Genomic DNA, 144,179 nt, shown 5'->3' with positions numbered 1-144,179 from the left:
TAAAAGACCATGTAAAAGATGATATATTAATATGCCAAAAGAAAAAGATAGATGTGTTATTTGAATGCAGAGTTGAGTTTGTTGTGGGTTCTGTGGGATTCTTAAAATGGTAATGTTTTACTATTTATGCATAGTGGGGGAGGGGCAGGGGTGTTTCTTAGCTTGAACATAAACATCAACAACTGCATTTGAAATCAAGTTATTCACCAAAAGAAAGTTCTGAATATCTTCGTTGCACTCTAATAAACAGTTTGGTTCACCTCCATATAAAGAGTATTTCAACAGTTTGGTTCACCTCCATATAAAAAGTATTTCAACAGAAAGTCTCCTGATGACAAACTTGGAAACCTCAAAGTCAATTGCCCACACAAATCCTCATAACTAGTATGCAGATAAAGCGGCACAACTAATGCACAATTTTCATATACACACTTCAACACTTTAACAATGGACATGATCTACACCAAAAAAATAAAAATAAAAACAAAAACATAAAGTTAAACTGATGTTGCACATAAATAATTGTATATATCTATGCATTTTAAAATATAAATCTATAATAAATAAAACTGATGTTTCCCAAATATCTGTAACACAATGCAAAACAAAAAACGCCAACGATGCTGCACACTGATGTTGCACAAATATATGCAAATAAAATAATGGGTAAATTACATTTTACCACCTCAGGTTTGGGATCGATTTCAATTCCTTACAACATCTTTAAAACATTTCAATTTCATACCTCAAGTACTATTTTCAATATAATACATCTGTTACATTTTTCATCCATTGATTCATTAAAAGCTGACGTGGCTACCACATTTGTGCCACGTGACAAAAAAATAATTTTTTAATTAAAAAAAAACTTGAATCTTCTAAAAAAAAAAAAAAAAAAAAAACCAAGAAACCCATCATTTTCGCCATTGTTCTTGATCTGGGTTGTATTTATCAATTTTTTTTTGTTAGGTTTCAATCAAATGGGGTTTTTGATTTGGGGTTGTTTGATTTGTATACAAGTGAGTGCGAAGGGGGTTTTTTATTTGGTTTCAATCAAATGGTTTTTTTTAGTTGGTTTCAATCAAATGAGGGTTTCTACTTGGTTCAATCAATTGGGTTTTTTATTTGGTTTCAATCAAAGGGGTTTTCCGAGCATTCAGTCTTTCCACGCTCATATCATCGAAATGAGGTATCCAAAACCAGACGCCAAACAAATTTTGGCGCTCAACGAGAAGTAAGTGATGTCGTCGGAAATGGCATCAGAGGTGATTTATTGGAGAATTCCACGTCAAGAGGTAATAGATTGGAGCAACATTTGGAGCTTCTGTGCCGTTCGACCTTGGTTGAAGAACAACGGGACCTGTGACTCTCTCAATCTCATGTCTCCCTGGGTTTTACAGGGGGTGTACTAAGTTCAATTTGGTCTGGGTTGTGGGGGATCAAAAGTAGATAGGAATTCTTTATTATAAGTTAAGGGAGAGAGAAGGTCGAAGAAGGTGATGAATAGGAAAATGGAGAGAGATCGAGAGAGGTTGCAAGTGGGTTGATTGGACGCCATCTCTGTGGGAAGAAGTGGTTGACTCCTTGTTTTACTTTGGTTTTTTTTAAATTAATAAATAATGTAAATTATTATAATATTTTAAAAGGAAAACTAATGAAATGGGCTTGAAAACTTTGAGTTTTAACGATAAGGACAAAATAAAAGGTAAAGTGAATGGTACCAGGTTGACTTTTTAATGTAAAAATGTGGTTTTTCGTTAAAGTGAACAGTACCGGGAGCTTTTCGTTAAGGTTCCCTATTTTAAATGAATAAAAAAAATTATTTTTTTTGTCACATGGCACAAATATGGCAGCCACGTCAATTCTTAACGGATTAATGAATGGAAAATGTAACGGAGGTACTGTATTGAAATAAAATAGTAGGTGAAGTATGAAAGTGAAATGTTTTAAAGATGTTGTAAGGAATTGAAATCGACCCCAAACCTGAGGGGGTAAAATGTAATTTACCCTAAAATAATTGATGCTGCACAATTTTCTAATCCATAGTCCTTTAAATAAATATTTATATAAATTGATTCTGCACAAGTATTATGTTGATTAAATAAAACTTATGCTGCACAAGTATTAAGTTGAAAATTATTAAATACTTATGTCAACTGATTAAGATTCTATGAGTTGATACTGCACAAGTATTACGGTAAAAATTAATGATTCTATAAAATTGATGATGCACATGTATTGCGTTAAGAATTAATGTTTATATAAACTGATGATGCACAGTGATGTTGCACACGTATTGAAGGAAAAATTTATGAAAACTAGTTCATTTAAGTAACATCTATACATGCAATTAACAATTAAAGGTGGAATCATGCTTGTAGGCACTTAAAAACAAAACTTTACCCATGAAATTCAAGGCCTAGTAGTTGTGGTGAACCAAGACTCCACTCAAATCTTAAAGAAAAGAGTTGATAAACTTTTATACCTTTGAAGCACCTCTTTACTTAGCAAATAATATTCACCCATGTGAAGGGCCTTCTTTCCTTAGTCTCCTTGCTCCTTGGTTCCATGGATGTGGATGGAAGAACTTTGCTTCTTAGCTCCATGACTTCTTCGATATGGATGAAGGAATGGATTCTCCAAGTTCCCAAGAAAAAGAACCTCTATGTTTCCACACCAAGGAGAGCATTGAGGAAAAGACGAGTGACCTAGGAAGAAATGGATGCTAGTGCATTCTTCCTAGGGTGGCCAGCCTCCTAAGAGAAGAGAGAGCTTTTGTGTTTTTCTCATTCTCTCTCTAGAAAACCCTTAATCACGGAATGAGTTATAATTTCCTTTCTATAGCCACTTACATTGAGTGGCATAATTGAAATAAAACCAACGCTCCCTCACACTCTCTATGGCCGGCCATGTGGGTTCATTGGGCTTTCATGCCCTTTCTGTTTTTCAAGTTGTCATACAACTTGAGTTATTGGACTTGACATTCGAAGCCCATTGGGCCTTGAGGCCCAAAACTAACCCGAGGTCTAAAACGAACTTATTCGTTTGATTAATTAACATATTAATTAATCCTAGCCATAAATAATTAAACAATTTAATTATCCTTACTCATCTCCGTTGTTTCTTCAATCTCTACCTTACACGGTGTACGATCCATTAGGTTGTTTTTAACGAGGAAGTGGATGATTAAAACTCTTCAAATCGATGGTGAATTGAAACTTACTTTCAATACTCCCTTTAGTGATTATAAACCCTTAGGGCTTCCACAAACCATGAGTGACACCTAGCAGTATGTCATGGCTACCTAAGCTAACCTATTCAGTTTAGGATTACAATGCAATACGGTCTTTCTCTAATGCAATACTTTTGACCACATTGTTTGGTTTGATAGTTTATTCATGTCTACTATCCAATGTGATTCTCTTACTTATATGATTACCTTGAACGTGATTTGGAACGACTTCCTAAATCTCATTCATACTCTGGCCAAAGATTCTTAATCATATCATAGAGAATTCTCCCTCAAACGGTTTGAAGGTTAGAGATCCCTTGTTGTGCATTCACTTGCCTCCATGGCTAAGTGGCTTAACCCCAACTATGTCATGGACACCCTCTGACAGAGTGACTTTGACATAGTCAAAGATCAATGACCTAACCATAAGGCAACTATGATGCCTCAGGTCAAATGACTACTTTGTATTATCCCAACCATGAGTTCTCATGTGACATGAGTATGAGAATTCCTTGTTAATCGCGTTCACTGGACTCATTCTCTATTGAGCACCTACATGCTTGTTTTGTTGTCAGTCATACCAATGACTCGAGACCAGTCACTTTCTCTAAGAGAAGACATATCATGTACTGATCTTAACGGACTGTCAATGGCCAATTGGCAGTCCTATGATCATGAACGTTTAGGATATGCATACTAAAGAGAATGGTCTCATAAATCTAACTTCTTTAAATCACATTCTCCCAATTACATATTCCTTGGACTTATTGTTTAAGCATATAACGTTTATATGAGACGGCTTTAAACAATAATTTTTTCCCTTTATATTAAACTAGATTAGTTTAACATGTGAAATGTTCATAAAGTATCATCATATGATTGGCTTTAGGGCACGTTTCTAACAATCTCCCACATGCACTAGAGCCAATCAGCTTGGTCATCAGTGATGATACCTCTTCTGAAGTCATTTTAGGAATGGTTGAGCAGTAGGCCTAGACAATGGATATCTATATGTTATCCATAGAAGCAACATTGAGAATAACGACATCACCATTATACATGATTCTCAATCATGTGGTTCAGTCTCTTATTTGAGTTCGGATCTTGATGAGACCTTGATTTCCTGGCTTGAGCTATCACCCCATTAATGTCATAGTGTGGGTATACTAGAGACACTTTCTAGTTGGAACCAAATGGAGAGTTCATAAATGAACTTTCCCATCCAAACAACATTGTTGTAAGCTTCTATATGGTGATATATTTTGCATGCATGATAGAACACACTAAAGTAATTAATTATATCGTTTCCACCTGATAGGAACATATTTATGCGACTTAGTTAGCTTGTTTTCTTGCATTTTAATAGCGAGTTTGTGTTTATTATAGTGTTTTAAGCTATTTTTGTGTGTTTGTAGGTCCTAATGGCAAAGTTGGCCAGAAGTGCATTTTGGTGCAGTTTTGGGCTGAAATGGATAGCTTATGAGTGGAGCCAAATGGATGGATGAATTTGAAGTTCAAGAGGCTAGGAATGTGCTGAAAAGATGAAGAAAATAAATCCAAGACAAAGAAGATAAGGAATCAGCTCAAAAGAATGAGTCATTATCCAAAACCTTATCCAACCTTATCTTATCCAAACTAACCTTATCTTATCTTATCCTTTCCTAATCTAGCATTATCCAATCTTATCTTATCCAAATCAGTTTGTGCCTTAATTCCAGCCATTTATAAGGGATAATTATGCATTTAAAATACATATTTCAGATTCTAGAAGCCTTATCTCCTCTCCCTACAAAAGTGGTGCCCCAACCCTTTCTAGAACCCCTTTTCCTAGTTGTGTTGCACCATATATCCTTGTTCCTGATGGTTTTTGATGTGTCATCCTAATTTCCCTTGGTTTCTGATTGTTTTAACCCGTTCCACTTGGGTTTTGGAGTGCCAATCCTTTTCCAATGATACCTAGGCCGTGCCTTTTCTCCCTATAAATATAATTGATGCAGCATTCATTCAGATCACCACCCTCTACCATCAGATCACCAACCATCCACTACAATTTCGTTCACCACACATATAATAGCCAAAACATCAGAAAATACATACTTGTGCGCATATTTGCAAGGAAGGAAGGAGAGGAGACCATTGGAGTCATGCCCTGCCATTTAAGCTTGGATTGCAGGACATTCCTAGGTGTATTATATCCTTAGTTTTAGTTCAATGTTTGTTTTAATTTGGTTTTATGTTTTTAAAGACATGAGGAACTAATTTCTTTTTAGTTAGAGGTGAATTTGAAGCCATGACTATATGCTTTATATGAATTGATTACATCCAGTTATTGTTTCTTGAGTCTTGATTGTGATTTGCTTCTCTGCGTTATCAAAACTTATTCTTGTATGTTGATTAAGGAGGCCTACTTAGTTTGCATGCTTGAATCTGATGCTAGGATATAAGGGAGTTTCACATAATCGTTGCAAACTTATATTCAAAAGTAGTGAAGGTCGCTGGTCACAATCACGTTAAGTTAAATTCCTAGCATGAGTATCATGATGTCATAGTTACGAATGCTTTGTCAATGCTTACGATTTTCATAGAACTTAATGATCTTTGATTGTATTTCTATTATGATGTGCATGTTGGGGACTATTGAAGAATAATTTGGGTTGATGATGCGTATTCCATCCAATTCAATGACTTAAGGAAAATCTGAGGGTTAATTAGTGATGGCACGGTTAATCTGGGGCATTATCATTCATGGTTTATCGAAAAAAGCAACTAGAGATTGATTTGTATGCAAGTGTGTCATGTGTGGAGAAAGACCCTTTAGCTAGCCCATCATCCATTTAATTCACCAAATTCGTTCAACTTTGTTGATGTCTTTAATTCACTTGTTTTCACTTTAATTTTGTCCAAAACCCAATCCCCTTTACTTTAGTGTGTCAAATTAGTTAGAATCTATCGTAGTTTGTGTTTTTAAGTGTTTTGAGTCAAGTTAAAATCAATTTTCGTCCAATTCACCCTCTGATGCGAAATATATAAGCACACAAATTAAACCCTCTTTTTATCAATTGTAGCAAAGTATGTAAGTAGGGATCGTTCTAGGCCGGGGATTAGGAGGGATTACTAAATCACTTGAAAACTGATTCAAAACGTAAAAACAAAGTTTAAAACACTAAACTAGACTCAAAGAATGCAAAACTAAACTCTAAAACACTAAAACAAACCAAAAGACTCAAAACAGCCCATAAACCCTCAAAACTGCCTTAAAAACACTTTCTGGGCAGTTTTGAACGCGAAACACAATTTGGATGAAAATAGGTTATAACTTGACTCAAGACACTTAAAAACACAAACTAAATTGATTTCTAACTAATCTAACACTTCAAAATAAATGGGGATTGAGTTTTGACGAAAATTGAAAACAAAAACAAAACTTTGTAAATTGAATAGATTCTAAAACGAATTTGATAAAAGTGAATGGATGGAAAGCTAGCTAAGGGGTTTTTCTCCACACATGTCACACTTGTATACGAAATGATTTCCAATTGTTTTTCAATAAATTATGAATTCCCAATGCCCCAGATTAACTGTGAATTGCACTAATTAACCCTTAGATTTTCCTAAAGTTATCGAATTGGATGAATTGCATACGACAACCCAAAGCATTCCTCACAAGTTCCCTGCATGAATTGCATAACAAATATACAAGCAAAGATCATTAAATTCTACGAAAATCATAAGCATTGGCGAGGCACTCGTTACTATGAATTGCATGAAACTTATGCCAAGAATTTACTTAACACGATTGTGATCAACAACCTTTACTACTTTTGAATATAAGTTCGTAACTATTAGGTGAAATTCCCTTATATCCTAGCATCAAACTTATGCATGAAAATTAAGCGTGCACTCTCAACCAACACACACAAATCAGTTTTAATTCATGTAGATAAGCAAATTGAATTCACAACTTATGAGCAATTATAAGTAATTACATCATATAGCAAGCATAAACATGGTTTCGAATCCCCCCTAGCCAAGGGGGGTTTAGTTCCTCATACGCACAAATCAAAGATAAATAAGTTTAAACATTGAAATCCAAAGAAAGAGAACACCTAAAACGCTCCAACTTTGCAGCAGGTGCATCCACGATTCCTCATTCCTCCTTGCTGCGGCACAGAGACTTTGGACAGATTTTAGGGTTATTAAATGATGTAGAATGGATGGGGGATGTATGGTGGTGTTTAAGATGGATGGGTGGTGCGGCAAGGGGTGATTTTTGGCAGAAATTTGGGAGAATGGTGGTGGAAGGCTGCGGCAAAGGTAGGAGATGAATTTCTGGCGTGAATTGTTGTGTATGAGAGGTGGTAATTCAGCCAAAGGGTGAATGAGAGTATATATAGGCACTTAAAACCCTAGGGTAATCAGATATGGACTTGGATAACCCAAATCCACAAGGAAAAAGGCTTAGAAATCAGAATTCACAAGGAAAAAGGCCTAGGGGGTGCGGCAGATAAGGATATGGTAGGATAAGGCTTCTAGAAAGCCTTGCAAGGCAAGAAAACAGGTTCTAGAAAGGGGGAAGTGCGGCAAGGATTAAGGGGAAAAGGATAGGGCTTCTAGAAACCCAAAACCAAGAGGAAATAAGCCCTAACCCACAACAAGGATAAGGAAATGCTCTCCAACCTTTCTTTGTGTCTTCCAACGCTTAGGAACCTTCTAATTTTGCTGAAACTTAAGGCCATTTAGGTTTAGGAAAGATCAACCCAAAATAGCAATTTCTAGGCTTAACTTTCCTACTTCAAGTAGAAAACCTTATTTGAGTAGGAATCTTCATTCTTCTAGAAATCCATCTTCAACTAGGAATCCCTCGTTGATTAGGAATCCTTCTTCAATTAGGACTCCTTCGTTGATTAGGAATCCTTCTTGGGCTAGGAATCCTCAAATCTTCAAATCTTCAATTTCGTCCAAACCTTTTGTTCCAAGCATGTGCTATTCACTCCAAGCTCACTTTTGCTCCAACAAGCTCCAAGTTGCATCATTTTGTATAATATGCCCTTAAAACCTGAAAACACATGAAAATAGCTTAAAAGACTACTTTAACTAAGAAAACATCACGAAAATGCATAAGAACTCGCTAACTAAGGCGCATAAATATGCTCCTATCACCCTCTAGTGTCTAGTTTGAGTCTATTTGATTTTTTTGTGTTGTTTTGAGTCTTTTTAGTTTGTTTTGAGTTCTTTGGGTCTAGTTAGGTGTTTTTAAGTCTAGTTTTGTGTTTTTGAGTCATATTTGTGTAGATTAGCAGCCATAGTTAATCCCCGGCCTAGAACGATCCCTACTTTCATATACTACAACTATCTTAATAGGGTTTAATTTGTGTGTCAAGTTAATTTTCACATTACCACCCAAATATCTCTTTAGTCATAATAAAGAGATATCCTATTATCTCTTCATTCATAATGAAGAGATATCCAATTATGGATACGATATTAGATTCATAATCTAATACATTTACGCTTCCATTGTGTTACTCTAATTCTTCCTCATTCTAGAGGAATCTATCCTTTAGTATTTTTTAAATGCTTAAGGACTCACTTGACAATTGCCATGGTTTTGATCCTGGGCTTGCACTGATATCGTCTTGTACCTTTCTTGGTACAACTCATATCATCGTTTTTCATACGATATGAAATACATAAATCACCTTTCTGCGTATGCATAAAAGATTCTATTTACGAATTATGCTTCTTTGGGAGTGAGTCAAAAGGGTACATTCCCTTTTAGAAGAGCACGTTCCCAGTCTGACTGGAATTATCCTTTCATTTGAAGTTTATCATTCGAGAAACTTCCTACATTTATCGTCTATTCATAGGGATTGAGAGAATCCAATTATATCTTGAAATCTGTCATTATAGATTTACATCCCATGTATATAGACTATGTCTCCCATATACATTCTATCATTATAGAACATTTAAAGTCATAACTTTAACGAAGAAGAATTCCTTTCATTTCCAAAATTAATATATCACATATATTTTCAAATTTAGGAATATGATTAACTCCCACTAATCTTTTGTAAACCTAGTAAACAAAAAATTCATTTACATCTTGTCGAGAAATCAAACGATTTGATCTTTCTCTCATAAGACACTTATAGCTCCCACTAAGATTCATGATGGATGGATCTCTACAACTTACATATCTTGTGATTCCTAGTCTTGGACATATATTATCAAGACTATCTTGATAATGGTTTTGGAAACCCATATTATGTTCAAACATTGAATCACCGTTTAGTTGTAGCTAGCAATCTTTGAATTAATAAGAACCAAGATGACATCAAAGATGGTTTCTTCCAAGTCAACCAATCTCGTTGATTGTAGTCACCTTAAGCTACCAATTAGCTATGAAGGTTTCACTATTTCGGATCAAATGGTATTATATCATTTCCTTGAGTATATTTTGTATATACACTCAATGTAGTCATAAGGATTTTCATTCTTATTTCTTTCGAATTAAGAGGTGTAACTCTATAACATAGTCATAAAGTTCAAACCATTCAACTGAGATGGTTAATAGATCATTCTCGACTACCTTGGAGCTAGTGGTGTAGGAATTAGGTTGTTATATTTGTTGATTTGAAGGGAAAATAATGAGTTTTCATGTGGGATTTCTAGTGACTAGCATGCATATACAATTCAAAATTTATATACGAAAGCAACGGAAGCATGTTATCAAATAATATCAAAGCTATAGTCATGCAAATCCCCTTCAAGATGCATAGGTTTATGTAAGATGCATCAAAAACAATTTATTGAAGAACAAAGTGTAGGAGTAGTTTTATACCTCTTGATCTAGACTTTAGACCAAGGATGGACCACCTCCAAGCCCTTTGTTGTTGGAACTCCTTGAGCCTAGCCTCCCTCCTTGCCTCCTCCACTTTGTTAGAATGAGTGCTCCTTGGTTCTCCTTAAGTCTCCAAAGTTGAAGACCTCTAAAGATCCTCACCCACTAGAGTAGTGAGAAGGATGAAGGAATAACCAAAAGGGTGAGAAGATGATTAGCTAAACCCCCCTTTGGTGGCCGGCCCTTTGAGTGTTGAGAGAGATATTTTCTTTTTCTCTTTTGTTGTTTTAACACTTCAAAAACCCTAATAAAACTTTGTGCTATAAACTTCCTTTTATAACCAAAAAGAAACAAGTCAACATTTGACTCTCTCTCTCCCTCCTTTGGCCGGCCCCTTTAGTGTTGTTTGGGCTTTGGGCTTTTATTATTTCAAGTCATCATATGCTTGAATAAAAGCCCAATTGGTTTAGGCCCAATGGGCCCAATTAGACCCGAACTTTTCTTTAAGCCCAAAACGATCTTTTATCGCTTTTAAGATTTCTTTAGACATTCTAATTAATCACAACACTTACTTAATCCAATTAATTATTTCCATCATCCATTAGTTACTCACTACAAGAGTGTATTTGTGAACAATCATTTTAGGTTCTAATTAGCAAGGCAGTGAGGTGATTGGCACAAATCCAATTGATTATTTTTAATCCAATCACTTAGTGAATTAAAACTTACTTTTAATTCTCCTTGTTCTTTGACGACTACATTTAATCATCTAGAAGAACTCACAAGTCATGAGTGACATCTAACCATATATCATGGCTACCCAAGTTAATGTAGAATTTGTTCGGAGAACCTATTCAGTTGGAATTACAATGTAATTCAATCCTTCTCTAAAACAATACTCTCAATCACATTACTAGGGTATGGATATATTATGTCAAACCCCTAATGTGATTATTCCTTCTTATATGATTCATTTGAGTCGTATAGGAACGCTTTCCTTTATTACGCTCGATACTTCGGCCAAAGATTCCCGAATCATATCTTAGAGTATTCATCCTCTCTTAATGAGGATTAGAGATTCCTTGTTGTGCATTCACTTGCCTCCATGACTAAGTGGCTTAACCCCAACTATGCCGTGGACACCCGCGGATGGAGTGACTTTGACATAATCAAAGATCAAGTACCTAACCACAAGACAACTATGATGCCTCAGGTCAAAGGACTACTTACATTATTCCAACCATTAGAGTTACTTGCTTGACATGTGAGTAGACCTCCATGCAAGTACTCTCGTTCGATTGTGTTCAGTGAACTCATTCCCTTAATGAGCACCTACATACCTGTTTTAGTGTCACTACACGAATGGGACGAGACTTTCCATCCTTCCAATTGAAGTGGACATAGTATGTACCGGTCTATGCATTGTCAGTATCCCTCCGACAATCCTATGACCAGGAACCTTTTGGACATGATGGTTATGTGAAGAAGGTCTCTGTAGTCTAACATCATTAGATTACTTCTTCCATTAATCCATTGTCCATGGATTCACTATTTAGGACATATATCGTGTGTTAAGATAGTCCTAATTAGTATCTTTGCCATTTGATGTACAAGAATCATCTATACATCCATTCATTGTCTTGAAAGGTTTCTTCCAAAGATTGACTTTCAGGGCATATTTCCAACATGATTATCATCTTGTCTCTCAAAGAACCCATTCTTTGAGTTCTATCTCTCGTTCATTTGCTCTTAGGCAAATCCTATTGTAGGATTACAATGAACTACCCAACAAATAACATTTGTTAGTTGGTTTATAGAAGTGATGTCCAAAGGTTAATTTAAGGATATCACACAAGATTGTTCTCAAATAAATATTGCTTATTCGAGTTCGTTCTTCTCCCAATGGAGAATTCCATGATCTTATGATGCTACTTTCCTTGATATCTTTCAAGGAAACTCTTCTAAAGTGTTCTTTTTCCTTGGATCAAATCTAATGAGGTAAATACTTTAGACGTCTTACTCATCAACTTACATTCTTGAATTCTTTGAAACCTTTTGCAAAGTATTCGGACTTGTGTTTATTCAAAATAAATGATAGTCCAACCGAGAGCGATCTTCGGTGAATGTCATACAACATGAGCAGTATTATGTTGTGGACAAGTGCCACTAACATCTAAGTGAATTAACCTCAACAACTTTGTGATTCTTTCTTCTTTTCAAAAGAATAAAGATTCGAACATTTCGCCTCTATACAATTTTAACAAGAATGCATTGGATTCGGATCTAACGATCCAAAGCACCCATGTATGACCAACTTGTAATTTATGTTTTAGAGGTGTCACAACTCAGTGGGATTAGTCACTACCTTGCAACCTTTTGAGTTTTAAGCATCGTTATATTCTAAACAGTTACCACTACCACATCATCTCTACAATAGAGACAATCAATTAGATTACAATTATCCAATCATTCATTAATAAAGAACAATGTTTTGTCAAACAAAACATTCATTCATCTCTTAAAATTATAGTGACGGAATTAAGTTCCTTATTCAAATTGAAATGTAAAGACAATCTTTGTTTTTCCAATTTCTTTGGTAGTTCATATGAGGAAGTAAGTACTATCTGCTTTCGCCGAGATCTATAGTTTATTCATGTTTCGAATGTGAAGTACTTTCTATTCTCTCATTAATCTTCTATTTCTTATTAGCCACACTTTTACAATGATTGTAAAACATAGTTACTAATATGGAATCAAGCATTCAAGTAGAAGAACCAACTGTTTTGAACTTATTCAAGAACAATTTACAACACCTTCGAACGATGTGTTCTTGACACTTGCAAGATGTTTCTTGCAAATACCCATTCCAATGTCCATCCTTTCATAAAGAAAGTTTGTTCCCTTGGAGTTATTTCGCCTTCTTCATTTGACTTCTTCGTTGACTACAATAGTCATGGTCCCTAAACTCCCACTATCTCTCTTGAAACTTATTTCAATTGTATTATACACATCAAACGATTTGGAGAGCATGCGGTTATTGTTCACTATATAGTTTACAATAAACTTAGTGAACCATTTGGATAGGGACACAATGGTGAAGTCCTTGCCTAGTTTCCGTCTCTTGAAGTGGCTTAACACTTCAACACTCAATGATTCAAAATCATCATAAGTCCATGTTGATGGACTATTTTTGTCAAACAACCATTATGTTCTAAACATGATTACAAACTTTCAAGAGTTGTTCAAGGAAACTCTCATTTCTTCATACAACAATTTATAAGTGAAGAATCATGGCACAAAAACTGTCCATGCCCTTGTGCTTAATTCTCAAGTTCCTTATTCATTTAACAAAGAAACAAGCACTAGTGTTTGCTTTAACTAAGGGTAACAACTTTTATTTCTTCATACAACGATTTGTAAGTGATGAACTATGACACTAAAAGCATCCATGTCTTTGTGCTAATCTTCATAAGTTCCTTTGTAATAAGCACTTGTTGTTTGTGTTGTCCTCTTTATGATAGACTTATCTAACATGTTCTTCCAATGATACATTATCAATAGGAAGATTGTGAGGATGAGACTATTTAGGTACATAAACAACCCATTCAAGACAATCTATGGGATTGTGGTACCAAGTCCGGAAACTAAAGCCTTCGGCTTTTCTTTGTCAAGTTTTGGATAGCGTTTGCAAATATATCGGTAAACAAATACATAACGAATAAAAATTGATTTATTTTAAGCTATTTGATCTAGGTCTTTAAATCAAATAACACCACCCACTATCCCTTATTGGAATTTGAGAGTTTTGGAGGAAACTCTTAGTAGGGTATGAGAGGCTCACTATTACCAAGCCCACCTCACAATGATATGATGTTGGCTAGCATCAATAATAATGAGAGAGTACGCTTACTCATTTGCATCTCATGTAAGCACCCATCTTATTTGGCCTCTAGAGAATGATGCCTCACAAGGATAAGACGTTGGCTCCATTGCACTTAGTTAAGTCATTCCCACCATGCAAGTTCAGGTAGGGGTTCAAGAACAACCTCACAATGATACGATGTTGATCATTCTCATTGCCTACCTTCACAACATTGCGTATAGAACTCCTCCTAAGTGTAAGCACATACTTTGTACTCCCCCATGATAGGGTGAAGTCGGTGTATGGGTCACAAATGATGGGAGCCTACCACGTTAGAAGGCCATGAAATAGTGTTTAAAGCACTCTCACGCTTGTCAACTTAATAATGATTTGGCTAAGGGTTTTTAGGTCTCATCACATATAAGCATGCATTTTAATCTCATTAAAACAATTTTGGTCCTATTACAACTATTGGTCCATGTGATTGTTTTAGTAGTATACGATACTCCCACTATGCTTGTAAAACGATTTTTAAAGCAAAAGTATATGGTACTACTAACGTAAGCTTTGCATTTATTGATGGACTATATAGTTGCCTTACGGCCTTAGGATGACTATGAACCTTTGATTCGATCCAACACGAGCCTAGTGTTGGATCTCAGTCTAGGGATGGTGATTGATTTTAGTTACGTGTTTAATCACATTACGGCGTGTTTTCTTATTGGGTGTTGGACCCTACTACTCCAATTTCATGCATATCAAATAAAACAAGAAAGGAGTACTTCAAAGTAAAGAAGAGCTTATGCTCTATTACAACATTTGATCAAATCAAATTACTTTCAAGTAAAGAAGAGCTTATGCTCTTTTACAACATTTGATCATATCAAATTACTATCAAAATCTAATCTACACATTCACATGGTTCAAACAAATTTGAGAGACGACCTTTAACATAGCTCAATTATCGTAGGCTTAGGTTCATAATCACCCTTTCTTTAATTAATTAATGCTTTAACTAATTGAACTTGAATACAACATTGTCATTTGGTTTTTGTATACATAGAATTGATTTAGATGGAGCTAAATGAAATGAAAATTCAATTCTCGTTTAAAGATACAAAACTATTTTGTTCTCAACTAATTTGTGTCAAAATGCAATAACCTCAACTTTTGGGCTATATTGCAAAACACACATTTTGAGGTCACTTTGTAAAAACACAAAAGTCCACTACTTCATGTAATTACAACTAGAACTCAAAAATTTCAATAAATGCAAAACTTCATTAAGGGAGCAAAACAATTTGTCCTTTAGTGATTTTGGGCCTTTACGTAAAAACATAAACTTTTGGGTCAAAGTGCAAAGACACAAAAGTATCAAAACTTTATGTAATTGCATAAAAGCTCCAAAAGTACCCCCATTATAGGGGTGGCCGGTCATGGTGAGTAGTGATGGGGTGTGTGAGTTGATTTGTGTGTTTGAAAGGTGATTGAAAGTTGTAAGTGATTGGTATGGTGTGAATAGAAAAATGCATGGATGTAGGGTTGGTTTGGTATTGTTATGCTTTGAAAAAAAAGTTGTTTCTGTTGTGCTGTGAGAATAAGCAGCTATGAAATAAAGCAGCAGAGTGTTTGGTAAACTTTTTTGTAAAAGTGCTTTTGAAAAAGAAAAAAAGCAGTATGATAGTGTTTGGTAAACTTTTATGTAAAATAGCTGTGACTGTGTGAAATGACCAAAAAGGGTATAATACTAGATGTGCTATTAATTTAATTTTCTTAACAAATAAAGGTGAATTACTAAATATACTTTATTTTGAAAAGAAAAATATTTATAAACTTTATCATAAATATTAATTAGTATGACAAACTACTTCAATTGAAATATTTTAGATTGAACAGCTAGGATTCATTAGTACAATATTGTTAATATACTTGAAAGTAGTCTAATTAGATGCATTCATCAAATGCTATTGTAAACTTTTCATAGCATTTTCCAAATGCTGTTATAGCTTTTTATAGCTTTCTTGTACAATCCATACCATATGGTAGCATATAGGAAACAACTATAGCAGTTATGGAATCATTGTACAGTCACATATCACTTCGAAACACTAACTAAACCAAGAAATTTTTTTATTCCAAATTTCCAATGTCATATCACCAGTGAATCATTTACAACTATATGATCTCTCTATTTTTTATACAAAGAGAACTGAACTAAGCAAATACAACCATATACTCAAATTTTCATCTCTGCTCTTTTAACCACTGCAGCAGCTTTACTTTCATTTCTCACTCACTGTAATAATAGAAATCAAAAGTCACTCAATGATGAAAATCCTTCATAATAGACCACATATTATCAACATAAGCAAACAATTATCATTAATCCCATACCATGATCAAGTTCGCCTAAATACGCACAAAATCGAAAACCCAATTATCAGATTCACTTAAAACACACACAAAATCAGAAACCCACAGCCAAAATCGCCCATAAATAACTCTACAGTAACTAAAAAACTAAGTTAATTAGGCAGGAAACCAAGATCAGATACGAACTTACACGCTAAAAGTCCCAAAAACAGTGTCGTTAGCAGAGCGCACCGTAGATTGGAGATCGAATCCAAGTCCCAAAGAGGAGTTATCATCAATGGATTGTGAAACAGCGTAGGAGTTCCAATTGGCTAGCAAAGAAGATGACGATGGCTTCTGCGAGTCGTCGACGCCGCTGCCAGTCTGCGAAAACCATTCATGCGCCATCTTCTGCATTATGAAGAAGCTTCGCCGTGGAATCGGGAAAGGGTAGGATTGCCAGAAACTTTCATTAAAGGGTTACTGTTCACCTGCGTTTTAGAGGTTTGCGCAGAAGCTGAAAAGCCAGTTTTTCAAAGCTGCCTTTTCTGCTTCTATTTTTTTGCTTTTTTTCATCTAAAACCGTAAAAAAAAAAAAGCTGAAGTTGGAAGTTACCAAACAACAAAAACTCTCCCAGTTTTTTTTCAGACCAGCTTTTTTTAAAATCACCTCAATCCCAAACCATACCGTAGTTTGAAAAATCATACTATCCATCACTAACAAACACAAATAAACAACCAAACACCTTTTTTTTAATCAAAACAACAAACCTTTTGGTTCTTGTATGAACAACAAGAACAAAGCAAGAACATTGAAGAACATCCATGAAAACCCATAAGAGCTCCATAAATGTTTTCACTCAATAAACAAATTTTCACTACTCAAAAGAGGGTTAACATCCTAGGGTACTTAGGGGTTCCAAAAGTCATTTTAAAACACTTTTAACAAGACAAACATGAACCCAAAAATCAACCCTTTGGATTTGGCGTAATTTCCCCATAAACATGGCACCAAATTTTTAGCTCCAAAATTCATGCTCATATGAACTACATCTACAAGATTTGAGATGGCAAATTTTCAAGAAAAATTTACATTTAAAGAAGTAAGAATAAAGCTTGTAACAATTACAACATTCAAATCAAAGACTATGAACTACAAAACCCAAAAGGATTCACCAATTCCTAGACCTAGGCTCTATACCACTTAAAGGAAAAATTTATGAAAACTAGTTTATTTGAGCAACATCTACATATGAAATTAACAATTAAAGGTGGAATCATGCTTGTAGGCACTCAAAAATAAAACTTTACCCATGAAATTCAAGGCCTAGTAGTTGTGGTGAACCAATACTCAACTCAAATCTTAAAGAAAAGAGATTAGAAACTTTTATACCCTTGAAGCACTTCTTTGCTTAGCAAAGGATATTCACCCATGTGAAGGGTCTTCTTTCCTTAGTCTCCTTGCTCCTTGTCTCCATGGATGTGGATGGAAGAACTTTGCTACTTAGCTCTATGACTTCTTGGATATGGATGAAGGAATTGTTTCTCCAGGTTCCCAAGAAAGGGAACCTCTAAGTTTCCACACCAAGGAGAACATTGAGGAAGAGATGAGTGACCTAGGAAGAAATGGATGCTAGTGCATTCTTCCTAGGGTGGCCGGCCTCCTAAGAGAAGAGAGAGCTTTTGTATTTTTCTCTTTCTCTCTCTAGAAAACCCTTAATGAGGGAATATGTTATAATTTCCTTTCTATAGACACTTACATTGAGTGGCATAATTGAAACTAAAACCAACTCTCCCTCACACTCTCTATGGCTGGCCATGTGGGTTCATTGGGCTTTCATGCCCTTTGTGTTTTTCAAGTTGTCATACAACTTGAGTTATTGGACTTGACATTCGAAACTCATTGGGCCTTGAGTCCCAAAACTAACTCGAGGTCTAAAACGAACTTATTCGTTTGATTAATTAACATATTAATTAATCCTAGCCATAAATAATTAAACAATTTAATTATCCTTACTCATCTCCGTTGTTTTCAATCTCTACCTTGCATGGTTTATGATCCATTAGGTTCCCTTTAGCGAGGCAGTGGGTAACTCTTCAAATCAATTGTGAATTGAAACTTACTTTCAATTGTCCCTTTAGTGATTATACACATTTAGGGCTTCCACAAACAATGAGTGACACCTAGTAGTATGTCATGGCTACCCAAGCTAATCAGAAATGGTGGAGAACCTATTCAGTTTGGGATTACAATGCAATACGGTCTTTCTCTACTACAATACTCTTGACCACATTGTTTTGGTTTGATAGTTTATTCATGTCTACTATACAATGTGATTCTCTTACTTATATGATTACCTTGAACATGATTTGGAACGACTTTCTAAATCTCATTCATACTCTGGCCAAAGATTCTTAATCATATCATAGAGAATTCTCCCTCAAATGGTTTGAAGGTTAGAGATCCCTTGTTATGCATTCACTTGCCTCCATGACTAAGTGGCTTAACCCCAACTATGTCGTGGACACCCTTTGACGGAATGACTTTGACATAGTCAAAGATCAAGGACCTAACCATAAGACAACTATGATGCTCAAATGACTACTTTGCATTATCCCAACCATGAGTTCTCATGTGACATGAGTATGAGAACTCATTGTTGATCGTGTTCAATGAACCCATGCTCTATTGAGCACCTACATGCTTGTCTTGGTGTCAGTCACACCAATGACTCGAGACCAATCACTCTCTCTAAAAGAAGACATATCATGTACTGATCATAACGGACTATCAATGTCCAATTGGCAATCCTATGATCAAGAACATTTAGGATATGTATACTAAAGAGAATGGTCTCATGAATCTAACTTCTTTAGATCACATTCTCCCAATTACATATTCCTTGGACTTATCGTTTAAGCATATAACATTTATATGAGACGGCTTTAAACAATAATCTTTTCCCTTTATATTAAACTAGATCATCATATGATTGGCTTTAGGGCACATTTCTAACACGTATTACATTGAAAAATATTAAATGTTTATGGGGGTGCCCCCCCCAAAAAAACTTATGCCAATTGATTTTGTACGATTCTATGAACTGATGCTACATAAACTAATATATATGATAACTATACTGCAAAAAACAAAAGGAATTTCAATGAAAACCAAAAGCAGCACAACGAAAAATCGCCTTCACCAAACACTCGATCAAATAAGCTCAAAACCAAATCAAAATCTTCAAAACTAAAAAACCGTGACTGAAAAAACAAGAACAATCCAAAAAAACTAAATGCACGAATCAAAAATTGAAAAATCAGAGACTCTTTCAAAATCAAAACCAAAACAAATTCAAAAACACACAAACACTTCGAAAATCTAAATTGGAACACATAAAATTCAGAGAGATAAACATGAGATAAACACTTACCTTCGAAGAAAGCTTGAATGATTCGAATAGAAATTATGGAGAGAGATAATTGAGGGAGATGATGAAATATAAATCAGAAGAGATAAACTTCAGAGAGAAAGAAAAACATACGAGAAAACAAAAAATATTATTCGAATGATTCGAATCACCACCGATCGCTATTTAACAAAATACGGGACTCCGTTTCGAACGGAAAAATCTGACATGACGTCATCTTACGCAGAATTTAAAAATGTCCTTTCTTGAAATGTTTAAAAAGTGTTGTCTCAATATATAATTAAGTATTGAAAGTATACTCTAAGTGTAATTTTTCCAAAAAAATATTTATGTCTTCTATCATAAAAAAATGTTAAAGACAATAACGTAATTTTACAAAACAAAATTTTGCTGTTGTTTGTTTAAGCCTCACTTACAGGTGATTTTATCACCTCTAATTATAAAAAATTAAAAATTAAAAAACTGAACTACATATTAATGAACTGTCTCTGTTGATAAGTTATGTCCATTATTTAATAGAACTGAAGAAGATCAATGTCATCTCTTTTGTAATTGTGTTTTTCCTACTAAAGTTTGGAGCTTAACTTTTGGTAGTTTTAACAATGGTAACATAAGTTCTAATGACAAAGACGGCCTTTCTGATCTTAGTGAAGTAATTCTGAACTGCTAGCAAATCTGGATGGAAAGAAATAATTTGGTGTTTAGAACTGTGCCTCCGGTCCCGGCGCGTTGTGTTTCTATCACTTGTAGTTATTTTAGTTAGCTTGTTCTTGTGCATTTATGTTGTATTTCCTTAGTTATTTTAGTGTTTAAAGTTATTTTTGTGTGTTTTCAGACTCTAAGTACAAAGTATGCAAGAAGATGCATTTTGGAGGCCTTTGGAGCATGTTTCGGGCTTGGAATGGATAGCAAATGCATGGGCCAAAGTGGATGGACGAATTTGAGAACTAAAGAGGCCAAGAATATGAAGAATTATGGTCCAAAAGATGAAGAAAACAGCCCAAAAATCTGTCACCCCAACTTGCATTCCTTGCCATGCAAACCACATAGAATTCCCTTTGGATTCCATGCCATGCTTGATCACTCTTGTCCCCTACATAATTTCTAATTTCATGCTTCAATTCATTTAATTATTACACTCAATTGCTTGATACCTCTTGTTCCCTTCACTCATTAGATTTTAGACAACATTTACATCCATTACATGCACCAATTGATGCTCCATCATTCACATTTGGAATCCAATGCCATGTGCAACACATGTTGTTGCACCTTTGACCCATTTGTTGACACATTTCACCTCCCTTTCCATCTCTATGCAATGTACACAATCATTCATGCTCCCTAGCTACAACACCACTCCATTTTACCCTTCACACTTTGCATCATTACTTCATTTTCACCCTTGGACCATTGCACACCACACACACAAATTGCCATGCATTTCATCCTTAACCTAACCTGATTTTCTAAGGTTTTTGGGGCCTATAAATACATGTTTACACCCCTTGGCCAAAGGACAATCCCCCATATTCATCATTTTATCACAACAATTCGTCCATACACACCCTAGGAAGCAAAACACCCCAAAAACACCATTCTAGTGCCTAGAAAACATAACAGCCAATCCACCTTCTTCCACCCTCTTTGCCTAGTTCTCCACCACCCTCCAACCCTCAAACACTCCTCCACACTTACCCTAAACCTTTCCATACCATTCCCCATCCATTCTACACCATAAAAACCACCCAAAACCATCCAAAACCTCTAGTGCCGCTGCTTGCAAGGAAGGAAAGAGAAGGAACATCTTGTGCCGTGCCTATGCCCAAGCCTTGGGAGTGTTGGAGCGTTTCTAGGTGTTTTCTATCTTTGTTTTTAATGTCTAAATTTATGCATCTTTGCTTTGTAAGTATGAGGAACTAAACCCCTCTTAGTTAGGGGGTGATTCGAAACTATGTTCATGCTTGCAATATGATTTGATTACATCCAGTTGTGATTCATAAGTTGTGAATTCAATTTACTTATCCGTTCGTATAAAAACTGATTTGTGTATGTTGGTTGAGAGTGCACGCTTAATTTTCATGCATGAATTTGACGCTAGAATATAAGGGAGTTTCACCTAATCGTTATGAACTTATATTCACAAGTAGTGAAGGTTGCTAGTCACAATCACGTTAAGTAAATTCTTGGCATAAGTTTCATGCAAATCATACTAACGAGTGCCTCATCAATGCTTATGCTTTTCATAGAACTTAATGATTCTTGCTTGTATCTCTATTATGCAATTCATGTAGGGAACTTGTAGGGAATGTTTTGGGTTGTCGTATGCGATCATCCAACCTAATAACTTGTGGAAAAACTGAGGGTTAATTAGTGCAATTCACGGTTAATTTGGGGCATTGAGTATTCATAGTTTATCGAAAAGCAACTGGAAATCGTTTTGTATGCAAGTGTGACATGTGTGGAGAAGAACCTCCTAGCTAGCCTTCCATCCATAAGTTTCATTCAAATTCATTTTACAATCTGTTTTGATTCACTTAAATTTGTCTAAGAATTTGTTTACTTTGTTCTTGTCTTAATTTAATTATTTTCGTCGAAAATCAACCCCATCTTATTTCTTTGAGTCATATTAATTAGAACTTGTCTTAGATTATGTTTTTAAGTGTTTTAGTTCATTAGAAAACCAAAATTTGTCCAAGTTTGTGTGAGAGTCCCAAAATTGCCCAGATTGTGTTTTTAAGGTAGTTTTGAGTGTTTAGGGGCTGTTTTGAGTCTTTTGGTTTGTTTTAGTGTTTTAAAGTATAGTTTTGCATTCTTTGAGTCTAGTTAGTGTTTTAAACTTTGTTTTTACGTTTTCAAGTCAGTTTCCAAGTGATTTAGCAATCCCTCCTAATCCCCGGCCTAGAACGATCCCTACTTACATACTTTACTACAATTGATAAAAAGAGGGTTTAATTTGTGTGCTTATATATTTCGCATCACTCTTCCTTTATTAAATGGCATCCTCCTGATCGGCATGATGTGATTAAACTCAATTTTGATGGTTCAGTTTCGAACAATCGTGCTACTGCTGCCTTTGTGCTCCGTAATAGTAATTCACAGGTGATTGGGGGGGCTCTTAACCTTGATGGCGCTACTATTTCGGTAGCAGAAGCAATGGGTTTACGAGAAGGCCTCCAGTGTGCTAGGCACAAGGGTTTCACCAAAGTGATGGTGGAGAGGGACCTAAACTTATAATTGAAGCTGTGCAGGGTCACTTGGGGATTCATTGGAGAGTTAGCTTTATAATCAATGATATTCGTATCCTGGCTCGGCCTTTTAGTCATGTTGACTGGAAGCACATTTTCAGGGAGGCAAACTTTGTTGCAGATGCTTTAGCTCATCTTGGTATCTCCCTCTCGAATCTCATTATTGGAATTTCTGTTTACCTGATGTTGCTCTTCCTGCCTTTAATTTTGATTGGATTAGAAACGGTTGTACTAAATGTTTCGTGCTTTAATGAATTTCTTTGCATAAAAAATAAAAAAAAAACGTCTTTGTCAACCAAAAGAGAGTAAAAAGATGTTTTTGTCTTCTATCATAACAAAAAAGTTAATGATAGAAATGTAATTTCACAAAACAAATTTTTTATTTTATTTTAGTTTAAGTCTCACTTTTAGGTGATTTTATCACATCTAGTTGAAAAAAAAAAAAAACAAACAAACTTCTCTCACTCTATCCCCACTCTTACGTTATCTCTCTCTCTCTCTCTCTCTCTCTCTCTCTCTCTCTCTCTCTCTCTTTCTTTCTCTTTCAATTTTAAAAACAAAAGTGAAAAATTTCACACACTTTGTGTGTGGGCATATAGTATACTAGTACAATATTAAGCGAAGAAACACGCTATAGTAATGTATTATTGTTATCGGGATACTGCGCTATTGGTGTAGTTGTGATATGGAAGTTGCTCTTGATGTTCTTGTGGGTAGTGAATGCTAGTATAGTTCTCTATAACTGTCTTTTAGACAATGATATTCTCCTATAATGACATATTTATTCGGTACGGCAATGAGAAAAAATGAGTATGAGATAAAAAGTTCTTTTTCATTATCATATACTTTCATTTTCCATATATTCTATACCCAGAATCCATGAGACCCACCTACTTTTAATAAAGAGCATGCTTACTTAGGGCTCATTTGGAAGTGTTTTTGAAATGACTAAAAGCGTTTTTATAGAAAATGTTTTTGGGTTCCAAAAATACTTGAAGAGCATCCTAAAAGAAACACATAACTGGTGCTTCTTGCAGGAAGCACTTCAAGTGCTTTCCAAGATTCACTTGCATTTTTATTCAGGATTGTTTCCAAAGGCATTTTCACGAAAAGCGCTTTTAGTCTTTTAAAAACACGTCCAAACGAACCCTTACTTGGTAGCAAGATGAGAATAAATGGGCAAGAGATTGTTGGAATAGAATTAATCACTCCAAAATCTTCTCCACAATTGTTGGTTTCCTTATATTCTTATCTATCACAATTGGGTAATGCTAGAGAGATAAAATTTATAGACAAAATTTTGTGAACTAAATGACATGAAAGTTGATGGTTGAATTATTACTTAAGTGTTGATTAACGTGCTTATTTTTTTGTTGGTAACACATCATTTAATTTACAAATTTAGTCTACCTAGCATTACTCAATCACAATTAAATTATTGTAAAAAACACTTCTTTTTACTAGGAAAATTGATGTTCAATTATGATGAATCTGAATACAGGTCTTTTCTTTATATTAGGCCTGGTAGACGGGTCGTGTCTGTCGTGTTCATGTCGTTTTCGTGTAACACTTGTTATCTTAACGAGTTGTATCGTGTCACACCCATTATTTTAACGGATCCTTAACAGGTCGGGTCACTTTACCCAACGGGTAAAGTGACCCGACCCGTTATGACCCGTTAAGAAAAAAAAAAATTCTTAAATTTGCACATACCACACATTGCCACATAAATATTACTTCAAAACATTAAAACACATTTGTCGTTTAAGTACTACATCTACACTCGAAAATAAGAACCTAATAAACAAACATCCATACACTACTAGTCTATTACAAAATATTAAATGTGCAAGGATATGCAAAATGAAAGAGTTTTTGTCTTCAAGGTTGTGAAGCCTTTCTCAAAAGTTTAAACCTTGCCAATGGAACTCAAAGCTTGCATGCTATTCCTTTTACAAAATCCTCAATTTTCATCGATCATCATGACATAAGATTTTGTGGTATCCACTAGTGTAAATATTTTAAATTGAAGATCAAATTCATTCGTTGTATTCATATACTATCAAGTAATGTAGCTGTAAAAAAATCATCAAAATCGGAGTTAAAATAACCATTAAATCGTGATTTTTCGTTGATAACCGTCAAAACGTTTTATCCCGTTACTTGATCTCTGAACGTTTGTTTTTTTCAATTTTTGGCGTATACGATCTCAAAGTATATACAAACATGTTTGACGGTTGGATCGTTGAAACTAGTTTCGTAGAATGTGTATCCCTTCAAAACAATAGATTCACTAACACTTAAGAGTTTATTCATACTTTCATTAAGTATAACATAAGATTTTGTGGTATCCACTAGTGTAAACATTTTAAATTGAAGATTGAGTTCATTCATTATATTCGTATAGGGTCAAGGAGTGTAGTTGTAAAAAATCATCAAAACCGGAGTTAAATTAACCGTTAAATTGTGATTTTTCGTTAATAACTGTCGAAAAGTTTTGTCCCGTTACTTGATATATGAATGTTTTTTTTTTCAATTTTTGGCGTATGAGATCTTGAAGCATATACAAACAAGTTTGATAGTTAGATCGTTGAAATTAGTTTCGTACAACGCGTATCCCATCAAAATGATAGATTCACCGATTCACTAACACTTCGAGTTTATTTTTACTTTTATTAAGTATAACCAAGGTATTAAATATCGATGATATCGGAAATATCGGTAGTCCAAAAACACGGAAATTTCAATGGAAATATCGGGATATTATCGATATCGATAAAAATTGAATAAAAACCACGGAAATTGTAAGAAAAACTTGGAAATTTTTATTGAAACTTTGCAGGATGTTTATTTAGTCAATTATCTATTAGTTTATCACAAAAAATTGGAAGGAAATGCATTGCATGATAGATATAACTGATTTAAGTTGATTATATAGCGAGCTGGCAAACATTGTGAGTGTAGAAAATATGTAGTAATTAATGAAAGAAGTTTAAACACACCATAATCATTTATATATAATGAATTAGTACAATATTTTACACTTTATACATTGCATGGTAAGATACATGAGTGATTTAGCAGGGTCTAAAATATCGATGATATCGGAAATATCGGAAGTCCAAAAACACGGAAATTTCGATGGAAATATCGGGATATTATGGATATTTTAGACCATGAGTATAACATAAGATTTTGTGGTATCCACTAGTGTAAATATTTTAAATTGAAGATCGAATTCATTCATTATATTCATATAGGGTCAGGAGTGTGTAGCTATAAAAAATCATCAAAATCAGAGTTAAAATAACTGTTAAATCGTGATTTTTCGTTGATAACCGTCGAAAAGTTTTGTCCCGTTACTTGATCTCTGAATGTTTGTTTTTTTCAATTTTTGGCATATACGATCTCGAAGTACATACAAATATGTTTAACGGTTGAATCGTTGAAACTAGTTTCGTAGAATATGTATCCCATCAAAACAATAGATTCATTAACACTTAAGAGTTTATTCATACTTTCATTAAGTATAACATAAGACCACTAGTGTAAATATTTTAAATTGAAGATCGAGTTCATTCATTGTATTCATATAGGGTCAAGGAGTGTAGCTGTAAAAAATCATCTAAATCAGAGTTAAAATAACTGTAAAATCGTGATTTTTCAATGACAACCGTCGAAAAGTTTTGTCCCATTGCTTGATCTCTGAATGTTTATTTTTTGCGATTTTTAGCTTATGCAATCTCGAAGCATATACAAACAAGTCTAACGGTTGGATCATTGAAATTAGTTTCATAGAAAGTGTATCTCTCATCAAAATGATAGATTCGCTAACACTTAGTTTATTCATACTTTCATTAAGTATAACATAAGATTTTGTGGTATCCACTAGTGTAAATATTTTAACTTGAAGATCAAGTTCATTCATTGTATTCATATAGGATCAAGGAGTGTAGTTGTAAAAAATCATCAAAATCGGAGTTAAAATAACTGTTAAATCGTGATTTTTCGTTGATAATCGTCAAAAAGTTTTGTCCCGTTACTTGATCTCTAAATGTTTGTATTTTGAAATTTTTGGCATATGCGATACAAACATGTTTGACGGTTTGATCGCTGAAACTAGTTTCGTAGAATGCGTATCCCATCAAAACAATAGATTCACTAACACGTAAGAGTTTATTCATACTTTCATTAAGTATAACACAAGATTTTGTGGTATCCACTAGTGTAAATATTTTAAATTGAAGATCAAATTCATTCATTGTATCCATATAGGGTCAAGGAGTGTAGCTGTAAAAAAAATCATCAAAATCGGAGTTAAAATAACTGTGAAATCGTGATTTTTCATTGAGAACCGTAGAAAAGTTTTGTCCCGTTGCTTTGTCACAACCCGTTCCGAAATATTTTTAACGAAGGTGTGAAAAGACTAGAATGCCCATGGGCGTTGAGATGAGTCGTATGTGACATGGTTTTAGAAGTGGACCTATATAATTATTTTCCTAAATTTTTGGGGCCAATGAGAACTAAACCTTGGTTAGTTGTGATTGGTGTGTAGATTGGACCACACACACACATCCTTGAGCTCATAAAGCTGCACCTAGGGTGATTGTGAATTAGCCAAAGATATGAAGTACATGCCTGTTTATTTACGTCACCTCCCGCACTATATGCTCATATTGGATCCAACTTAAGTGCACAGTCTTGTCGTACAGACCTTATTTATGGTTCTGACTCATAGGTGACTAGCGAATTATCACCCGGCTATTATGAGAGAATAGAATTGAGCATAATTATATTTCACCCAATCTTGTCGTACAGACCATTTTCAGTGGTTCCGACTTATGTGCAGTATATTGCCGTATAGGTCATAGTAGTGACTCCGGCTAGATTGAGTTTGAGCTATGAATTCAGTCGTACAGACTACTTCAGGGGTTCCGGCTAACATATCATATTTCTATGAATTTATTCTTACCTGAATTGTTTACTCTGTCATATCTTAACATGGCATATATATGCTTATGATTATGTGAAATATGATTTGAATTGATATATTTTCATATTCAATAATGTATATGCCTATATCTTGATTCTGGGAAAATTATACATGTTTTACAGCGAGGGGTTAGTATATTGATAAATGAAATGGTTTGTAAAACATTTGTTTTTGCCCACTCACGTTTTCTGTTTTGCGCCCCTCCAGGTTCTAAGTAAGCTTGTTGTTGGTGGCTCGGGATCGTCGGCAGTTCTGACCTATTTGATTAATAGTAGAACATTCCTGGTACTGTGTAACTAGTACTTGTCCTACTGGACTGCACCTAGACTTATTATGCTCTGATTAGGAGTGTTTACTGTTGTAACTAACTCCTATCACTTCCTGTTAGTAGTGCACTCCATAAATGTGGTTTTTAATTATTCGTATGTTTGCTATCTTTATCGCTTCTGCACTGTGCACATAGCTACGTCACTCTCACGTGACAGCCAGCATGCCTTGGCCTCGGTCAGGGTGTGTCAGCTTGATCTCTGAATGTTTGTTTTTTATGATTTTTAGCTTATGCAATCTTGAAGCATATACAAACAAGTTTGATTGTTGGATCGTTGAAATTAGTTTCATAGAATGCGTATCCCATCAAAACGATAAATTCACTAACATAAGATTTTGTGGTATCCACTAGTGTAAATATTTTAACTTGAAAATCAAGTTCATTCATTGTATTCAAATAGGGTCAAGGAGTGTAGTTGTAAAAAATCATCAAAATCGGAGTTAAAATAACTGTTAAATTGTAATTTTTCGTTGATAATCGTCAAAAAGTTTTGTCCTATTACTTGATCGCTGAATGTTTGTATTTTGTAATTTTTAGTGTATGCGATACAAACATGTTTGACTGTTGGATTGCTAAAACTAGTTTCGTAGAATGCGTATCCCATCAAAACAATAGATTCACTAACACTTAAGAGTTTATTCATACTTTCATTAAGTATAACATAAGATATCCACTAGTGTAAATATTTTAAATTGAAGATCGAGTTCATTCATTGTATTCGTATAGGGTCAAGGAGTGTAGCTGTAAAAAATCATCAAAATCAGAGTTAAAATAACCATTAAATCGTGATTTTTCGTTGATAACCGTCGAAAAGTTTTGTCCCGTTGCTTGATCTTTGAATGTTTGTTTTTTGCGATTTTTAGCTTATGCAATCTCGAAGCATATACAAACAAGTTTGACGGTTGGATCGTTGAAATTAGTTTCGTAGAATGTGTATCCCATCAAAACAATAGATTCACTAACACTTAAGAGTTTATTCATACTTTCATTAAGTATAACATAAGAGTGTAAATATTTTAAATTGAAGATCGAATTCATTCATTGTATTCATATAGGGTCAAAAATTGTAGCTGTAAAAAATCATCAAAATCAGAGTTAAAATAACCATTAAATCGTGATATTTCATTGATAACCGTCTAAAAATTTTGTCCTGTTACTTGATCCCTGAATGTTTTTTTTTGCGATTTTTGGCGTATGCGATCTTGAAGCATATACAAACAAGTTTGATGGTTGGATCGTTGAAATTAGTTTCGTAGAATGTGTATCCCATCAAAACGATAGATTCACTAACACTTAGAGTTTATTTATACCTTCATTAAGTATAACATAAGATTTTCTGGTATCCACTAGTGTAAATATTTTAAATTGAAGATCAAATTCATTCATTGTATTTATATAGGGTCAAGGAGTGTAGCTATAAAAAATCATCAAAATCGAAGTTAAAATAACTGTTAAATCGTGATTTTTCGTTTATAACTGTTTTGAAAAGTTTTGTCCCGTTACTTGATCACTGAATGTTTGTTTTTTGCAATTTTTGGCGTATGCGATCTCGAAGTATATACAAACATGTTTGACGGTTAGACCGTTGAAGCTAGTTTTGTAGAATGCGTATCCCATCAAAACAATAAATTCACTAACACTTAAGAGTTTATGCACACTTTCATTAAGTATAACATAAGATTTTGAGGTATCCACTAGTGTAAATATTTTAAATTGAAGATCGAGTTCATTCATTGTATTCATATAGGGTCAAGGAGTGTAGCTGTAAAAAAATCATCAAAATCGGAGTTAAAATAACCGTTAAATCGTGATTTTTCTTTGATAACCGTTGAAAAGTTTTGTCTCGTTACTTGATCTGTGAATGTTTGTTTTTTGCGATTTTTTGCTGATGCGATCTCGAAGCATATACAAACAAGTTTGACGGTTGGATCGTTGAAATTACTTTCGTAGAATTCGTATCCCGTCAAGTTCAATGGTGTGTATATATATATATTTATTTTGTACGTATAACACTTCAGAAATTGAATAGTATGTATATTTAAGCCGATCCAATGGTGACACACCCCGACCTGGAAAGGTCGAACCATGATGGCCATCATCGTAAGGTGACATAACCATAAGGGTAAGTGATGCAAAAAGTGAATAAAATTAAAACTAATTAGAACTAAACAGTGAAAAAGTGCACGATCGTGAGTTGAACCCACTACAATTATTCAGAGCGTAATAGACAATGAGACTACAGAAGAGTAGTCAAAACAACCAAAGTACACTTATTACATAATAGTGATAAGTTCGTACGTCTAAACAGAAGGAAATGTCAGAACTGCCGAGATTCCTCGAGTGCCACAAAGAGTACAGCTATCTAGGTCCTGGAGGGGCGAAAAACAAAGTTGAGTGGGTCAGCAAAACAATGCTTATAAGAAAACCTTTAACTTTGAAAATACTAACCCCTCACCGTAAAACAAGTATAGTTTCCTTAAAACATGCTAGTCAGGTATATAAACAATAATTCGATAATATTATGGCAGTAATATAACCAGGAATATGCCAAGTAATGATGTATCAAATGCCATAGTAATAATCATGTGATAATCAAGTATAACTAAATGCTCATCCATCTAAACTGACACACAAGTTCGAATAGATAGTTTCTAACACGAGCAGGACTGGGTGTAATCAATATGCTCTAGTACTACGATCACGTGAAAACTGGTGCAGAAGCACATCACATACAAGTCGGATTGCCTAATGCAATCTACCCGACATGACTGGCACCTAACTTGGATCCAAGGCGAGCAAATGGTGTGGATGTGAACATACATGTGAAGGACTGGCCCTGGCCCTGGGGCGAGTACTAACACCGAGGTGCAGCAAGATGAGCATGTATATAAGTATGTATGAATGTCATGTTAGTAATATCTCAGCCATATATCAGCATTTATCACAATATATATCATAATAACGATACTGGCAATATAAGCATAAAAGTGATGGAAACTATAAATATGTATAGGTATAAAACAATTGCCCACTCACAAGTACGTTGCTGGGTTGTAGCCCCCGAGCCTAGCTTGGCCTCGTAAATCCTCGGGATAAGTTTTCCTATATGTGAAATAACTAAAATAACATTAATTAAAGCACATAACGGAAACCTAAATAAAACCCCCATAGTTTGCTCAAACCTAGGGTTTAAATATATGAAATCGATCTACTCGACGACACGAACACACACGTGTCAACCACACGCCAGCCGGAGGCCGGACGTGCTGTCACATGCTGCGCTGTCACGTGCCGCCCAAAGTGGCTGCACTCCCAACTTCCAGAGTTGATTTCTAACTCATTACTTAACCAAACTCATTGATTCAAAAGCCATTTTGAAGTTAGGAATGTAGAGAACAAGTTTGTGCCTAGTAGAAGCCCAGATGTGGTCAAGGTTGACCGGAAAAATGGGTTGAAAGGGACCAAATGGTCACGGTCCTTGACTAAAAAACGTGCAGGTACTTCTTCTTCTTGAGTTTTATGGGTAAAACCATACGTTCAAAACACAAACAAGAGATCAATATCAACCCATAGAAGTGAAATGAAGGTTCTAAGGGTTTCTCGAGGCTTACCTAAGCCATGAATGGCCTGAAAATCGTTATGTCGAACTCGTCGAGTCGACCTTCCGAGTTAGTGAGTCAAAACTCGTCTACACCAGATTTCAAGGATATGGTTGTGATCGTGGGACTGAGATGAACACAATGGTGTAGTTGGTTTGTCACGTTTGTGAGTTTTGGTGTGTTTTTGTGAAGGTTGCAGAGAGGAAGAGGGAGCTCGGCGAGGGAGAGAGAGAGAAGAGAGAGAGAGAGAGTGTGATGTGAGGTTGCTTTTCTGATTGGGGGACAGAACTGAGGGAGAGATGGGATAGGTGAAGGAGTAAATAATGGAGGAGGGTGCACGGGATGGACTAGGTAGAAGCTAGGGATAGGCTTTAGACTTTTGTATAGAAAAGAGTATCGAAAATCTATCCGGAATAGTATTTCGTACTGATAATATTTACGTACACCCGCAACAACGTGTACAATTAAATGCGATAGCGAGAAATAAAAAGGAAAGAGATCAGAATAAGTCCACGTCACTTGCCAATAAGGGCATAATCGTCAAATTACATATGAAAATTAGGGACGGGTCGTCACAAATGGTCATCAATTTTTAATATTTAATTTAATATATATATATATATATATATAATTATTATAGTTTTAGGGGTATACAATTGTTAAATTAATATATATAATTATTGTAGTATTTTTTTAGGGTTGTAAAATTATAAAATTAATAAACTGCTTATCGTGTATCGTGTTACTTACGTGTATACCCGAACCAACCTGTTATCTTAATAGGTGCTTATCAAGTTACCCGATAACGACCCGATTCATTATCGTGTCGATCCAAACACCTGTTAATTTCGTGTCGTGTCGTGTCAGGTTATTGGGTCGTGTCAGGAATTGCCAGACCTACTTTATATCTATGTTGAGACCACATGGCTTTTCTTTCTACGTAGAGGACTTGGTGTTCGATTGCCATTTTTTTGTTTTGCTTCATTGCAACAGTATCAGTGTCACTTATCTTGCTGCTACTCTTGTTTATTATGTTGTCATACGTCATATTAAACTTAATTACCACTTTGTTCAGGAGAAAATGGATCTTGGTAGTCGTCAAGCATGTTATATTGCCTATGATGATCAACTTCTTGTTGACTTGTTTACCAAAGCTCTCTATCAGCCGCTTCATGGTGTTCTTTACTCCAAACTTGTCCTGAAAAGTTAAAAAAATTATCATATAATAATCTAGAAATTGCGATAGAAAAAAAAAAGGGAGGTTTGTGATGATTTTAAAATCTTTTACTAGGTAATCTAGTGTCTTTATGCATGAAGATAATCAAGCTTGCATATTCGTCCATAGGTCAAATTGGACATGTAGTTATTGGAATCATTGTTAGGGACTCAAATGGTGGATATGCAAGCATGATAACTTATATGTTGTTCTAGATCTCCATGAATCTAGGAACTTGTGCTTGCGTTGTACCATTTGTCTACGTACCAGAACTAATAACATTCGAGATTATACGGGATTATACACAAAGGATTCTTTTTTGGCTCTCTCTCTTTAGCACTATTTCTCTTATCCTTAGGAGGTCTTCCTCCACTAGCAGGTATTTTCAGAAAACTTCATTTATTCTGGTGTGGACTCTCGGGAAAGGGTAGAAGAATAGGAACTATATGGGACTTACAAGCATTACATATGTATGATCATTACGCTTCAACCGAGTTATTCTATTCCACCTCTTAGAAAGAAAAAAACTTAAATCAAAATACTTAATATCATGGCGATGCAATTTATACAAAACTTCTACCCCAAGCAAACTAAATGGAGGACATTATGCACTTGTTACACAACAACCCCTTAGAGGAAGGGCCAAGCAAGGGTGACAACGGGTAGGAGAAATGAAAGTTTGGGCTCTAGCAGGATTTGGTGTTGCTCAGATTTTACAAGAGATGCTTACTTATAAAATCTGATCATAATAAAGCTAGCCAAGAAGTACTTGGTACTACAATCATTGGAGGAACATTACCTAAACCCGAGGATGCTAATCATAATTAACCATTTTGCGTGAAGGGGGGAGGGCAATGTTAGACTGGAATTAATCACTTAGGAATCTGCTCTGTTAGTTTCCTTCTTGTAAATCAAAATTGTAATTATTGTGGACTGGAGAGGAGAAGGGGGATCTTAGATCAATAAAGGGTAAATTATATTTTACCCCTTATATTTGGGTGTAATTGCAATCTCATATAATATCTTTAAAACATTTCAATTTAATACATTACTTGTACACATGAATATAAATGATATTCATTCCTTGCAATTAAACATGCTTAGAGTAAGAAGATTGAGCTAAGACATACAATCGGTCAACCATAACTATGTATTGAATTCAATACAAATATTATATGTTCTTGCCGTTCATATGAGCCAAATCTCAAACTACTCACTTGCAAATAAACAAAAATACAATAAACTCGTAGTACTAATTATTAAACAAAAATACCACTAACTAGCTAAGAATATGTTCACTTTTTTTTTCCTTCATGTTTACACATTTTAACGACCTCTAATAAAATATTCAAATTCCAGGTGTCCGACACTACACAATATCTTAATCGTCAAACTAAACTGGATAGCCTTATTAAGCCATTTAAAACATGGGCCTTAAACAAGGCTGTCTATCCAAACTAATCCTTACAATTAGTCCATGCCAATTCTATTCAACAAGCGCCAAGTACTATAAAACTTTCAAATGATGGGAATGAAGGATGGCCATAAAAATGTGGTGACTTTCGTGGTTGTGGTTAGAGCACCAGGGGAGGTTGCTCGGGGGCCAGTCCTCCAAACAGTAGCAAATTGCTGGGGGGATGACCTCTAGTGTTGGGAAGCCCAAGAGACAGGCGAGGCCCGAGGAGCAAGCCCGTCGAGGATTACCAGCCCGAGAGCCCGAGGGCTGCGTCAGGCGCGTGCATTTCACGCGTGCATGGGCGCGAGTCTTCCGAAAAAAAAACAGGGCTGCGGCCCGCGACATCAGTTGTGAAAAGTTACCGTTGGGGAAGCCACGTGGCTTCCCCATGTCCGTTCGATTGAAACGGTCCTATTTTATGGACCGTTGGATTTCCAACGGTAAAAAACATTTAAAAATCTCATTTAATTTCATCCGTTTGATCTAAGATCAACGGTCCACGTTATTAGGCTTTGTAAATTAAAAAAAACAGTTTAAAAATCTAAAATGTTACCGTTGTGACACGTGGCACAATCTGGAGGGTTGGAATTTAAATTTTTTAAATCCAACGGCAGAGATTAATTAGATGAATAAAAATTAAAAAATATGTAAAAAATTCTTAAAAATCCAAAAAAAGATTATGAAAAATTATAAAAAATTTTGATTTTACTTTTCTATAAATACCTTCTCATTATCTTCTACCCTACACCACAATTTCATATTTTCTCAACTACTTTCAACCACATTCCTATCTTTCTCTCAAAGTTTCAATCCAATTTTTTTCCAACAAAATGACTACTTAAGCAGGTACGAATTGGACGCTTCTTGAAGATGTTGCGTTGTGTACTAGTTGGGTTCAAGTTACTCATGATTCGATTACGAGTAATGAGATGCAGTTGCGAGAAATGTGGAGTCTTATTCATACCAATTATCTTGAGAAAATGGGTGGGCAAAGAACTAAAGAATCGATGTCCAGTCGTTGGAAATTACTTAGTCAATCGTTTACTACGTGGAGAGACGTCTTGGCACAAGCTAGTGGTAATCTTCGAAGTGGGGAAAATTTAGTGGATCAGGTAACAATATATTATTTATTTGTTTGTATTATTTGTTAACTACTTTCATTATATTTATTTGTTTGTATTATTTATTTGTTACCTACTTTCATTATAATTATTTGTTAGCTACTTTCATTATATTTATTTGTTTGTATTATTTGTTACCTACTTTCATTATAATTATTTGTTAGCTACTTTCATTATAATTATTTGTTTGTATTATTTATTTGTTACCTACTTTCATTATAATTATTTGTTCGTATTATTTATTTGTTACCTACTTTCGTTAAAAATCTGGTGGAAATCTATCCTCAAAGATTGTAATCGGATTGTGACACGTGGCACGGCGTGATTGGTTAAAAACCATATCAGAAATCCATCATCAATAATTGTCTTTTCAGATAATGACACGTGCCTTGACACAACAATTAAAAATCTTATCGGAAATCCATCACCAATAATTGTCTTTGCGGATAATGACACGTGGCGCAACGAGAACGATTAAAAATCTTATCTGAAATAACAAATAAAATTCTTTTGAATTATTTTATAAATACAAAAATACAAAAAAAATTATTGCTATTGGCTTTTCGGATTATGACACGTGGCGCAACGAGAACGATTAAAAATCTTATCCGAAATTACAAATAAAATTATTGTATTATTTTATAAATAAAAAATAATAATATTTTATTGCCAATTACCAGGACTATTCAATGCAGAGGTGGAGATGCAAAAGACAATTGTCAGGGGAATGCACTATTCATTAAGGGCAGTTACTGTTCAATGGGTGGATTAAATAGTGAATAGCCCTGGGGGGCCTTAGGAACGGTGGAGTTGCTCTAAGAGCAACTCCACCGTTCTCCTACACTTGAGTTGCTCTTAGAGCAACTCCACCGTTCCTAAGGCCCCCCCAAGGCTATTCACTATTTAATCCACTCAGTGAACAGTAATTGCCCTTAATGAATAGTAACTGCATTTTGCATCTTCATCCCTACATTGAATAGCCATGTCAATAGGCAATAAAATAATAGTATTTTATTTATTTATAAAATAATACAAAATAATTATTTTAAGAAAAGTAAAAATTAAAGATTAAATATTAAGATAAACTAATGAAAATAACTTGAAAACTTTGAGTTTTAATGATAAGGACAAAATAAAGGGTAAAGTGAATAGTACCTGATTGACTTTTTAGTGTAAAAATGTGGTTTTTCATTAAAGTGAACAGTACTAGGTGCTTTTCGTTAAAGTTCCCTAAATATTAAAGATGCAAATTCCATTGCAAAGTTAATGCAACTTCTCACATTTTAACTAGTCAAATTTTGACTAAATTTTTCATCTTTAAAACAGTTTGCTCAAGCAATTAACTAATCAAATTATGCAATTCTAATTTCTAATTTGGAACTAAAGAATTCAGCTTTAAAGAATTTGATTTAGTTAATTAGTTAAATTACGAAACATTAGGAACTGTTAATCAATTCAAAAACTTTGAGCTGACCTCGTCCTTTGCAAAGCAGTGGTACTCATACGCGAGCTTGAGGAACTCAAAGCGCCGCAGAAGCAGGAGAACGAAGTCGCAGTCTTGGCGGTCACGTGATCCATTCTCCAAGGCGGGCAGTGGTCACAAGGCGGAGATCGAGGAGCTCGGCCTGCAGCGCCTTGTGGAAGCAGACGAGCAGGATGATCGGCGTGTTGGCGAGCGAGACACGTGTCGCGGATGCGGAAGACTTCGGCTGGGCATCGTTTTACGAAGGGAGGAGGAGGCATTGGGGTTGGGGAGAGTCGTCGTCGTCGCCTTTCGCGTCGGCGAGAAGCTCGCCCTTGGTCTCCGGGATATCGGCGTCACCAGCGTCGAGATCGACCTCTACGAAGTGTTGTCCAGGCCCGTCCACCACCGCATGAAGGTGTTGCCGCTCTTCGACTCTGTCCAGGCCCGTTCACCACGTGGCTGATGTCGCCCAGACGTCAGCCTTGTGTCACATGCCCTTCGATCTCTCAAGCTAGCAACTCCTGCCGGGCCTCCCCCTCGGGCCCGCTCGGGCTCCATTGCCAGCACATGCTGGACCAAGTTGCTCGAGCTTTCTGGCCCTGTTTGAGAGCCAGTCCACCGGGTTATTGCCCATAGTGGAACTGCTCTTATAGCCATGGGAAGGTTGTGGGTGGTAGTGGTGAAGGTGATGATAGTGAGATGGTGGCGGCGACGGGATTGTTCTGGAGTTGAGGAGGTGGTGGTGACGATCATGGCAGCAACGATGGTTGTGCACAGTGAAGGTGACATACATGGTGTTTTCTTCTAAAAATAAATAATAAAAATCTGCCGTGAAATTTTAGAAAATAACAACTATTTTAATGAAATTTAAAGTTAAAACTGTTGTAAACATTCCTAGAATAAGTATGATTGTGTAAATCCTAGATTAGATTTGATTCTAGTTATCCTTTCCTATTACAACTTGTATTACTTGGAGGAGAAGGAATATCTTCTCTCCCTTTACTACTATAAATAAAGGCACAATGTAGGAGGGATAACAACACACACATTCCCCTACAATTCTACAAACACACATCTCTCTTCTCTCTCCCACTGCCGCCGGCCCTCTCTATTTTGTTAGATAAAAATAGACCACAACACGTTATCAGCACGCTCCTACCGCTGCGCTTAGGAATCTGACGTTGGAGATTTTTTTTCTGCATCAAACCAGTTCATCCACATCATCACGCAATCAGGTTCTTTCCAAACAACGGCTTTTAACTCGATATTTTGCAAGCCCTGATAGCATGAACATTCACCATGATGCATGACCCAACTTTACGTTTAACGTATTTTAGATTCTACATAAATTGTGTATGCTTCATAACCAAAATTGCTACAATTATGTGAATTTGATATTTGCCATGAATTGAATCTTACATATGTACATGCATTGAAACTATTATTTGCATATGCATCAACGTAAATATGTGATTCATTAGAATTATACATGCATATAATATAATTGAATTAAAAATAAAATAAAATAAAATAAATTTTGCGATTGGGGAATTAGGGTTCTGTTCGAACCCGTGCACTTGCACCATGCAAGCCACAAGCCACCAGGCCCGCAGCCTGCGATGGCCCAACTCATCCCCCATGCTTTCCCGAGCTGAGAACCAATCCTGGAGCCACGGCTCCAGGCCCAACACCCAAACCCGACGCCCAGAAGGCGTCGCCACCCATGAAATCGCCAACCAACATGGCCTGCAGCCATGCCCAGTTACCCCCGACGACCTGCAGTCGTCCCCGACGAATTTTTGTCTGAAAATTCGATTTTTTTTTAATTACAATCCAATTTCTAGGGTTTTACAATGAATATCGAGATTTTTTCAAATCTCCGTTCACCCCCATGGTCACCATGACTCAAATCGAGTCTTAAACAACACCCCGACCGACGCCAGAAGCGCCAGGTCCGGTGTTCTTCTCCGGCGACACACACCCAGCACTCGCTAGGGTGTTTGATCCCAAAAATTCGAGCCCTAGTGGGCTCCTGTCCCTCGGCCTGCATCAGCGCCCTTTGGGCTTGCTGCTGCTCTGAGATGTCACGGCCCAGCCCGTGTGGGAAAAGCAAAAAAAAAAAAACAAACAAAATTTTTTTTTGGCTCGCCTGAAGGGACCCGTGAGAAAAAAAAAAGAAATTTTTTTTTTGGGGCTGCACTCAGCAGCCCATTCCCCTTGCCCATGTCTACCCGTGAGCTCCATGTGCCACCTGTGGGCTTTGCCTATATTTTTAGGCCCCGAGATTTTATTATTTAATATTTTTAAATAATATGGGTTTTTATATTTTCACCCACACTTTAATTTGGCCCCGAAGACCAAATAAATTAATTCAATTATCATTATACAATATTTTTGCATATATTTGTTGCATATTTGTTTGCATATATATTTGTGTTTGCCTGCAGGAATATATGAACCTAAAGTTCATAATTACTTCGAAACCCGAAGTTTCTTATAAACATGCCTTGTTTGAAAACCTGAAGTTTTCTTTTACACATATCACCCATGAAAACCCGAAGTTTTTCATGCAAAATTAAACCAATACATGTCTATTAGAACCTGTATGTTCTACTCCTATGTGAATGGATTGATTTTTCTCCATTACACTAACCACATCTTGTCCATCTATTTGTGATAGGAACATGTCGAATTTGAACAAACTCGACTTCACCGCTTTGGAGGTCTCTGGAAGGAACTACCTTAAGTGGGTTCAAGATGTGAAGCTCCACCTCACTGCCAAGAACTTGCGTCCTGCTATTGAAGAAGCAACAACCGAACCTGTTGGCGAAGCTGAAAAAGCTATTGTTATGATCTTCATCCGAAGACATATTCATGACGCTCTGCAAACTGAGTACCTTGCTTAGGAGGATCCACGTGCATTATGGGTCATTTTGGCTGATCGTTTCGATCACCAAAAGGACATATTCTTGCCTGAAGCAAGACACGACTGGCAACACTTGCGCTTCCAAGACTTTAAGTCTGTGAATGAATATAATTCTGAAGTTTGTCGAATCCGATCACTTCTCAAGTTTTGCAATGAAACTTTGACTGAAGATGATCTCCTGGAGAAGACCTACTCGACCTTATCTGCTTCTAATATTGTCCTGCAGCAACAATATAGAGCTCAGAAGTTCACTAAGTTCTCGGATTTGATCTCTGTTTTACTTCTTGCTAAAAAGCAGAACCAGCTGTTGATGAAGAATCATCAAGCTCGACCTACTGGGGCTACTGCTGTGCCTGAAGCATATTATAGCACTAATCAGCACCCAAAACGCCAAAAGATGTGTGGTAAGGGCGGCCAGAAGCCATCCCACCAAGGTCAACAGAGTCAAGGCTCATCTAAGGGAGGAAACAAAGCCCAGAAACGCCCAAACCTCGCTCCTAAGGCCCCGAACTTCAAGAATAAGGGCAAAGCACTTGCCACAATGAATGACGATATGTGCTATCGTTGTGGTTCAAAGGACCATTGGTCCCGTATTTGCCGTGCTCCCAAGAAGGTTGTAGATGAATATCATTCTCGTCGTAAGAAGTTTAAATCAAACTTCATGCAAGTGGACGAACCGGAGACTACAAAGATGGAGGTTTCTGACTTTCAGGAAGATACCACTCCTATGGAAGATTAGAATCTTAGACATAGACTTTTTTTTAGTTGAAATAAGACAATTAGGGCCGAATTCCACATAGTCGCCGCAACCCACCTTGTTTTTTGGTTGATTTTGAACAATTTTCCTTCATGTTTTGGATTATTAGTTGGCGATTTATTTTGGATATTCAGTTTTAATCCTTGAATAAATGAAATTATTTTGAATTGATACTTGTTTTTATAAACTTTTATGCATGTGACCAATTCAAATTAATTTTTCATTCTAGGTATGACTAGTGGGAAAGTTAGTTGTCTGGCAGATAGTGCAACCACGCATACTGTTTTGCGTGAACGCATCTATTTCACTAACTTCGTACCTAAGAATGCACCTCTGACAACCCTCTCAGGCCCATCCAACCTGATAGAAGGATACGGTAAGGCACGTATAATGTTGTCCAATGGTACAATCTTGACCATTGCTGAGGCACTCTATTCTCCACGTTCCGGAAGAACGTTACTAAGTTTCAGGACATTAGAGATAACAATTACCACGCTGAAACCCACGTAGAAAACGGAGTTGAATTTCTGTGCGTAACTTCCTACGAATATGGCCGAAGTGTATTCTAGAGAAGATGGAGTGTAACCCGAGTGGTTTGTATACTACGACCATACGCCCCATCGAATGCCACTATGTGGCCGGCCCTACCACAGGGACCACGCATGAAATTACACTTTGGCATGATCGTTTGGGACATCCTGGACAAATAGCGATGCGCCGTATCCTCAAAACTTCACACGGGCATCCACTAACCCGAAGCTTAGGTTCGATCCATGAAATCGCATGTCAAACATGTTCTATGGGAAAGCTTATTACTAAGCCTTCTTATGACAAGATTCGTTCGAATCCTCCCATTTTTCTACAACGGATTCAGGGGGACATTTGTGGACCGATTCAACCTCCCTGCGGACCATTTAGATATTTTATGGTTTTGGTTGACACTTCTACACGTTGGTCACACGTGTGCTTGTTGTCCACAAGGAACGTTGCATTCTCCAAACTGTTGGCTCAGGTTATCAAGCTCAGGGCTCACCACCCTGATTATCCGATCAAATCTATTCGATTGGATAATGCTGGAGAATTCACATCTAAAACTTTTGATGACTATTTCATGTCGGTTGGGGTTGAAGTTGAACATCTTGTACCCCATGTTCACACCCAGAACGGCCTGGTAGAGGCTTTCATTAAGCGTTTACAAATGATTGCTCGATCATTGGTCATACGTACCAAGCTCCCGATCGCTGCTTGGGGCCATGCAATATTGCACGCAGCAAAGTTGGTCCGCCTGAGGCCCGTTGCGACACAACCATTTAGTGCCCTTCAGTTGGTCACCGGATGCGAACCCGACATATCGCATCTGCGCATTTTTGGTTGTGCAGTCTATGTGCCGATTTCGCCGCCCTTACGTACAAAAATGGGGCCTCAGCGAAGGATGGGAATCTATGTCGGATATGATTCTCCTTCGATTATTCGTTACTTAGAACCTTTGACAGGTGATCTGTTTACCGCTCGTTTCGCGGATTGTCACTTCTATGAGACAGTCTTCCCGCCGTTAGGGGGAGATAAGAACGTCAACGTTCCGAATGAACGACGCGAATTATCGTGGACGACTCCCACTTTGTCTCATTTAGATCCCCGCACTGCTCAGTCTGAAGCTGAAGTGCAGCGCATATTAGATCTCCAGAGCATAGCTCAGAGCATGCCAGATGCTTTCACCGATCTAGCGCGCGTGACAAGATCACATATTCCAGCTGCGAATACGCCTGCAAAGATAGATGTACCAAATGTACGACAGACTACCCTCCTGGAAGCCCGGAACGCCAATTCTGGTGATCCACGTACATTAGCGGCTAGCCAATGATCTGCCCCTACACAAAAGCGTGGCAGACCCCTTGGTTCAAAGGATTCACACCCCCAGAAGAGGAAAACCACGGCACAAGGTCCTGAAGAGCCTACCGTGAATCTGACTATCGCTTACTCATTTTACCCAACTCATGAGGAAATTCTAGATTATGAAAGCGTCCTTGAAGAGACGAATCCTCCTCCCGAGAATCATGAGATTTCGGTCTATTATGCTAGCTTAGATGATGTGTGGCGTAGAAATGAGATGATTGTCGACGATACATTAGCATTTGCAATAGCTACTGAGATCATGTTGAGCGATGACATTGAACCGCGTTCCGTTGATGAATGTCGACGTAGAGCTGATTGGTCAAACTGGAAACAAGCAATCCAAGTCGAACTTGATTCACTTGCGAAACGTAAGGTGTTTGGACCTGTAGTTCCTACTCCTCCACATGTGAAGCCCGTTGGCTACAAGTGGGTTTTCGTTCGGAAGTGTAATGAGAAGAACGAAATTGTGCGTTACAAAGCTCGTCTTGTAGCACAAGGTTTCTCACAACGCCCCGGGATTGATTATGACGAAACTTACTCACCCGTTATGGATGTGATTACTTTTCGATACCTTATCAATTTGGTAGTTTCTGAAAAACTGGATATGCAGCTGATGGACGTAGTAACCGCGTATCTCTATGGGGATCTTGATACGGAAATTTATATGAAAGTTCCCGAATGACTTACATTGACTGGTTCAAATATTTCCAAACCCCGGAACATGCTCTCAATTCGGCTGAGGCGTTCACTATACGGTTTGAAACAATCCGGAAGAATGTGGTATAACCGTCTGAGTGAGTATTTGACTAGTCAGGGATATGTGAACAACGAACTATGCCCTTGTGTGTTCATTAAGAAGTCACATTCCGGATTTGCGATTGTTGCAGTATATGTCGATGACATGAATCTCATCGGAACTCCTGAAGAGCTCGCGAGAACTGCTTCGCACCTGAAGTCGGAATTTGAGATGAAAGATCTAGGAAAGACTCGATACTGTCTCGGTCTCGAGATAGAGCATTGTTTGGATGGAATCTTAGTACATCAATCGAACTACACCCAGAAGGTGTTGCGCCGTTTTAATGAGGATAAAGCGAAGTCTTCGAGTACTCCTATGGTCGTTCGTACGCTAGATGCAAAGCGAGATCCTTCCGTCCGAAGGAGGATGATGAAGAGATTTTGGAGCCTGAAGTTCCTTATCTAAGTGCGATAGGCGCTTTATTGTACTTAGCTCAATGCACTAGACCCGACATCTCCTTCGCTGTTAATCTTTTGGCAAGATATAGCAATGCACCAACACGCAGACATTGGACTGGCGTGAAAGACATCTTTCGTTACCTTAAGGGTACTACGGATTTAGGCTTATTCTATCCCTACGAATCCTCGAGTGATGTCGCATCCTATGCTCATCGGGTTGATTCTCGCCTTGTTGGTTATGCCGATGCTAGATACTTATCTGATCCGCACAAGGCGCGTTCTCAAACGGGTTATGTCTTTACCGTTGGAGGCACCACAATATCTTGGATGTCAACTAAACAGACCTTAGTTGCCACTTCGTCTAACCATGCTGAAATTCTCGCCTTACATGAAGCAACTCAGGAATGCTTTTGGTTAAGAGCAGTAATGGGCCATATTCGAAGCTCATGTGATCTTCATCCCGCCATTAATGCCCCGACGACGATTTTTGAAGACAACGCAGCTTGCATCGAACAGCTCAAGAAGGGTTACATCAAAGGAGACAACACCAAGCATATTGCGCCGAAGTTCTTCTTTACACATCAACAACAAGAGCATCAGAAGATTGAAGTCACGCAAATCCGATCACAAGACAATCTGGCCGACCTCTTCACCAAATCACTACCGAAGGCGACGTTTCAGAAGCTTGTTCATAGAATTGGTATGCATAAACTTTCTGAGTCGTAACTTTGCTATTTCTCTTTGGAATTATGTCAAACTCAAGGGGAGTATCTTCTGGATACTTGCTTGATCTTAATGTACTCTTTTTCCCTACAATTAGGAGCATTTTTCCCACTAGGTTTTTGCTACCTAACTAGGTTTTAACGAGGCACCCACCTTGGGCTGGTCATATCCCTGATGACGTCCTGTAGACGTTTCTTTTGACTTTGCATTTCTCACGCATTTTTCCTTAGACTATGGATTTTGTCCCTACTTGGGTTTTTGCCATAGCCTTAGGGTTTTTTTTTAGTGAGACTTACTACTTATTCAAGTTCCTACCTTATTGAGAATAAGCGTTGTTCCTTGGAATCAGTGCCAACGAGTCGACTTCCTCAACTTCTGCATGATGCTAAATCTACCTTAAGTATTTGCACACTCAATGGGGAGTGTTGTAAACATTCCTAGAATAAGTATGATTGTGTAAATCCTAGATTAGATTTGATTCTAGTTATCCTTTCCTATTACAACTTGTATTACTTGGAGGAGAAGGAATATCTTCTCTCCCTTTACTACTATAAATAAAGGCACAATGTAGGAGGGATAACAACACACACATTCCCCTACAATTCTACAAACACACATCTCTCTTCTCTCTCCCACTGCCGCTGGCCCTCTCTATTTTGTTAGATAAAAATAGACCACAACAAAAACAACATTCTTCTTGCTCGATTCTCCTTTTCCCCAATATTATTTCTATTAAAAACCAACTATTTAGATAAAATTTAAAGTTAAAACTTGTGATCTCTAAATTTCAAGGGTTATTTATTTATTTGTTTTCTACACGAGGAATTTCTAGGGGCAGGCGTGGGTTGGTTTTGGGCCAAAACCGAAACCAAACCAACCTAGTTGGTTGGGCCAAAATTGCAAACTGAAACCAATCAAGCTGGGTCTAAAACCGATCAGATCGGTTAACCAACAGTAGCGGATTGGTTTGGATCAGTTTTCGGTTTGTGTGAAGATGAAAATACATAACAAATTTCTCTCCCAAAAGATACAGAATGTAGCACCAATGAGTAATTGCTCAGAAAAGAACAAATGAAGCAGCTCAAGGAGAGCACCAAAGCAATAGATGTTGCCTTCTCCAAATGGTGCCCCATGTTCTTCTCCAAAGAGACTCTTAAACTAATCATGTGTTGTTTTCATGTGGTGAAAACAAGGTAACTCATAAACAACTAACCATTTATAGGGAAATTTTTTGAAATGTCATATGAACTAGTTCATATTTTTCAATTTGTCATATAAACTAAAATTTTAAGCAATTTGTCATACCAACTTTACAAAATCATCAATTTTGTCATCTCACTCCAACTCCGTTAAGTTTTCCATCCAATATATGTCATGTGCCTCGCACACGACTTGCGTTAAGGGTTATTTAGGTCATTTTAACATCTTTTCACAAGTTTTTTTTACCTTTCTTTAATACACACACTTAATTTTTTTTTTTTTTACTTTTATTTAGCACATATGCATTTACAACTAGTTTATATGAGAAATGGACAAAATGCATACAAGTTCATATGACATTTCAAAAAAAAATCCCCATTTATATTACTACACATTAATTAAGATTAAAAAATAAAATAAAATATATATGGGTCAGTTGGGCAACCACACCCTAAGAATTTTAAGAATACCTTATTTCTACCAGGAAAAACAGAAATATCTTATGTACTTACCTATACAATATCATTGCAGGTTGTAAGAATACAATCAAGCCGACTAGAAAATCTCAAACTTGAGAAGCTGTCTGTCACGGTCTGAGTAAGAACAATCTAAAATCTAAATGCTGTTGCTCTCAGTTACTTTGACTGAAAGAATAAATAGCATCTGCTGTCTATGAAATTAATTCTCTTCGGTCTCTACTCAAATCCAATTGAAATTTCATTAATAATTGTTAGTATCACCTAATCATCCTGCCTCACAAATGACGGAAAATGCAGGACCTCCTACGATCAAATCTAAACATCGTCAGGTAGTAACTCCACCAGGAACGCAGCCTCGGGTGTTCCACCCGTCGTCCTCAATCGCTACAAGCAGATCACCTATAAAGATAATTAGAAACCTGCAACAAGAGAAACATTACACATGAGTATCCAGAACATATGCCCTCCCCCTTTTATGATGAGATAGATAAAGCAAAACCAAATGCTTTGAGATATCGAAAAACAGAACTTGGTTATGGGAATAGGCCCAACTGGGTAGTACTCTAAAATGGAGATGGGAATGCTAAAAAATGATATCTTGATACAAGAAAAACAAAAAGTAACCACCGTATGCAAAATCACTTTTGCTTAACTGAAGTCCTTGCACAAGCGTTAAATGCTCGCCCTAGCACTCAACCAAACCAGAGATGTGATCGTGGGTTTGGGTGTGGGTGCGTCTGAAGAGAGAGAAATGTGATTGTGGGTGCTGGTGTGTCTCTGAAGAGAGCGACAGTTGAAAAATAAAAAAGTAAGCCATCATAAAGTGCACAGAACAAACATATAGAGATCTTGTAGCAAGAAAAAGACATTCTTTTCTATTTTGTACCACTTCGGCCTCTTTTGTTGGTTCATTTGCTCTTTGTGATGGTTCTTGATATATGGCACCACTGCCACAACTTCACCACACAGGAAAGTAACTCGCCTCACAATATTCCTCTTCACCTAACTGAAAAATCTCGAGTGGAGGATCCTGACACCCATCTGTTCTCACAACTCTGCCTTTAATAATATCAATGAAGTACCTCAACTAATAAGAATGCCTTCATGTAGAAAGAACAGATAACACACTGAAGTACCCATCTTCCAATAATGCCAAAAGTGTTCAATTGCATGTGATCTGCAAATCGTAGGTAGATAATTGGTAAGCATATCACAAACTTTGAACTACCAACGACAAATATTTTCACTACTCCGTTAACTCAAAAGTCAAAACTTCATCTTAACGACCTTTTTCATTTTCATACTAAACATAAACTTTACTTAAAAAATAAGTTGTAAGAAACCATAAGATAGATAAGGGGCCCATCAGTAACTAACCAACCTCAAAACCCAAACAGATTATAACCTCAAGTACAAACCCCTCCCAAAAAAAAGGAATAATAAGAAATAAAAGTCGCACTAGAAGGGACACCATTTAAAATCTTTGACACAGAAGAAGCTCAAAATTTTGATACCAAAGAACTTGTCAATGCTTGGAGGTTAATGTTCATTATTATTATATTTTCTAAAAAAAGCCAATTCTTTACAAGAATCGCCAAGGGTTAAGCATACTGTTGACATATTAACCATTAGAGTGAAGGAAACTGAACCAATCACAATTTAATACCATATAAGCCCAAATTGACAAGAGACATAGATATTCGTTGTACGGATGCTATTGCATCAACACAACCGGCACAATTTATTTAGCCAAAGTTTGACAAGATACCTCACTTAAAGGTGGGACAGAGTTGGGTACTTCCTCAGAACAATCAACGGTACCATCAATTTGAACTTCAGCCAATTGGGGGACATCAGTTTTCACATCTTCCAAATGGGGGCAGACAGGAGGGTTCCCTTCACGACACATGTGGCACTTAAATCCAATAAGCTTACCAATGTTCTCTGAATTCAGTCCAAAAGCCTCACCGTGAAACCACACTGCATGGTACAAAAGGTAATGAAGGATATGTTAAAATATCTAAATTGAAGAGGAATTGGTAACAACCTGTGGAGATTAATAGCATTATGACATACTAAATCAGAGCAGAATAATTCAGCTAAAACTTGCTGAATTAACGATAATGACATAAAAAGAGTTGCATTTAAAACTACAGTTGCATTACTAGTCATTTACCTCCACAGATTTCACAAGAAATATAATTTAAAGAAGACGTATATCTTGCTTCACAACAAAGGTGGCATTTGGGTTGATCAAGAATGGTCGACGCACATTCTGAATGCACAAGGAGTTTCTTATCCCAAAAATGCGTAACACGTTCATCACTTGGCTTTCTAGACAATAGCAGACCATTAAGCCAGTAACTGTGATAGACTTGCGTTCTCTTCTTCTGCCAAGTAACTGTATTTGGTTCCTTATAAGTGCCCTTATTGGATTTGCCTTTTTTCCCTTTCTTGCATTTGCTAAGTTTTTTATTTTGCACTGGTAAGCTTTTAGTTTTTCTAGGAGAACGACGTAGAGGTACAATTGCTGGAACTGTTTTGCTATTTTTCAATCTTACTTGTCGTCCTCCAGCCAAAGCTTTTTTTTTGTTTTTCAAACGCATTGATCTGCGACCTGTTTGAGAATTTGTACATTTTTGTGACTGTACTTTCCCTCCTTTCGGTTTACATTTCTGTGGCTTTACTATCGCTCCTTTTGTTTCAACTTTCCTTCTTTTTGTGTCAATCTTAGGATGCAATCCATTCTGGCATCGGTGGCATGTATATTTACACCGAGCAACCACTGCCCCAGCAGACTTTCTGGCATGCCTTTTGTGGTAAAATCCTGAAATTTATACAATAATAATCAGATACCAATGCTAAGACAACAAATGAAATCTGTATCAAGCATAAAGTTGTAGGGGCACCAATTATTCATTAGAAAGTAACAAAAAGAACATGCTGTGTGTCAATAGGTAATGCTACCTCCTAATGGGTCTAACTTGTATATACATTGTACACCAAAAGTCAAAATGAAAAATAACGGAAAGAAAAGATAGTACCACTTCAATATAGTTGCCAAAATGCAATGGAAAGAATGCGGAATGAACTGTCCCACAGAAAAACAGCTCTAACAATAAAATTCAGAACATTAACAGGAGCGTGATTGTCAACCAAATAAGGTTGCCCTAGGGTCATAAATAGTTCCCATCAATGGTACATAATACATAGTTACTTTCAAGCATGAAATATAACTACAGGGTTCAGTGTAGAAGCCTGAAGCAGGGCCAAGAGGAAAGCAAAAGACCACTAACGGAGACTTAACAGACTGGGATATAAGGCATTCATTTGTGAGGTTAATGAGTTGATAAAATAAATAAAAGCTTCAAGACTTCACAAAATATTGATACTACGTGTTCCGCCAGCAATGTTTCAAAACCGCATACCAAAGGGAAAGGGAAAAAAACCGAGAGAGAGAGAGAGAGAGGGAGAGAGAGAGAGAGAGAGAGAGGAGAAGGAGGAAACCCACACCTTTGCAATACTGGCAGCTCACAGCTTCCCTGTTATATTGAAAATAATATACAAGATAATCAGTAAAAACGTAGTTAATACAACATTTAACACGTAGCATGACAATATCATCTCAAGAATTGGTCCCTTAACAGGACTAGGAATACACAAGAGATGCCCATCTTTTCATATCATAGAACTTAATCCTCAAACATCACAGCTATTGATGTTCCCAATCCCTCCTAATTTTTCCTTTACAGGAACCTCAATGTTTTGACAGATGAACATAAGTGAAAGGCTTACCAAATGCCATTCGTTTAATGTCCATTTCTATCCAATATCAGGAGTAATATTTCTGAAACTGACTTAAAAAAGCAACAATTCCAGAACAAGGATTTCCTCAGTTTACTTTTATCGAAAGAAAACAAGCTACTATGGGAAGTATAAGCAATGACAAGCACAAAAAAATACGAGATGGCAATTACATGCAGAAGAACAAATTTGTGTTACCTTTTCAGGACATCTTTGTTGCAGTGTGCACATTTATAATACTCAGATCTTTCAGCTTTCGAAAACAAATACATAAATCCCTTTTCTTCCCGGGGCCTCTTTGTTACTCTGGCAACCTCAAGAACTTTCCCAGATTTCACATCAGTAGACTTTCGGGCAATCCTTCTCTCTTCAAAATTTTTCAAAAGATGCAAGGGAAGATATGATTCATCCAGCCAATACTTTTTCTTCTCACTGGACAGTTCTTCAACCAGAGAACCCCATCTCTTCACAATGTCAGGGATAGCTCTTCTCTTACCAAAATCAAGAAGATACTTAACCACCCCCCCTTCAGAGCACTTCCTGCGGACAATAACTTTCTTGAACAACTTGATTGATTTTCTCGACTCTTTGTCCAACGTGGGCAGAGGGTGTGAATTCTCAATATCATCCCATTTAATGTTTGAATCAAGCTCTCTAACCTGAAACAATAACAAATTTTAGGGACCCAAATTTCTAGGCGGTAACTATTCAAGACCGTGAATTATAATGGTGACCAAAAAAATGTTAAAATCACAGTTTTGAGACCAATCAACAAAAGAGAAAAACAATTCATGTAGGACAGAGATCCAGAGTCACTCCGGCCTTGGCATCACACCAAAGGTGTAATGGAATCACTCCAATACAGAAATTAGAAAAATTCCGGCATCACAACGGCCTTCAGCTTCATACTTAAGGTGCATTGGAATCACTCCGATGTTGTGCTTCACACACAAGCAGGAAACCCAAAATTTCTTTCACTAATAATCTTATTTCAAAAGCTTACAAAGTAGCCCCTTTTATAGGCTAATTGGTAGGGTGCATTTTTGCTCACCACCCTCAAGTAGTGATAATGCTCACCACCATATTTATCACCGTTGGATGAGTTCAAATTTTGAGATTTAGGTCTATCTACTACACAGATCTCGAAATTTAAACTCGTTTAACAGTGATAAATAGGATGGTGAGCATAAACATCTCTTAAGGGTGGTGAGCAAAAATATTCCCCTAATTGGTACATGAATCTGGAAAGGTCCGCATTACTATCCTAAGGAATTCTAAAGACTAATTTATGACACCTAATGTAGAGAATGAATCCCACATTCATGGGAGGAGAGACCTTGCATGGACTTATAACTAAGTTGGGCTACTCCACATAATGCCAATTGGTTTTATGGTGAAACCTCAACTTTCTTCACCTCATACGTTAAAACTGTAACATAGTGAGACTCAAAACAATTAACTTGCAGATTACATGCATAAATTGCATTTATTACATAGGAAAGTACAAAGACTCTAATTTATTGAAGTTTGAACTTGGCTGCCGCATCAGCTATTATTTATACCACAGCAAGCAAGAAGCCAGTAAAACATCTGAACATCACCATTTAAATGAAAAAGGTATGGACAATACCTGTAAAGCAAGCTGTTCTGCACTAGTTGAGGCCTCAACAGCAGCTCGCCAGGCAATAGATTTGCTTCTCTTAGCATATTCTGAATTCTCAGGATATAAAATACCCAGTATCTTTGTACACCCAGCTGCAGAATATACAACTTCGAATGAATTCAGAATAATTATTCAGTTGATTTAACTGTAAAAGAACTCCACAATGTAAAATTACACATAATAAATAGTAAACAATTAGCAGACCTTGTCTGGCACCCTTGGAAGTCAAGGAACGAGGCAAAACCTTCCAACTGAAAACCTGACGAGAAAGCCTACCACCCCTCCACCAAAACATTCCCAATCCACTGGCAGCATTTAAAGAGGGGTTGGACTCACTATCTGAACACTTGATCCTTCTTCTGCTACGTAATGAAGTCACAACATGAGAAGCTGAGCCCACGGTATTAACAGAATCTACATGTTTCAACCAGTCTGCTGAAAGTGCACGATGACGCAGATTTGCCTCCAACTGTATCATGTGTATCCACCAATGTTAAGAGATGAAATCAAAGAATAAAATCAAGATAGCCAAGCAAGTCATGGTAATACAAAAGACTCTTTGCAATAAATCAATGAGATACATTACAATAAATACACACACGTAAAAGAAATGATTTTATATAAACACGGTGCAGGCAAAGATTTCCAAATGATGGCTAAAGAGCATTTTGATAAAAAACCAGAAAAAGCAGAGCATAATTAAAACAAAAGGTTGACAAGAACACCAGCTTAAAGTTTTAGCATACGTAAACTAACCAACTCTATACAACAGACAGATTATAAATAAATAAAATCCTTACCATAAGAAGTAAATATTTAATGGAGGCAATGCTAGATGCCTGAATAAGGGTTTTACGCCACAGTTCTACGTGAAGTGGATTCAACCATGGGCCCAACAGAAGTCCCTGCAGACGATCATGAATAGATAGGATTTGACAGCTGACATCATTAAGATGACCTTTCCCACTCTTTTTCAATTGAAGGCCAACTCTATCACTATAAGAAGCATCCTGAATAGACCCCATACTCATGATAAACAAGCAATCCTTGTCATCAGCAGGAGCTTTGCAAGAAAAGCACCAACCACATTTCTCCTTCTGTGCACCTGTATTTAGGTTCTCAATATTTGGCCAGAAAAATTTGGACGATTTTTTTAAAATGGTCTTCATCTGTGCTGATATTATTTCCTCTTCTGTTATTATTTTATCTTCTTTAATTTTTTCTGATGACTTACGCGTCAACTCCTCGGCAACAGATGAAGCAATTTGGCCAAAACTGTAATAGTTCATATAACCAAATCTACAATACACTTCTGAAGTGCCCCCTTTTCTAGCGGTTATTGAAGACAAAGCATTGCCAAGATCCATATTATGTTTATTGATTCCCCTTCTAACATGTAAGCTAGTAGATGGTGAAGAAGAGTCTTCAGGCTGAGGTTTTTTCACAAAGTCAGGTCTATCTAAATCGCACGGCATGACTGACCTTTCCACTTGCATGGTTTCAGCTGGCACTTCAGAAGTTATATTTGGCATTGTTGTCACAGTCACTGAATTTTCTTGCAGTTTTTTATCTTCATCAGTCTCATTCTTAGCAGCACATGTTTCTGAAAATGCCAAAGGGTCCAGGGGCATCGAGTAACCAATGTTGCCATCTGCTCCTTCAAAACTAACAGGAATGTCCCAGTGCTTGCAGATTGCCACTAATATCCCACCATAGAAAAAACCTGAAGACCTTAGCACTTCAATAACTTTATTCAGATCATTTCTGTCATAATAGTTGAATGTGGACTCACGATCAAAAGAATCTGATCTGCAAGAGCAACAGCCATAACAGATGAAGCCAAACACATACCAAATATGATGAGAAGTGGAACATAACCTAGAGAAATAAATACAACATTTTAAATATACTATTAATCAACAAATTATTATCTCAATAAAAAAAAATTGAACATATCAATGCGCATAAGAAACTGAGAATAGCTCAATCACTAAAGGCCCATTTGGTTTTTATTTTATTTTCCTTTATCATTTTTTTATGCTAAAATATAGGCAAAGTATGTAGAAGAGAGGAGGAATAAAAAGGGGTGGAGGAAGGGTGCTGCAAAGAATGTATACAGTATGCATGTGGAATGGCGCACAAAATGAAAACTAAAAACCAAGAATTGAAAACAATTTGAAGATGTTGAGATACCGGAAGGAAAGATTAAGGAATGATAAATAGACAACTTGTGCAGGGGAGGAATCAAAGGAGAACAGATTACCTATGCTAATTGACTAGGCAAAATGGAAATAGAACTGATTGGTCTGATTGGTCTAACAAATAATTATTTAAGATTTAAGACCTTGTTCAGTTAGATATCCGGGTATGATGCATCTTAAAATGATTGCTTATTACAAATTCACTTTGATATGAATATGGGACAACCAACATACTTCATGCTTCTTGATAGGTTTTTTAATATATATCAATGTAACTCAGCATAAGATTAATGTTTGTTTCTCATGAATAATGATTTTAAGCAAGATGCTTGTGTAGGCCAAAATTAAGAGCAAATTGACCTATGAATAACAAAACTAGTCATCTTTGCAATTTAAAAGAGTAACACCAGCAGTGATATAATACAAAGCCATGTAAAGATTAAAAAAGACAAACTTACACCAACAGGTACCCACAACTTTTAAAATATAGCCGGCCACAAGGATCAATCCCTAATATCTCTGCACCTCGGAGTGACTTCTGCAAATTCATCCAATGTCTATGCCGGTCAATCAAACACTCAGGGCAGTACCAGTCACCCTCCGGCAAAAGATCATTAGAAACTCCAACACATTTTGAATGATATGCAGCAGGACAACCATCACAGCATATTAAATTTCCATCCATCTTACAGAGGCAGCATTCATCACTATTCCAGTCGTTGGTGTCATCATCAACCTCATCATTCAAATTCGAGGTACCAGCGACCTCCACTGGAGCCTTCCTTTTCTTGCCAACCTCATAGTTCAAATTCCGGTCATTCACCATGTCCGGCTCAGCTGCCAAAGACCTTCTATTAATCTCTGACCTTACGGCTTCCACTTCTATCAAATCATCACAAAGACACCGCAGTATTTCAACTTTTACAGAAGCAGGTTGTGTGTAGTAGTCAATTTTGTATAGCTTGAAGCAACCGAGATCAAAACCCGGTTTTAGTCCCGAACCATGGATCAAGAAATACTCCACCATAAAAATTGGCCACGTAATCAAGTCAAGAAAATCCCAATTGAGACTCCTACATCGAAGATTAACACAAAATGTTCAAAATCAATAAAGGAAGTTTCAAGTAACCCAAGGGGTGACATCAGATTAATATAGTAAAAGGAGGGCAAAGAATATACCTCAGACAATTAGAAGCAGATTCGTCACCTTCATTTGCGAGCCACTCCAAGTGTTTTCTCAGTGTTTGTAAAATAGAAACATGAACATGATCGAATAACGAGCTAGGAGTCTTGCACGTTAGTGCGGCCACAAAATCCTCCAACTTGAAGGGACTCAGAAATAATAGAGTGCTAAATGATCTTAAACAAGCATAAATAGAAAAAAGGTCAAGTACGGGAATTCCATCTAGATTTAAATGTTGTGATGAAGGAGGTAATTCGAGAGACTGAGGAAGAACACTGGGCTTTTCAGTCTCTTCACAACCAGAAATCACTGGTTTTTCCTCTGTTATTGCACTCACTGCAGAAGAGGACAATGGATCACTGACAGAAACATGATTTAGAGCAGAACCTCTACGAGCACTTCTCCTCAAAACTGTCTCTGTAGTCGTAGATTTCAAATTATCCAGTAGTTTTCTCCTCTTTCTACGGCTACTTTTTTTAATGCATGGACTTCCTGAATCGCCTAGGTTTCCATGAATCATTGGAGTGCGAGCCTCAGAGAGACTATCTTTTACCAGAACTTCCACCAATCCACTATCTTTAATGCAGCCAGTGTCAAAAATCCCAACCGAATTATCAGCTTTCAAATCTCCACTGGAACAACAATTTTTATCATCAAGTCGTTCACCAGCTGCACAGTCAATAGGGTCATCAACGTTCCTCATGGGAACATCTTCATTAATATCAATATACACTTCCTTACACATCCCATTAGAATTACCATCTTCGGTAATCTTTTCTTCACCATCTCCACTCCTCTCTTTTTCTAGACTTCCTTCAATCATCTCAAACTTGGGATTAACCTTGAATTTTTCTTCACAGTCACATTCTGTATCCTTAAACTCCTCATTAACTTCTAAATTGAGATCAAAATCGCAGCCCCTCTTCTGGGTTCCATGGGTAACCAAAGTTGAACCTCCCAAACTACTATCCCCATTCCGATTCTCAACAAAGTCGTCATTTGCATCCAAATTCAAATCAATACAATCTCTTTTCTCCACAACCCCCTCCATGCCAACATTTGAATCAACATTCAAGTCACATCCATCATTCAAATTCAAATTAAACCCAGCATTCAAATCAATCCCATTTTTCAAATTACCTACTCGATTCACATCCCCATTAGTAATCAACCCAGTTCCCTGTTCTAGGGTCTTATCCACTACATTACTAGAATCAACATTTTCATTCAAATTCCCACTAACCGCCACATTTTCCCTCAAATTCCCTCCAAACCTCTGTTCAAGTTCCAATTTTCCCTCAGACCCATCACTCAAATTACAATTTTCATTCAAATCCCCATCAAACCCAGAAGCATTTCCAAGAGCAGCATTACCTCGAATTTCTCGCTTCCTTTCAATACGCCGCCGTTTTTTGGGCTTCCGGCCCGGTTTGGCGGCGGCCTCCACGAGGTCAACCTCAGCACCGCAACCAAGGAGCAGAGAGACCTCATCGAAGCTCAACTCCTCAGTATTTCCATCTTCATAGACGACCTCGAACAACCCAGATGTGGCGGCGTACGATTTCACAGTTCCGGTGAAAAAACCGTGGCCTTTGAGCTCCTTCTTCACACTTCTTCCCACGAACTCCATTTCCTGTGATCCGCAGCCCGAACCCGGTCCAGAAATAGGAAGAAGACCCTTTGCTTTTCTCTCTTTCTCTCTCTAACTGCCTTTGTCCTTTGGGTCGGACAGAGAGAGAAGGGAGAGGGAAATTTGGTAATTTTCTCTCTCTAGAAATGCCTTCAACGTGCATAGAGATAGAGGGAGACAAAATGGATTTGGGTTCCTTTCTTCCCCCTCTCTCTAAAACTGCTTGACTCTGACTACAATTTCCAAAGAGCAGAGAGAGAGGAGAGAGAAAGTAAGCGCAACTACTCTCTATCTCTCTCTAGAAAAATAAGGTTGGTGAGAAACATCCGAAATTCGTCTTCTTATTTTCAGGGTGGCATTTCCCCTTTTTTTTTTTTTTTTTTTCTTTTTTGATTGGGAATTCTTAAGAATATAAAAGATTAAAACAAAAAAGTAGATGCCTTGCTCTAAAGTTTACCGTGCAATATAGTTTTAATCATGTTTGGAGACTGATTTGATGCTCTTGGTTTCGTAAAAGTTATTTATTCGAGGTTTCCACTTTATAATCTTTTTATCATTAAGTTAGAATTAAAGATGGAGATGAATGATTGAGATGGAAAATGAAGAATTAAGTCGAGACGCAATGAGCTGGACAGAAATGTCTTAAACATCATATTCAGAGTTTTCTACTTGCTTCATCTTCTTTAATAAGAGCCGTACCTAGTAGACTTAGCTCTTACATCTTATAGAAGGTTGTCAGTTGTGGGTGATTATCAAGTTTGAACTCCACAGCCTTCTACAGGAGCAGTGTATTAAGATTTATATGGATTTTTGTTAAGTTTTTTATCGATACACTTTTATAGATTTAAGTAGACTTTTCCGAACTATTATAAACTCCATCAAATTTCATAGACTTTATGATATACTGTTCTGGAAAGAAAAGAGTTAAATGATAGACTTTTACAGAATTTTAGTGAGTTTAATTGCTAGATTTTTTTATAATTATACGGATTGTCAGACTTTTTAATAACCAATTTATTCATAAGCATCATTATTTTTAAGTCTTTACTGTTGAAATTGTGATGATGTGGCACCGTTAGTTTGTGGCAGTATCATGCGGTCATTGTCAGCAAGATGATGGTAGTAAAATTAGTGTCTTTAGTGGCGGTGATAATAGTAGGGGTAATGATTGTAGTGGTAGGGGTGTGGTTGGGGTGGTGGAGTAAGGATGGGGGCAATGGTGATGGGGTAGTGTCATGGTGATGACATGGTAGAGGTGGCAGTCATGGTGATGGTGGTGTCAATGGTGATCATAGTAAATTTGGAGATGATGCTCATGGCAGTGACGGTGGTGGCAGTGGTGGTTGTGGGTGGAGAAATGGTCATGGTAATACGATGTTGACGACACGATGGTGGAAGTGATAATAAAAACAGTCATTACACTATGGTGGGTGGTAGAGTTTATCATTGGAGAATTGAGAAACAGTGAAATCCATCCAAATCCATGACTTACTAAAATCCTTTAAAATCAATGAAATTTTGAGTACACCTGGATTTTTGTAAACTCACAAAAAATTATAATTGAATACCACAACTGTAACATCCCACATCGCTCAAGGGAGTGGATCCTGTAAGCCTTATATGTATATTCTCATCTCTACCTAGCACGAGGCTTTTTGGGAGCTCACTGGCTTCAGGTTCCATCGGAACTCCAAAGTTAAGCGAGTTCGTGCGAAAGTAATTCCAAGATGGGTGACCCACTGGGAAGTTCTCGTGTGAGTTCCTAGAAACAAAACCGTGAGGGCGTGGTCGGGGCCCAAAGCGGACAATATCATGCTACGGTAGAGTCGAGCCCTGGATGTGGTGGGGGCCTGGGCCGGGATGTGACAACAACTATTTTGTAGACTTTTTAGAAGTTATAAAAAGTCTTTATTCAATACAAGGTGACTTTTATTGACTCCTTAAAAGTCTATATTAAATACACTTGGATTTTAGAATCAAACAAAGTTCATCAAACTCCATATACAATACATCTCCTAAATTTTCTTGAAACATGTAAATCATCGTTTTACTAAAATATATTCTTTCCAGCCCTGTTTTACCTTCACAACTTACGTATACATGGTATCGTTTTATTAAAAGAAATAGTTGAATGAAATGAGAAGAAATAGAGAGGCTTACTGACTATTGTTATGAAGATGACTTATGTAATTTCAAATCAATGAACATAAAAGAAACCAAAAGTCTAAATCAAGACAAAGACTGTTATAATTGAATTAAATGGGAGTAAATTTTCAACGTCCATATAGATAGAGATAGAAGGAGACAAAATGCCTTCAACGTGCATAGAGATAGAGGGAGACAAAATGGATTTGGAGATGATGTTCAAAATGGATTTGGAGATAGAGGGAGACAAAATGCCTTCAACGTGCATAGTGATGGTGGTGGCGGTCATAGTGATGGTGGTGTCAATGTTGATCATAGTAAATTTGGAGATGATGTTCATGGCAGTGACTATCACAGCCCGTCTCGAATTTATTTTTTTATTGATGGTGTGAAATGACTAAATTGCCCTTGGACGTTAGTTGGTGTTGTGGGTGATATGTTTTGGTTGTGGTCCAATTCATGTTAAGTCCTAATTGTTTGGACCCAATTAGAACTAACATTTTTCCTAGTTTGTGGTTGGTTGTTTTGTTGCCAACTAGGACCACACACACTCACACATACCCATACCTTTACCCGTTGACCTTTCTCTCTCCTCCCTCTCTCGGTTTTCATCCATTATCCGTACAATTGTACGATCAACCCATTAACCAATCAATTCAGGCACGGATCGAGGTTTTGGAAGCCATTTTCGTGTTCCTTGTAAGCTTAGGAACCTATCCATACCTTTCATTGGACGTGAAGCCTTCGTTTTCCCGAGAAACCAAGAACCCCGATTTTAAGCACTGTTCATGTGATCATAATTGTGGACTTTTCAAGGAGTTTTGAGGTCCTAAGAAGCTTTAGAACATCTTCACGAAGCTCGGGGAAGAAAGTTGGAGTGTTTTGGATGTCGGGAAGCTTAGTTTGACGAGTTTCAAATTTTGGCAAGATTATCAAGGTTTCTCCAGCAAGATCCCGTGGATTTCAAGGCTTAAAAGTGGTAAGAATGTGTTCTACTCACTCTAAGCTTCATTTTGAGACAAATTTCATGGATTTTGGTGCAAAAATGAGTGAGAAATGAAGATTTGAATATTCCAAAAACCGAAGATCGCAACGGCGCTGGTGACGGTCTCAGGTGAAACAGGGAAGACGAAAGAGAATATTCCGTCAAGTCTGACGGAATATTCTAACGGCGTCAGGTAACGCTGTTAACTTTTATTAAGGTTTTAATGGAATATTCCTAACAGCCGTTAGGCTTAGTTAGGGTTTAGATGCGCGTGTGGGCATGTCTGGCTGTGCCCTTGCCAGCGCGTGGGTGGTCCAAAAATTATTTTTAAAATATGGAGATGTTCATGAGGTTGAGTAGATCACGTTGATATATTCAAACACCCCATTTGAGCATTGTATGAGAAGTTATTAGCTAATTTTGGTTGTGTGCTTTACTTAACGTTTATTTAGTTATTTCACATATAGGTGAGACCTATCCAGAGGGCGAGCGCCATCAATCGAGGCTCGGGGGCTACGACCCTTCTACATACTAGTGAGTGGGCTTTTGGTTTTCCGTATATACCTATATACTTGAGATTTTTTCCAGAAAATGAATTTGAATGATTATACGTTTTGAAATGTCATGCAAAGTATCTGCCTATTTTATTTATGCATTAGTAGTTGCATATATTTATGATTGGTGATGCGGACGCACAGGTAAGTGCCAGATAAGTTCATAAATTAAAGATATGAGATTGCTTTAGTTATGCGAGATATGATGTGATGCATTGAGAGCTCATAAACCTGCACCCCAGTGTTAGTGCTCCCGCCCAGAGTTATGGCACAGTCCTTCACGTGATGCTCACATCCCGCACCATATACTCACCTTGGATCCAAGTTAGGTGCACTGGCTTGTCATACAGACCATTATAGGTGGTTCCGTTCGTAGGTGACTCGCGATCATTCGCACATTCTTCACGTGATCGTAGCACTAGAGCATATTTATTTTACAACTAGTCTAGGTGGTTCCGACTCGTGTGCAGGATTTGATATGATTGAGATTGGTTATGAGCTATAGACTCAGCCAGGCAAGTCACGTTAGATGGATATGGCTGATATGATATCTGGCATTGATATATTTTAACTGAATTACTTATAGCATTTCATTGAGATACTTTGGCATGATATATTTCTATGGATTTTCATCCTGAGCATGGTTTCTGATATAACATATATTATTTTTCTGGGAAATTATACAGGTTTTACGACGAGGGGTTAGCGCTTTTGATAAATGAAATGAATTTGAAAAGCTTTGTTTTTGCCCACTCACACTTTCTGTTTTACACCCCTCCAGGTTTTAGGTAGAAGTGCTTTGGTGGCTCACTGGGATTTTGACGGTGGTTCTGACAGAACATCACAAATGTAGGATCACCTTTGGGTGTTGTATAATTAGTACTTGTCCAGTCGGACTGCACTTAGGCTATTTATGCTCTGATTGTGTATTTCACACTTAATCTTGCACTAGCACCTTATTTTAGCTTGTACTTTTAGTGGTATGGCTTTTATTCATTCACATTTCCTTATATCTTTATTGCTTCCACACTGTGCATATGGCTACGTCATCCTCACGTGATGGCCAGCATGTCTTGATCTAGGTCGGGATGTGTCAGTAACGGTGTTAGCAGTGATGGTGACAGTGGTGGTTGTGGGGTGGAGGAGTGGTCATGGTAAGACGGTGTTGACGACATCATGGTGGAAGTGGTAATAATAATAGTCATTACACTATGGTGGGTGGTAGAGTTTATCATTAGAGAATTGAGAAATAGTGAAATCCATCAAAATCCATGACTTACTAAAATCCTTTAAAATCAATGAAATTTTGAGTACACCTGGATTTTTGTAAACTCACAAAAAATTATAATTGAATACCACAACCATTTTATAGACTTATTAGAAGTCATAAAAAGTCTTTATTCAATACAAGGTGACTTTTATTGACTCCTTAAATGTCTATATTGAATACACTTGGATTTTAGAATCGAGCAAAGTTCATCAAACTCCATATACAATACATCCCCTAAATTTTCTTGAAACATGTAAATCATCGTTTTACTAAAATATATTCTTTCCAGCCCGTTTTCCCTGCACAACTTACATATACATGGTATCGTTTTATTAAAAAAAAATAGTTGAATGAAATGAGAAGAAATAGAGAGGCTTACTGACTGTTGTTATGAAGATGACTTATGTAATTTCATATCAATGAACATAAAAGAAACCAAAAATCTAAATCAGGACAAAAACTATTATAACTGAATTAAATTGGATTAAACTTTTTTTATCTTGAAATTATAAACATTTCATTACAAATCATGTTTTATAAAACTCAAATTTATCAAAGTATATATTTCTTCATCTCAAAGTCTGTTATGTATTTTACTTTTACAATATAGAAAACCAATCAAAGTCTGTTATGTATTTTACTTTTACAATATAGAAAACCAATCAAAGTCTGTTATGTGTAAGTGTTCTTTGTTCATATATAAAAGAGGAGCAGAGCCCAGCAACAAACAAATTAGATAACATAACTTACATAAAAAATAACATGAGAAACAAATAAAATAAGATTGAACAAACAAGGAAATAGAGAGGCTTATCAATTGGATAAAGCACGATGGTCGTTGTCTTTAAAATCGATTTTTCCCCCTTAGGTTCTCAAACTAATGCAGAATAACATTGTTAAGTTTCAAGGACATTAGAGATAACAATTACCATGCTGATATCCACTTAGAAAACGGAGTTGAATTTCTGTGCATAACTTCATACGAATATGGCCAGAAGCGTATTCTAGACAAGATAGAGCGTATCTTGAGTGCTCTGTATACTACGACCATACGGCCCATAGAATGCCACTATGTGGCTGGCCCAACTACTGGGACTGCGCACGAAATTACACTTTGGCATGATCATTTGGGACATCTTGGACAAATAGCTATGCGCTGAATCCTCAAATCATCACACGGGCATCCATTAACCCGAAGTTTAGGTTCAATCCAAGGAATCACATGTCAAACATGTTATATGGGAAAGCTTATTACTAAGCCTTCTTATGACAATATTCGTTCGAATCCTCCCATTTTTCTACAACGGATTCAAGGGGACATTTATTGACCGATTCACCCTCCCTGAGAACCATTTAGATACTTTATGGTTTTGGTTAACCCTTCCACACGTTGGTCACACGTGTGCTTGTTGTCTACAAGGAACGCTTCATTCTCCAAATTGTTGGCTCAGGTTATCAAGCTCAGGGCTCACCACCCTGATTATCCAATCAAATCTATTCGATTAAATAATGCTGAAGAATTCATATCTAAAAATTTTGATGACTATTGCATGTCGGTTGGGGTTGAAGTCGAACATCACATACCCCAAGTTCACACCCAGAACGACTTGGCAAAGGCTTTCATTAAACGTTTACAAATGATTGCTCAATCATTGGTCATATGTACCAAGCTCCCAATCGTTGCTTGGGGCCATGCAATATTGCATGCAGCAAAGTTGGTACGCCTAAAGCCTGTTGCGACATAACCATTTAGTGCCCTTTAGTTGGTTACCAGATGCGAACCTGACATATCACATCTGCTCATTTTTTGTTGTGCAGTATATATGCCGATCTCACCGCCCTTACGTACAAAAATTGAGCCTCAGCGAAGGATGGGAATTTATGTTGGATATGATTCTCCTTCGATTATTCGTTGCTTAGAACCTTTGACAGGCGATATGTTTACCGCTCGTTTCGCGGATTTTCATTTCTATGAGACAGTCTTCCCGTCGTTAGAGGGAGGTAAGAACGTCAACGTTCCTGAAGAACGATGCGAATTATCATGGACGACTCCCACTTTGTCTCATTTAGATCCCCGCACCACTCAGTCTGAAATTGAAGTACAACGCATATTAGATCTCCAGAGTATAGCTCAGAGCATGCCAGATGTTTTCATCGATCTAGCGCGAGCAAATACGCCTGCAAAGATGGATGTACCAAATGTACGACGAACTTCCTGCTGGAAGCTCGGGGCCCCAATCTTGGTGACCCACGTACATTAGCGGCTAGCCAATCATCTGCCTCTACACAAAAGCGTGGTAGACCCCTTGGTTCAAAGGATTTACACCCCCATAAGAGGAAATCCAACGCCCCAGGATTGACTATGACTTAACTTATTCACCTATTATAGATGCAATTACTTTTCGCTACCTTATCAGTTGGTAGTTTTCGAAAAATTGAGTATGCAGCTGATGGACATAGTAACTGTGTATCTCTATGGGGATCTTGATACGAAAATTTACATGAAAGTTCCCAAAGGACTTACATTGACTAGTTCAAATATTTCCAAACCCCGGAACACGCTCTCAATTCGGCTGAGGTGTTCACTCTAAGATTTGAAACAATCCGGAAGAATGTGGTATAACCGTCTGAGTAAGAATTTGACTAGTCAGAGATATGTGAACAACGAACTATGCCCTTGTGTGTTCATTAAGAAGTCACATTCCGGATGTGCGATTGTTGCAGTATATGTCAATGACATGAATCTCATCGGAACTTCTTAAGAGCTCGCAAGAACTACCACGCACCTGAATTCGGAATTTGAGAAGAAAGATCTAGATAAGACTCAATACTGTCTCGGTCTCGAGATAGAGCATTGTTCGGATGGAATCTTAGTACATCAATCGAACTATACCTAGAAGGCGTTACACCGTTTTAATGAAGATAAAGTGAAGCCTTCGAGTACTCCTATGGTCGTTCGATTGCTAAATGCAAAACGAGATCCCTTCCGTCCAAATGAGGATGATGAATAGATTTTGGAGCCTGAAGTTACTTATCTAAGAGAAATAGGCCCTTTATTGTACTTAGCTCAATGCACTAGACTCGACATCTCATTCGCTGTTAATCTTTTGGCAAGATACAATAATGCACCAACACGCAGACACTGGACTAGCGTGAAAGACATTTTCCGTTACCTTAAAGGTACTATGGACTTGGGTTTGTTCTATCCCAACGGATCCTCAAGTAATGCTGCACCCTCTGCTTCTCGAGTCGATTCTTGTCTTGTTGGTTATGTCGACGCATGATATTTGTCTGATCCGCACAAGGCGCGTTCTCAAATGGGTTATGTCTTTACCGTTGGGGGCACTACAATCTCTTGGAGGTCAACTAAACATACCTTAGTAACCACTTCGTATAACCATGTTGAAATTCTCACCTTACATGAAGTAACTTGAGGATGCTTTTGGTTGAGAGTAGTAGTGGGCCATATTCGAAGCTTCTGCGATCTTTATCCCGTCGTTGATGTCCCGATGAAGATCTTTGAAGACAACGCAGCATGCATCGAACAACTCAATAAGGGTTATATCAAAGAGGACAACACCAAGCACATTGCATCAAAGTTCTTCTTTTCACATCAACGACAAAAGCATCAGAAGATTGAAGTCACACAAATCCATTCACAAGACAATCTGGAAAACCTCTTCACCAAATCACTGCCGAAGACGACATTTCAGAAGCTTGTTCATGGAATTGGTATGCGTAAACTTTCTGAGTGGTAACATTGTTATTTCTCTTTGGAATTATGTCAAACTCAAGAGGAGTATCCTGAATAATACTTGCTTCATCTTAATGTACTATTTTTCCCTACGATTAGGAGCATTTTTCCCACTGGGTTTTTGCTACCTAACTAGATTTTAACGAGGCACCCACCTTGGGCTGGTCATATCCCTGATGACTTCTCGTAGATGTTTCTTTTAACTTTGCATTTCTCACACATTTTTCCTTATACTATGGATTTTGTTCCTTCTCGGGTTTTTACCATAGCCTTAGGGTTTTTTAGTGAGACTTACTATTTATGCAAGTTCCTACCTTATTGAGAATAAGCGTTGTTCCTTAGAATCAGTGTCCATGAGTCGACTTCCTCAACTTCTGCATGATGCTAAATCTACCTTGAGTATTTACACACTTAAGGGGGAGTGTTGTAAACTTTCTTAGTTTAAGTGTGATTGTGTAAATCCTAGATTAGATTAGATTCTAGTTATCCTTTCCTATTACAACTTGTATTCCTTGGGGATACACATATTCCCCTACAATTCTACAAATACATCTCTCTCAATCTCTCTACCCTTGCCGCCCGCCTCCCTTAATCTTGTCAGATAAAATAGGCTACAACACTTTGTACAAAACTATTATAAAAAAAACCCTAAAAACTGCAAAAAGAAATCCAAAAGCCACAATACCTTACAACCCAATGTATCCGATTGAATCAACTAGCACAAAAACCAAAAAGGCCTTCCATATTTCGTTATTTACAAAGAAAGACTCCAGCATAAGACGATGGAAGTTGTGCCACCCATCACCTTCCCTTTTTTTCTCTCTGCAATTTGTATCTCTCCCTTTTTCTTGGCAATCTCATATCAGGAAAAGGTTTTGCCTTTTGGGTTTGCGAAAATTGCGAGAGCTACCTTATGGGTTTGCAGCATGTAGGATCAAGTTTGGGTTGTAGCTTCTGGGTTTTGCATCAACAAGGGAGCTTCTGGGTTTGCAGCGAGACGATACGGCGCAACTTGAGAGCTTTTGTGTTCCGTTGCTTGTAATCGATAATGTAGTAAAGAATAAAGGCAAAGAGATTTACTTACACAAATCCTTAGTTATCCACATGCCGCTCTATAGAATCATCCTCGTATTTGGAATCTTCATCTTCATTATTGATCATATGAAACTCCTCAAGTGTTGAGCCTCTAAGAGTATCCACGCTAGTAAACTAGCAACAAATAATGGAGTGATTGATTTAAATGTGCTGACTATATTTCTCACTTGGATTAATAGAATTTGGGAAACACAAATGTGTTTTCAGCCTAGAGTGTTTTTCTCTTTTTTCTATGATGGACAAAACTGATTGCATTAGAATTATGAGGGAAACACAAAGGGCTATAGACTCCTTTGCCACACCTTCTTAGAATTTGACGCTTAAGACCTTGTACCTTGCGCCAAGCCCACTTTCACTTGCCCTCTTGGGCTTGTGACTTAGACCTCTTTTAATCAAATAAAGCTCAACACTTCTTTTAGTTAAAACCATGTCCAATAGGCATAAATAATTAATTCAATATAATTAACAATTAGTTATATCTTGTATCATCCATCTTACTAGAATTATCATAGGCGTGTGATCTCTTAGGTTCTAACTAAAGCCGTCAGCGAAATTAATTAAATTCAGTTCACAAATTATGAGTGACACCTAACAGCTTTTCACGACTACCCAGAATAGTAGAAGTGTATGCGAACTAATCATATACTTTTTTGAACCTTGATTGTAGTAACAATACAATTAAGTTCTTCTATCATCTATATCCGAATCAAAATTTATGTGATATGAAAAAATGTCAAATCACATATAGATATCTACGTTCACCATGATGCATCTCATGTTGATGCAGTTCATATAAACACAGTTTGATCAACAGTTACTCTGACTAGAGATTTCTGAGATAGATTTTCAAGTGACTTTGAGGAATGTCTCCTTCTATTGAACAATTACCAAAAGGTGATAGATTCCCTATTGCACATTTACATATCTCTATACTCATACATATGAACCCAAGTATCACACAATTGGGACCTGCGAGAGCTTTGAGGTGAAATCAAAGTTCATATCTTTAAGCATAAGATATCAATGATGCCTCATGTCTAAGAACTATTTGCATTCTAGAAACCAAAACTTTGTAACGTTTGACATGTGCTAAGCATCATATGTTTAAGTTTCTTGGGTGGGCAATGTTATGTGAACTTGACCAATAAACAAGCACCTGTATATCCACCATGTGTTCAACACGCGAAGCATGAGACCATGCTGACTTTAATGTGATATATATCGACCTTTCCAGATATGTCAATATCAGGATGACTTTCCAAACGACTATGACTTTTATTTAAGGACTAAATGACTATGGAATACAAGTCTTCCAACCCTAACCTCATTTAGGACATTGCTTTCATACCTTAAATCCTATGAACTTATTCATAGTATATTATCTCTATAATATTAAGTCAAACTCATGAATAAAAAAAGCCATATTATTAATTAATTAATTAAAATGGAGTTCTTACAAAATGATAAATATTACTAAGTTAGCTTTTTGGACACAATTCCAATAGTCACCTCAATAAATCCTTGTATGATCTCAAATAGGCATTTCGTCAATCTGTTAAATTTACTGAGGCCATTTAGGCCGCCTGTTTTACCAATCCAAAGCAGACCACTCTCTCTCACATGCAAGTGAAGTACCCCTTTCTAATGCTCTCTTGATTTATGCAGGTGACATAGTAATTTTTGGGAATGATGAGAAGGCAATTACATTCTCAAGAACTTTCGAATCGAAAAGCTCGGGAACCTGAAATACTTCTTTGGGATTGAAGTTTCTCGTTCCAAAAAAGATAGAAAACAGTTTTATTGTAATTTGCAAAGCCAGAACACAGGGCAATGACATGTTGTGAACTCACTTGACTCTGTAGTTTGCTGCGCCTTCTCCAACTTCCACATCCAAACGATACAAAAACTTAGTGTGACAACAGAGTCGCTTGAGACAATTGTTAATCCTGTCTTTCACAAACAAACCTGACGTATTCAAGAAATTTTTATTTTATCCGAGACAAAATACAGGGTAGTTTACTTGTCACGAAATATGTTCCTTCTTTCCAGTTGGCCGACATGTTCCCTAAACCCCTTGGTAAAGATGTGATCTTATCCATGTTCTGCAAGTTGGGAGATCTCAATCTTCATTCTCCAACTTCAGGGGGAGTGTTGAAAAGAAATTAGTCAATGATTTAGGAAATAGAATGAAAACGTTTATTATTTACCTTTATTTAAAAGGAAAACTAATGAAAATGACTTGAAAACTTTGAGTTTTAACCAAAAACCATGTAATAACTTTATTTAATGGTTAGAACAAAGACCAATATTAAATTAGTCTAATTAAAATGGCCCAAATATTGAGTTTACGATTTTATCCCTAACGGCAAGCTTTTGTCCGTTAATCTCTCTTCATTATGGATCTCTCTCATATTATCTCCCCCATTTTTTCCTGACATTCAAAACCTTCCATTTTTCTTTCTAATCTTGCATAGCAACTCCATTTGTATCACTATGTAAAAACCACAGCTTCGACCCCAAACCTAATTTTGAGCCGTCTCCATCTCTGTGAAAATTGGAAACGATCTCCTACAAGCAAAACGATATGATTTTGTCACTCTCTCTCTCTCTCCCTCCCTCCCAAAATTTCTCACTCACTCTTTCCCTCTCTCTTCTCTGTAAAGATGAGCAAGGGATCTGCACTTTCACTGACATCAGCAAAAAAGCCAAAGGTGAATTTTTGCCATTCCCTTCTCATTCATATGATTATTAACCTTTCAATTTGATGAATAAGAAAAGAAGAATTCGAGGTACTGTTTTTCAATTTTTCTTCTTCAGTGGAGTTCATCATTTGTTTTTCCGAAAAATAAATTTGAGATTTGTTAGCTTTTTGTTCAGTTTTTTTTCAGATAAAATGTTTTTTTTTTCAAATACAATTTTGCCAACATTTTTTTCTAGAAACAGTGTAATATTTTGTTTTTTTTTTTCAAATACAGTGTTTGTTTGTACACAAACAAAACAAACACTATATCAGATTATTTTTCCTGAAACAGTGTTATGTTTTGGTTTTTTCAGAAACAGTGTTATTTTTTTTGTTTTCTAGAAACAATGTTATATTTTGCTTCTTTTTTTTTCAGAATCAGTGTTTGTTTGTACACAAACAAAACAAACACTGTATCAGATTATTTTTCCTGAAACAATGTTATGTTTTGGTTTTTTCAGAAACAGTTTTATGTTTTGGTTTTTTTTTTCCAAAGAAAGTTTTAGTTTTTTCAAAAAACAATGTTATTTTTTTGTTTTTCCAAAAATGGTTTTATGTTTTGGTTCTTTTTTTGCAAAGACATTGTTAGTTTTTTCTAGAAACAATGTTATTTTTTTGTTTTTCTAAAAACAGTTTTATATTTTGTTATTTTTTTTTTCCAGAGACAGTATTAGTTTTTTTTTTTTCCAAAAACAGTGTTAGTTTTTCGCCGGTTTGTTGCTACGGTGGTTCTATTTTTTTCTCATAAATAGTTTTAGTTTTTCAGAAACAGTGTTAGGTTTTACACATTGTATCTGATTTTTTCCGGAAACAGTGTTATTTTTTGTTTGTTTCCAGAAACAATGTTATGTTTTTCCAAAAACAATTTTATGTTTTGGTTTTTTTTTTTTTTTTTTTCCAGAGTGTTAGTTTTTTTCCAGAAACAGTGTTAGTTTTTCTTTGATTTGTTTTGACGATGGTTCTAGTGCGTTTTGCACTTCTTTTTCTCAAGTTTGTTCACATGAAGGTTCTAGTACGTTTTCCACATCTTTTTCGTCAGTCTGTTCCAACAGAAGTTTTGGTACATTTTGCACCGCTTTTTTGCCGGTTTGTTTCAACAAAGTTTATGCCATTGAACTTCTTTGAACTTGTTTCGGTGGCTTTGTTCCGATGAATGCTTCATTTTTCAACTTTGATATGGTGGATTTTGAAATGGGGGAATTCGATTTGATAGGAAGATAGAGAGTTATTATGGCAGTTTCGTGCTGGTTTGAGGTTGGTGAAGAGTTGGGACAATATCGAATCATTTACGGGTATTTACGGAAGTATAGATTTGTAGTGGGTTGGGCTTGTAATTTTGGATCGTGGACAATAGTTTTGAATGGTTTTTTATTAAACTTTGAGCCCTTTTGGTTAAATAACATTTTTGGATGGTTTTTGGTTAAATATTTGTTGATCCAAGCCCTTTTCATTAAAGCTCCCGTCATACCAAGTTCAATGATATGTATACAGCCATATTCTATTTTACCAGTCACTTCACTTATTAATACTACTCTAGCAAATAGCAATGCCCTATATTCTTAACCAACATTTAGTATTTTATTTTATTTCAGATGAGATTCAAGCATTAAAGGAGAGAAGTGAGAATTCAATCCAAAATCATTTGTCTGTTTAATTATCACTATGAAATTTCAATGTTTCTTAAAAAACAAAGTATTCATTAATTTCTTTGAACTCAATTAAATGCCTCAAATAATTCTGATTTGATTAATATTTTACAAGGGGAGAAGCCTTCCCATTTTTATTTTAAAAAAAAGGGGGAACTCTTCCTTTTAAGGGCCAAAAGTGGGTTTTTGGGAAAGTTTCAGTCAACTCTGAAATTTGATGTATTTTACATAAACCTTGGTGGTAGGCTTGCAACTAATACTCACAAAAGACTAAAGACTAGCGTGGGACATTTTTTGTCAATACGACACTTTTTACACCGTCGGAACTACGATTCTAAGCACCAACACTTAACGCGGTACGATACGTCCAACAAAATGGTGCCGTTCCCATTCCTTGGCAACGAAAACAACCAACACATCGACATACCGAGCGGGAAATTATCGGAGGCAACGACAGTCCATTTCATACATGCAAAACCCCAAAACAATGCGAGAAGCAGCTGAATTGTAACAAAGTGCTCCCATCCATAAGAATTTTCACAATACTAAGCCTCTAATTAGTTGATTTGGTTACACATATGCAACCAGCCAAAGAAATCACCTAACACTCGTTATACATGCTGTAGCTAGTCTCATCTCCTTCAAATCTATAAGGTCCCTCATCGACGTTAACATGCATTGTTGCTTGCTTGGAAAAAAAAAAAAAGGGGGAATGGGTGCGGGGATAAGTTAGAAGTTTCATTACCCATCAGTTGCTCGACGAAGACCACAATAAACTGATTTACGAATAAGAGGATGCACGTCTTCGGTTAGAACCTCTTCATCCAACTTCTCCATGTGAGGCCAAATCTGCCAGGTACATATACAAGGTCAGAGATTCAGTAGCAAAGAATATTAAGCATGTCTATAAAACTTCACCCAAAAATCTGGAGAAAACAGTAAATTATACCAAAAAAAGGGCGGGGGAGGGCTGAAAGGAAAACAAACAGAAAAGGGAAGTCGCAAAAAGAACGAGAAGCAACACTCTATTTACCTCAGAAGCATATTGCCTCGAGAAGGCCTTGAGGTAGCCTAAAGTCGATAGACACCACTGCTCTTTTTCACCTACATTATAAACATTACTCGTCTTCCCACCATTCAGTTCACTGCAAAAGTTGAGAAAACAAGTTAAATACACTTGGATATCTTGTCACACGATGTCAAAACAATTTATTAATTTATGATAAATAAAAAAACAAAATATCTTATGAAAATAAAGGAGACTGCACGACAATAAAGCTAGTCAACTACGAAGGATTATGATACATAATCCATGTCCCAATCTCTCCCCTCCATAACATCCTCATCCGCTCTAACCTTCTAGTCAACATGTTTTTCATTTACATTACATGTAATACATAATTTTCTATTTTAGTGAGGCGAAAGAAATACCTTTTCTTGGGTATTCTATTCTCATTGTCGAGATCCATTGCGGATGATTCCTCATGGTCAACGGCCATAGAATCTGCATGAATCCCCTTTAATCCCTGCAATGTAACACATTTCGATGCTTCTGGCAGCCGTTCAGTCAACGCATTGAGGAAGTTTTTGTACAAGGAGAAGAATAATGCCTGCATGTGAGCATCATGGTTAATACAAGGAAATGATGAGGAGTGCCAACAGCCTGATTAATTAAAAGTTCAGATTATAACATGTGCCTACAAGACCGAAATATATACATAATTTTTATATATATTGTGGGAAAACGATTCAACAGATGAAAAGGACTATTCCGTACCTCAAATTCATCAAGGGATCGGGCTAGAAGAGCCTCCTTAGCCTCTAAAGATTCACGTACAGACACGGCATCCTCCTTAGCCTTTTCAGCACGTGACTTCAAACGCTTCAGCCTCCCAGGATTTTCCCCCATAACAGGTTCACCATCCATGAGTGAAAGCTTTGATTCAGAAGCTTCTAACTCTGCTTTCACCGTTGCTGCAGCTTCTTCGGCTGATACGACACTCTTTTTCATAGATGAAATCTCCTTCCTTAGATCACACACACGGTTATATGTCTTACTAACTGCATTTCTTAGTATCTGTTGGGAGGATAGGGACAAAAATGTATAAGCAATCAAGAAAAACACGTATGAAGATATAAGCATAGAAAGGATAGTCTATATGGCAACAGCTCCAGGTCAAAAAGAATAAATACATTAGCAAACAACTACAACAACAACAAAGCCTTTTCCCACTAAGTGGGGTCGGCTAATTAGTAAACAACTAATATAAAAAATTAATTTCACATTCTTATGAAAGGGGAAGATGGGAAATTGGGAATGCAGCAGAGTATATGAAGAGTGTTCAACTGACAGCAAGCCATGTTAGCAGTACAATATTGAAGTGATACATCCCCAGTTAATATATACAAAACAATTTTTACAATACAAGAGTGGACAAGAAGTCTGCAAAAGCGCAAACAAAGCCAGGATAAATAGCAATATCACCCTGACACTTAGACACTACGATAACACCAGAAAACTAACTAATAGCAGCATTCCAACTACGCCAAACTTCTGAAAAAGAAAAATATCTAGATTCTGAAGTAAAAGATGCCCATAGAGATGACAATAACCGAGTTTTATCCCAAAGATACTCCCTTCTACTGACCGCGTAGTCCTAAAAAATCAGCCTGTTTCCTTCCATCCAAATGGCCCAGAAGATAGCTGAAACTATACAACCCCCACAAGACCTTGGCTTTCTTCCACTTTCCTGGTACTTTATGCTTCTCTACCATAAAAGGATAACAATCCATGGGTAAAACCCAGCTGATACCAAACTCCCTAAACAACTTTAAGCATATATTTAAAGCTACCGAGCAGTGAAGAAAACAAATGATCAATACACAACAAATATGTACGTGTGTTTCAACGATCCGAACCGTATATTTTATTCTGTAGACGGTTCAGTGAAATTATTGGCATCTCAACTATCAAACTTGACCGATCTGAGAAACAAACCCCATTTGAAAACCTTAGAAGAAAATTTATGTGACAACATGTTCTCTTACCAAATATCTTGCATGTCATGTTGCCATTCTGTCAACCTTTAATCATGGGGAATCGTGTTGCGTCAAGTGTCAAAGAACATTTCATAAATTTGGTAAAAGAACACTACCCTATATTAGTATTCTAAAAAAAAAAAAAACTAAATGTTTACCAGTAATTTTGTTTTAAAAGAAAACAAATTGAATTACCATAAACAAGTAATTTACACGGACACAAGATGGCCACAACTAGTAAATCTTTAATTTGTTCAAGTTTGTTTAAATGTTAACCAGTAAATGTAGGTTGGTTTTGAGTTCTAACTGATGCCAGGAACATTCACAATTATTCTTGAAGCCAAGTTGAAGAACACGTATGTTCATTTATCTGACCCTTTAGCAGGGTAAATTCCCGTTATGGAAACAAAGGCCGTGTATATAATAAAAATGGTAAGAAAGGTGAAATTTGGAAATATATCAAAGATGATTTCAATCTGGTTGACTAAATCCTTTACACAAATCAAGAAGGCCACAATAAGAGAAAACAATTGCAGTGTATTAGTTATAATATCAACCATATCAACATCATGCAAGCAAGAATCTGGAAAGCTCTAAAATTTGGAAGATCTCACACAAAGTAAATTTACAACAGAAAAACATTCGAGAATATAAGAATGCAGGCCAAAACTAGAGAAAACCTGCAAAGGCACTATTTCCTTTTCTTTCTTTTTTCATTTTGATTAGTCTCATGTTTTAACAATCATCCACATTTGCCACTAGAGTGGCATTATCTTGAATTGCCTATCTTAGCATAATGATTTTGATTTAGACCAAATTTAAAGCTTATACTAATTCAGTTTCCATTTGTTTGAGCAAGGTAGATGCCATATTAACTTTACTATCTCACGTTAGAAGCAGCTATATAGATTTGTACCACTCTGAAGTGTTCTGTTCATGTTGTTTTCAAGGTAGATGCCAATAAGGAAAAACATGACCTTACAACTACCAAGTACACCAAAACTCAATCATGCGTTCATAACGCAAATAGTTATAACAGCAGAAAGACAAGTTTAAGTTTAATGCAATAGAAATGCTGTAAGCATACCTCCCATGGACGATCTGATATATGAAATTGCTCAATGTTTGCAGGTAAAAAGACCCATCTGACAATGGCCAGATTAGACAAAAGTCGATATCCCATCATCCTATCTATTGCAATAGCAGTCATTTGAGAATTATTCCTCCAGTAAGAATCAACCTCATTTATCAGCATGACCTGCTTATCCTGGTCAGCACATAGTTTTGCAATGACTTGGCCATATCTCTCCAATACAGTAATCAAATGAGTGAAACTTTTAGATCCAATGTCAAGGAGAGTTTGCACAACCACATTGAGGGTAACTTCCATCCCATGAACAGGAAACACACTTTCCTCTATCCATACTATCATTTCACGGGCAGATGCCCTAGCTTTCACCATGTTTCTGAGGTCAGAAGAAAGTGCATTTAGCTCATTTCCTTCGCTGGTTTCTTCAACGCTAAATTTGAAATTCGGTGCTCCCTTGGGAGGAAGCAACTCTTCTAGACCAGGGGCATGCTCAATACTCTAAAGGGAATATAATTAAAGAACTAAATTAGAAAAAGAATAACCAAGGAACAAATAGTGCTCGCATGATATCCTATAAACCAAGAGTTTATTTAGTTCAAGGTGTCAAGCCTTGTGCTGTTAAAACCTCAATTCTAGTTATCAATATCCTTAAGAATGGTTAAGTACCTGCTTCACTTTATCCCAGTAAGATAAACGGACTTCTCTCTCCAGCACCTCCTGAACAAAAACACGCTGTGGGGCCCATTTTGGAAGGTCTAAGACATGAGCCCACTCTTCCCATGGCCAGATGAACTGAAAGTTTGATCTGCATGGTCAGGAAGGCATAGTATATTAGGAATTATGCATGTTAACAAATTCAGTATATTAACTAAAATCCAGATTCTATCCATGTCTACAGAGCTAGATAGCTCGGCAGCTACGTTGCATGGATACGGTTATGGGTAATGGGACACGATACGTCAGGATACAGAGACACGGAAAATCTCCAAAAGCTAGGATATGGACAAAACATGAATAAAACAGTAATAAAATGAGTTTATAGCATTCATATCTTTCTTACAGCTCTTCTTCTCTTTCTCTATGTTGCAAAATATAGTCCTAGCCCCTTAATTTGTTCTGTCACACCAGAGCAAAAAAGATCTTCTTCTTTCATTTCCAGTTATACATCACTTATCACTTCCAAAAAATACAATAGCCCAAACTTCTTTTAAAATAAATGCAAATAATCATTATGTTGAATTTAGCATGTGTGTCCGTCATGTGGATACAGGTATCCAAAAGTCAAAGTTGCCAAAAAGTCGATGGATACAGACTTGAAGTACCATCTATGTATTCTATCTCAGAATTATCCAGCAAGCACCATATACAATAGGGAAAAAAATATCTATAATTTTTGGAGTATCCGGGCTTCATAGCTTGGTAGTAATTCCCCTACCAAAATTTCAGTAATGTCCTTGGCAGTTATGGGACATAGGATAGAATTCCACCTTCACATGAGATAGGAGTTTACAAAAAAGATGCTATTTCTGTAGAGCAAGGTCCAAACATGAGTAAAGCAATGAGGCTAGTAACTTTTCAAGCAGTCTATCCCCTTAAAGTAATATGGAGAAATTAGGTTCACATCCTTCTTTTTGCTACTTCATTGATTAAAATCCTATTCATTTTCAATTTTTGATCAAGGTCCTTGGATATTAATAATATCATTAATTATTTGAATAATAAAATATTTTTATTTTTAAATATATTCCTTTAGTATTAAAAATGTTACAATTAGTATATTTGCATATTTAATCAATGATATAAAAATTACATATGGTATATTTATGTTTTATGCCTAAACTTTGTATCATAAATTTATATTTTTAGTTTGTACCCACTTTTAGTTTGCAACATTTTTTAAATTTGTAGTATTTTCTTTTTAGTTTTATTTCGTACCCATGTATTAATTTCTTTTAGCGCCTATATTTTTAAAAAATTCATTTGTACTCATAATTGTTTATTCTTTTATCTATACCCTAATTTATTTATAATGTACCCATTCTTCTTTATTAATGTACTACTTTGTTATATGTGAAATGTACCAATTTTTTTTAACACTATGGATACATTCTTTTGCCATTTATTATTTCTTATTTTTACATAGTTTTTATCCATTTATTCAATCAAAATGTTTGAATTTTTTTATTGTAACCGTTTCTAATAGTATTATAATGAGGGATTTTAAATTTATAGGATTATAAATCTCATAAAATATCAAAAAATTAATGTCAAAACTATAAAAATATAAATATTAATTGTAATATAATGAGTTGTACAAAGTCAAAGGACTTTGATCAAACTTTGAATACCATTAAGGTTTTAGTCAAAGAATGTTAAGAATTAGGGATCGCATCCAAAGTATCCCAAGTAATATACTTTACAAGGTAATGTAGCAAGGTTGCAAAATGGCAAGTTAGAAAGGATATTTGAAATATTCATCACTTAAAAATGGTACTGCTTATGCTGGAACTTACAAGTGGTGTGAAAACCAAAGGATGAGTCGTGTTTGACATTCCATATCTAAATCAGCTATTTTGTCAAAAAGAGCTCGTACAGCACCAGCAACTACTGCAGGAAAGGCTCCGGGAAGAGCCTAAGAATTAAACTTCATTGTCAGATTGCTTTAAATTGACGTCTACTTCAATTCAACCAGACAAAAGACCAAGACAGAGACAAAATAATCGCATTCATATTACCTTACAGAGGTCGATAATAACTAGTGTGTAATATATTGGCCTGAAAGGGGGTTGTGGTAGCATAAGCAACTGCGCAAATATAAAACACATCATTTTGCTTTACATAAGAAAGTTTAAACTATACAATTTTATAATGATATAGTCAAGGAACAAATCTGTTAAAAAAAATAATGTCCAAGAAAGCAGGGAAAATATGGATCTAATCCTATCTTATTCCGTTAAGCTTGCTCAGTGGAGTTAAAGTTATTGAAATCTGTACTCAAAGGGAAAATTTATAAACTTTTTCTACTTTGGGAAGTTCATTTGTTACTCTACTCAATGAAAAATATACTCAATAAAATTATATTGAATTCTAATATGAATCTCATTATCAAACTCCATGTTAGACTATTATATACTTTGTGACAAAAATCCGTAATTAACATATAATTGTAAAAGAATAATTTGCATTTTAAGCTATTTCATCATCAATAAATTCATTTACAATCTTTATAACCCTATAACATGGTATTTCCCCCTAAAATATCCTTAAAGATTTGAACAATAAATCAAGATGAATTTAAACAAAAGGCACCCATATTAATTTAGAAAACGATTCCATAACCTTAAATGAAAAAAATCTTCCAAGAGTTATTAATCAGCTAGCAAATTGGGATTGAAAATTAAATTCAGACTGCCAATGTTTTATGTCCATATGGATGTATACAGATTATTTCTCCAAATAAAAGAAAAAACTCTCCTTGAAATATTTCCATTGAAATGAAGATAAACCGATTGTTCCAAAACCTAAAACCTAGGCAAACTATATGCAGCTTTGGAGAATCACCCTACAAAAGGATTACTTGCAAATAACACTGGAAAAACTGTAGCAACCAAACTGAAGAAACAACTCCACCCATACAGCCCATTTAACTCTTGGCTCATAACTAAGCCACCAAATATTGCTACAATGTGTTAAACTCATATGATTAACAAATCATATATATTTCACGTATGGATAAAGTATGACTGGAAAGAGAATAAAATACCTAATCAAAATATGAACTAAAAGACAGCAAAAATGCAAAGGTTAACAACTTACCTGGGAGAAAATTGTCTCTGCCATAAGATACTCATATCTAAAGGGCACAGGTAGGCCAGCCATATATGAAGCGCATTCTTTTCGACTAGCTTTGCATGAAAGAAGAACAAATAGAATAAATGTTAAGGGCAAAAATCAAATAAAAACAGAAATAACAAAGAATTCTAAGTACAAGGACTCAGAAAGTAAAACTGCAGTGTTTAATATCAATTCACCTGCATACACATTAATGAATACAAGATGGTAAGATAACACCAAGTAATCCAGATTTCAAAACACCAGTAAAATTTCAACTAGGTATCTGCTTGTTTTTCTCTTCCACGCATCTAGCTAGTTTAAAAAATCTTACAACTAAAACCGCTAAAAGGGAACACCCAAATTATGCTTCTCTGCCCCCAATCAATGCTTTGGTACCATTAGCAGGACATGACTTAAAAGCAACAAACTTATTTGTTCACATGAACAAACAAACACAACAAATATATCGCTGCAAGCCTCCAACAGAATATCCAAAATCACAACCTCTCCTCAACCCGCACTTATACATTATTTTGCAAAGACAGACACAAATTAAGCAATATGACATGCATCAAAATTTGACTATTAGGTTTGAATGTTTAAATGCCTCAAACGAGTTTGATTTTACATAGTATCTGACTAAATTATCTAACATTTTAAAATGAAGTTCATCCTTTCCAATAAATGCATAAACTAAGCAGTTAGCCATCACACAATTCTGCTATCATATACATTATAAAACCCTTTCGGAACAATAAAAACACAAGACACCTAACAGTATCTTTTCAAGAGAAAAATGAGTTGGTCTATTGGTTTGAACTGGTAGCATATACTCAATTCCAAAAAGAAAAAGAAAAAAGCAGAATACAAAGTGATACTACTCATCAGAAAGTCAACAAACTAATTAAAGTGAGCAAGCTACAAGAAATTTAGTTATGTCTTCTATTAGGAGGTCATTGAGAGGTACAAACCAGCCATTTAAGTAAAATAGCACATCTAGCAGATACTCTTCCACGATGAAGCGATCCATGGGTTGCACATCCTGTCATCAATAAAATCGATGTGCAAAATTTATTGCAGAAATACATTCAAACAAGCAGAAAAAAGTATGCAATGAACATGATATAAGCTAGTAACTCAAAATAATAAAGTAAAAATGACAACATATGACAGAATCCATTAAGTTTATACTGAAATCAGAACTGTGGAAAACGGTACCAGTACCAGATGCAACCAAATTCTTCTGTTGCCTATAGAGGATCCATATTTATTAATTTATCCCATATTATCGTTCTCTTCTTAACTGTGCACTGTTCAAAAACTTCTTGACATAATTGGACTACATACTGAACAGAAACTATTGTAAAAACTCTTAAGAATAAAATTTACTTTTTGCCTTTGTAGTTTGTATAAGTTAACATAAAGTATACATCATGTAAATGTGTTACAAAATAGTTTTACAAAAACCAACTTGAACTGGAGCTTCATTCTATAAAAAATTCAAGAGTGATTGCACGAAGAAATTTCTTTTCACTCTTTACCAATACAATTCCATAAATAATCCCAGAAGGATTAAAATCCTAGAAAAATACTGCTTTGAATTGAAAATCAAATCTAGAAGCAGATACCTGAACAAAGAGAAGCTTTTAAATCTGGGCCACAGGTTTAATCTCAAGGCCATAAACAACAATCACAACATATATGAATTCTTTTTAGGCTTAGTAGAGAAAAACAGCCTAAAAATTAGCAAATATTTGATCCAACAAACTTCAAGAATTATGATTTTATGGATGCTTCTTAATAAAAAATAACAAAATTCCCTGGTTGGACACCTAGGGACAGGACACTCTTGTCCACCCAATGCTGAATATCATTTGATAATAAAAAAAACTCATCTTCATATGGCTAAGTGCAGACCTTACAGAAAAGATCTACACTATTGTCAAAAAAATACTACGGCTTGTTTCACTGTAACAATACAACCCACTGCAAACATACACTTAACCATACGACATACACAATAGAGGAGGGAACATCCTTTATCCTTTTTGTGCCGAATAGAGAGTTACGAAACAAAAAATTTAAACTTTGGATATTTTAAGCTGGTCACAGCAGTGTGGCACTCAAGTCATACAGAAAACATTAAAAGAAAGAAGAAAAAAAAAGAGGGAAAATATAATAAGAAGTCAGTAGCGAGCTTAAAATTAACAAACATTAAGAATGAGAAAGTTGGTTTAGACATAGGAATTTAGTTCTCAGATAGCAAACTACCTCAGTTTTGCTTTCAGGAAATATATTCAGCCTTCGTATCCTTTGTGGATAGATAAACTCTGCATCATGCTTTTGTTTACCATAAGTTATATTAGACATTGTTGAAGGCATAGCAGGTTGGTCAGGACAGCTGATGGGTCCAAACTCGTGAGACTTTCCTGCAACTAGCTGTGCTTCAAATGATAGGTGAGGTCTAGGAACTGCCAAGTGAGTGCATATAATTTGATCAAACAGTGAAATAAAAATCTTGAGAAAATATAGAATAAAGAAGACTGACAATCAAAATATAATGTTTAAGTTTAAATGAAATCTGGGAAACTTGATCATTACCACTATCAAGTTTCCATCCATTGCTAGATAAAACTTGTATTCGGCCCCACAAATCTTCCAAGAAATCCTACCAAAGTTGAAAAAAAAAAAAAAAAAAAAAAAAAGAGTGGTTAGGATAAAATTACAAGGCAGTGTAAAACAATGAACAGGATAACAGTCTGACTAGATACTAGAGATATGAAGCAAGTTAAATGTATAGGAAAAGATAAAAATATTGGGATGATATGCTCAATCCACAGAAGTAGGGAAGTTAATTAAAAGAGAGGAAAATATAAAGTTCTAGGACCGCATAAAATAGCTGTATTAGTGTAAAAAACTCTTGAATACTCAAGAATTGAGTGGCTAACAAAATCATTTAACAAGACTTTATGGCGCGTTTACTAATCCGTAATCAAATTGAGAGGAATTGGATTGAGGAGGAATTGAAATAAGGTGGAATCAGAATCAGATTCTTGTTGAAGTTGTTTACTAAAACTGTCTGGAATCGGAATAGAATTCCATAAAGCTGTTTACTAATTCATCAGAATCGGAATATAAACCAGTATGATTACTAAAATACCCTTGTCCCAAATCAAATATTTTATTCTATATTGATGTTTAAAGGCATTTTAATTAGTTACTTTTATTTATTTAGTCAAAGTAAAGAGTTAAAATGTCCATTATTAATTAATTGTGTATAAATTAAATTATAATCTAATTAAAAGCCGTAAACAAAGTGGCAAAGCCACATCCATCTTCTTATCCCGTAGAAGAAAAAACCCAGAACGGCTCCCAGCCGTCAAGACCACATGAGCATCGACATCGCCAAGGTCGCAATTGTCAAAGCGACGTTGCACAACGATGAGCCATCGCCTCCTAAACGACGGTGTGTGTTGGCGGTGTCAAAGCCTCTGGTCCATCGCCTCCTGAACGACGACAATCCAGAACGACGAAGACGAGATCTCGTATGCGATCTCTTGATGGCAGATTGATAAGAGGGCATACTAGGAATGCAAAATGCATTCCTGATTCCCTCACCCTCCGGGAATTCAATTACCTCATCCATGGAGGGAGTCCAATTCCTCCGTTTTCAGGAATTGAATTCCATTTTTCGTGTAGGTCCCACACACTATTGATTCCTCTCAATTTCAGTAAACAGAAGAGTGATCCGTAATCGGAACCAGACTCCTTATTTTCATTCCGATTACGGATTCGTAAACACGCCATTAATTCAAGGTGCAATGGTGAATGAGACCAGTTGAGGAAATTACAAAGGAATTAAATTGATGAGTCACATTATGGAAGTATAGGACTAGGTCATAGAACTAGTAAGAATAGAAACAGTGTCAAATATCCATTCCACATTTTGCAAGGCAAACCCAATATGTAGACAATCAACTCACTAGGACAATTCAAGGCGAGCATGTTATTGACAAAGACAATTCAAGGCGAGCATGATATTCAATAACTTAGATCGTGACCAAAGTCCTTGCTAACAGACTAAAGGAGGTTATGGGTAGTACAATTTCCCCTTCCCAAGGAGCTTTCGTTAAAGGTAGACAAATTCTTGACGCCGTTCTCGTCTCTAATGAGGTGGTCGAAGAGGTAAGGCAGAAGAAGGAGGAGGGCTTGGTCTTCAAGATCGATTTTGAAAAGGCCTATGACCACGTTGACTGGAGCTTTTTGGAGGAAGTTCTTTTAAGAAAGGGTTTCGGGTTTAGATGGAGGAATTGGATGCTTGGGTGCCTTGGCACAGCTAATTTTTCTGTTTTGATTAATGGAAGACCCAGAGGTAAATTCAAAGCATCTAGAGGTCTGAGACAAGGAGATCCGTTGTCCCCGTTTTTGTTCACCCTTGTTGTTGATGTTCTGAGCAGGATGATTGAGAAAGCCCAAGGTAATCATTTGATCAAGGGTTTGCGCGTCGGAGTCGATAACGTGGAGATCTCTCACCTTCAATTTGCGGATGATACCATCTTCTTCTTGAATGGGCACGAGGAGAATTGGAATAATCTGCTGCTTTTACTGGATCTTTTTGGAAAGGTGTCAGACCTGAAGATTAACAAAACTAAGTGTTCTTTGGTGGGTATTAATTCTGACTGTGAGAAGATTTATAGGCTTGCAAGCTCTTGGGGTTGCGAGGTGGGCGCTTGGCCAATGTCGTACCTCGGCCTCCCTCTAGGTGGAAAGCCAAAGTCTATTAAGTTTTGGGATCCGGTGGTCGAGAAGGTGGAATTGAGGCTCCAAGGTTGGAAGAAAGCTTTTTTATCCAGAGGAGGAAGATTAACCCTGATTCAAGCCGTCCTGGGTTCTTTGCCCGTGTACTACATGTCCCTTTTCAAAGTCCCATGTGGGGTCATTCGTAAACTGGAGAAGCTTATGAATGGGTTTCTTTGGGAGGGGGTGGGGGAGGGAAAGAAGTTTCACTTAGTTAAGTGGGGGGATGTTTGCAAGAGTAAGGAGGACGGAGGCCTTGGCCTGGGAAATTTGAGATTTCGGAATGTCGCACTACTAGCCAAGTGGCTGTGGAGATTCCCTCTTGAACCTAATTCTCTTTGGCACAAGGTGATTAGGAGCAAGTATGGTCTGCACGCTAACGGCTGGGACGCTAATCCCCCGAGGCGGGGCTCAAGCAGATGTCCGTGGTCCGAAATCTCGGCTGGTTCCCCGTCTTTTCTTCTATCTTGCAAGTTTGTGCTTGGTAACGGGGAGAGGCTGAGGTTTTGGGAGGATGGCTGGCTGGAGGGCGGTCTTTTGAAAGATATCTTCCCCAGATTATTCATGCTTTCTAGGACAAAAAACCTGAGCATTTCACGGCTGACGGTTCCTTCTTTACAGTCGGTAAGCTGGAATTTCGATTCCAGGAGAAACCTTAGAGAATCTGAGATTGAAGAGGTGGCCGGTTTACTGCAGAAGGTGGGAGCTGTGCGGCTGTGTCTTTCCAGAGCTGACAGGAGAAGGTGGATTTTGGAAGGTTCCGGCCAGTTCACCTGCAAGTCCTATTTCTCCTTCCTTCGAAACAACGATTCTGTGCAACAATTCCTTCCGTCCCCTCAGATTTGGAAAGCTAAGGTCCCCCCAAAAGTTAAAGTCCTGGTGTGGCTAGTGGCGCTTCGGAAAGTTAACACTTGTGATCAAATCCAAAGGAGAATGCCCTATACTTGTTTTTCTCCACATTGGTGCGTTCTGTGTAAGTCAGGGGAGGAAAGTGTCAATCACGTGTTCCTCCATTGCCCGTACAGTATCCAACTCTGGTGGAATTTGCTCAAGGAAGTTGGAGCAGTCTGGGTCATCCCAAAGGGCTGTTTTGAGCTTCTAAGCACCGAGTTTGATGCCTTAGGAAAAGGGAGGAAAGCCAAATCCTTGTGGGGTTCCCTGCTGATGGCCCTCTTCTGGAACATTTGGATGGAGCGTAACAAAAGAGTTTTTGAGGACTACATGGGAGTTGAAGTCGAGGAGCTCTGGGATAAAACGAAACACTGGGCTGCTCTATGGTCTTCTGTGGCTGCTGAGTTTAGAGATTATAATCCTCTTTCAATTGCTAGGGATTTGGTGGCAGCTGTCTTTTGATTTGGCGTAGCCTTTCTTGTTTTTCTAGTTAGTTTTTTTCTAGTTCAGGGGTTTTCTCCTGGCTTTTTCCCTGCGCCTGGTGGTTATCTTGTCCCCTTGGCTGTCCTTTTCTTTCCTTGTTTTGCCCTCTTTTTATATATTTTCTCTCGTTTCTTCTCAAAAAAAAAAAGATCAAGGGATATACTTAAGGGGGCCTACAAAGAAAATGTTTTCCAGTTCATTACAATAAAGTGATTTGAGATATATAATAACAGAGTTCATTGCATGTGGAGAACCCAGAGACTTAAAAAGGATCATTCCAAGCATCAATACTAAGTCCTAATCTGTTAAGAGTAAAGTTGTAAGATGAAATATCATGGTTAAGAAAGAAGAAATTCTTGGTGTATGTTATTTCTAGACGACAGTTTTGATGGACACTAATAAAATGTCACTTGCAGAAAAAACTGGAAACAGGGGGCAACACAGAGAAGCAACAATAACTAAACCAGCTACCACCTCTAACAATCAATATAATCTACGAAATTAAAAGGCCAATATTTCTGGTAGACTACAATATATGTGAATCACCTAATGAAATTTTAATCTAAAGGGAAAAGCAAATATGATGTTCAAATAACTTATACCTTATCGCTAGGTTCTCTCGCATTCTCATCATCATCCTCAAAAAAGGACAACCCAGTGTCAGAAGAATGTTTTCTTATGCTCAAATAAGCTTCAACACCGACCATAACTCTCTCAATTTCCTCAGGGACTTGCTGCAGTGAGACAATAACAAATCATGATTGAAGATTGAAGCATTTAAACTCATAATGAAACAGAAAACTGGAAATGTAAGCCATAGTTGAGTCAAACAGTAAATAACAACAACAACAACAACAACAACAACAAAGCCTTATCCGACTACGTGGGTTCGGCTGTTGAATCCTACACCACTGCGCTCGGTTTTGCACTAAGTCTTCCGTTAGCTCCAAGTACTCCATGTCTCTTCTTACTGTCTCTTTTCAAGTCTTCCTAGGTCTTACTCTATCCCCTTTGCCCTGGGCCTCTATCTTGTAATCACATTTTACTGGAGCATCTGTAGGTCCTTATTTTACATGTCCAAACCACCTAATGGGAAAATACAATGATCCGTGCCATCAACCATACTCCCATGAAGCTTCACAACCAAAAGGGCCACTACATCTGTGCCAGACACAGAAGCCCTTGAACATAGCTACAACATGTGATAGCGTGCATCCATTAAACTTTTCAGGTCAGACGTGGAACAGAAACATCTAGGAGACGCCACTTAAAGCCAGGCAATAAATTTTTTATTTTTAAATAGTTAGTGGCCGGAACAAAAGTGAGACACAAATTATGGAGGTCTAAATTGCTTATAGTAAGAATGCAACAAACTCTGCCTTTTATGTAACGAGTTCTCAACAAAAAACCTAGACTCCATAGGAACAGCTAGTATCATACTTTTAGTTTAAACAGACCGAAGACTAAAAGTTTTATGAGGTTCATAACCAGACATAGTATATAGGAATATTTTGAAAACAATAATCAAACGAATTAAATATTGATACCATAAAAGAGAAACTTTTTCTTTTTATCAAGCAATATTATAAAAGTACCTCAATGAGTTCCGCTCCTCCCCAAGGGAGACAAGATAAAATGCATGTTATGTAAAAGTCAGCTCGTGATTGCCAGGATGGATTGCCTTTCTCCTCATCAACTGTTGTTGCAGCTGATGATAACAATGTTTCGAACACAACTACAAGAGAACTGGGATGGATAACTTTACTGCACATCTATAGAAGAAGAAAGTTACCATAAGGAAAAAAAAATTATACCTTGGTAAAATGCACGCACTCATGTAGATAGATATGTATATAGTAGATAAATATAGGGCGATGTTCTTTTGCCAAGACTGGGAATCTGAAACATTGATCAAGTTGGATTTTATAAAAATGTATACTCCAGATTCACAGTCTTGAAACTGATGCATTCGTCTGGCAACATAAGTTGGACAAAAGAACATTACCCTATGCATACACACACACATACACATGTAGATGGATTAGAAAACTTGTTTCCATGAATATTGAAGTCTATTTTGCGATATTAGCCTATGGTACTAAGAGGAAGGGGAAAACCAAAAGTTAATATGGGTACAGACAACAAAAGATATGAATAGTGTTTTGGATAACATAATTTGGGTAGTAGTAATAGGACTGCGTTTTGTTGTATATTAAACCTGGGTAGAAGTCCAATGTCATCATTGGTAAATGTGAAAGTAAATACTTCTTATATTTGTTCTTTATATTAATGACATGCATTTCCTTTAAATTGTACTCTAGTCAGTAGGAGATGAAACTTTAGAACTTTGTACCTTGTACATGGTCTAAATAAAAAGCTTCTAGAAATTGCTGCAGATATACAAAATGTATTCATATGAACAGCCAAATGTGGTAAGATATCGCCTAAAGTTTAAGTTGATAGCATATGGATGACAACATTACATTCCCAGACTCCATTAACTAAAAGATTTCCTTGGTAAATTTGAGCGAACTAAGGCGTATAATGAATAACATATATCTGATTGTATTCTTCTGTTCTCAATCTGTTCCTGAATTTCATCAGTCACCAATAGCAACATGATACATACCATAACAGTCAGGAACCTCATCAAAATACGAATCTTGTTACAATTTCCGGAAGCTAAAGCATCCTGAAAATCAAACACAAGCAAAGAAAAAGAAAGTGTCAATTTTAAATCCTCACTAAAAAGAATAAAGGATATATCAAAGGGAGATGAATAATCGTCCAATAGTTTTAATCTTTCAAACATAGCCTTATAAAATCTAAACTACATATTAATAGAACCCTCTTTGTCAACCAAAAGAGGGTGAAAAGACTATTTAGTCTTCTATCACAACAAAAAAGTTAAGGGCAGTATCATACCACAAAACAAAATTTTACTGCTTTTGATTAAGCATCACCTTCAGCTTATTTTAACATCTCTAATTTTAAAAAATAAAAATAAGGATAAAAATACCTCTATCCCTCTCTTCCCACTCCCATGTTCCCTCTTACTCTCTTCTTCTCTCCTTCAATTTTAAAAACAAAAATAAAAATTTTCACACACTATAATAAAAAAATCAACCTTGATCACATTACTTGCATGCACCAGATAATTAAACATCAAATACTCACTGTCGGACATCCCACGATTAACCTAAAAAGTAAATGGGCAGCTCAAATCCCACAATTCCAGTTCACTCATTCATCTCTCTCTTTCTATTTTTATTTATAAGATGTCTCTTTTTATTAATAAAAACCCGAAGTACAACTTGCGAGGACAAGATGTCCACAATATGTTCACTTGTTCTTATCCATTATTCCAGTTCACTTTTCTAATCTTTTATATATATATGTGTGTGTGTGTGTGTGTGTGTGTATTTATATAATTCAAGAACACATTCATGAACTAGGAATGTCATTTCATTCACACTACCATTTAATCGAACACTGGCATGCCTGACTGTTTTTATCAGAGTCAAAATTCAAAGTAATTAAACCCTTTTGGCAATCTGTCAAGAGACAAAAGAATCAAGCCTTCTGAAATCATCAGCCATGGCAGCAGCAATAATAAAATCCAAATGAATATCAAACAGAAAATGAAAAATATGCAAGGTGTAGGGCATTCCAGGTTGCAGAGCATCAATTAGAAACTACTAGTCTCTTGGTACATGCTCCAATTTGCTTTTTTATTTAAAAAAAAATGGCTTTCTTCTTTTATTATAAATTATAATGCAGCAGCCCATATTTGGTAATTATGATAGGCAAACATATACAAAGCTCATCTCAACCACAGGATCACTCACCTGAAAATTAGTTTGAGTGTTCTCCACTACTTTCCTAATAAATTCCTCGTTCTCCAAATTTAACAAGCCAATCTGGAGAGAGAGAGATAGAGTGAGTAAACGATCCCAAAGAGTCTGAAGCAGTACACAGGAAAAATGGATGTTGAAGAAATTATAGCTCAAGAAGTAAGAAAATATGCATACAGTAGACTCTAGGAATATTATTAACAGAAAGAAAAAAAACACCTTGTAACACATGTGGTACGTACTATGATACTCATAAGTAATGTATGAATCCACCATGTACGGTGCATTGCACCATCCAACAAATATACATCTGATGGAGCTAAACCCCTTCATTTAGACTTGTGCGGCTACATGTAATGGTTAAGCTTTCCTTCTCTTTTTTTTTTTCTCCCAAACATAACTGAATACAATGCAATTAATAAAAAATCTTCAAAATGCACCTCATAAGATTCTAAATTAATTATGAAACACAAAAGACTTTAAAATCAACTTGTTATTCAACAAGCAGTAATTTCAAATACTCCATCACCAAATTCCAAAGCATTTTTTTTATATAATTGGTTTGTTTCCCTTTATACTAACATTGTGATTGTGCAAATCTAATTCATGGTCTGAAAAATGTGTGAACCCTAAAGGTGCCCTAGATGAGCATTTCCAGTGACTAAATATGTGATCCTCGCTTAATCAGAAGAGAAACATTTTAGTTTAGGTCAATATTCAGTCAGTCTGAAGAAAATGGAACCTTTTAGCTTAGGCATAGTAAGTCTGAAGGTTTATAGTTATACACTTCAAAGTTCAGCAACGCATTCATATGCATGCTATACATAGGGATGAAAGGAGAAACACTGGAAGAACTGAAGAATCGAAAAAACTAAATAAATAAAGTCAGCAATGTATTTATACACCCTACCACTGTTCCATATAAAGGACTCTTGTGAGGCAACTGTTCAGCACACTGGATAAGGAACTGTCAGAAGAAAAAGTACAAAGTTAGTCAGAAGAAAAAGTACAAAGTTAATGTATATTACAGCAGAGCAAGTATCTATGAGTATGGAATTCTTTTTCTTCCCAAATTTCTATATTAAAGAGAGAGTTTTGGTGTGTTTGAAGGGAACATCTAAAGTAATCGTCCCCATGTCTCTCTACTCTCCTTGTCTTTTCCGATCCATTATCTTAAGTGAAAATGATGAAAGCCAAGAGAATTTAAAATTCTTCCCTTATTTTATCTTCCCTGGTGGTACCAGTTATCAAGTGCTTTAGACTTTTAGTTTTTGGTCGGAGATACTTAGATTTCGTATAAAAAGACATCCAGCAACCTCGACCCAAAACATACCCTAGCTTATAATGTCAATTTTCACGAACTAAATTTAATAACTTTTTATTTCTTTGCCTTTTCATCAAGGCCACTAAACGAAATTACTATAACCTAAATGTGGGGGCTGGAGCTTGTACAATGTACATAATGCATATACAATTGTAAGTATACAAAATTAGCTTTACTTGCGAAACGTCGTCGGGAGAGTGCTCCAATTCTCGACGAAGCACGCCATAGCAAGTTTCCTGCAAATCCAAGAGAATCAATCAATAAAACAGACTACACAGAAATTGAAAAGGTTGAGAAGACGAAGCAAATTAGGGTTTTGAAAATCACAACAAAGAGAGCGAGAGAGAGAGGGAGAGGGAGGTACGAACAATGTGTTCTTTGACGTCGTCGGAGGTGCCATAGTCGGAAGACTTTTCGCCAATTCGAAGAAGAAGACTCTTCCAACTGCTCATTCTCTCTCTCTCTTCTTCTCTTACTTCTTGAGAGACAAAGAACAAAATTGAACGCAGATAGAGAGACAGACTGCTTTAGCTACCAACTGAACAAGCGAAGCGAACTGGAGCTTCGCCGAGAGAGAGACCTGGCGGGCTTATATGCGTGGCTTGAACCCTACTAATTCTTAATCCCCCTCGATGACCTGACCGGCCCAGATTGCCTTGTGCCGTGTCGGGTCAAGTGTTTAAACGGATAAAAGATTGTTTTTAGGGTTGCAAGTACACCTGCCATTTTGAACCAAGGGATTAAATATCGATAATATCGGAAATATCGATAGTCCAAAAATACAGAAATATCGATGGAAATATCGGGATATTATCGATATCGATAAAAATAATATGGAAACCACGGAAATTGTAAGAAAAACTTGGATATTTTTATTGAAACTTTGCAGGATATTTATTTAATCAATTATCTATTAGTTTATCACAAAAAATTGGAAGGAAATGCATTGCATGATGGATTTAACTGATTTAAGTTGATTATATAGTGAGCTGGCAAACATGATGGATTTAAAGGATGTTTATTTAACTGATTTGAGGTGACCCAACCACACACACAGAGACACGCCATCACACACGCATACATGTTCTTATTAGATTACACACGCACGCAGACAGAGACTCCTCAGTCCCTCTCTCTCGATCCTTCTTCTCTCTTCTCTCCCTTCTCCCTAGATTACACACGCACGCAGACAAAGACTCCTCAGTCTCTCTCTCTCGATCCTTCTTCTCTCTTCTCTCCCTTCTCCCACACATACGCACAGAGATCTATCGATCTTTCTTCTCCCTTCTCCCACACACACGCACAGAGATCTGTCGATCTTTCTTCTCCTTTAGCCTCGTCGGCGCCGTCTCTCGAAACTATCCTTTCTCTCTGCACCGAGTCCGAGACCCACATACACACACGCACACCATCGCACCTGCTTCAGGAAGACACCCATCGTCATCAGCAACCTCGTCTTTCTCCCTCTCCTTCTCGTCTCTGCAACTCGGCGAACGCAGGAACTCCGGCGAGTTTCTTGAATTTATCCGGTTAGGTAAGCTTCGGTTTACCTATTTCTATTCCACATTGAAGCTTATATGTGAAATTTAAGTTCAAAATCGTGTTTTTGCAAGGTTTTTGGGACAAAATCGGCTCGGGTTCGCACAAATCCATCTCTGGCGTTCTTCTCCGATTGGCATAGATACAAGATATCGCGATAATTTAGGAAATATCACGATATTATTGATAATATCGTGATATTTTGACGAAATCTTATTGGATAAGCATTAAAATATCGTTAACCCGAAAAACCGATATTATCGGGGAAATATCGCCGATAATATCGGCATTTGAGACCATGTTTGAACCCAACCCAACCCAACAATCCGATCCAATCCATCCGTTGAAATTAACATTTGGATAGATGCTTAACGGATTGGACCATTAACAATGGATGAACCCGTTAATCATCCGTTAGTTTATGAGTCATTTCAGGCTTCCAACGAACCTTTTAACATCTGTTAATTGATGATATTTATGTAATTTCAATAAAAGAAAAATCTAACCCTACTTTCCATTTATACCCTTGGTGATGGGACTTTGAATTTGAATGGGGTTACTATTGTTGTGGGTAAGGCGATGGCTTTGAAGGAGGGTACGAAGTATGCCATAAGAAATTCTTGGCTCATTATCCAAGTGGTCCAATGTCGGTGTGGTGTTCCTTGGAACCTGCTTTTCATCATTAAAGACATCATGTGGTTGACTACAATAATTTACTAGTATCAAGTGAAACCATATCGAGTGGCAAAAAACAATCATATTTATGCATTCTGGTATAGATTCATTCTCCACTGATTCCTCTCTCTCTAACTATTTAACACAAGGGCGGAGCTACCATGGGCCTAGAGGGGGCGGATGCCCCCACTGAGATTTTTCTGATGCTGGCATGCTCATCTGTTTCTGCAGCAGCAAAGCCCCCACTGCGATTTTGAGCAGCAGCAAAGCCCCCACTGCAATTTTCTGGTTCCTCCGATCTGGGTCTTTCTAAACCAGGCCAAAGGCAAAACGAACCTCTGCAGAAGCCTGATCTGATTTTTTTTTTTAAATGTAAACGAAACGGCGTTAAGTTTAAAAAAAAAAAAAGTTATGTTATAGTATTAGTGGGGGACCAGACTCCCATTTCTTTTTTTTTTGTCTCCTAAAAAAGTTATGTTATAGTATTAGTGGGGGACCAGACTCCCATTTCTTTTTTTTTTACTCCCTTTGTTTTCGTTGCCCTTTGTCAGAGAGCAGCTTGGTGCTGCTCTGTTTGTCTTCTCCAAAGTCCAAACCAATACCTTGAAAGTTGCTCTCCTGTCCAGGTGCTCTCTGGAGCAAAGTTGCTCTTCCCAGCCATGCCAGCAGCCAGCCATTCTCTAGTCTCTAGCCGACAACATATGTATATATATTTAGGTAAATTTTTTAATTCCTAAATCTATAATTCCTAACCCTAATTAATTATTTAAGACGAATTTTTGTTTAATTGGTATAGAAATATAGAATCATATGGATATGGTATGCACTAATATGGATGGTTATTGACTTATTGATTATTGATATGATGAATTCTATGATTATTGATGAATGAAATTATGAAATTACGAATTCTATAAATATGGGTATACATTTATTCAAATGATTAGTTGAATTAAATGTTTATTTGTTGAATAATTTGTATGCTTATTGGTATTAGTTAATTGAATTGTTGCCTTGGTTGGATATGGATTAGTTATTAGGCATTTATTTTATTTTTTGGTTAAGAAAGCATATATATTAATATGGATAACATTGTCAACATCTCCAAGAAAACTCAATTCTACGGCTTAACAGTCTAAAAACAAATCCATTTTTCAGAAATGGAATCATAATCATCCCCTTTCGAAACCCAAAAAAGAAGAAGAAATGGATTAGTTATTATTAGGCATATTAGTATAGTATACACTAGGATTAAGAGTCTAAGAATTTTATTGAGATTTTTATTCTATAAATTCTACAAATTACGTATGAACCTTATATGTTATTGGTATATGACTAACTTTGTAGGCTGAAACATCATGGAGAGGTTTTTCAAAAAAATATCAGTGCCGCCACCATCCCCAATTATTGAATAAAATAATGATACTCGGGGACATGATAGTGCAGAATTTATTTTATCAAATCTTCCATCAGATCCTGGTAAGAGAATTCGAATTTTGGATTACAATCCTAATATTCGAGATCAAGTACGAAGAGCGTATGTACTAGCTGGTCCTCAACAACCTAAAACCCATAATTTTCCTTACAAGAAATATGGAGACACGCAAAGACGATTCAACCCTGCTTGGTTTGATGATTTTCCTACTTGGTTGGAATATAGTGTAGAAAAAGATGCTGCCTTTTGTCTGTGTTGCTACCTTTTTAAACCAAACATTGGAGAACAAGCAGGTGGTGATTTCTTTGTTGGCGAAGGATTTTCTAACTGGAAGAAAGAAAGACTTCTAACTCATATTGGAGGCGTCAATAGTGCACACAATCAAGCGTGGAGTAATTTTGAAGCTTTAAGGAGTCAAAAGCAACATATCCAGTCTTTTTTCTCTAAAACTCATGATGAAGCTCGAATTCAATATAGAGCTCGGTTGAATGCATCAATTGATTGTTGTCGATTTCTTTTGAGACAAGGGCTTGCATTTTGTGGTAATGATGAATCTGAACATTCAAGCAACCATGGAAACTTTCTTGAGCTTCTACAGTTTATTGCTGACCACAATGAGGATGTGAAAGCCGTTACTTTGAAAAATGCTCCGGAGAATCACAAATTGACATCACCAGATATTCAAAAAGACATTGTAAATGCTTGTGCAACTGAGACGATCAAGGCTATTATTGAAGACGTTGGCACTTCGTTGTTCTCTATTTTGATTGATGAATCTCGTGACGTATCAACGAAGGAACAAATGGCTATTGTATTGCGTTATGTGGACAAGAATGGGCATGTCGTTGAGCGTTTTATTGGCATTGAGCATGTTACTAGTACCGCTGCTCTCTCACTCAAGGAAACCATTGATGGGGTATTTTCTAGGCATAAATTGAGCATGTCTAGGTTGCGTGGGCAAGGTTACGATGGGGCCAGCAATATGCAAGGTGAGTTCAATGGTCTTAAAGCTCTTATTATGAAAGAAAGTGGTTGTGCCTATTATATTCATTGCTTTGCACATCAACTTCAATTAGCTCTTGTAGCTGTGGCAAAGAAGAACATTCAAATTGAGTCTCTTTTTAGTATAGTTACTATTTTGGTAAATGTTGTTGGAGCTTCATCGAAGCGTTGTGATCTTCTTCGGGAGAAGCAATCTATTGCAGTTATTGAAGCACTAAACAGTGGTGAGTTTACAAGTGGGAAAGGCAAAAATCAAGAAACTACTTTGAAACGTGCTGGAGAAACACGTTGGGGTTCACACTTGGGTACTTTAGTAAGTATAATGACTATGTTTTCATCCATACTTGATGTACTTGAAGTAATAGCAGATGATGGAGTAAGCTCTCAACAAAGATGTGAAGCGAATAATTTATTGGATTCCATGCAATCATTTGATTTTGTGTTTAATCTACACTTGATGAAATATATACTTGGAATAACCAATGAATTGTCACAAGCATTGCAAAGGAAGGATCAAGATATTGTAAATGCTATGAAGTTGGTTGGAGTTTGTAAGCAAAGGTTGGAGATAATGAGGAAAAATGGTTGGGATTCTTTACTCAATGAAGTCTCAGAATTTTGTCTTAAACATGATATTGATGTGCCTAATATGGATGATATGTTTCTTTCTCGAAGGCGAGGGCAACGAAAAGCAAAAGCAGTCACAAATATGCATCACTATTGTGTTGGGATATTTTATGTTGTTTTGGATTGGCAGCTTCAAGAACTAAATAATCGTTTCAATGAGACCAACACTGAGTTACTTCTTTGTTTGGCATGTTTATGTCCAGCCGACTCCTTCTCTGCTTTTGATAGCCAAAAGCTATTGCGTCTTGCCCAATTTTATCCTAAAGACTTCTCTATGAATGAGCTGGTGATACTTAAGATTCAACTTGAGACTTACATTGTGGATATGCGGTCTAGCATTGAGTTTTCAGGTTTAAAAGAGATTGGAGATCTTGCAAAAAAAATGGTTCAATGCAAGAAACACAAGGTGTATTCGCTGGTTTACTTGCTTGTGACATTAGCACTAACTCTTCCAGTTGCTACTGCAACCGTTGAAAGAGCATTTTCGGCCATGAAAATTCTGAAGAATCGATTGAGAAATCGGATGGGAGATCAATGGATGAATGATAACATGGTTATTTTTATAGAGAGAGAGATATTTGATGGTATTGGTAATGATGTTGTCATGCAACGCTTTCAGAACATGAAAACGCGTCGAGGGATATTGTAAAGGACTGTTGTATGAAAAACTTTATGGATTAATATATAAGTATTGTGTTTAGTAAATTCTTAAGCTTTTTAATTATGACTTTGTTGTTTGAGGATGCCCCCATTCACACAAATCTCTGGCTTCGTCCCTGATTTAACACCAATGCTATGATTCAATCCCCGTTGTTTCTCTCCCTCTAACTAACTATTTAACACTAATGCTATCGCTCTACTAAAAAAAAGTATGATGAAAATTAACTAATTAACATTTTGTGTGTCAATGTTGAGTGGACTTACAACTACTGGACTGACTGATGTCAAAGTTTGGCCTAATATAAAAGGACTTCCCTGCAACTTGTTTTGTATTACAATCTTCTTACATCTCTCATCACGCAAATAAAGAGATATTAGGTCTATTAGAGATGTAGAGAGGGGACAAAAAATTCAACTCAAATACTTTAGAAAACACATTTCTAACTTATCAAAGTTGAACCTCAAAAAAAAAAAAAAGGGAATCTTCAATGGAGGGTACAAAAAAGAAGCTTTACGCACAAAGAATTAATTAGAACGTGACAAATGACTACGTGATGAAGTTTTTTCCTCCTAATTGGGTTCTTTTGAGGGGTTTTGTATATGTTTAAATTCAAAACTCTATAAATATGTACTTACTTAAGACTCTAGATGTCTGATTTCTGCTCAATTTGTTCGTTATTTTATTTATTTATTTATTTATTTATTTTTGAACAAACAATATTATCTACACTAAAGAGGAGGGGTGTGAGCTTAGCCTTACAATGGGCTAGCAATAATGTGTTCAAATTCACCTATGGCGATAATCAAACCTAAGACATTTCACTTACAAATGAAGAGGAATACCACTAGACTGTTAATTTGATTGCTTAGTTAAACTTGTTTGTGACTTGTGCACTTTTGACCAACAATGAATATTTGTTTTACAAGTATTATATATTTTTTTATATATTGTATATAATTATACAATATAATATACTAAAATTTTTAGCTCTCGTGAGGCTTCGTCTTGCCATCCATGAAACGACTTGCCCAAGCCTTCGTCTTGGTTAAAAAAAGAAAAAGAAAAAGAAAAAAAAGGATTTTGCATAACACTTAATAGTTGCTAGGGTGTTTTTTTAAATTGGCCCATTTGCAAATATCAGCACCACCTGTGTGATAAATTAGATACATAGGAAAAGAAAACCAAAACACAAGAAACTCCATCAACAACTTACGCATATATAGATACAAACACCAAACACCAAACGTCAGTATCGGTATTTGTTCAATTAGATCTAAAACGAAAATTAAAAAATAAACAAATGAAATGCAAGATAGATTCAGTGGGACAAAATTCTTCATGACTAGACGAGAAACTCGAACATCATTGAGATGATCAGTATCAATACTCATGTTTTACTTCCTGCATCTCCAAGCTGACACCGAAAACAGCGGTCGATCTTGCCAGGAAACCAACACGCAACCGTTCTCTTCCCTCATTCTATACCCGTTGCAACCATAGCCCTGCAGCATCCTCTTTGCCTGCAGCATTCCGTAATAGCTCAAGGGCACATTCCCAAAGCCAGCTAAGTCAAGCCTTTGAATCCATTTCCCAAGCTTTTCGTGTCTTTCAATCCTCTCAGATCCCTCGCAAGCTATAATGTTTTTTATCTCCTCCCCGAACAGCATTTTCTCTACCTTCAGTCTCTCCAATGAGGTTCTCGGCATCGTAGACTCCAAGCAATCAAACAATGTAGCATACGAATACAGAGCTTCCAGTAGTCTCTCCATCAGAGTGGATCCGTTATGGTTAGAATCTTGCTCCGTTATTACCATGACTTTCGGTGTCAAATCCCAAAATGCATTAAGAAAGCTATCCAATTTCGCCCAAGGAGTTAAAGAGAGCGGTGATGACGAGGTTGAATCAGGACTCGGGCTATACCTGTTGCCCATCTCTTTCTCTAGCAACTCACCCAATGTGCCATGGCTAATTTGCAATGCTCTTGGCAAGTGATTTCCATTTGAACCCCTTGATGCTAATGGGGATTTCCTTTTCAGGAGTTCATCATCCAACGCCAAAAGTGAGTGCAACTGGAGAACCGAGCTGATAGCTAGAGCCTCGCCAGTTTTGACGCGAAGTTTTTCCATATCGAGATTTTCCAATTTGCTGACTATGGGACAGAATTGAAATGGGATATCCAATTTTTCGGCCACCTCAGTCAATCTATGAGCCATTTGATCAAGTACCTCTTTCTGTTGATGAACACCGGTGATTCTCAAATGCGGCGGACCTTCAGGCCTCGCACTTAGAACCTGAAGAAGAGCAATCCACTGTGCAGGTTCAGCTGCATTTAGATCAATTATATGCACCATCTTTTCCCCTTCCATGGCTTCCAAAATAGCTTGGTTTGTGAGCACAACAGCCACCTTTAGGAAGGGAAGCATCTCGAAAAACACTTTCCGGACTAGAATTTCCTCCGAAACCAAAGATATTTTAGTGGAATTCAGGGCCGTGTGAAGACCGGGCCAAGCTTTGAGGATTCGATCAGCAAGAGCCTCGGTGAAGTAGGCAGCAATCCGCTGCATGGTATCACCGTCAGCAGAGGCGAGTTGGGAGATTTGCTCAAGGGCGGCATTTGCATTTTCAAGGCTTCCGGTGGCAACATGGTTTGCACAAGTGAGCAACAAGTGGATCAAATACAAACCGCGCTCCTCGGATTTTAGCTCCTTAAGCCAAGGGTACGGTGAGCCTAAACTAGGCGAAAGCGACATCGTGGAAAAGAATTGGAGAGGAGATGAAGGAGCAGACGATGACCCTTCGTCTTGAAACATAGGTGTCATATGTATAGCAACCAAGAATGATTTGGTAATGAATTCAATAACAAAGTTAGCCGAATAATTCAGGGGATTTCTAAACAAGTATCCTATTCCAAGTGTTCATGCAAGAACCAAATTTGCATGAATTCCCAAGTTGAGAAAAATGTGTACTCTCAAACAAGCATTTACAGCAACTAACAAAAGCACGTATAACCAAAGTGCTTTCTGAACAAAATCAGGCCTTAGCAATACCACCTAATTAGCAGATTAAATTCAGAAAGAAAACTAATGAAATTCAGGAAAGAAGTCGCCGGAGAAGTGACAAATAGAACAACATAAGCAGCTGAAGAAAGAAACTAGTTGCAGAAGAACTAGCCAAGCGAAGAAAGAAGAAGGAAATCCTTACTGGGTTTTGTAATTGATCAAAAACGCAAGTGGAAGTTCGAAGCCCGTGAGAATTCAAGGAAAGCAGCCTCTTCAAATTCAATCTCTCTCTCTCTCTCTCTCTCTCTTTCTCTCTTTGGAGCACAGAGCTGATATTCTTCTTCTTGGATTTTTTTTTGCTCTGTTTTTATCAGAGTTGAAGGTTAATAAAACTAAAAGTTGGGGGCTTTGGAGGACGGACGGAACTTCATGGCTACGTTGTCGACAATGCGTGGCGGAGTCCTTTTGTCCTTACCGTTTTGTTGTCCTGCGTTCCCAAGTGGAACACGAAATTTGTGAGAAGATCAGCCTTTTCTTGCACTTTCAATTTTTTATTTATTTTTTATTGTCACTCTATTGTTTAATGATATTAGGTGGAAGATTTTATATTTGATTTTTATAGATAGCGAAGTTCGAATCAAACTTTTTTTTTTTTTTTTTATCAAACTATTATGGTTAGCTTATGTTTATCTTGTGATTTGGGTCAATCTCTCACCCTCTTATCGTAAATATATTATTGTATAAAAAAATTATATTTACTCATTTTTGTTGAGATTGCGAAGCTAATAGAGAGAAAGAGATTTTTGTAGGGGTGTGATATCCACACATCTATTTTTACTTCTCTCACATATTTTTGGTTTTCGGCCATCGGATTGGATGAATTGAAGAAGATCAACGAACAGAAAGTAAAAAGGGGTGTGTGGATAGCACATCCCTTTTTGTATGTGCCAATAAGAGGTTTGGTTATTTCTTAGCTAGTTGATTTTAGAATAGAACTTTAATTTTTTTCATGATATCAGATTAGGTTACCTACTGTTGAGCCCAACGATATGCCCACATTAGAAATTTAACTTGTCATGTCTTTATAAAAGTTAAGCCATTTCACATATTAATTCTATGATAAAAGCCGAATTCCCTTCTATCAAAGAGCTCCTCATTGTAATAGAATAAGTACACAGTACATGTCAAACTCAACACAAATATATACAAATATAAATAGATGGCATTGTCTCTCAAAACTCAAACTAACCTAGTTTATTTGATTCTGTCTTGAGCGAAGGTGGATAAGGAAAATCAGCGCTGGGCCAACGACTTGTTAATATGCGCGAAGGTTGGAAGAATCCAAACGAGCCCTAACAAAGACAAACAGCAAGAAAGGTCTTTGGGTGCTGCCAAAAACAAACAAGGACTTGTTCTTAGTTATTTTGTTTTGCTTTGAAATATGGCCTTTTATGATAGCATGATGACCATACAATTGGTATTTACGTTGCTAATATTAAGACAAAGAGACAAGGAGGTTAGGCGACCCTCCATAAAGTAGATGCCCACATTTCTTTCTCTCTCTTTGACTGACTTAATTAACAAATTGTGTTTGAAATTTATAGTGCAAAATTTATGACTAAACTATTGTGCTCATTTTTCGTCAAAAACGAATTTGAACCATATTATTGCTAATTTATTGTGAGGTTAGTACACTCCCCACTGCCTTAGTATAGATAATATCGTTTCTTTAAAAAAAAAAAAAAAACCACGTGCTCCTTTTTGGACTGAATTTTCATGACTTAACTTTTGAAGTACACAATTGACACCGCATCATATTGGATCAGCTAAAGAACTGTAGCAGAAGGTTTCCTACAGTTGTTGAAAGTTAAGCCTTCCACCATTAACATAGGGGTCTTTCATAACTGGAATGTTACTGCTTCTTCATCTCTAAGTTGTTTGTTACGTTCCCCTGCGTGGCTTAGGCTTTGGTTTTTAGGTTTTCCTTTTGTTTGTTGGTGCTTTGAATTTTCTTCTTTGCCCAGTTCTCCTTTGTTGTTCTATTTGGGCTTTTGTAATATATTACTTATTTAATAAAAATGAAAAAGAAAAAAAGAAGCTTTTATGACTTTTCCGGATCCCTTTCTCCAAATCTTCCCCATCAATCAATCCGAGCCATTGAAGCTTGATCCAACGGCTAAAGTTATTATAACTTTTAAAATGAGCCCTTGCTTGTAGTCGTTGGATCAAATTTCAAAGATCTGGATTAGTTGATGAAGAGGACTTAGTGAAAGAGATCCGGAGATGACCTCTTTCCAAGACATGTGATAAGATATGATGGGTTTGGTTAGGTGTATCCAAGATTTTGAAAAAATCGCAACCGCAAAATAAAAAACATTCACTCAAAGGTGAAGGTGAAGATGAGGGGTTGGTAGTAATCCCTTTATATATTGCTGGAATATTTTCAACGACAAGGGATAGGACGGCTTTGCTTGTTTATTGCAAACGATAGTTTACACTATTTTATATTGAGAGGGGATGAGAATTTAAACTCCAAACATAGACAATTTCACTATTTTATAGGCAAGTTTCACACTTCTTTGTTGTGGTCTAATACTATCTTTATTTACAACTGGATAGTCTTAGGCTTAACTCCTAATGAATGACAGATTTCAAATATCAAATTATTGCTAGTTATTATGTGAGTAATTGCATTTATTTATGGTAAAGCATTAGTGTTAGTGGGTTAAACGGTAACTTGTAAGGGAGAGGAGAATTAGTGGAATTGAACCCGCACATAGTGCATAGACATAATTGTTTTCCGCCATTACGGTACGTAGGCATCTGTTTTTGTTTATGTTTACTTGTCTTGAACGAAAAACTTGAGGTATAAGAAATTTCAAAGTAATCGAAATTAAATTGACAAGTGGACAAATGGGGAATATTAGAAATGCATAGCAGAAGTGTTTAGAATGGGGACACCTGATTTCTCACCGAAATTTGTAGTTTATTACAGAACAATAAGCACATTATTCACTCTTTCAGCAGCGTCCATCTCCTATAAAATGTAAGCGAACAAGACTCCCAAGAAAATATGCACATAAATTAACCATAAATGAATTTAGTGTATAGATTATTTTATCGTTTGCAAAAATAAATTGTTTTAGTTTTATTTTGTTCTTGTTTTTCGGTAGTCGAAAGGCGCTGTATTGTGTAAATACTGACATTAAAGCTTACGTAAGTACTACGGCAGTAATGTACACTAGAGCAGTATTGTACACTAGAAACTCGCTGCTTTGCCTTTTCAACATTGCCACATTTATCATCGCATAGTGAAAGTAATAAACGAATCGCCATGAAGGAAGATTAACTCAACTGGTCATAATGATCGGTTTCCAGATCCCGTTGAAAACATTTTGAGCCCTATAACGCCGACTCTGCACCACCTGTAAAAAATAAATCCGGTTTTTGTTACTGACGGCAGCTCAGTCGCATCAGTTTAGTGAAATAATCTCGTGTGTGCACAAGACACCTTAGCTGTATCATTCGAATTATGTATAACTTGAGTGTTCAGTACAATTCTCCATGTAATTCTCGACTGACTGCTTTTAAATGGAACTACTACTGGAATACCAATAACTTGGGCACACATTTTAGTGCTTGTAGCTTATACATTATCAGGAAACACCAGCAACCGATTATCCTCTCAAAAAGTACACACAGTTGATAATCAGAATGATAATAGAGTTTCTTGACTAGTTGAAAATTGAAGGCTTTTCGTTAAAAAGTTTCCAAGAGGATGTCATCCCGTGTACACAGTACATGATACAATGACTTAAAAAGGCAAAGACAAGAAAATAGTATAAGACAGAAATCTAAAGGGTTCTAGTCTTTATGTCCAAGGAGGAGTGTTTCAATCTAAACATTGACACCAAAAGATACCAAAGAGGTTTACTTTCATTAATTTTTAAACAATCTACCTTGCTATCATGTCTTTAACCGATCTGCCCAAAAATACCACAAATTTCAAATCTAGCACCAAACTTCCCAAACTGGACAATGAATAAGTAACATTTCCACTCACAAACCCTCCCCCTAACATATGGCATTAACACCTAAAGTACGGTGCTACTTTTTGGATGCTTCTGATAACAACCATTAACAGGCTGCGCTGCTCTTTTAACCAATCTCCAGCCACACTCAGCACTGCTAGGTGGCTTCCCTTTCTGACTATTATGTGAGGTCAATGCTTACATACGTTGAAAAATATTTTTCTTCTATAATAAACACATGGATGTATCCTCATTATTATCGCAGAACAACAGAACATTACCTACCTTTATTTTTGCGTTCTCTAGTCTTCGCAAGTGCTACAGCAACTTTAGCTCCAACAAGTGCATTGTTCTTCACCAGTGCAATGTCTATGTTGGTTAAGAAACTGAGTTGATAAATCAAACATATGCAAAAAAATTTAAATGACATTTTATGAGAGTTTCACTTTAAGAAACACTCCAATGTTCCTTAGGATTGGATGAGTCAACGCCATATGTTAGGAGTTAGAAAATGAATATATCATTGTTGTGCAAAGAAGAATATATAAAGGATACTTGAAGCCAATGAAGCTCCTCCCGTTAGCTCATTCACTCTCTTGAGCAAGAATGGAGTTGCATCATTTCCTATTATGTTCTTATCCCTGAGAACACAACTTCAATTAGTACTGATTAAAGATAACATTTCACTGAAGATTACTCATGGCAAGAAAACAACATTTTACCTAGCTTCGTCAAGGGCTCTCTGTATTGCAGACTCAATTAAACTTCCAGAAGCTGAGTGCTCTTTAGGAATTGGAACAGCAATCAAAATCCCACCTCCAAGCTCAAGTTTCAGATTTGCATCTATAAAGAAAATATATGTGTGAGAACTGAGAAAGGAGTATTAATGTAAGTTTTACATATAATTACAAGGAAGAAAGATAACTTGATTTGTAACTTGCCTATAAGCTGAGCACAGTCTTCTGGGGTATCTAAACGGCAAGGCACCTAGATTACAGGTAATGATTGAATAAAAGAAATAACAAAAAAATTAGTCAAATACATATTTGAACTAAATTATGTTACCTTATGAACCTGTAGACATAATTGGTGCAACCCTTTAAAGCTGTTTTTGCACACGTACTTCTTACATACCATGTGTTATCACCACAAAGTTTTCTATATTTGACACTTAGTTTAACAAAGTAAAATGATGATTCTCTAGTTCTAACAGTGGCCCATTTTTCTATAAGTAGAGGATTGAATCTATCCTCATCCCATCCCTCCCATGCCAAATGGATTAAGGTTCGTGAGCCTACAGTTTGACCATTTTGATCGCACTGATAGAGAGGCTGACACCCATTTTAATTGAGGGACAACTTTGCATCCTACTAAGGAATATGGTAATAGGGATGATTCGATACATCTAGCTTATCATTTTCCAGCCATCAAGTGATAAAATGAAATCAACACTACGTGGATGGCCTTCATTCCACAATTAGTTGAAGCACCATTTTTGAACACGAATTTGATTAAACAGATAAAAGAAAAGAGCAAGAACATTGGACACACCATTGTTGTTATAAGGAGAAAAATAACACTTTCAAAGAGTTGACGATCAATACCTTACAACCACTCGTTTCTGTAAAAAATGCTGGAAATTCGTTGGTCCTATAAGCAGCAACGCAAACTCCCTGAGTCTCCTACCTCAGAAAAAGGTTAAAAAAAACAGTTATTTATAGCTCATAATCTGTATGACTTACTTCTAATGATATAAATGAGATACTTAGTGCTAACCAAATATTCAAGGGTCCTTGGGATATCCAATATCGATTTTACACCAGCAGAGATGACAGCTACTGGTGTCCTTCCAAGCTCAGTAAGATCAGAAGATATGTCCATTGCTGCAAAAAGGAAGAAATAAAATTTTATATCATTTCATCCCATTATCACCGTAACTTTTTGTAAGTCAGCGGTGCCAACATGTTTGTGCATGTTAAGTTGTGCAAGAATTATTTTCATTTCTACATGAGCCAAATATGCGACTTACATGACAATAAAAGAGTCTTAGTTTCAAAGATTATGCTTTCAACAGTATAGGGTTAGTTCAATTTTTAATTAAGCTCTTACAGGTGGCTGTAACTGCAGGGGCAGTAGTTGAGTTTCACAAAACTTAGTCATACTTTTATATTCTCCCTTAGTTAACTCTGCACTGGGGTTTTATCTAAATTTTAGTACTTGTGATATTTCCTTGGGAATCAAGTTACTAACTTAGTACTGACCTTGTAGCCCTAATAGGAAAAGGTAGTTTAATGTTAAAATATGCTTCTTTATACCTAAAGACTTATCATTGTGATAAATGGATATTCACTATGCTGAGTGTGCAACATATGTGAATGGAGTCGGTATACTTTCATAAATTTGTTAATGTTCACAGCCCTACAGCCCTTAAAACTCATAAATTGCCACCTTCCTGCACAAGCCGTAAATACAGATAACTAGAAAACCATAACCCTAAACCTCTCAACCATCTGTATAAGACCTAACTATCCCAAAAGCAAGACACATAGGTTCCTAATCTCTCCTACATTAGTTCTTTTGCCTACTGCACTGCTTACTGTGCTCCAGTATAGATCATTTGGTGGACCATAAACCCATGTAAAGCAGAAGCTATATGATTTGGCTTGCAATAAGAAGAAAAAATTGCTAGTGTACACATTAGGAATATGCTGTGTGTAGTCATGACTACTAATATCCAAAAGCACTGGCGGACATATGGACAAATTCAATTTCTCTCATGAACTGTCAGTAATTCTATGCAGTGTTAAACTTACTATGCTCGCCATGTCTATGTACTCCTCCAATTCCTCCAGTAACAAACAATGGGATGCCAACCTTCAAGACATCCAGGTATTAAGTATTAACAAAACATACATTAATATTACAACACGAAGTAAACAACAACATAGTCCTTCAGGAAAGCTTATAAGCGACTAATTACCATGGAAGCAAAAAACATGGTTGCAGAAACAGTAGTTGCTCCAGTCCCTCTGGTTGCCACCTAGACAAGAGTCAGCACATCCTCTTGTTAAATTTAGCATTAGAAATTACCATGAAAAAACAATGACGATGGTTGTGGAATTCCATTTGTCAGAAATTTCTTGAATGTACATGATAACAGAGTAACTCCGCTGTGTAAGTTTATCTTACATTGCCGGTCCCAAGCCCGGATAAAGGAGGAGGGGGAGGGCGTCAGGTAGTCGACAGCCGGCACTCCATGATTAGGTCGAATCCTTATGAAAATGAATCCAGAACGAAATCGCGCTAAAGCTAGGGCGTCACCCGTAAGTGGCGCGCTGTGTGGCCCGAGCATAGTGATAAGTGAGCAAGGGTCGCTGTATCTCCATCGGCACCCGGATGCAGTGTTAAATGAGCAAGGGGGCTATAGAAACTTCTTTTCGAACGACTCCACTCAAAGTTGTTTGGGAGCATATGCTCCTATCAACTTTACACGGGACACATAAAAGAAGTACTTTGATCCTATTAGACGGGGAAGGGTGAAGAAGCTAGGACAGAAGGGTAGAGTTCAAGAGAGCAAAATGCGTTTTGGAACGTGGAATATAGGAACCTTGACGGGAAAATCTATGGAAGTAGTACAAGTTATGGTGAGGAGAAGGATAAATATTATGTGCCTACAAGAAACTAAGTGGGTTGGTCGTAAGGCAAAGGATCTAGAAAACTCAGGGTTTAAACTATGGTATTCGGGCACAAATAGAACGAGAAACGGTGTTGGCATCATCGTGGACAAGACCTTGACACAAGATGTTGTAGATGTCAAGAGGGTAGGAGATAAAATCATGGCAATCAAGATTGTAATAGGACAAGAACTTATCAATGTGATTAGTGCGTACGCACCTCAAGTAGGGTTGGATACGAGTTCGAAGGAGAAATTTTGGGAAGACCTTGGAGACTTGGTGCAAGGAATTGCTCAGACAGAGAAGTTATTTATAGGAGATTTAAATGGACACGTGGGCAGGGAGACATGCAACTATGGAGGTTTTCATGGTGGCCATGGTTTTGGGGAGAGAAACGAGGATGGGAAAGCTATCTTGGATTTTGCAATGGCATATGATCTCTTCTTAGCCAACACCTTCTTTAAGAAGAGAGAAGAACATGTGATCACCTACAAGAGTGGGTCGTCAAAAACACAAATAGATTTTCTTCTAATGAGGAAAGGGGATCGTATAACTTGTAAGGATTGCAAAGTTATACCAGGAGAGAGCGTGGCTAATCAACATCGCTTGTTGGTGATGGATGTACATATCAAAAGAGTGAGAAAAAAGAACAAGACTTGGAAGTGCCCAAGGACTAGATGGTGGAATCTAAAAGAAGAAAAACAAGCAATTTTCAAAGAGAAAGTAATCACCCAGTGTGTGTGGGATAGAGAGGGGGAAGCTAACCAAATGTGGGATTCCATGGCTAGTTGTATCCGAAAAGTAGCAAAAGAGGTATTAGGAGAGTCCAAGGGCTCTGCCCCACACCAAAAGGAATCTTCGTGGTGGAATGAGGAGGTACAAACAAAGGTGAAGACTAAGAAGGAATGTTGTAAAGCCTTATACAAGGATAGGACCGATGAAAATGGTGAAAGGTATAGAAAAGCGAAGCAAGAGGTGAAGAAAGCTGTGAGAGAAGCTAAGTTAGCGGCTTATGACGATATGTATAAGCGACTAGATACCAAAGAAGGAGAGTTGGATATCTATAAACTAGCTAGAGCAAGGGAAAAGAAGACAAGGGACCTAAACCAAGTGAGGTGCATCATGGATGAGGATGGAAAGGTTCTTGCTACAGAGAACGCGGTTAAAGACAGATGGAAATGTTATTTTCATAATCTTTTCAATGAAGGACATGAAATGAGTGCTTCTTTAGGGGAGTTGAGTACCTCAGAAGAGTGTAGAAACTACTCTTTTTATCGTAGAATCCGGAAGGAAGAAGTGGTTGTAGCTTTGAAGAAGATGAAGCATAGAAAAGCAGTAGGCCCAGACGATATACCAATTGAAGTGTGGAAAGTTTTGGGAGAGACAGGTATAACATGGCTCACTGACCTTTTCAATAGGATTTTGAAAACGAAGAAGATGCCAAATGAGTGGCGAACGAGCACTTTGGTGCCTATCTACAAGAATAAGGGCGATGTACAAAATTGCATGAACTATAGGGGTATTAAGCTAATGAGTCATACAATGAAGCTCTGGGAGAGAGTCATTGAGCATAGATTGAGGCAAGAGACATGGGTTTCGGACAATCAATTCGGGTTCATGCCAGGGCGCTCAACCATGGAGGCAATCTATCTCTTACGAAGATTGATGGAAAGATATAGAGATGGGAAAAAGGATTTACACATGGTCTTTATAGATTTGGAAAAAGCGTATGATAGGGTCCCAAGAGACATTCTTTGGAGGATTTTAGAGAAGAAAGGAGTACGAGTAGCATATATCCAAGCTATACAGGATATGTATGAAGGAGCAAATACGGACGTAAGAACTCATGAAGGACAAACCGAAAGCTTTCCCATAACTGTAGGATTACATCAAGGCTCATCCTTAAGTCCTTACCTTTTTGCGTTGGTAATGGATGAGTTAACAGGACATATTCAAGATGATATTCCTTGGTGTATGCTTTTCGCAGACGATATAGTGTTGATAGATGAAACTCAGGAAGGGGTAAATGCAAAGCTTAACCTTTGGAGAGAAGTGTTGGAATCTAAAGGTCTTCGCCTAAGCCGATCAAAGATAGAATATATGGAGTGCAAGTTCAGTGCAAATGGAGGCCAAAACGAGTTAGGGGTGAGGATCGGAGATCAAGAAATACCAAAGAGCGACCGTTTTCGTTACCTAGGATCTATCTTGCAAAAGAACGGAGAATTAGATGGAGATCTCAACCATAGAATACAAGCTGGATGGATGAAGTGGAAGAGTGCATCCGGCGTGTTGTGTGATCGCCGTATGCCACTGAAGCTCAAGGGAAAATTTTATAGGACGGCAATAAGGCCGGCGATGCTGTATGGCACAGAATGTTGGGCGGTGAAGCATCAACACGTACACAAAATGGGTGTAGCGGAGATGAGGATGCTTCGTTGGATGTGTGGGCACACGAGAAAGGTTAAGATTAGGAATGAGGATATCCGGGGTAAAGTAGGAGTAGCTGAAATTGAAGGAAAGATGAGAGAAAATCGGTTACGGTGGTTTGGACATGTGCAAAGAAGGCCTACTGACGCTCCGATTAGAAGATGCGACTATGGGACAGAGGTTCAGGGCCGAAGGGGTAGATGAAGACCTAGGAAAACTTTGGAAGAGACCCTAAGAAAAGACTTAGAGTACTTGGATCTAACGGAGGACATGACAAAGGACAGAATACAATGGCGTTCTAAGATTCATATAGCCGATCCCACTCAGTGACTTGGATTTTCCAAGTCTCCAACCGAGAAGTTTTCCTCACTCGGGAAATTAAGGGAACACTACCTCAACCTACATGCTCCACTCACAAAGCTTCAACATACAAGCTTCAACAAAAGAAAATTCAAAAAACTTAGCGAAGAAGGCTTTGGTGTATTTAACACAATACGTTGAAATGAAGGAAAGCTTATTTATTGATATCCCCGATAAGTTACAAATATGTACATATACTTGAGTCAAAATAAACAAACAAGAGGGAGCCTTCACAAAGGTTGCTTAGGAGAAGTCTCAGCAGTCGGTAGAGCCCCAGAAAGAGAAGGCACCGAAGGGGGATCATTCGGAACCTCAGTACTGGACAGAACCCTAGAAGGAGGAGGCATCAGAGGTTGATCATTTGGAGCTTCATTACGCGGTACAGCCCCAGAAGACGAAGGCAATAAATGCCTTTGGAACAAACCCACAAATCTCTGATGATCAAGTAAAACCTGACCATCAGATTCCTTCATCTGGTCAAGCTTCCTCTTCATGTTTGTAGCATAGTCATGTGCGAGCCGGTGCAACTGTTTATTCTCATGCTTGAGCCCTCTAATCTCCTGTTTGAGACTCATCACTTCAGCCGCCAATGATTCAACTTGGCGGGTTCGAGCAAATAGGCGTTGGGCCATATTAGACACAGAACCTGCACACTGAACACTGAGAGCCAGAGAATCCTTAACAACCAACTCATCAGACCGTTTGGAAAGTAGTCTGTTATCTTTGGGAGTGAGAAGGTTCCTGGCCACTACCGCAGCGGTCATATCATTCTTCATCACGGAATCCCCAACGGTAAGAGGACCAGTAGGGGAGACGAAGGATGGGCGCCATATGTTGTCTGGAGAAGGCGGGGCTGCCTCTTCAACAAGGTTCAAGTCAAAACGACGGTCGAAGGGGCCAGACATTTTCAAAGGTGTTGAAGAGAGAAGAGGTCGGACAAATCAAGATCTTAGAAGTGCAAGAATGGAGCTTCTACTGGTGGATATTCAAGTGTGCTTTGGAACTTAATGTCAGCCCCTATAAAAATCTGCACTCGACGAAGCTTCAGAAATTGAAGAGGCGCCTGCTCAGAAATCGAAGAGGCGTTTGCTTTCTCAAAAGCTGGGCTGCTCAGAGACCACGAGGGTCGATCTCAGAAATCGAAAAGGCGTTTGCTTTCTCAAAAGCTGGGCTGCTCAAAGACCATGAATGCCGATTTCAGAAATCGAAGAGGCTTGCTTTCTCAAAAGCTGGGCTGCTCAAAGACCACGAGGGCCGATCTCAGAAATCGAAGAGGCACCTACTTTTCCAGCCTTGTCAGCACCTGTCACACGCACACTCAGCTTTGCGGAAATTATGGGCATTCTGTCGAAGATTTCTGGCGAAGTAGAAAGCACATGAATCGTACTGTTCAATCACCCACTTCCCACACGCAACAGTAGCTCATGGGTACCACAGATAACTTTGCCAAAGTTCTCTGACAAAGTTGAGACACGTGAAGCTTGCAGCTCCCACTACATCGCTCTAACCAAGGGTAAAAGAATAGCAAAGAAACAACACTAACAAAGTTTAGACACATAAATTTTAAAAGTCTAGCTACCATATTATTACCCACAAGGGTAAAGGAACAGTACCACTGCTGGATAATTGGAAAGTCCCGATGTGTCAACCTCTGTGCTTCGTGGCAAGGTAGACTAGCAAACATGCCCAACCTTTACTCACATTCGAGAAAACACTCCCAACAAGATTGCTTGCTCCAAAATCGAAGAGGCACCGCCCTCCGAATCTCGAGAGCCAGACTCCCAACATGATTACTTTCTCAAAAATCGAAAAGAGGGTAAAGGAACAGTACCACTGTTGGATAATTGGAAAGTCCCTGTGTCAACCTCTGTGCTTCGTGGCAAGGTAGACTAGCAAACATGCCCAACCTTTACTCACATTCGAGAAAACACTCCCAACAAGATTGCTTGCTCCAAAATCGAAGAGGCACCGCCCTCTGAATCTCGAGAGCCAGACTCCCAACATGATTACTTTCTCAAAAATCGAAGAGAGGGTAAAGGAACAGTACCACTGCTGGATAATTGGAAAGTCCCTGTGTGTCAACCTCTGTACTTCGTGGCAAGATAGACTAGCAAACATGCCCAACCTTTACTCACATTCGAGAAAACACTCCCAACAAGATTGCTTGCTCCAAAATCGAAGAGGCATCGCCCTCCGAATCTCGAGAGCCAGACTTCCAACATGATTACTTTCTCAAAAATCGAAGAAACACCGCTCCCCGAATCTCGAGAGCCAGACCCCCAGCAGGATTGCTTTCTCAAAAATCGAAGAGGCATCGTTCTCCGAATCTCGAGAGCCAGATCCCCGACAGGATTGCTTGTTTGAAAACCGAAGAGGCACCACTTTCCCAACTTCAAGAGCTGGATCTCCTTGAATAAAGCTTGTCTGTAATCTTCACACGCAACATCAGCTTTCCAGATACCATAGACCACTTTTTCAAAGTGCTCTGACAGAGTTAAAACATGTGAAGTTGGCAGCTCCCACTACCGTGCTATGACCAAGCAGGGTAAAGGAATAGCATTATTACTTGATGTTAGGGAGACTCCTATATATGTCAACCTCCATCCCCAACGGACAGGCAGACCTGCAAAAATGCTCAACCCTTCCTCTTATCTGAGAGGGCACTCCCAACGAAGCCTTTCGAAATATTCAGCTTTCTTTCCCCCCGATAATACCTCTGTAAACAAGATATACTAGAGCAAGAATATCTCATATCATCAGGGTTAAAAGCAAGAGTATCCCATATCATGCTTTTTCCCTGTCTTTTCCTTTGGCCTTGTTCTTACCTGCAAGACAAGGAGAAAGAGAGCAATCAAGCTTCCAGCCAGGAACTGACTGCCTGGAACCCCTTACCTGATTACTTACCTGGCATTGCTCTCGAGTACTCATCTTCAACATCTTATGCTTCCAGGGAAGATACCGCATCTACCTGAGGAACAGATAGGGCAAGTGAGAAGCATACAAGGAAGCATGTGGAGACAAGCGTAACAGCACACGTGCCGATACATCCACTACTCTGTCAAAAGCAAAAGTATCCCATATCAGCAGGGTCGAACGTACTCTAGATTTGATGGACTTGTTTTGACCCTCAAATTCTTCAGTCGGCCTAATACTCTGGAGGAAACCAGAAAACCCTCCAGCCCAGTTCAAGAATAAGCCTGTGGAAAGTTACTTCTTCAAAAGCAAAAGTATCCCATATCATCTCTTCTCATTTTTCTTCTCTTTATCCTTCATGCTGCCTGCAAGATAGGGAGAATGTGAACAATCAGCCGGAGCTCTGATTGCTTACCTTGTCTGTCACCTCTTTCAGCAGATCCCCTAGCTCGGCGACTTGGGGGACTCCTACTACATGGTTTGTATCGCGCTTGACCAAGCCTGAAACTACAAGTAAGCTTCAAGTGAAATTGATACATTACCTTGTGCATCTCCACCAGTTACAGATACCACCCCTGGATGGAGGAATAGTACCTCCAGAGAAGATGCCACATCTACCTATGAGACAGATAAGGCAAGTCAAGACGATACCACACTCCGGTACTTAGAAGTTTCGTGGTTACGAGATCATTCTCCCACAATATTTCCTAATGTCATTTGTACTAAATCATTCACTTGTACTCACTAAAGGAGAGCTTGAACCTATGTACTTGTGTAAACCCTTCACAATTAATGAGAACTCCTCTATTCCGTGGACGTAGCCAATTTGGGTGAACCACGTACATCTTGTGTTTGCTTTCCTATCTCTATCCATCTATATACTTATCCACACTAATGACCGGAGCAATCTAGCGAAGATCACAAAAAGTGACCGTTTTCGCTACCTAGGATCTATCTTGCAAGAGAACGGAGAATTAGATGGAGATCTCAACCATAGAATACAAGCTGGATGGATGAAGTGTAAGAGTGCATCCGGCGTGTTGTGTGACCGTCGTAGGCCACTGAAGCTCAAGGGAAAATTTTATAGGACGACAATAAGGCCAGCGATGTTGTATGGCACAGAATGTTGGGCGGTGAAGCATCAACACGTACACAAAATGGGTGTAGCGGAGATGAGGATGCTTCGTGGGATGTATGGGCACACGAGAAAGGATAAGATTGGGAATGAGGATATCCGAGGTAAAGTAGGAGTAGCCAAAATTGAAGGAAATATGAGAGAAAATCGGTTCCGGTGGTTTGGACATGTGCAAAGAAGGCCTACTGACGCTCCGGTTCGAAAATGTGACTACGGGACAGAGGTTCATGGCCGAAGGGGTAGAGGAAGACCTAGGAAAACTTTGGAAGAAACCCTAAGAAAAGACTTGAGTACTTGGATCTAACGGAGGACATGACACAAAACCGAGCGCAATGGCGTTCTAGGATTCATATAGCCGACCCCACTTAGTGGGAAAAAGCTTTGTTGTTGTTGTTGTTGTTGTTGTTGTACATGATAACAGAGTAGGGAACCCCTTAACTATGTGGCTATGAAGGCTATTTTATGGATACACCAGCATAATAATAAAAGATGGCTAGCAAACACTTTTCCAGAAGCAAGTGCAATGCCACTGATTGAAGCCTACCAAAATGAATATTTTCCGCACAGTCTAGTCACTAAAAGCATAAAGGTAAAGTTAGAGAGCCAGATTTGAAAAAACAGCATTCTTTTCTCTCTTTAATAAATGGCGGTTAGGTATTGAGGCATCTTTTCATGAATTATGCCGGTGTAAATTTGCCACTTCAGGTATGTGTTCTAATATCCCCATATATTGGTTCCAGCACAAATGAAAATATGAAACTAAGAGCAGTCAACATGATGAATTGACTAGATTTGCTAAAACTAACAGATACAGTAAGTGCCATGCATCAATTACTCACAACATGTGCAATATCCCTTCGAGCTGTCTTCTGAGCTTTATGACCCAGATTGGCAAGCTTCTCCAATTCTTCCATACTCAGACCTACAAAAAGAAATCAAAAGAAAAGGCGGAATCAAGTCAACAAGAATCCCCTACAGTAGCATTGTCTAACAAGAATTTTCTTAGCAGATGAGTCTTAACCATAGCGTTAGAATACTCTATACTTTTTTCTCAATTCAAAAGGCTGAAGCGTTGATAAAAGCTTTCAATGAATTGGGGGACCTATTTTAACTTGGTTGTGTGCTAAAACTTGACAAACAGGGTAGCTTGTCAAGTTACAACTACCTTATTGGACAATATCTGTGCAAGTAAATTTGTAATCTTATTTGTTTGGAGGGTGTCACCAACCGACGCAGTTAAGATCAGTGCACCAAAACTCACTCGGTAGAATTATTTTTCGATTCAGTGAGAGAAAACATAGCACAATCATAAGAAGGCGTAGAATTAACATAAGCCACCGCTCCAAGCCTACAAGTTCATCTAGAAAGCAGAAGAACAAAGTTGAATATAAACACCTATGCAAGGTATGCCATCCAAAATAGCAACAGTGGCAGGAACAGCTCCATTTTCCCTCACAACTGCCTCAACCTCCTTTGCTGTTTCCAAGTTCTTAGGATACGGCATCCCTGAACACCAGAAGAAAAACAAAAAATTCACAGTGGCAGTTCCTCACATACACACAAAAACACCATCCTTCAACATATCACACACATTCAGCTATCAATACATGGCCAATCTCCTGTTTCCGCCACTCAAAACCGCAACCATATATTTGGAGTATTGCAAACTGCCGTGTACGATGTATCGAAGATAAAATGAATTATGATACCGTATGCAAAAACCCAATTGGGTTTCGTTCAGAATGTTACTACAAACTCAATAGCAGAGGACAGTAGATCAAAAAAATATTTAACTGACAGTACAATGGATTACGCAATTACCATTAATTTTAATACAAGCGAAATTACTGCTTTAACTCAGACTAGGGTAGGGGGAGGATTTGAACCAGGGACACAATGCGTTGAAGAAGAAGAAGAAGAAGAAGAAGAAGAAGAAGAAGAAGAAGAAGAAGAAGGAGGAGGAAGGCCCCGGCACCAGGGCAATCCACCACTTGCATTACGCAATTAGTTTCTGTGTGTGTGTGTAGAGAAAGAGACAGAGAGAGATTACCATGGGAAATAATGGTGGATTCGAGAGCGACAACAGCACGGCCATTGGACAAAGCGTCAGAAACCTCTGGAGAAATCTTGATTGATCCGATGCCACCCTTAAGGAAGAAAAGGAACAAAACTCTGACAGTGAAATTTGGAAGACAATCTAAATAGAGAGAGAGAGAGAGAGAGAGAGAGAGAGAGAGAGAGAGAGAGGAAGAAGAAGCAGAAGAGGAAGGAAGTTGGAATGTTACCTTGTCCAAATGCGAGGGATGGAGGTGTTTGCGGAGATTAGAGAGTCTTGAGATAGCAGCTGATGAAGAAGAAGAGGACGACGCCATACCCTGCTCCCCTTGCTGTGATGGTTTTCCCTACCGCACCACTTTGATTTCCACTACCCAAAAACCTTTTTTTTTTTTTTTTTCGAAAAGGATTTGAAAATTTGAGTTTTAATGATAATGGTAAAATAAATAGTATTAGATTGATTTTTTAGTGTAAAAATATGATTTTTTTTGTTAAAGTGAACAGTACTGAGAGCTTTTCGTTGAAGTTCCTTTTTTTTTTCCCAACTTATTAAGGACTGGTTTGGTATTGCTGTGCTTTGAAAAAAAAACTGATTCTGCTGTGCAGTGAGAATAAGCAGCAAAATGTTTGGTAAATTTTTTTGTAAAAGTGCTTTTGAAAAAAAAAATAGTATTATAGTGTTTGGTAAACTTTTATGTAAAACAACTGTGACTGTGTGAAATGATAAAAAAGAATATAATATTATATGTGCTATTAATTTAATTTTCTTAACAAACAAAGGTGAATTACTAAATATACTTTATTTTTAAAAGAAAAATAGTCATAAACTTTATGTTAAACATATAATCCAACGTATAACAAGAAATCATAATCTAACATTCAACATATAATCCAACATTTATGCTGCTTCACGTTTTCAGCTTTTTTTCAAAACTTATTTTTGTTGCCTCAAGTTTTCAGCTTTTTTTTCACTCAAAACTGTGAAAATAAGCTGCTTTTAAATGTTTACCAAACATCATTTTGAGCTCAGTTTTTTTTTTATACCCACTTTTCATAAAAGCCAAACCAGTACTAGTAGTCGATCACCACCCGCTATTGGATTTCCAAATTTTCATCCGTTTTTTTGTTCAAATCTATCACGTGGCCAAACACACCCTCCATGGATAACGGTGCTTCTTTCTCCTCCTCCAATCATCTGGCGACCCCTTCCGTAGGGACATCTGCCTCGGCCCTTTTTTGTGTGAATATCTTGTGAAATGATGGTGCTTCGGAGCGGTCAAGATTGGATTTTGGGATTTGGTTGTGTGACTTGTTTGAGGTGGGTGTGGCTTCTAGTGGAGGAGACAATTGCAAGAAGGATTGTGGGTGACCTCCTAACTTTCTCTAGAGATGGTGGATGCTATAAACTGTTTTACCCTAATTCGTGTAGCATGTGCTTGGCACTGTGAATAATTCTAACAGAAAAATGACAATTTTGAAAATGTAAAGGGTGGTAATCAAGTGTTAGTAAAAGTTTAAGGGCGTAGTTGACTAAAATAAAAGTTTAGAAAGTTAATTGGCAGTGGAATACAAGTTTAGGGAGAATCGACAAATACCTCTTGTCAAATTAATAAGAGGTTTCTAAAGTAAAAAGCCTTATTACTATTCAATGAGGCTTATTTTTAGCTACACCATATGGAACTCTATTTTTATCTCACTTTGCCCACTATAACTCAAAAGTCATCACTTTATTCCTTGAAACTCAAAATTGCGAACTCTCTCATCTCCCTGAAACTTTTATGCCGCCTAAACATATGTTGGACTACCCAAGAAGATTATGTCACATGTGCAATAAATTTGATTATAAATTTCCATTATGTGTTAGTATTCAACAATTAGAGAATATTGGGTTTAAAAGAAATTGAAGAGATGAAAAAAAAATAAAAAAGAAATTGATTAGCCTAACTCACCCAAATCAAACCCACATAAGAAATTAATAAATCTAAAGCAATGTGGAGTGAATTTTAAGAGACAACTTTCAAATTTCAAGGGGCAAACTAGGAAAATAATCTAGTTCGAGGGGTAAAGTGAAGCAAATTTTGAGTTTTAGGAAGAAAAGTGGGGACTTTTGAGTTACATGGAGCAAAGTGAGATTAAAAGAGTTCCAGAAGGCGTAGCTAAAAATAAGTCATTCAATAATTATAAGGATATTTTTGGTGAAAAGTCTATAAAGGGTTAAACATTTTTCTTGATTTCTCTTATGTCATTATTCCATTCATCATGACGAGGTCCACAATTACAAACATTTTTAATCTTAAGCTTGAATTATTATATGTCATTTTGCATGATGCTACAGTGAAATATACTTATGTTACTTTTCATATTTTGCTTATTTGATGCCATCACTTTTATGCTTCCATCACATTGTTGATGTTATGCAGTTCTTCTGTCAAATATGCAAATATTGTTCATTTCCTTCTAGTTCTGCCTCCATTTCTCTATCTTATTTTATCTTGTTATAAGTATTTGATGTTTTTCATTTGCAATTTTGAGGCTTCTAGTAGAGCTGATGAGGGACATTTGTCTTGATGTAGATATACATTTCTCCTTCTTCTGCTACTAATATCATATCATACTTAAAAATCTTCAAACTCGTCTATAACTAACATAAGGATTTCTCGATATCTAAGAATATTTTGATGTGAATGAGTTTCATCTATATTGTGATATAGAGGACTGTCTAAAAGATTATTCATTAATCATGGCTATACGCCTAACTTTTTCCTTATAAATATGGATACACCAATCTAGTAGACTGCTAATAAAGCTTGTTCAAATTTCTTACCAAACTTCTAAGTATACTTCTACTACTTTTAAAGCTTAATATTGAATAATTCTAATTGAGAACTATGGTTAATAAATATTTTATCAAGATAACCAAACTCTAATAGTAAGGCTTGAGTAACTAACTTCTACTATATTATGCTTTTCTTTATGTTCATAACTAAAATACTATGATCAATCCTGGCCAAAGTTATATTAAATTTGGTCTACAAGAACAACTATAGTATTACAAAGACATGGTGAATATATCTTTGTAGTAATATCCATCTCTGGTTTTGGATGAAAGATTGGAACTAATATGAAGCACATTGTAGTTGTAATTGTAGTTCTTGCATAGACTGTGATGCTTTGTTCAGGATCTCAAATTGCATATCCATTGACAATATTCTTAATTTTGCTTTTGATATTTTTTTTAATAAGATATCATCGTCTATTATTTCTAATGATACAGTTCTAATAAATTTGTCAGACTTTTGTTTGATGTTGCTTCATCTTATTATCTTTTTTCTTCTTAAGTTTGATGTTGCTTCATCTTATTATCTTTTTTCTAAAAGCTCAATCCTAACTTCTCTATCTTCAATGGGCTCAGTAGCCTCTTTTTCTTTATTGGTGGGTTAAATAACCTCTTTTTCTTTACTGGTGGGCTTAGTAGCCTCTTTTTCTTTATTGGTGGGGTTAAATAACCTCTTTTTCTTTACTGGTGGGTTCAATAACCTCTTTATTCTTATGTTGATCAGTTTCTAGGCTAATTTTCAATTCTCTTTTAGGGTGTTTCTTGCCTTCTACTACAATCTAAGAGGTTGAAGTTCTTGGTTCATCTTAATGAATTGGTTAATCAATGCCTCATAATCTCCAGAAAGGGCTTTGAGGTTGTGTTCAAGGGTATGAATATGATGCTGGCTTCGATGAAAATTAAAATTAAAACTATTAAACTCTTGTTCTAAAGCTCTAATTATTTTCTCATGTCCTAGCCTTATGCTCAACTGTTTAATTTGAACATTCCAAAAGTTATCTAAGAGAACCTGTTGCCTATCAGTGAGACATAGTACTCTTGTCATGTACCTTAGAGTGAGATTTTTTATTCCTCCAACTATAGTGCTATTAAAGTTAAAGGTGGATACTGGCAATGATGCTATACTACTGAAAGGTACTCTTTTCCTTGTGGTCTTGTACTGTTTAAGGATGATGGTCCATGATATTGTACTCATGTTTAATGAATAAGTATTGATAAGATATCAGCTAAAGTATTATCACTACTTTTGATATGTTCAAAAATTGGTTTAAAATCATTCCCCTATAATTGAAAATGAAGTTGACTCATCTTCGGATTGTCTGTTTGTTAGTATTATCTTATTGTAATGAGATACTATAATTTGACAATATGTTCTTATTGTAAATACTTCATTATGTAAAATAAAGAAAATGTTTCAATTGAATTCAGAATTCCTAAAATTTCCAAATCTGTTGCTGGTAATCTTGACTGTATATCCCTAAACTTCCTAACAAATATCCACAAACTTGTTCATCTGACTTTGGTGATTACTTATGTTTTTCTCTGGTATACTATTCAAGGCCATCCTAATGATGAAGCATCTGTTTCAACTATCTTCTAACTATCATCTAATGACAATATTAACGGCTTAAGCTTAATAATTTTTTGCTTTATATTTTAAACTAATTAATATTCTCACTATGAAAATATTTTTGTCCAGTTTCAATATGTAATACTGTTATTTTTCTTCCTAAAACTTTCTTAACCATATGATCTTAAAACTGTATAGTGCATGACTTAATATACATTTCTAAAAAATTTATATCTTGTTTTTCTAATGCTACTTTATTTTTTTAATAACAATTCTATTATTGATAAATTCTTGTAAAACTATATCTAAGTGTTTCCTATGTTCATTTCTATTTTTACTATGACTAAAATATCATCTACATAAACACTAAAAAATTATCATATATCTTGAAAATTTGGTTCATCATTCTTTGGAAGATCGATGGAGCATTTTTTAATCCAAATGGCATAACTAACCACTTAAAATATCATTTTGGACAAGTAAAAGTTGTCTATTCAATTTATAATAACCCCAAACTTAAAACTAACTAAAAAAAAAAAATACCACAAATTTAAAATTTGACACCACTATTCTCCAAATTGGTCATGGGACTAAGCAATATATCTAGACCTAGCATTCGTGTCGTGTTTTTCGTGTTCGTGTCGTTTTCGTGTCATACCCGATATTTTAACGGGTCGTGTCATGTAACACCCGTTAAAATAAAAGAGTAAAATGACCCAACCCGAAATCGACCCGATAATATTAACAGGTAATATGACCCGACCCGTTATCCGTTAAGGAAAATATATTCTAAACCAATAAATAATCAAATGAAAAACATAATACTAAATAAGTATATACATACCATATTATCACATCCAAAACATAAAACACATTTTTCTTTTAAGTATATTTTCACTTACTTAAAGTTTTTAATAGTTTTTTAATTAATGTAGAAGTGTAAAAAAATATAGAAAAAATATATAAACGCTCATTATGACAAGCTTTACAACTTTCATGAAGAGCTTAACTTCGAAATTTGCCACTATAATCATATAAATCATAAATCAAAATTTAACCGTTGATTGTTGTTTACATTTACGCTTCATTGTTCTCATCAAATTTTGTTTTTTTTCAGATTTTCTTTTTTGAAAACTTGATCTATTAGTGGACACACCCCAACCGAGATTGAGGCATGCTGGTCGTCACATGAGGTGACGTAACCATGTGCACAGTGCAAAACCAATAATGATAATAGAGAATACGAATAAATGAAAACCAACTCATAAGAGTACTAGTTAAGACAAGTGTTGGAATATGTGTGAATACACAATCAGAGCGTAAGTAGCTTAAGTTCAGTCCAGAAAACAAGTACTAATTAAACGACACCCAAAGATGCCCTACATTTGTGATAGTCTGTCAGAACCTCCACTAATCCTGGTGAGCCACCAACGAACAAGCTTATCTAAAATATGGAGGGACGCAAAACAGAAAGTATGAGTGGGCAAAAATAAGGCTTTTCAAAACAATTTCATTATCAAATGCTCTAACCCCTCGCCGTAAAACATGTATAATTTTCCCAGAAATAGAATATAAATATATATAAATATACAAATCATGCTTCATATATCCATATTCAAAAGTATGCCATGCCAAAATATAAAACAGAATAAGTAACTCAGGTGAAAATAAATTCGTGGATAATTAACATATTAGCTGGAACCCTTACAGAAGTTTGTATGGTTGAATTCATAGCTCATTAGTCAATCTAGCCGGAGTCACTGCAAGTGACCTATACGGCACTACACTGCACACGAGTCCGAACCACTATAAAGGTCTGTATGACAAGACTGGGTGTAATATAATTATGCTCAATGCTACGCTCTAATGATAGTTGTGCGATAAATTGCTAGTCACCTACAAGTTGGAACCACCTATGATGGTCTGTACGACAAGACTGTGCACCTAAATTGGATCCAATGTGAGCATATGGTGCGGGAGGTGACATTATATACAGACATGTGCTATATCTTTGGCTAAATCACTAACAATGGGGTGCAGGTTTATGAGCTTAATATTTCTCAATTAATCATAACTGTTATTCAAATTCACAATTCATAAACTCACCTGTGGCTTACCTGAGCGTCCACTGCACCACAATGATATATATATGCAAACATTATATGCATATTCTAAATGTAAAACATTTGGCATGGCAATTTAAATCATAACTCATTTAAATGCATTTTCTGGGAAAGATATCAAGCATATACATATATACTTAAAACCAAAAGCCCACTTACTGGTATGTCGAAGGGTCGTAGCCCCCGAGCCTCCCTTGACTGCGCTCATCCTCGGGATATGTCTCACCTATATGCGAAATAACTGAATAAACGTTATTTAAAGCACATAGACAAAACTAGTTAATAACTTCTTATACATTACTCAAATGGGAGGTTTGAATATACCAACGTGATCTACACAACCTCACGAATATACCCATATTTTTAGAAAAATTTTCCGACCACCCACGCATCGGCCAAGGCACGGCCAGCTGCGTCGCCCACACGCGGGTAACCCTGACGGAATCCTAACTACCGTTAGGAATATTCTGTTAAAAAGCAACAGAAACCGTTAAGTCTACCTGACAGTGTTAGAATATTCCATCAAGTTTGACGAAATATTCTCTGTCTTTTTCCTTCGAACTCTGGCGTCCAAAAATCACGGAATCACGCCAGAAAATTCCTCGATAATCCTGCCAAATTGCAACTCGTCGAAACTAGGTCTCCGGACGTCCAAATTGCTTGGTTTTTCTTCTCCGAGCTTCATAAGGACGTTCTAAAGCTTTCTATAAGCTTAAAATCTCCTGAAACATCCATAATTACGACCACATGAATAGTACTCAAATCCGGGATGATGGTTTCTCAGGGTTTTAAGGGTTTCATGATCTAAAAATGGTATATAAGAACTCAAAGACTTGTAAGGAGTTCGAATCTTACCTTCTTGACGTTGATCCGTGCGTGTATGGTTGGTTCCAAAGTTCGTCCGAACAATTGTACTGATTTTCAGAAAAAATCCAAGAGGGAGGAGAGAGAGAGAGCATAGGTGTGGTGTGTGGTTGTGTAATGTGGTCCTCATTTGTCCCCAACAAACCAAAACAAAACACTTAAGTCCTAAGTATTCTAAAAATTAGGAAAAATTAAGAACGAAACCGCAACCAACATATCACACACCATATGGTTCAAGGGTATAATTGTAATTTCATGTCGTCGAAAATAATACTCCGAGACGGGCTGTGACAATCTACCCACCTTAATAAAATTTCATCCTCGAAATTTATACAATCATTACAATACACTAATAAACATAAAATAGGCGTGGATACATCTCTTTCATCCGGTCCTCTGTCTCCCAAGTAGCTTATTCCATTGAATGATTTCTCCACAAAACTTTCACCAAATGCACTGTCTTATTCCTCAACTCCTTATCTTTCCAATCCAAAATAGTCACTGGCTCCTCATCGTAAGTAAAATCTGGATTAATTTCCAATGGTTGAGGAGGTATTACATGTGAAGGATCTGAGACATAATGACGAAGCATAGAGACATGAAAAACATCGTGCATTCTTGATAACTCATGAGGCAACTTAGGTCTATAAGCAACCTCACTGACTCGCTCGATGATCATATACGGTCCAATGTACCTAGGACTCAGCTTACCTTTCTTTCCAAACCGCATAACACCTTTCCATGGTGATATCTTTAGAAATACCCAATCACCTACATTATACATCCGGTCAGTGGCATGTCTGTTTGCTAGACTCTTCTGTCGATCCTGGGCCGCTTTTAGGTTAGACTTAATCACCTGAATATTCTGAGTAGTCTCCTCCACTATCTCAGGACCCACTAAAACTCTTTCACCCACCTCTGACTAACACAAGGGTGTGCGACAAGATTTACCATAAAGAGCCTCGAAAGGTGACATACGAATACTGGAGTGAAAGCTGTTGTTGTAGGCAAACTCCATCAAATCCAAACAATTATGCCAACCATCATTAAATTGCAGCACTGAAGATCTCAGCATATCCTCTAATGTCTGAATAGTCCTTTTAGACTGCCCATCTGTCTGAGGATGATATGCCGTACTATAAAGTAATCTCGTACCAAGAGTTTCCTGGAATGCTACCCAAAATTACCACTATCATCTGGGAGTGCTAAAGCAGGTGTATGAGTGAGATAATACTTCAACTACTGAAAACTTTGCTCACAATTATCATCCCACTCAAACTTAACATCATTCCTGGTGAATCTCGTCAATGGTGAAGCAATAACTGAAAAATCCTTAACAAATCGTCTATAATAGCCTGCTAGGCCAAGAAAACTCCGTACCTCAATGACGGTTCGAGGTTGGTCCCAATTCTCCACAGATGCCACTTTTTGAGAATCCACTCGAATACCTTGAGCTGATATAACATGTCCCAAAAGCGCCACTTGATCTAACCAGAATTGGCATTTGCTAAACTTAGCATATAACTGGTGTTCCTTCAAACTTTTCAACACCAATTTAAGATGTCTAGCATGCCCTGCTCTAGATTTAGAGTATACCAGAATATCATTAATGAAGACAATGACAAACCTGTCCAAATATGGCTGGAATACTTGATTCATTAAATCCATAAAAGTTATTGGTGCAATAGTTAACCCGAATGACATCACAAGAAACTCATAATGACCATATCGAGTCCTAAAAGATGTTTTAGGGACATTCTCACTTTTAATCTTCAATTGGTAGTAACCAGACCTCAAGTCAATCTTAGAGAACACATAGGCATCTCGGAGTTGATCAAACAAATCATCTATACGAGGCAATGGATAATGGTTCTTAATTGTTACCCGATTCAATTGCCTGTAATCAATGCATAGCCTCAAGGTTCCATCTTTCTTCTTCACAAATAAAACTGGAGCTCTCCAAGGTGAAGTACTAGGTTGAATAAATCCCTTATCAACCAATTCCTGCAACTGAACTTTCAATTCCCTTAATTCAGCAGGAGCCATTCTATATGGAGTCAAAGATATAGGATCCGTACCTGGAAGTAAATCAATAGTAAACTCTACATCTCTATTTGGCGGCAATCTAGGCAAATCATCAGGGAACACATCTAGAAAATGCCTGACCACACGTACATTTTCCACACTATTAAGAGCATTATCATTCAACACCACATGAGCCAAATATCCCTAACAACCTTTCGACAACAATCTTTTAGCTTTCATGGCAGAAATAACACCATGCCTCACCCTGCTAGGCTTTCCCACAAATGTAACTTCGCGTAATCCAGGACGATGGAAAGTAACTGTCTTTCCATAGCAATCTATCTTGGCACGATTGTAGTGTAACCAATCAGTGCCCAGAATCACATCAAAATCAACAATGTCTAATGGAATAAGGTTAGCTGGCATGACGACATCCTCCACCATCACTGGACATCCTGGATATACCCGATAACATTTCTCCCCTTTAGGCATAGAAAACTCTAAATCATATCCTAGAGGTGTAGGATGAGGTTGCGTCACTTGAGCAAAGGTAAGAGAAACAACAGAATGCGTAGCAACATAATCAATTAATAATCTAACAAAGTGACCAAGAATATTTAACGTACCCATGATTAAATCAGGATTGTTCTGAGCATCCTGCAGAGTCATATTGTGGATACGTCCCTGAGCCTGCTGTCATCCACCACGACCTCTGTTAGCATGAATACCTCGTCCTTGTCTTGGCTAACCCGATTGTCTCGAAGATCCTGCACTGCTAGCAGCAATCTCTACCTGATGGGGTTGTCCCCATGGTACCACTGGGATTCACCTGCTGAATATTCTAGGGATAATTCATAGCTCTATGTCCCATCTACCCATTGTTGGAAATGTGCCCTAAAACCAATCATATGATGATACTTTACGGACATTTCACATGTTAAACTAATCTAGTTTAATATCAAGGGCAAAGATTATTGTTTTAAGCCATCTCATATAAATGTTATATGCTTAAATGATAAGTCCAAGGAATATGTAATTAGGAGAATGTAATTTAAACAAGTTAGATTAATGAGACCATTCTCTTTCGTATACATATCCTAAACGTTCCTGATCATAGGATTGTCAATTGGGCATTGACAGTCCGTTAAGATCAGTACATGCTATGTCTTCTCTTAGGGAGAATGACTAGTCTCAAGTCATTGGTGTGATTGACACCAAGACAAGCATGTAGGTGCTCAATAGAGAATGAGTTCACTGAACACGATCAATGAAGAGTTCTCATATTCATGTCACATGAGAACTTATGGTTGGGATAATGCAAAGTAGTCCTTTGACCTGAGGCATTATAGTTGTCTTGTGGTTAGGTACTTGATCTTTGATTATGTCAAAGTCACCCCATCCACGGGTGTCCACGGCATCGTCGGGGTTAAGCCACTTAGCCATGGAGGCAAGTGAATGCGCAACAAGGGATCTCTAACCTTCAAACCGTTTGTGGGAGAATACTCTATGATATGATTAAGAATCTCTGGCCAGAGTATGAATGAGATTTAGGAAGTCGTTCCAAATCATATTCAAGGTAATCATATAAGCACACGAATCACATTGGATAGTAGACATAAATAAACTATCAAACCAAACAATGTGGTCAAGAGTATTGTATTAGAGAAAGACCGTATTGCATTTGTAATCCTAAACTGAATAGGTTCTACACCTCTTCTGATTAGCTTGGATAACCATGATATGCTGCTAGGTGTCACCCATGGTTTGTGGAAGCCCTAAACGTGTATAATCACTAAAGGGAGAATTGAAAGTAAGTTTCAATTCACAATCGATTTGAAATGGTTTTAATCACCCACTGCCTCGCTAAAAGGAACCTAATTGATCGTACACCGTGTAAGGTGGAGATTGAAGAAACAATGGAGATGAGTAAGAATAATTAAATGGTTTAATTATTTATGGCAAGGATTAATTAATATGTTAATTAATCAAATGAATAAGTTCGTTAAAGACCTCGGGATAGTTTTGGACTTTAAGGCCCAATGGGCTTCGAACGTCAAGCCTATTGACTTAAGTTGTATGACAACTTAATGAATAATGATTCACAAAGGCCTAATTAGCCCAATAATACCCTAAGGCCGGCCATTTAGAGATGGAGTGAGTTTTGGACTTATTTACAAGTTTGCCACTCCAATGAATTAAGGTATAAATATGACTTTATAGCCAAAATTCATTTAAGGTTTTCTTTTGGGGAAAGGATGAGAACATAATCTCTCATTTCTCTCTAAAGTGGCCGGCCTCTTTGGAGGGTTTAGCTAGCAATCCTACTACTCCAAGGTCACTCATTTCTTCTCCAATCTAACCTTGGTGAAGAGACTGAGAGGTTCTCAATTTTGGGAACTTGGAGAACCATTTCATCCATCCAAATCCATAGATCTAAGATGCAAGGAATGAAGGCCCTCTCTTTGGGTGATTAGCCTTTGCTTATGCAAAGAGGAATCTACAAAGGTATAATTTCTCAACTAACAAATGTTGTTTTAAGTTGAGTCAAGGTTCACCAATCTACTAGGCTTTGAATTTCATGGTTAATGTTTTGTTTTTAAGTGCATACAAGTATGATTCCGCCTTTTAATTGTTAATTGCATGTTATAGATGTTGCTTAAATGAACATGTTTTTCACATAATTTTGTTCACCCATAAGTAAAACATCCACTGCTACCCCGTTTACACTCTCCAAAATGCCTATTATTACATATGCGGCACAAATGAGCACTTCCTTTTCCAGAATCTCCCTGCCTCTGGAATGTAGGACCTTCTGAAAATCTACCACCTATCATCTGACCAGTGGCACTAAAACCTCCGCTGGAAGAACTGGAACTAGTTCCACTTCTCTTAAAGCTCTGAGTCTTACGAGGTCCTTGAGAAGACTGACCTTTACCTTTATCATCTCTCATTTGATTCCCATCATTTTCTTCCTTCTTACTATCGCTGGGCATATTCTCCAAATCTTCAATTCACAGCAGAACCTCATAAAACTCTTGATAAGTAGCATAGGAAGCTGTGGTCACCATAGAACATCATTTCTTTTTAGTACCCAATCTGAAGTGACGAAACATCTCAACCGGATTAGCAGCAACCTCTGGGTGATAGTGAGATAAATTAGTAAACCTCATGTAGTACTCATTAGCCGTCATTTTCCCCTGGTTCAGATTTGTAAACTCTTGTTTCTTGCGATCTATATACTCTGGAGGAATGAATCTCTTATGAATTAACTGCTTAAAAACTTCCCAGTCAGTAGCTTTCTCTGGTGACAACTGTTAAGACTCCTATCTCCACCATGATGCAGGTTGCTCACCTAAAAACCAAGTAGTCATCTCAACCCTCCTATCCTCTGGAAAATTCCCCTGCTTATGCATCAAGCGGAAAGTCTTCTTAAGATGATTAATCCATTTCTTTGCTCCTTCAGACCCTTCATTACCCATGAAATGATTCAACATTAAATTACAAATAGTCTCAAGAGGTGTCCTTTGGGGAGGACAAAGAGAAGACTGAATAGCATTAGCAATAACTTCTCCTAACTGAGCGATATCAGGGAAACTAGGCTCAACTGAGGGACGTGGATCTCTACGAGGTGGCATAGTTCTGACATAAGACACCAAAATAATTAGAAAATTCATAAGATATGCAGGACTGCAAGCCTAGGCTCTGATACCAAGCTGACACACCCCGACCTAGATCGAGGCATGCTGGCCATCACATGAGGGTGACATAGCCATGTGCACAGTGCGGAAGCAATAGAGATATAAGGAAATACGAATAACTAAAAACCAAACCAACTAGAGCACTAAATAAGATAAGGTGCAAGTGCGAGATAAAGGGTGAAATACACCATCAGAGCATAAATAGCCTAAGTGTAGTTTGACTGGATAAGTACTAATTATTCAACACCCAAAGGTGATCCTACATTTGTGATGTTTTGTCAGAACCGCCATCGAAATCTCCGTGAGCCACCAAAGCACTTCGACCTAAAACCTGGAGGGGCGCAAAACGGAAAGTGTGAGTGGGCAAAAACAAAGCTTTTTGAAATCATTTCATTTTTCAAAAGTTCTAAACCCTCGCGTAAAACCTATATAATTTCCCAGAAAATATAATATATGCTATATCAGAAATCATGCTCAGGATGAAAATCCATAGAAATATACCTGCCAAAGTATCTCAATGAAATGCTATAAGTAATCCAGTTAAAATATATCAATGCCAGATATCATATCAGCCGGATCCACCTAACGTGACTTGCCTGGCTGAGTCTATAACTCATAACTAATCTCAATCATATCAAATCCTGCACACGAGTCGGAACCACCTAAAGTGGTATGTACGACAAGATTAGGTGTAAAATAAATATGCTCTAGTACTACGATCACGTGAAGACTGTGCGAATGATCGCGGGTCACCTACGAGTTGGAACCTCCTATAATGGTATGTACGACAAGCCTATGCACTGATAGGAGCATATTTATGCGACTTAGTATGTTTGTTTTCGTGCATTTATGTTCTTAGTTCTTAGTTATGTTAGTAGTTTAAGCCATTTTCGTGTGTTTATAGGTTCTATGGGCCAAGGATGCAAGAAGATGCATTTTGGAGCATTTTGGAGCATTTTTAGGCCAAGATTGGATGGTGCAAACATGGAGACATGAGGATGGACGAATTTGATGATTCAAAGGGCTAGAAATCTGCATGTGTGTGTGCAAAGTGTTGGCCTACAATTTCAAACATCATAGATGCCATGTGATGGCAGAAAATGTGTTTATTGCTAGCTAAATGGATGAAGAACATGTATGTGTATAAACACCACATGGGCAGCAAGAAGGAAAGAAAACAGCAAGGAACACACCACATAGGCAGCAAGGAATCAGAAATTAAAGCATGGAGGAGTGGGAAGTGATGAGGATAGCACACACACACACACACACAGCAATGGAATGGAGTTGGCAGATTTCTACAACATTGGTAGTGAATGGACAACAAGGAATGGCAGAAATTGGACCACTATGAGGTGGATTTCTGGTTGGTCTTCCACTTATAACTTTGGGTGGCTTTGGAATGATTGTTTCTAGGTGGAAAGAGCACAAAAACAGCACACACACATGCAAAATGGAGCTGGCAGCTTCACATCCTTCCATTGCCGTGAGTGCCTTGTCCATTACCTTGCATTGCTTGACATTTTCAACCTCTATATAAACACCATTCAGCCTTCAAGGAAGACACACAACCATTCATACACATTTCCATTAGTTCCAAGGCTTGCAAAGAAGGAGGAGTGCTTGGAGTTGTGCTAGCCATTCCATTGGAGTTGTTGGAGCATTCTAGGTGTCTTCTACTTTGTTTCTCTATGTTTAATATCAATTGTTTTTGTTTAATTGCAAGTATGAGGAACTAAACCCTTACTTAGCTAGGGTGAAGTTCGAAGCCATGAACATGTTTGAGATATGAATTGATTTCTTCCAATTGTGATTTAATAAGTTGTGAATGCAATTCAATTAACTACTTTCTTCAAAACTAATTCTTGTATGTTGATTAAGGATGCATACTTAGTTTTCATGCATGAATTTGATGCTAGGATATAAATGAGTTTCACCTAATCGTTACAAGTTTATATTCATTGGTAGTGAAGGTTGCTAGTCACAATCGCGTTAATTGAATTCTTGGCAAACGTATCATGCATTCATAGTTACGAATGCCTCGTTAACACTTATGATTTTCATAGAACGTAATGATCTTTGATTGTATCTCTATTATGCATTCATGTAGAGGACTTTTGGAGAATAATTTGGATTGTCGTATGCATTCATCCAATTCAATAAATCAAGGAAAATCTGAGGATTAATTTGTGCATCACGGTTAATCTGGGGTGTTGAGTTTCATAATCTATTGAAAAGCAATTGGAAATCAATTCATGTACAAGTGTGTCATGTGTGAAGAATGGATCTCTAGCTAATCCATAAACCATCTATTTAGTTTTACTTTTTGTTGTTATCTCAATCTCATCCAAACCAATACCTCCCATTTACTTTCTTGTATCGAAGTGTGTTTAAGTTTGTTTAGTTTGTGCCTTAAAGTATTTTGAACTCTTTGAGTCTAGTTTAGTGTTTTAAAGCCTACTTTTGTGTTTTTAAGTTTCTTCTTATATTCTTGAGTCTTATATTTGTTGATTAGCATCCCTAGTTAATCCCCGGTCTAGAACGATCCCTACTTGCATCATTACTACAATTGTCATCAATAGGGTTTAATTTGTGTGTCAAGTAATTCTCACATCAAATTTTGGCGCCGTTGCCGGGGATTAGCAAAATTGCTAATCCCTTGTGTTTTTTTTGCCGTGTGTTTTTAGTGTAATTTACCTAGTTTCTTATTTTGTTTTGTTTTCTTGGTTTAGGTACTAATGCATGACGCGGAGTTCTCAAACTGTGCATATTTTGGACTTTAACAACGATTTTGAACGTGATTTGAGAAGAAAGATGAGGCATCCCGAACCTAGTGAACCTAGTTCAAGTTCAGAGGCCGAATCTGAGTTTGAAGAAGTGAAAGAAGAAGTTATGGCAGCAGACAATCGGACCATTAAAGAGCTTTCGGCCTCGGGGTTGACCAATGCTGCACCATTATGCATTCAATACCCCGCGGCTGCCCAAGGCAAGACCGATGAATTCGAGTTGAAGTCAAGCTTGTTGCACCACATTCCGAAATACCATGGGCTTTCCATGGAAAAGCCCAATAAGCATCTCAAGGAATTCGAGGTTGTTTGTTCGAGCATGACACCCATAAATGTCGACGGGAACATTCTGATGATGAAGGCTTTTCCATTCTCACTTTTGGAAAAGGCGAAGGATTGGCTTTACGAGTTAGCACCCGGAACGGTTACATCTTGGGATAGTATGAAAAGAGCTTTCTTGGAGAAGTTTTTCCCAACTTCAAGAGTCATTCTCTTGAGGAAACAGATTAGTGGCATCCAACAAGATCGAGGTGAATCATTTCCTTCTTATTATGAACGTTTTAAATCACTTGTTGCTTCTTGTCCACAGCATCAAATGAAGGAGGAGCTGCTCATTCAATACTTCTACGAAGGACTCCTTCCCATGGAATGCCAAATGCTTGATGCCTCGGCGGGAGGTGCGTTGGTGGATAAAACTCCGGGGGCTGCAAAAGTTCTAATTGCCAACCGAGCACATAATGCACAACAATACGAAGGTGTTGGACAAAGAGACCCCCCACGGCCACAAGTGAATGAGGTAAGTTGACAAATTGTTTGCTCCATTTTCTGCTTATCCTATCATCTTTGTTTTATAAATTTGTTGTATAGTTTTGTGTGTGTGCAATAGTACCTTATATGTGTATTCTTTTATAAGAGAGTTTTAGAGGGCCTACCATTTATTGTAGATTGTTTCTCCAACTACCTTAATAAATGTTGTACACAAAAGTCTTCCAAGTTAACAACCTAGGCTTGCTATGTTAAAGGGTGAAATAGATGGACATTTTTCAGCCACAAAAATCAGCTTGTGAATAGAAATTGATAACTCAAATGGCTCAAAACTTAAACTTGGATACTTTTCTAAGTTTTGGCTATGATGTTTTTCTAGAATTAAGAGTTGTTTTTGTAACATCCCACATTGTCTAGGGGAGTGGATCCTCTAAGCCTTATATGTACATGCTCCCTTCCCTATAGCATGAGGCCTTTTAGGAGCTCACTAGCTTAGAATTCCGTAGGAACTCCGAAGTTAAGCGAGTTCGAGCGAGAGAAATCCCAGGATGGGGACCCATTAGGAAGTTCTCGTGTGAGTTCCCATAAACAAAATCGTGAGGGTGTGGGTTCCCATAAACAAAACCGTGGGGGCGTGGTCGGGGCCCAAAGCAGACAATATTATGCTACGGTGGAGTCGAGCTCGAGATGTGGTGGGGGCCCGGGCTGGGATGTGACAATTTGGTATCAGAGCCAATCCTTGGCCGGAAGTGTGCCAACGAGGACGTCGGGCCCCTAAGGGGGTGGATTGTAACATCTCACATTGCCCAAGGGAGTGGATCCTCTAAGCCTTATATGTACATGCTCCCCTCCCTATAGCACGAGGCTTTTTGAGAGTTCACTGGCTTCGGATCCCGTAGGAACTCCAAAGTTAAGCGAGTCTGCGCGAGAGCAATCCTAGGATGGGTGACCCACTAGGAAGTTCTCGTGTGAGTTCCTAGAAACAAAATTGTGAGGGCGTGGTCGGGGCCTAAAGTGAACAATATCGTGCTACAATGGAGTCGAGCCTGGAATGTGGTGGGGCCCCAGGCCGGAATGTGACAGTTTTAGTCCCTTTATCTTAATACTTTGAAATGAACAAAAAAATTGAAATCTTTCATGAATTATGCACATCATTTGTATGACTAAATAAGCTATTTGATTGCATCTTTCCTTTCAACCTAATTCTTCTTATTCCTATAATTAACGTCATTGATAACGTCTAATAGATTAGCATCAAGTATTTAAGGTGTAGATAAATACATAGTTCAAAAAACTTCTATGGGTAATTTGGTTGTTTGTGTCCTAAAGGTCAAGAAATAATTAACTCTAACTCAATCTCTAAAATAATCTTGAGTACGAGCTCATATAAGATATATCTAGACCTAGCAGTTTCTAACACGACACGGTGACACGATACAAAAATAACGGGTTTCGGGTTAACACGATAACTTATCAGGTTTTGGGTCAACACGATAACTTATCGGGTCATTATCGGGTGACCCCTTAAGAACCCATTAATAACGGGTTCTTAACGAGTATACACGCGGGTAACACGTGAGTAACCCGTTTCGACCTGTTAAGAAAAATTTATTTTGATAATTTTAAAGTTTAATTACTAAAAGATTTATTATAAAATACAATAGCCATATTAATATATACAATATATTCTATATTAAATATATAGTTTTGTATTATTATTCTATATAAGTTTAAAAAAAAAGTTTTAGTCATTATTTATTTTTATTATGAGAGTTCCTTATTATCATTACTAGGATAAATTTTACTTAACATGTTGTTGTCCAAAATTAAAATAAACTAATATAATATTTGTATAGGCAAGAACTAAGAAGATATACATACAAGTATGAAAAATGTGAAAGAATATATAAATACTCGTGATTCATCATTATTCCTCCACGAGTAGATAATGGTTACACTTACATTATCGTTTAGATTTTTAAAATCCTCCAAACCTTCATGAATAATGTTTTTTATTTGAGGGAAAAATTAATAAAATTAATAATAATTATTGTAGAAGTGTAAAAAATGTAAAAAAAATATACAATCACTCATAGTGACAAACTTTACAACTTTCATGAATGGGTCAACTTCGAAATCCAACACTATAATTCATAAACCTTAAATTTATATTTAACCATCGATTGCCATTTACGCTTTATTCTTCTTACTGAATTTCATTTTTAAAATTTTCTTTTTTGAAAACATGATCATAAGGCGGATGTCACGTTTCGATATCACGTTTCGATATTTACGGTTAACTGAAATATGAGTCGATGTCATAGTTTGTAGAAACTTTATAAACATCAAACAATATTTTCACTAACCGTAAAACTCTGAATATAATATCAACGATCCAAACCGTTCATCTTCTTACATCCTCTAATGTCACAGCCCGTCCCGGAGTATTATTTTTTATAGCATGAAATTACAATTATACCCTTGAACCTTATGGTGTGTGATATGTTGGTTGCAGTTTCATTCTTAATTTTTCCTAAGTTTTGGAATACTTAGGACTTAAGTGTTTTGTTTTGGTTTGTTGGGGACTAACGAGGACCACATAACACACCCAGACACCACACCTGTGATCTCTCTTTCTCTCCTCCCTCTCGGATTTTTTCTGAAAATCCATACAGTTGTATGGATGAACTTTGGAACCAACCATACACGCAAAGATCGACATCAAGAAGGTAAGATTTGAACTCCTTGCAAGTCTCTGAGTTCATATATGCCATTTTTAGATTGTGAAACCCTCAAAACCCTGAGAAACCATCACCCCCGATTTGAGTAATGTTCATGTGGTCGTAATTATGGATGTTTCAGGAGATTTTAAGCTTATAGGAAGCTTTAGAACGTCCTTACGAAGCTCGAAGAAGAAAAACTAAGCAATTTGGACGTCGGGAGACCTAGTTTCGACGAGTTGCAATTTGGCAGGATTATCGAGGAATTTTCCAACGTGATTCCGTGATTTTTAGAGCTTGAAACTGGTAAGAATGTATTCTACTCGTCATAAGCTTCAATTTGGTATAAGTTTCATGAGTTTTGGTGCAAAAATGAAGAAGTTATAAAGATTTTAAGGTTTTCTAGTTTCCGGCAACGGTGACGGTCGTCGGAGTTCGAAGGAAGAAGACAGAGAATATTCCGTCAAACTTGACGGAATATTCTAACGCCGTTAGGTAGACTTAATGGAATATTCCTAACGGCAGTTAGGATTCCATCAGGGTTTCCCGCGCATGGGCGGCACGTGTGGCCGTGCCTTGGCCGGCGTGTGGGTGGTCAAAATTTTTTTCTTAAAATATGGGGATGTTCGTGAGGTTATGTAGATCACATTGGTATATTCAAACCTCTCATTTGAGCAATGTATGAGAAGTCATTAACTAGTTTTGTCTATGTGCTTTAAATAGCGTTTATTCAGTTGTTTCGCATATAGGTGAGACCTATCCCGAGGACAAGCACAGTTAAGGGCGGCTCGGGGGCTACGACCCTTCGACATACCAGTGAGTGGGCTTTTGGTTTTGAGTATATATGTATATGCTTGGTATCTTTCCTAGAAAATGCATTTAAATAAGTTATGATTTAAATTGCCATGCCAAATGTTTTACATTTAGAATATGCATATGATGTTTGCATATATATATATATATATATATCATTGTGGTGTTGTGGATGCTCAGGTAAGCCCCAGGTGAGTTTATGAATTGTGAATATGAATAACAGTTGTGATTAATTGAGAAACATTGAGCTCATAAACCTGCACCCCAGTATTAGTGATTTAGCCAGAGATATAACACATGCCTGTATATAATGTCACCTCCCGCACCATATGCTCACATTGGATCCAATTTAGGTGTACGGTCTTGTCGTACAGACTATCATAGGTGGTTCCGACTCATAGGTGACTAGTGATTTATCACACAGTTATCATTAGAGAGTAGCATTGAGCATAATTATATTACACCCAGTCTTGTCATATAGACCTTTATAGTGGTTCCGACTCGTGTGCATTGTAGCGCTGTATAGGTCACTTGCAGTGACTCCGGCTAGATTGACTAATGAGCTATGAATTCAACCGTACAGACTTATGCAGGGGTTCCGGCTAATATGTTAATTATCCATGAATTTATTTTCACCTGAGTTACTTATTCTGTTTTATATTTTGGCATGGCATACTTATGAATATGGATATGCGAAGCATGATTTGTATATCTATATACATATATTTATATTCTATTTCTGGGAAAATTATGCATGTTTTATGGCAAGGGGTTAGAGCATTTGATAATGAAATGGTTTTGAAAAGCCTTATTTTTGCCCACTCACACTTTCTGTTTTGCGCCTCTCCAGGTTTTAGATAAGCTTGTTCGTTGGTGGCTAACGAGGATTAGTGGAGGTTTTGACAGACTATCACAAATGTAGGGTATCTTTGGGTGTCGTTTGAGTAGTACTTGTTTTCTTGACTGAATTTAGGCTACTTACGCTCTGATTGTGTATTCACACATATTCCAACACTTGTCTTAACTAGTACTCTTATGAGTTGGTTTTCATTTATTCGTATTCTCTATTATCATTATTGCTTTTGTACTGTGCACATGGTTATGTCACCCTCACGTGACGGCCAACATGATCTCGGTCGGGGTGTGTCAGTTTGGTATCAAAGCCTAGGTTTAGCAGTCCTGCATATTTTGTGAATAATCTAATCATTGTGATGTCTCTAATCAGAACTATGCGACCTCGTAGAGAGTCACGTCACTCAGCTGAGTCTAGTTTCCTTGATATTACTTAGTTGGGGAAACTATAGCTAATGCCATTCAGTCTTCGCTTCCTCTTCCTTAAAGGACACCTCTTGAGACTATATATAATCTGAAGCTGAATCATTTCATGGGTAATGAAGGACATGAGGGAGCGGAGAAGTAGCTTAATCATGTCAAGAAGACTTTCCTTGTGATGCAGAGTCAGGGGAATCTTCCTTCTGATGGGTGGGTCGAGACGACTACCTGGTTTCTGGGTCCGGAGCCTGTATCCTGGTGGAGACAAGAGTCTTATCAGATGCCACCAAAGGTAGCAGATGATTGGGAAGTGTTTAAACAGTTGTTTAAAAAAGATTTATTCCCCCTGAGTATATTGATCGCAAGAAATAAGAATTTACGCATCTGAGACAAGGAAATATGACAGCGAATCAGTATTACAGGAGGTTCACTGATTTGTCTCGATATGATCTGGTCGTGGAGGTACTTATCATTATCAGGGCGACGCCACTCCTTATACTTCAAGGCAGTATCAGTACTCGCGGGATCCTCATTATCAGGGTGGTTACCCTCAGTACCAGGGAGGTTCTATGCCATAGGAGGGAACAACAGTCTGCTAAAGAATCATTTAAAACAGATTATTTTCTTGTTATAGTGGATATTGCTCTTTCTCAATTGAAACACGGGTTTGAACAATTAAAAGACTTGAATCTATTTTTGGCTTCTTGTTTGATGCACCGAAGATGATTTCATTGGATGATCAACAACTAAAAGAAAATTGTATGAATCTTGAAGCGCATTTGAAACATGGAAATACCATGGATGCAGATAGAGCCGACTTATGTTCCGAATTACAGGTGTTACAAATGATGTTACCTGAAGAAGCTTTTTCTCTAATAACCCTTGGACATCCATGGAAATAGCAAACTTTGTAAAAGAAACTGACATGTGTCCTAATGTCTTGATTGCTTATTGTATACTGTTGACTATACATATGACTGTGGTATCTGCAGAAAGAAGTTCTTCAAAATTGAAATTATTAAAATCTTACTTGCAGACCACTATGACTCAAGATAGGCTAAAGGGATTAGCAATCTTATACATTGAAAATGATGAGATTGAAAACTTGGAGTATGATGATATAATTGATGATTTTGCTTCAAAAAATGCCAGAAGACAATTTCTTAAAGGTTGAAATTTCAAGGAGCTTTGCTAGGAATGGTTGTATATGATTGTATTTTTTTATTGTCGGGGTTTAGGTACTATGTCCCCCCCCCCGTTGTATATTTTCTCAAGTAATATAATTTGGGCATGAGAGCCTAGCCTCCCAGCCCATATGTTTCCGTATTAAAAAAGGCTACATTTTAAGCTTTCGCACTGGGCACCCAAAAACACAGGACCGGCCCTGTCTTTCACCAATAGATGCTAAACAAACTGAGTGTTTCCATCCTCCAACAAAACCTACCATGACTCTGCCATTTGCTTTCATAAAATGAAAGCATCTGTATTTGCATGCAGAAGACTAATCATTGTGTAGGGCTTGGTTTTTCCAGGCAGGGAATGTTACTTTCCCAATAGAAAGATTTGGTTCGTCTTAGTTTTGTTCTCAGGCGATAATCGTTCAAAATTGAAACCGTTTCTTCTTGTTTGCGCCATATCACCTTTTCATAAAGGGTCGCAACTCTTTATGGAGGTTTGCATAAAATTTAACCAACTTTCTCAGACAAACCGCTAATTCTGTATAACAAAAGGAAAATCACATCTCATATAATTCATGAGAATTAATGAACTTTTCAACCAATGTAAATAGAGAAGATATCTTATTACAATAATGGCACCAAATAACTTTTCCTTGTGAATACTCTTAAGGAAATAACCGTTTGTCAACTAGCACAAGATTATTTACATCATTGTCCCTTATATACAAGACAAAAGAAGTGTCATACATGCTCCACTATTTCTTATTTTGAATCCAATCAAATCTTAATTAAATTCATTAACGGTATATGAATTTATGAATCACTTCATATATATGACATTAAGTGTGGATGCAAATTTCTTCCTCCTTGATCTTGGACAAAATTGCACCTACAAAATAAATAACACCTTTGGTTATGGCCACAAGCCTCACGCTCCCACGATGAATGGGGGAGCTTTGACCGAAGAACCTCCGATGCCAAAGTTAGAATTTAGAGAGAAAGATTGTTTAGAGAATTTTGGGATTTTTGCAAGAGTGTTGGCCTCACTTTTTGGTGAGAATGGGTGCCTATTTATAGGGTTAGGCTTTTCCCAATTTTGAGAAGAGATGGCCGGCTACTCAAGGGTTCTTTGGGTTCAATTTTTTCATTTAATTAGCCAATTTATTGGCTAATTAAATATGAAGGGCATAAATGGGTGGTTATAAAAATAAACGTCTATTTTAATTTGGGTAATAAAATAGAGTAAATGGGAAAGGTGAGGATGGGAATGGTGGCCGGCCCTTTGATAGTTTTTGGGGTTAATTTGTATAATTTAATTGGTAATTAATCCATTAATTAACCAATTAACACTATTTTGGAGGTTACCTTGCAAAAAGAGATTTGATAAGATAGATCTTGAATTGGTTACCTCTCTTTGGAGCATTTTTTACTTTGTTGAAGAACGATTATCTACTGCTCGCATGCAGTGGCGAAGCCAGGATTTACCGCGGGGAGGGGCGAAATTCAAAAGAGTGTAAGGATCAATTGAAGCAGTTGCTTTCACATTGGAGAGTGCAAAGTTTTGAGTCAATATTCATAGTTGAAAATAGTCTCTCTACCAAAACAATTGTAAGCAATAATATCAAAGACAATGTAAGCAGAAAGTACAACAAAACGATAATGTTGAAGTTGAACTATTGAAATCACAATTAAAACTATCCAAAATTGAAGCTAAACTATTCGAAATAACATTGTCCAAACTAATTGATAATGTTTTTGAATGTTATATCGTTCCATACTTATCAATTATCAATTATTAACACATGATGAAATCAAATATCAAAATATCATAAATTTCAATCTAATAATCATAGCAATAACTATAATTTGTTAGAAATTCAAAATTTTCATCCAATACACATTAATTTCAATAGCATCCTATATTATGAATTTGGGCTAAGATTAAAAACCTTAGTAAATTTTAAAAATGAGGACATTAGCAAAAATGAAAAACAGAAATTAAGAAATTAGGTGATGGTGGTGGAGGGTTGGTTGGTTGGGATGAAATTGGTATAGGATGAAATAGAGATTTGGCTTTGGGCTTTGGGTATTAGGGGTCTTAAAGAAAATAAGGTTTAGATTATCTAAAAGGGAGAGTCACGTGGATTGTTTAAGATGGTCACGTGTATCTTTTAAATTGTATTGACTCAAAACGAGTCGTTTTGGCCATTTTAAAAAATAATCTTCTTCTTCGTTCTCCATCTGCAAGCTGTACTGATTGGAGGTTGCAGCCGTCGCCGATACCTCTTCTCCACCACATGCCAGACCGTCGGGTGGTCCTCCATGGTCCTCAAAGCCAATTTTCTAGACTTTCGAAGGGTCCAAGGACCACCCAGGTCCCTGAATGGATCCGCCTCTGGCTGCTGCTCTTCATCCGCCCCTGGCCATGAATTCTGACGAGAGCGGAGGGGCTGAACCAGCGCTCCTAGACGTGTTTTCCGACAAGGGGAGTGGCGGTCGCCACTCCTCGCCCTCATGTAGCTTCGCCACTGCTCGCATGTAGAAATCCCGGTATACCTCAGGGGTAGTTTGGTCCTCTTTTACCCAAAAATTCACGTGTCGCCTTGTGATTATTTTTGGCTCCACAAATGCCCCCACACCTGATGGGCTACTCGTAGAAAAGGGCAACAAGTGTAGAGATCTTCTTGCTCTAGGAAACTTATGACTGCTTCCTATTTTGATGTAGATTCCATCTTTAATATGAAATTAGATCCTTCTAGGAAAGGGAAATAAATTTCTCCCAAAGCTTATTTAAGTCCACCTTAAGTGGGTTATTAAATCAACTTTGAAAAGTGATTTATTCTACCCTACAAGAGAGAGCTTAAAGGATACTTGTTCCCCCACCTCTAGCAATCTTCTACATCTTGCCTGTGCAAAAGACCGTTTTTCGTTGCTTTCTTCGTCTTCTCCGCGTCGCACCAATGTAAGAAAAACTTAATTCTCCTTATCTTCTTCTTGGGAAGTGCTGCCACGGGGCAGCTGTCGGGGTGGTGTGGCACATCGACTGGCAGGGGCCAGGAGTCGACTTGGCATGGGCCAAAGAAGTGATGTGGCAGGGGCCATTGTTTGTGTTGCTCGGCTTGATTGAAGCCAAAGATTGGCTTGGCATGGGCCAAGGAAGTGGCGTGGCATGAACAACGATTTAGCCTGCCACGTTTGGGTTGCTTGCAAAAAATGAGGAAACTGCTTAAGTTTGATTTCTCACCTGTCGTAGATGGAGCAGTCAAGGATGAAGCTGCTAAGATCAAAGTTGCCGAAGATGGAGTTTCGGATGAACGAACTGTTAAGTGTAAAAGTAGTTACTACCCCCTAACCATTTTGTTGCTTAGTTGATCTTCAAGCATTCGATCTTTTGAACTATGTGGCCTTCTCGCATTAGATAGCTTACCCAGGTGGGTGTCGGGAAATTAGTTTACCCTCTCGCACTGGAGAGCAATTAGTTTATCCTCTCGTATTGGAAAGCTTACCCATATGGGTGTCAGGGGATTGGTTTACCCTCTCGCACTAGAGAGTAATTAGTTTAACCTCTCACACTGGAGAGCAAACCTTTTTGGGTGTCGGGGAATTGGTTTACCCTCTCGCACTGGAGAGCAATTTATCCTCTCGCACTAGAAAGCTTACCCATATGGGTGTCGGGGAATTGGTTTACTTTCTCGCACTGGAGAGCAGACCCTTTTGGGTGTCAGGGAATTGGTTTACCCTCTCGCACTGGAGAGCAATTAGTTTATCCTCTCGCACTGGAGAGGTTACCCATATGGGTGTCCCTCTCGCACTGGAGAGCAATTAGTTTATCCTCTCGCACTGGAGAGCAGACCCAGAAAAGGTTTTGAGCAGTTGTTGTGGACAGCATTTGAGCCAGATTTATGAATAACTTCTTGAATCTTCATTGAGAATAAAGAAATAAATCAACTGTGCTGGAAGGTAGAAACTGCATAACAAACTGGATATTCTTCGGCTTGTGAAGCTTTGTTCGTCGAGCTGCTTGAGTCTTCGAACTTATTTGGAAAAAATCCAAATGTGGTTCAGAGGGTGATGGGAACTTCCCCTACTTATGTACGCTGTTTTGTTGACCTGTCAAGATACTCGTCTCATCGGCCCTTATTTGTCAGCTTCTAAAGGTACTACTTCCACTTCAGGCAGCCGTTGGTAGTGTGGCCTGGCCCTTGATAGAATGCGCAATATTTTGTATGATCCAGCCTGGTAAGATCGCCTTTCATGGGTGGCGGCAGTTCGAACCAAGTTTCATTCTTGAGCTTGCGGAGATTTTGGCCGATCGGAACTGTGAATTTGGTGAATGTTTCAAGCGCCGAGTCTTCTCTAGTCGGGGAACATTCCATGTGCTTCTTTTCTGACTCGTTTTTGTTAGACTGCTTGGCCTCGTCCCATAATGCATGTTTTTCTGCCAAAGCATATGAAGCTGCTAGGGTCAATTCTTCTCCCATGATCAATTTTTTGAATAAAGGATGTTCGATGGGAAGCCTATTTCTGAATGCTGATGTTGCTATGTCTTCGTTGCAGCCAACAATCTTGGCCTTCTCCACTTTGAACCTCTTGACATAGTCACGAATTGTCTCCCAATGGTCTTTTACGATGCTGAAGAAATGGTCGGATGTCCTTTTGATTGAGCGGTTAGACGAATACTCCTTAGTGAAAACAAAGGAAAATTCGTTAAAACTCCGGATCGACTGCGGCGGTAGAGTGTGAAACCAGTATTGCACCTTGCCTTATAGAGTTGTGCCAAAAATTTTGCACATAAGTGCATCGTTGTTCCTGTAGAGGATCATGGTACTACGGTAATACTTGAGATGTCGATCCGGATATTCGTCTCTTTTGTACGGAATGAAGTGAGGCATAGTGAACCCGCAAGGTGGATCTATCCACTCGATCTCATTCGTGAATGGTGACATGCTTATATTGGTTATGTCTCGTCGAAGCGCATTGTCAGCAGCCTCGTTTCGTTGGAAATTGCGCAGTCGTTCAGTTAGGAACCTATCAACTTCTTCTTAAATTTGCCTCTGCTGGGGCAATGGGATTTTCGACTGCCCCCAGTCGTGACTTGTGGGTTTGGGCCACTCTTCTCTATGCTCGACTCCTCCATGTCGTAGCTGCAATGCATGTGGCATGTATCTGGTAGGCGAACGGGTCGTTCGCAGGCTGCTGGTTGAACTTGAGTCGGATTGAGTGACTGCTTCTCTTCGTCTGCCGTGCTGCCTACTCCAATGTGAGGTGGAGAATGCTCCTTGCGAGCCTAGTTGTGAATGAACATTTCGCCTGGAAGATTGTCCATGTTGATAATCGGAGTGTGACCTCAACCGTGAACATATGCTCGTCTGTGGCCTTGATTGGGAATGCACTTTCCTCCGTACGCTAAGACGAGAGTATACGTTATCCCAAGGACCTAGGCGGAAGCGTAAACTACCAGAACGTTCGGGTCGTGGCTGGTTGATAGGCTGATTACCGGGACGCTGGTGGAGAGGTTCATCTGCCCTTATCCTACGTAGGGATACCTCGTCTAGGGCACGTTGGTTCTCAGTGCGTTGCAAGAGTTGATACACCAAGGTTGTCTGTTGTGCAAGGGCGCTCGTCAACTCTATTACTTGTCGAGACAAATGTTGTTCGCCATTTGGATTGGAAGAGCTTGGAATGAATGTGCTTC

General features: G+C 37.3%; 5 protein-coding genes and 2 long non-coding RNA genes across 8 annotated transcripts; 1 reads left to right on the top strand and 6 right to left on the bottom strand.

Moving 5' to 3' along the window:
- Positions 1-16,051: 16,051 nt before the first annotated feature.
- On the bottom strand, positions 16,052-16,840 carry LOC114819850 (uncharacterized). Its single transcript, XR_003767150.2, has 2 exons — positions 16,502-16,840; positions 16,052-16,234 (listed from the first exon to the last, which is right to left on the bottom strand). It is a non-coding gene; the product is annotated as an uncharacterized lncRNA (long non-coding RNA).
- Positions 16,841-30,429: 13,589 nt separating this feature from the next.
- On the bottom strand, positions 30,430-32,182 carry LOC139189671 (uncharacterized). The gene is made up of 2 exons (XR_011573511.1): positions 31,902-32,182; positions 30,430-31,392 (listed from the first exon to the last, which is right to left on the bottom strand). It is a non-coding gene; the product is annotated as an uncharacterized lncRNA (long non-coding RNA).
- Positions 32,183-46,238: 14,056 nt separating this feature from the next.
- LOC103421895 (DDT domain-containing protein PTM-like) lies at positions 46,239-57,190 on the bottom strand. 2 transcript variants are annotated; one of them, XM_070807813.1, is made up of 11 exons: positions 55,167-57,190; positions 54,446-55,060; positions 52,587-53,595; positions 51,991-52,255; positions 51,754-51,878; positions 50,322-50,782; positions 49,833-49,861; positions 48,496-49,146; positions 48,088-48,299; positions 46,973-47,496; positions 46,239-46,738 (listed from the first exon to the last, which is right to left on the bottom strand). In XM_070807813.1, the coding sequence occupies exons 1-10, from the start codon at positions 56,798-56,800 to the stop codon at positions 47,482-47,484; spliced, it is 5,016 nt and encodes a 1,671-aa protein (XP_070663914.1). In that variant the 5' UTR covers positions 56,801-57,190; the 3' UTR covers positions 46,239-46,738; positions 46,973-47,481. The 2 variants fall into 2 exon arrangements, with proteins under 2 accessions (XP_070663914.1, XP_008358163.2); XM_008359941.4 differs by having other exon boundaries at positions 47,206-47,496.
- Positions 57,191-71,427: 14,237 nt separating this feature from the next.
- LOC103448303 (nuclear cap-binding protein subunit 1-like) lies at positions 71,428-91,022 on the bottom strand. Its single transcript, XM_029088828.2, has 19 exons — positions 90,670-91,022; positions 90,478-90,537; positions 89,888-89,944; positions 88,972-89,043; positions 87,753-87,815; positions 86,719-86,895; positions 85,726-85,857; positions 81,554-81,620; positions 81,224-81,423; positions 79,924-79,994; positions 78,935-79,019; positions 77,854-77,922; positions 77,632-77,750; positions 75,785-75,923; positions 75,116-75,616; positions 72,767-73,066; positions 72,421-72,599; positions 72,023-72,134; positions 71,428-71,838 (listed from the first exon to the last, which is right to left on the bottom strand). The coding sequence occupies exons 1-19, from the start codon at positions 90,751-90,753 to the stop codon at positions 71,731-71,733; spliced, it is 2,595 nt and encodes an 864-aa protein (XP_028944661.2). The 5' UTR covers positions 90,754-91,022; the 3' UTR covers positions 71,428-71,730.
- A 2,026-nt stretch (positions 91,023-93,048) lies between these two features.
- LOC103444525 (uncharacterized) lies at positions 93,049-96,284 on the top strand. The gene is made up of 2 exons (XM_070808843.1): positions 93,049-93,232; positions 93,863-96,284. Exon 2 carries the CDS (start codon positions 94,753-94,755, stop codon positions 96,226-96,228), a length of 1,476 nt encoding a protein of 491 aa, XP_070664944.1. The 5' UTR covers positions 93,049-93,232; positions 93,863-94,752; the 3' UTR covers positions 96,229-96,284.
- Positions 96,285-97,437: 1,153 nt separating this feature from the next.
- On the bottom strand, positions 97,438-99,770 carry LOC103413164 (scarecrow-like protein 3). The gene has a single exon (XM_008351654.4). The coding sequence runs from the start codon at positions 99,057-99,059 to the stop codon at positions 97,635-97,637; it is 1,425 nt and encodes a 474-aa protein (XP_008349876.2). The 5' UTR covers positions 99,060-99,770; the 3' UTR covers positions 97,438-97,634.
- Positions 99,771-102,323: 2,553 nt separating this feature from the next.
- Positions 102,324-116,228, bottom strand: LOC103413165 (pseudouridine-5'-phosphate glycosidase). The gene is made up of 13 exons (XM_029088827.2): positions 116,065-116,228; positions 115,830-115,926; positions 115,175-115,285; positions 114,619-114,701; positions 106,251-106,310; positions 106,084-106,144; positions 105,047-105,153; positions 104,875-104,952; positions 104,212-104,257; positions 103,993-104,113; positions 103,826-103,911; positions 103,556-103,639; positions 102,324-102,664 (listed from the first exon to the last, which is right to left on the bottom strand). The coding sequence occupies exons 1-13, from the start codon at positions 116,149-116,151 to the stop codon at positions 102,642-102,644; spliced, it is 1,044 nt and encodes a 347-aa protein (XP_028944660.1). The 5' UTR covers positions 116,152-116,228; the 3' UTR covers positions 102,324-102,641.
- Between the last annotated feature and the right edge of the window lie 27,951 nt (positions 116,229-144,179).

This window comes from Malus domestica, chromosome 11, assembly GCF_042453785.1.
Source record: "Malus domestica chromosome 11, GDT2T_hap1".
Classification (NCBI taxonomy): Eukaryota; Viridiplantae; Streptophyta; class Magnoliopsida; order Rosales; family Rosaceae; genus Malus; species Malus domestica.
This window is presented reverse-complemented; position numbering and strand designations above follow the sequence as displayed.

What these genes read in the sequence shown, in the direction of transcription:
- LOC103421895 (XM_070807813.1), bottom strand. Translation starts at nt 56,800, where the DNA reads ATGGAGTTCGTGGGAAGAAGTGTGAAGAAGGAGCTCAAAGGCCACGGT. An exon ending in AGTTGTGGGTACCTGTTGGT is followed by an intron (nt 53,596 to 54,445) that starts GTAAGTTTGTCT and finishes TTGCTCTTGCAG; the next exon opens with ATCAGATTCTTTTGATCGTG. An exon ending in TTCCAAGGGTGCCAGACAAG is followed by an intron (nt 51,879 to 51,990) that starts GTCTGCTAATTG and finishes TATATTCTGCAG; the next exon opens with CTGGGTGTACAAAGATACTG.
- LOC103448303 (XM_029088828.2), bottom strand. Translation starts at nt 90,753, where the DNA reads ATGAGCAGTTGGAAGAGTCTTCTTCTTCGAATTGGCGAAAAGTCTTCC. An exon ending in TTATTATCGACCTCTGTAAG is followed by an intron (nt 77,751 to 77,853) that starts GTAATATGAATG and finishes TTTAATTCTTAG; the next exon opens with GCTCTTCCCGGAGCCTTTCC. An exon ending in CGAGGCAATATGCTTCTGAG is followed by an intron (nt 71,839 to 72,022) that starts GTAAATAGAGTG and finishes TGTACCTGGCAG; the next exon opens with ATTTGGCCTCACATGGAGAA.
- LOC103413165 (XM_029088827.2), bottom strand. Translation starts at nt 116,151, where the DNA reads ATGGCGTCGTCCTCTTCTTCTTCATCAGCTGCTATCTCAAGACTCTCT. An exon ending in CAAGGACCCTTGAATATTTG is followed by an intron (nt 104,953 to 105,046) that starts GTTAGCACTAAG and finishes TTTCTGAGGTAG; the next exon opens with GAGACTCAGGGAGTTTGCGT. An exon ending in AGGAGCTTCATTGGCTTCAA is followed by an intron (nt 103,640 to 103,825) that starts GTATCCTTTATA and finishes TAACCAACATAG; the next exon opens with ACATTGCACTGGTGAAGAAC.
- LOC103413164 (XM_008351654.4), bottom strand. Translation starts at nt 99,059, where the DNA reads ATGACACCTATGTTTCAAGACGAAGGGTCATCGTCTGCTCCTTCATCT.
- LOC103444525 (XM_070808843.1), top strand. Translation starts at nt 94,753, where the DNA reads ATGGCTATTGTATTGCGTTATGTGGACAAGAATGGGCATGTCGTTGAG.